The sequence below is a fragment of the Notechis scutatus genome, chromosome 3 (assembly GCF_049901735.1).
Source record: "Notechis scutatus isolate UNSWTSFEM ecotype Mainland chromosome 3, rNotScu1.2, whole genome shotgun sequence".
Classification (NCBI taxonomy): Eukaryota; Metazoa; Chordata; class Lepidosauria; order Squamata; family Elapidae; genus Notechis; species Notechis scutatus.
The window spans coordinates 6,238,579-6,373,714 of record NC_142011.1 but is presented as its reverse complement, the minus strand read 5'-3'; the positions used below and the strand labels follow the sequence as shown (position 1 = coordinate 6,373,714).

The window sequence follows — 135,136 nt, the reverse complement described above, 5'->3', positions numbered from 1 at the left end:
AAAATCAAATATATCATTTTTTATATCTCGTTCGTCCTCTGATCCTCGTTCACTGTTTGCTGCTACATAAAAGCTTGAAGCTTTTCTTGCAGCGTTTAAAAGATTGCTTTTTAGTGATTGTACCGCTGGTCTTGTATTATGTTTGGAATTCAAACCGTAAATAAATCTTGGCTCGATTGATGAATAAATGCACTTCATAGGAAAGAAAAGTATTTCTTTCAAAACGTTACATGTGTTTAAAAACAGTAATCCAGACAGTTTAAAACAGAAACATGGAATTTTAATTTTTAAAAAATGGCACGTAAACTCTGAATAGCGATTGATGATTTTTTAATCAATCAATCAATAAATAAAATGTTAAGGGGTCTGATTTTTCTGGGAACACATGGATAATTTTTTTCAATTAGAAGATGTTGATTTCAACCGCAATTGTGGAATAGACTTTTCTGAATTTTAGTTAAATATGTTTCTCTTTTAAGGATGTCTCTCTTTTATTTCCTTGCTAGTTCCCATTGCAGTAAGAACAAATGTTCTTTATTGCTTTTAAATTTTTCATGTGTTTACTTTTAAAATTTTAATATGATTATGCATGCTGTTTTAAGTTTTGATTGGGAGGTGCCCAGAGTTGGTGAGAAGATCTGTAGCTATACAAATGTTTAAAATAAAACAGAATAAGTTTTCAATTAAGTTAAATTCAGAAGAAATTTAAAAGAAAATAAATTCAAAAGACATTTAAAAGAAAATTAAATATATCCAGGTCTGGGGCTTGGAATATGTTAAGGTCGCCATTACTTGGTTTTACTATTAGTTCATTATTAATCATGGCTACTGTTTATACCTATTGATTTTGTGGGTGTTTTTATTGTTTTAATGTCTTTTAAATTGTTTTGTTTTATAGTTTTAGAATTGCAAGCTGCCCAGAGTCACGGGGCTGAATTGGGCAGCTGTGGAAATTGAATAAATAAATAAACAAAATTTGAAATAAAATTTAAATTAAATACATAAGTATCAAATAAAATAAAAAAATGTAAAATTAAATAAAAATGTAAAATAAATTAAAATCTGGGCCTTGAGTTCAGAATGTGAGCCCTGTTACATGGCTTTACTAGTATTTGCTTATACTTATTGATTTTTGTAGATGTTTTTATTGTTTTAATGTCTTTTAAATTGTTTTCATTGTTCACTTGGTTGAATTGGGCAGGTAGGGAAATTGAATAAACCCATAAATAAAAATTAAAAACAATTTAAATTTTATAAAAAAAATAAAATAGTAAAATAAAATAATAAAATAAAATAAAGAATATAAAGAATGGAATGGAACGGAACTGACCAGAACAGGACAAGACAGGAATAGGAATAGAAATGAAATAGAATAAAGAATAGAAAATAGAATAGAATAGAAAATAGAATAAAATAGAAAATGGAATATGGAATAGAATAGAATAAAATAGAATAGAAAATAGAATAGAATAGAAAATAAAATAGGGAATAGAGTAGAATAAAATAGAAAATAGAATAGAATAGAGTAGAATAGAATTTAAAAATTCAACCACCTCTTCAACCACCAATCTCTTTCTTGTATTCCAGGCAGGGTCACCCAATAGGGTACCTGGCTGTTACTGAGTGGGCGGGAAGATTAACGCAGAATCTGCACCCAATCAGATTTGAAATTCTCCGCGCGCTTTTGTGGCCTTCCTAGATAAGGAGATTTGCATTTCCTCCCGCCTGCAGCCTTCACAGTCTTCACCCGATGATCGTTGCTTGTTGGCCTCCTGGCTGTTCCTGCTTTCCCACCCAGATGACGTCTTCCACCACCAGGTAGGAAGAACTGGGCTGAAGACTAGCTGGGGGATGTTTCAAGGACTGTCTAACCTGAGAATGGTGACACCAAAAGCTCAATCTCAGGTCCGTCAGCCCATGAGACATTCCTTCAAGAACATCGGAGAAGATAGAACCGCTGGGATCTTCTGTGGAGATCTATGGGCTGTTCTCCTCTTCCCTCACCAGGTGACTATCTACACTAACCAAGATCTATTGCCTCCACGAGCTCCTTCTGTCAGACTTCCAAGTAACACACCCATTGAAAGAAAAATCCCCAAGGCAGGTACATTCCTCAAAGAACATGTTAGAATAGAATAGAACAATAATAGGGTTGGAAGGGACCTTGGAGGTCTTCTAGTCCAGGGGTCACCGCCAACCTTTTGGACCTCAGGGACCACCAAACTCATAAGTTTAAATCCCGAGGATCAGAGACCCTGGGAAAATCCCCCAAAAAAGTCTACAGGAAAATTCCCCAGCCCATTTTCCTATCGATCGATCATTCTTTATTTGGGATCGCAGGATACTGTCTCCAGCTCCATCCTCCAGGGTGGGTGGGGGGAGAGAGACTTTTGGCTTTATGCAAGGAAAGCAGCAGAAGCAGCAGAAGTCTTTCTTTTTCTCCCCCAAACTCCTCCAAAAATAAGTCTTTGTGAGACTTGTCATGCCAGCGCAGCCTCTTGGAGCAGGAGGTCTTGCAGGGTCCCAAAGGCTAATTTCTGACGGAGTTTGGGTGAGAGAAAGAAAGACTTTTGCTGCTTTCCTTGCGTGCAGTCAAAAGCAGAAGAAAGAAATGGAAAGAAGCAGCCCAGTGGCCAGGCCAGGCATGTGGGGTGAGTGGGGCAAGTTCCCCCTCTCTGCCCTTCCCTCCTCACTACCTCCTGTTGTTCGCAATGCAAGCGATGCAAGCCTTGTGTTCCCACGGGCCATGTGGGCGGCACAGCCTTGTGTTCCCGCGCAGCCTGGATTAATTGCTTTGGGGGTGACGTTTCTCTGCGGACCACCAAAATTTTCTCACAGACCACCAGTGGTCCCCGGCCCACTGGTTGGCAACCACTGTTCTAATCCAATCCCCTACACCAGTTCAGACAAATGATTATCCAATCTCTTCTTAAAACATTCCAGTGTTGGAGCATTTACAACTTCTTGAGGCAAATTGTTCCACTGATTAATTATTCCTCCTCCTCCTCCTCCTCCTCCTCCTCCTCCTCCTCCTCCTCCTCTTCCTCCCTCCTCCTCCTCCTCCTTCTTCTTGTATTTTATTTATACATTTTCCTTTAGTATACAAAACTCAATACTCACATTGACAGGGTGTTTTCTGGGTACAATTGATTTTGAATAATGATAACAAATTCTTAAATGATGCTATTTATAACAATTATCATCAAGACATGTTAATAATATTTGCTTGTCCTTAATTATTTGCCTTACATTATTTAATTAAACATTCTTTTCAATTTTAAGTTTCTAACTTCTGCTAATAATTCATTGTTCTCAACTGTCAGGAAATTTCTCCTTAGTTCTAGGTTGCTTCTCTCCTTGATGAGTTTCCATCCGTTGATTCTTGTCCTGCCCTCAGGGGCTTTGGAGAATAGATTGACTCCCTCTTCTTTGGGGCAGCCCCTGAGATATTGGAACACTGCTATCATGTCACCGCTAGTCCTTCTGTTCATCAGACTAGACATATCTGAATTAATTAATTAATTAATTAATTCTTTATTGGCCAAGTGTGATTAGACACACAAGGAATTTATCTTTGCATATGCTCTCAGTGTACATAAAAAGAAAAGATACATTTGTCAAGAATCATAAGGTACAACACTTAGTGATGTCATAGGCTACAAATAAGCAATCAAATCATACTAGGAGACAGTTAATATATCCAGTTCCAGCAACCGTTCTTCATACGTTTTAGCCTCCAATCCCCTAATCATCCTGGTTGCTCTTTCTACAGTCTCAATGTTTTTTTTTACATCGTGGCAACTAAAACTGAGATTAAATGAATGGTTGTAACTCCAGGTCTACCTACTTTGGAGGGTCTTCATGATTATGAACGGTCATATTTGATCGATTGTAAGTCAAGGCCTACCAGTGCAATATTTATGTTGCTAAGGGAGAAATTTGTTCAGTGAGTTCCCCCCCACCCCCGTTATGTGATGACCCGGGGGCATGGCACAAAAATAACAAAGTCACCAAAGTAGAATAAATTCCCTTCAATGCCTCCAACTTGGCCCCCAATGTCCAGTTATCCTCGTCTGGAGATCAAACTCTTCCAAAAACAGTCTACAAAGGGAAGAAATGCAGTCTGAACTCAAAGTGAAGATAATTAGAAATTTAAAAAACTAACACAAAACCACGCTGAAGTAATTAACATAGCAGGCCAGGATGATAAATTGCAGACTTTCAAAGGATAACACAGTAACCACAGTTGGGAGGACGCCAAAACCCAGATAAGCCTCAACAAAGATAATGCACGCTTTGCCTCCGGCAACTTTGCCATGCAGTTTGCCCTTTTAAACAGTCTTCCCAGCTGCAGCCCATGAAGAGGATCAAGGCCCTTTCCTGCCCCGTAAACCACGTTGCTCCCTTCTCCATTCCTCCCCGTGCCCTAGGATGAAGAGGGGGTGGGCCTGGGTCTTCCTCTGAATGCCCAGCTGGCCTGTGCCCTTCCCCCTGTTTCCTCCACAGCCACCAGATCCGCACTCCCACTCCCTGTCAGCTGCTCAATCTCCCCCTTAGAATCGGACTTCAACAAGGGCATGACACATTATATGACTTTTCTTGCCACGTTTGTTAAGTGAATCACTGCCATTGTTAAATGAGCAACGTGGTTTTTTTGGTGAATCTGGCTTCCCCATTGACTTTGAAAGTCACCAAAGGTGACCCCGCAACCTTGGGACACTGCAATGGTCATAAATACGAATCATTTGCCAAGAGTCTGAATTTTGAACACACAACACTGGGGATGCTGCAACGGTCATACAGAAAGTGTGTAAAATGGTCGTAAGTCCCTTACTTCAGGGCTGTTGTAACGTCGAACTAAGTGTACTGTTGTAAATCAGGGACTATCTGTATCGCTGTTCCCTCATTTAATGTCAAAAATATCTCAGGCTGGTGCTGAGCGATTTCCGTTCTTTGCCATTTCATCTCTCTCTCTCTTTTTTTTTTTTCTGTGGTGGTGATGAAGAAGTAAACAATTTTGCACTCCTTTGGGGAGACCCAAGAGACCAGGCTGTCAGGGTTCCAACGGATGCCCTAATTAATTCATGAGCCTCAAGCCAAGTTTCAAAAGAAATCCAATTATTTATTAGGCGCAACATGTCGGCACTTTTCCCAAGTGCAGTCGGCTCTGCCCTACGTAATTTACTGCCCACCTATGACCCTGTTTCCCCCCCCCTCCTCCCAGGGTGTGTCACAAATTACATTCACCAACTGAGCACTTTCGAAGCACTTTTGTGGACTGTAGACCGGTTGGCTCTAATAACCTGGGACACAATCTGGAGAGCGGTATGCATGGAATGTGCTTCTGGTCATAGTAACCAAACTGCTCCCTTCAGATCTCCCCCCTCTCCTTCATATGGCAACTCGAGAGCAAGCCAGAAAACTCTTATGGCATTTCTGGATCCCTTCATAAGTGGATTACTGTGTTCCTGTCAAACAGGCAACAAATAGTAAAAATAGGGAGCGCTATATCAAACCCTGCTCCAGTTAACAGCGGGGTCCCCCAAGGCAGCGTTCTAGGACCCACACTATTTATACTCTTTATAAATTACCTTTGTGATCACCTTACAAGCAACTGCATCCTCTTTTTTTTGTGTAAATTTTATTTGAGTTTTCACAAAGAGAAAAAAAAATACAAATAAAACATCTTTTTTGAAAGCAGCATAATCCCAGGTTACATTTCTTCGTACAGACACAAATTCAGGTTCATGCTCATTTTATATTCTATTCCATATCTTATTACTATTTTACATTTTCTGCATAGCTTCTCCCCCCTTTTAATTTTCTCAATTTTATTTTAATTATCTCAATTCAAATCATTGTATTTATATTTTTTGTCTGTCCTGTTTCAATTATCTATTATCTTTTCTCATTAAACAAAATTTATCCTGTAGTTACTGATTGGAGTATGATGCCTTTATATCTTTTCCCTAAAGTTGTAACATTCAATATAATACATAACTTCCATTCGGATTCTGCTTGGTACATTCTTAAAATACACACTGTATTCTTGAAAAAAGAAAAAATTATAAATGTATATAATTAAAACAACATTCCATTCCAATTCAATTCTATCATTAATATTAATATTCATTAAAGTCTTAACATCTTTAACATTACTTTTCAATTAAATATCATACTTCTATGGGAACAATTATAAGCTTTCATAGTTAATTCCCCTCCTCTTCACTTATATTTTATAAAACATTAACTAATTAAAATGTTCCCGTTCCTTCCTAATTCAATTTTCTCATTTATTTTATTTCACTTATTTTATTCACAAACATTTCACTAAATTACACTATTTTATCCCTCATTTTAATCATATGTTGTTTCCAATTTTCTAAAGTTATTTCTATTACTAATATAACAATACAATCTTATGTACCTTTACAGAATCCCTTTTTCAGTTAGATTTTCACCCATTATCTCTAAATAGGTCTTGTTTCTCTATATCTTGCTCCAGTCCTTTGTAACTTCTTTTCCTTTCCTTCTTCCCTCTCTTCTCTCTCTCTCCCTTTTTACCCCCTTGTCTCTCTATCTCTATTTCTCTCTTCTGTATTCCCCTTTTCTGTTGCTTTCCATTATTATACTTATTTTTGAAATTATTTTTCTTTTCTTTGGTTGTTTTTTAAGTCTTAAATTCTCCATTCTCTTCCCCCTTTCCTTTTTCTTCCCCACATAGAATTACTTGTTAATTAAAGATGGCTTCTTCTTTGTCCCAGTCTTCTTGTTTTGCAGTCTTTTCTTGTTGTTTCTCATAGTTCCAAATCTCCATTTCTAAGAATTGAAAAATGAAGCCAAAAGAACCCCTCCCTTCTTGTGCATATTCTTTGTACTTTTTAAGTTCCATTTTCAATTCATCCAGAAGTGGTGCCATTGTATAAATTTTTAAACAACTACCCAATTGATTTTAGTCATTCAAATATAATAACCAAAAATCCAAAGATCACCAAATAATCCAAATACATGCAAGCTGTTTTTTTTTGCTCTTTTGTTTTCACTTTCTTTTCCTGGGTTACTATTTAGTTGCAAAGTTTCAGTTAAAATGTATCTTTTAGAAGTCTTGTTGAAGTTTTACTTTAGATTCTTTTTAATTCCAGGCAGTCTCCTCCCTCTTCCAGATCCTGCCCTTATTCTTTTCTCTCCCTTCCTGCTTATGAAAAAAAAAGTTTTTAATGTCCAGAAATCTTTATTATCCCTTTGGCATTTTTTTTATTTTCAGCTTAATTGCCTATTGATGTCAAAGTGGATTTTTCCGATTTCTTATTTAAGTCTCTTAGTTGTCAGTATAGGGAAGGAGAGAGAAGGAAAAAAAAGCCAAACCTTTCCCTTTTCACTTTCCTTCGCTGCTTCTGACTCTTCTTTGGGAGCGATGTTATTTTTGTAAGTTTAAATTCCAGGCTACCTTGGTTGTTGCTTTTACAGTTTAACCCGGTCAGCCAAAACTTTCACTTCTTATCTTCCTCCTGCACGTTCTTTTCCGGTCAAGTTCTTCTTTGTGGTGACCATTTCTGACCACCGCTGCAACCGCCTTCGGGAAAGGGAGTAATGGCCAGCTGAGAAGGAGAGATGCGGCTCTCCCTCGCCCCTGCTGGTGGTCTCCCCCCTCTTCACCACCTCTACGGGGTGGCTTAGCCCCGAAACCAGCCGGCTCGGGGCGCTCCAGCGGCGAGCCCAGACAGAAACTGCGTACGATCGCGGATTTCTGTCTGTTGTCGAAGACCTTCAAACCAGAAGCCACTCCTAGCAACTGCATCCTCTTTGCGGATGATGTAAAACTATTTAACACCACTGACAATGCTACTATCCTTCAAAGAAACCTTGATTATGTGTCTGAATTTTCAAACAATTGGCAACTCCAAATCTCGACCAACAAATGCTCTGTCCTACACATTTGTAAAAAAAAATCAGTACCCCAAATACAAGCTAGGTGGCTATGACTTCGTTGATGATCCTCACTCTGTCAAGGACCTTGGAGTACTCATAGCAAACGACCTATGCACCAGAGCTCAATGTAACAGCATTGCCAAAAAGGCATTACGAGTTATAAATCTAATCTTACAAAGCTTCTCCTCCAATTGCTAACTAGGGCATACAAAACCTTTGCTAGACCAATACTTGAATACAGCTCATCTGTCTGGAATCCGCACTATATATCGGACATTAATACAACTGAGTGAGTCCAGAAGTATTTCACGAGAAGAGTTACTACACTCCTCTGCTTGCAACAGAATACCCTATATCACCAGGCTTGACATTTTGGGCTTGGACAACCTTGAACTACGCCGCCTACAGTTAGACTTAAGCATAGCACACAAAATTATCTGCTACAATGTCCTACCAGTCAATGACTATTTCAGCTTCAACCACAACAATACAAGAGCACACAACAGATACAAACTCAATGTAAACCACTCCAAACTTGATTGCTGAAAGTCAATGCCTGGGACGCACTACCTGACTCTGTAGTTACATCCTCAAACCCCCACTCCTTTAACCTCAAACCATCCACTATTGACCTCACCCCATTCCTAAGAGGTCTGTAAGGGGTGTGCATAAGTGCGCCATCGTGCCTACCGTCCCTGTCCTATTGTCCCCATTTATTTGTTCCTATGTCCTGTATTCTTACTCACGCTTATACCTATACCTATTATCTTGTAAGCAATTGACAAATAAAATAAAATAAAATGCTTTATGAGTTGACACAGACAGTGTGACTCAGTTTCCCAGATGGCGAGGTGTAGACCGTGGATGTTCTCCAGCACCGGAAAAGATGAGATGCTCTCTCGGTGGGGACCGCATTAATTGGCAAACTCTACAGTCCTACGAGAACCCCATGGTTGTTTTTACCACCCACTCCTAAATGCGTCAACCGGGGAAGGGGGGACAGGAAGGGCAGAAATGTTACCCCAAAGATGCCTTGAGGACTTTCTTTCCACAGTATTTATTTCTTTTGAAGAGGGTCCGTAGCGCTTTGCTGTCGTGGCTTCCATTGATTATAAAGTGGCATTTGAGATGCTTAAATAGACATTGGTTTCTAATTAATCCCCAGGGGATCCTTCTAGATCCACCGCTTTCCTGTCCAAGACGGGAGGCGAACAGAGGGGGGAATGGAAGGGGCTCGACACCAGATTTTGCCCATGGAAAAACAACATCAAAATGTGGCTTTTGGGGCTGACCAAATGTTCTAAGCGAGGCGTGTGACGTTTCTGCTTTGGCTGGCTGGTCTCGGAAACTCAAAAGCAATCAGTCGTGAAATCTTCTGAAAGATTTCGTTTAGGCTTTTTTCCAACCTAGGTTTAAAACTTTGGTAGCCGCTAAAGTGTTGTAATGACGAGGCAGTCGGGGTGTTTGATCATGATCAAATGAATCACGATGACTTTATTGGAGTCTAGTCTTGCATTTATACACATTTTTAGTAATCCTCTAACATTGGTTAACTTTAGTTTCTGCTCAGCTTTCGTTACTGTTTAACATAGTAATTAACACAATTAATTATCTCTAGTTAAAGTCTAACATATGTTTACTTCCTCTCTCTAATCCTTCTTTGCATTAGTGATTTTGTTTGCCTGAGTTGTATTTGCTTTTGTCCTTATCTGAGGTTTGCCATCAAGATAATGACTCTCCTGCAATTACAACTCTACACTAAAGGAATACAGGCAGTCCTCGACTTAGGACTGCAGTTGAGCCCAACATTTCTAATTGCTAAGTGAAACAGTGGTTAAAGTCATGGGTGGGATCTGACCAGTGTAACTACCAGTTCAGTGATTCGCGTGTGTGAATCGTCATCAGCTTGCTGCCTGGACAGCTGAGCAGCGCTGCCTGCGGGGAAGCAGCGTTTGAAAAAGCCCTTTTTATTCCTGCTTTTTCAACCTCAGCTGTGCCGCGCAAAGCAGCTGAGGTTGAAAAACCAGGAAATAAAGGTCAGGTAAAAGACCGGGCAGACGGGTAAGCCAAAACAGCAGCAGACATAGAACTGGTTCTATGTCTGCTGCTCTTCAGAGCTTCCGGTTCTACATAGCTGGACAGAACCAGTAGAATCCCACCCCTGGTTAAAGTGAGTTTTGTCCCATTTTACGATCTTCCTTGCTACCGTTGTTAAATGAATCATTGCAGTCAGGGATCGCCTTCAAAAATTTCAGCAACTGGTTCTCTGCCTGGTTGCTGGGTGGGCGTGGCCATGGTGGGTGTGGCCTAGTCGGCGCCCTGCACCATGGCAGGGCCCATTTCTAGCCTTCTGGAACTTCCAGGCGGCCCATTTTTCGCCCTCCGTGGACTCCAGAGGCTTTTCTCGTGCCTCCGGGAGGGCAAAAACAGCCTCCCTGGGCTCCAGAGACCTTCTGGAGGCCAGAAACAGGCCCATTTCCAGTCTTCTGGAGCCTCCAGGGGCGCGTTTTTAACCCTCCCCAGCATCCGTGTGGGCCCTGTGCTTACCTGGCATCCAAAATGGGTGACATAGGGACTCCTGGGTGGCAGGGCGGGGTGGGCAGGGCCAGTCACGGGTGGGATTTACTGGTTCATTGAAGCGGTCATTAAAAGTGATAAACCGGGGGAACATGGAGCAGCCCACCCTTGATTGAAGTTGTTAAGCTAGCAACCCGGTTGTTAAGTGAATCTGGCTTCCCCATTGATTTGGCTTGTCAGAAGGTCACAGAAGGGGATCACGTGACCCCATGACACTGCAACCGTCATAAGTACAAGTCAGTTGCCAAGCCTCTGAATTTTGATCACGTGACCACAGGGGATGCTGCTGTAGTCCTAAGTATGAAAAATGTCACTGGTCACTTTTTTTCAGTGCCACTGTAACATTGAAGGGTCGTTAAATGAAGGGTTGTAACTGGAGGACTTCCTGTAGGAGCGATGTTCCATCTGTGGACTTGCAGATTCTGATGGGCCCTGCAGTCCAGCTTCTCTGCTTTTTATATTCTATATTGCCGTGATGGTGAACCTATGGCATGCATGCCACAGGTGGCATGCAGAGTCATTTGTGCCGGCACGCAAGCTGCAGGCAAATTTACCTCACTGTGCGCCTCACAACTGATTTCCGGCCAGTTTGAGGCCTTTTTCGGCCTCCCAAAGGCTTGAGGAAGGCTTCTGCAGGATTCTACAAGCTTTGTAGGCCAAAAGCTAGCTCCGTTTCGTCACTTCCGGTATTTTCAGAAAAACAGGAAGTGATGAAACGGGCCTAGTTTTTGGCCTGCAAAGCCTGCAGAAGCCTTCCTCAAGCCTTTGAGAGGCCAAAAAAAGGCCTTAAACTGGACGAAAATCAGCTGTGAGGCACAGTGCAGGTACGGGGGCGGTGGGGTGGGTGGGTGGATTGCGCGCACATGCGTAGGGGATGTGGGGGGGCTCGCATTGCCTTTTGGGTGCTGGCACGCGAGTGCGAGCATGCAAATGTGCGCACAATTTTTGGCACAGGAGCCCAAAAAGGTTAGCCACCACTGATATTATTGCTTCATTTTACTTGATTGTACTTAGTTTAATCAGTTATATATGGTCGGATAGATTTTGTAGGGCCTAGATATTATTACATTATATTATAACACAGATAGTCCTCGACTTATGGCCATAATTGAGCCCAGAATTAAACTTGCTAAATGAGACATCTGTGAAGTGAGTTTTGCCCCATTTTATGATTTTTCTTGCCACCGTTAAGTGAATCACTGCAGTTGTTAAGTGAATAACCCAGTTGCTAAGTGAATCAGGCTTCCCCATTGATTTTGCTTGTCGGAAGGTCGCAAAAGGGGATCCAGGGGCACTGCAACCATCGTAAATATGAATCAGTTGCACAGCATTTAAATTTTGACCCCGTGACTTTGGGGATGCTGCAACGGTCATAAGTGTGAAAAACGGACATAAGTCACTTTTTTTTTCAGTGCCGTTGTAAATTTCATTGGTCACTAAATGAACTGTTGTAAGCTGAGGATTACCTGTATTACATATTATATGATACTATTTTCATTGTAAAGGGGCAATAATTGCTGCTTGGTACGGTCCTAGTCCTTTAGCATTTATTTAATTTATTTTTATCCTGCCTTTATTTTAGTTATTCCACCTTTATTAATTTATAAATAGCTCAAGGCTGTGAACATACTAAATACTCCTTCCTCCTCCTGTTTTCTTCACAGGAACAAACCTTTGAGGTGGATTGGGCTGAGAGAGAGAGTGACTAGTCCAAAGTTACCCAGATAACTTTTATGGCTAAGGTGGAACTAGAACTCACTGTCTCCTAGTGATTGGCCCAAAATCACCCAACCAGCTTTCATGCCTAAAATGTGACTAGAACTCCCAGTGTCCTAGTGATTGGCCAAAAGTCACACAGTTGGCTTTCACACTTAAGGCGGGACTTGAACTCACAGTCTCCTGGTGATTGTCACCCAGTGGGCTTTCATACCTAAGGCAGGACTAGAACTCACCATCTCCTGGCGATTTGCCCAAAAGCACCCAACCAGCTTTCATGCCTAAAATGTGACTAGAACTCCCAGTGTCCTAGTGATTGGCCAAAAGTCACACAGTTGGCTTTCACACTTAAGGCGGGACTCGAACACACAGTCTCCTGGTGATTGTCACCCAGTGGGCTTTCATACCTAAGGCAGGACTAGAACTCACCATCTCCTGGCGATTTGCCCAAAATCACCCAACCAGCTTTCATGCCTAAAATGTGACTAGAACTCCCAGTGTCCTAGTGATTGGCCAAAAGTCACACAGTTGGCTTTCACACTTAAGGCGGGACTCGAACACACAGTCTCCTGGTGATTGTCACCCAGTGGGCTTTCATACCTAAGGCAGGACTAGAACTCACCATCACCTGGTTTCTAGCCTGGAGCCTTTATCACTATTCCAAACTGACTCTCTTAAAGATTCCTTCATTATCTCCCACTGTGGTTCTAATCAGACCCGGCTGTGCTTAACATTTGGAGAACAGACAAGGCCATTCAGGGACAACCAACTGCAAGGAAAAATGAATCTGTTTCGGACAACTCATGGGAAAAAAATAGTACATTGTCGAAAGCAGATTTAGAAGTTTCCGGATTCATCAAAAGTGCAAAGTCTGATGGCTATCAGCCCCAACTTGTTTCATTTCCCTTCTAGTCAAATTAGAACAAAGTCAACCTGCACGACACACAATAATCCAGGTATTGAAATAAATCCATTGGGGCGGGGGGGTTACTACCATATATTTACCCTTTCAAGAAAGCCACAGACTGATGAAATCCATTTAAAAAGAAAAAAGCAAAGTCCGTCTTCCAAAACAATTTCTTTTATTTAGGAAAGCATCAAATTGGCAAAGTCTGTTGTAAGTCCAGAAATATATAATAAGGCTAAATAAATGGCTACGTATATGTCAATTTCGGGCTTGACACTGGATCCTACTATAAACATGAAGCCATCCATCAATCTTAACCAAGGAGAATTCTAATCAACTTTCACATCTAGTGTGAATGCATCTGACAGATGTTGGCCTATCTACATACATCTGTGTGAGTCAATCTAACCAATGAATTTCCTCAAATGTATTTTCTGATTGTTTGTTTGTTTGACTTTTTACCCCACTTTTAAATTATTCAAAGTGGTGAACATGTATAATATTCCTTCCTCCTCCTATTTTCCTCACAACAACGATCCTGTGAGGTGGGTTGGGCTGAGAGAGATAGCTTTCATGCTTAAAGCAGCACTAGAACTCACCGTCTCCTAATGATTAGCCCAAAGTCGCCCAGCAGGCTTTCATGCCTAAACTAGACTAGAAATTAACTCTTGGTGATTGGCCCAAAGTCACCCAATTGGCTTTCATGTCTAAGGCAGGATTAGAACTCCTACTTTCCGGTTGATTGGCCCAATGTCACCCTGGCAGCTTTCATCCCTCAGGCAGCACTAGAGCTCACCATCTCCTGGTGATTGGCCCAAAGTCACCCAGCCCTCTTTTGTATATATACAGTATATATCTGTGAAAAGCAGTGTGAAAAGGGGAGGAAGGGGGTGTGAGAACTTGGCTAAAGTCCTGCAAAACTCTGCTTAAAGCTACATCATGGTTTAATTAAATTAAATTTATTCTTGGCTCCTAGCTCTGACAGTGCATAATTTGTTCCTAGATCAGGAATTATGCCATTAAAACAGAGTTGGCTCCACCTTGATAACTCCTACGATGTGTTGACTTCAACTCCCAGCATTCTCCAGCCAGCTGCTTTCCACCCATCCTGGAGTTGACAAGGTTGGGAAACACTACATTAAAATAAGCAATATGATGAAATCCATGCATTCGTGTTGGCAAGAAACTACTGATCCAATTTGCACTTTAAATCTTTCTATTCCTTGGTGATTTTACTTGTGGAAAATAAGCTGTCTGAATCGCGAGCCGAGAGCGGCAAAATTGCTTTCAAAGGCTTTCCATCTGGGATTCTTAAGTGAAGCCTTAAACTGTCCATGCTCCTAAAATGAATCACAATGCAATATGGATTAAATAATAATAATATTTTTTTAAAGTCAGAAATGAGAGCCTGGCACACTATCTAGATTGCAGGAGGGATTTCCATCCCTGAAATTCTGAGGAATGAAGCCAATTAAACTGTCAAAAATAAGAGCATGTTCTACTCTCTGATTGAAAATTATCTGAAATTTTGCAATAGTCTGAATGTCTTCTCAACATCATTAGCATAACCTTGGATAAATAGCACATCTGGTTATCTGAATAAAACATTAAGCTGCACTACAGTGGCTGCATTTTTAAATTAAATTTGTATGCTGCCCAGAGTTGCTTTGGTGGTGAGATGGAGGACATCTAAATTTAATTAAAAATACACTTGCACAATGTATTTGAACTCTGTGGACCCAATTTCTGGGTTTGTGCAAAATGGGTCATCCTCAACTTACGACCCCAATTGAGTCCCAAATTTCTGTTGCTAAGTGAAACAGATATTAAGTGAGCTGAAGAAGCTTCTTGGATGAGAAGCAAAATGTCTTCAAAGAAAAATCAGAAAGTCCAGCTGCCTCTTGAAAAAAGCACCTTTGGGACAGTTCTGAAGTGAATGTTGCCCCCATTTTATAATCTTTATTACTACCGTTGTTAAGCGAATCACTGCTGTTATTAAGTTAGTAACATGGTTGTTAGATGACTCTGGCTTCTCTGTCAACTTGGCTTGTCAGCAAAAGGTGATCGCATGGCCCTGGGATACAGCATCCATCATAAATATGAGTCAGTTGTCAAGCATCTGACCATTGCAATGGTTGTAAGTTACTTTTTTCAGTGTAACTTCATATCACAGACCTAAAATGAACACCTAACATCAAAAATGTCATCAAAAAAGCCCAACAAAGAATGTTCTTTCTGCGCCAACTCAGAAAGCTCAATCTGCCCAAGGAGCTGCCGATACAGTTCTACACAGGAATTATTGAGTCTGTCATCTGCACCTCTATCACTGTCTGGTTTGGTTCTGCAACACAACAAGACAGACACAGATTCCAAGGAGAAATTAGGACGGCAGAAAAAAAAAACAATTGTTACCAACCTGCCTTCCATGGAGGACCTGTATACTGCACAAGTCAAAAAGAGGGCTGTGAAAATATCTACAGACCCCTCACATCCTGGATATATAAACTGTTTCAACTCCTTCCCTCAAAACGACGCTATAGAGCCCTGCACACCAGAACAACTAGACACAAGGACAGTTTTCCCCCGAACGCCATCACTCTGCTAAACAAATAATTCCCTCAACACTGTCCAACTATTTACAAAGACTGCACTACCATTACTATTCATCTTCTCATCACTCCTTATCACCCATCCCCTCTCACTTATGACTGTATGACTGTAACTTTGTCGATTGCATCCTTATGATTTATATTGACTGTTTCCTAGTATGATTTGATTGCTTATTGTACCCTATGACTATCATTAAGTGTTGTACTTGATGATTCTTGACTCTTGATGAATGTATCTTTTCGTTTATGTACACTGAGAGCATTTGCACCAAGACAAATTCCTTGTGTGTCCAATCACACTTGGCCAATAAAAAATTCTATGGTCTATGGTTGCTTTGAACAGTCACTAAACGAAAAATTGTAGGTCAAAGGCTATCTGTACTTTGCATCATCAGCTAATCAAATGGGTTAGTTTCACACAACACGCTAAATCAGAAAAATACCTAAACAAACAATACTGGAAAAAGTTTACATGTTGTACAGAAACATTTCTCAGGTCTTTAACTGGTGAAACATGGCTCTAAACCAGTGCTAGCACACCTATGACATGTGTGTCAAAGGTGACATGCCATGATATTTTGAGTGATATTCTTGAAAGGCTATCCTTTTCTCTTCAAACACTCTAAAAAGGACTTTGTTCTATGCATTTTTGTAATTATGTCACCTTTCTTCCCCTATAGTTGGATTGTATTTTTTTTTTTGAAAAATAAATGAATAAATAAACAATTGCTTCTCCTTTATTTGGAGGGGTGTGGCGGGGACACTCCAATACAGTCAAGTTAAGCATTTTCCCAATTTTTGAGCCCAAACGTACTGGAATTCATGATGCGAAGACAACCACGCTCTTCTCTATGATCCAGGAATATTTCAGAACCAAGGACAGCTCCCGTATTTCTTCTAATTTCACAGCAGGCGCCAATCGTGTTGGGTTTCTTTTACAGCGGTCTTCCAAAGAGAAGTAACCATCATTGTTTGTCCCATCCTGGTTAAGTAGCTAATTCCAAAGCCAGCAGCTGCTTTTACCCAAACTGCTGCTAACTTTGGTTAGTCATAACTTTGGAGGTTCCTCTTTGCTCGCCCCAATAGAAAAAAGATGCTGAGGCCCCTAGAAAGATTGCAGAGAAGGGTAAGAAAAGTCACAGAGAGTCTGGAGGTTAAATTGTAGGATGAATGGCTAAGGGAAATAGGTATGTCTACCCTAATGAAGAAAAGAAGTAGGGGAGGCTGTCAGGATTCCGGCAGTCACCTCCATTTAAATCATAAGTCTCTAGCCAAACTTCCAAAACTTAAAAAGGATTTATTGGGAGTTAACATTTATTTTATTTTATTTTATTTATTTTATTTGTCAATTGCTTACAAGGTAATAGGTTAAGTATAAACATAGTTATGAATACATGAAATGGATACATATAAGAAAAATAAAAAGAAACAATAGGACAGGGACGGTAGGCACGTTGGTGCGCTTATGCACGGCCCCCTACATGCTGGCACGGCCCACTACATGCCGGGTGTAGCTGACTCTGAGACGCATCATTCATTGTCACCCTTGACCCTGGTTTCCCCCCACCCCCTGGATGTATTGTAATTCATATTCTCCAATGAGACACCTCCATAGCCAAGAGTCATCAGTCATGCTCTCCAGTTAGAATTTTGCACGGCGGAAACTTTGGTCACCTAGTTACTATCTTTGAAAACATTTATGGAATGCAGTTTCGGTTTTGCAAGCTGCCACATTGCTCCCCCTCCCTTTCTATTGGCCACTCTAAAAAGACCATAGACGTATTTCATGAGTTGACAGAGACATTCATAACAGAACAAGACAGTTGGAAGGGACCTAGGAGGTCTTCTAATCCAACCCCCACCCCCACACCCCGCTGAAGCTGGAGATGCTACATGATAGCAGTCTTCCAATATCCAAGGGGTGGCCACAAAAAAAGAGAGGAGTCATGCTATTTTCCAAAGCACCTGAGGGTCGGACAAGAAGCAACGGATGGAAACTAACCAAGGAGAGATCCAGCATAGAACTAAGGAGAAATTTCCTGACAACGAGAACAATTAATCAATGGAATAGTTTTCCTCCAGAGGTTGTGGGTGTGCCATCATGGCAGGTCTTCGAGAAAAGATTGGACAGCCATGTATCTGGGATGGTCTATAAGGTTTCCACTCTTAGGCAGGGGGTTGGACTAGAAGACCGCCAAGGTCCCTTTCCAGTGCTATGATTCTGCCCATTTGGTATGAACAAAAAGGGTATGCCTAATCCAGAAGTCTCCAAACTTGGTAATGTCAACTGCTAAAATATTTCTATGGTCTTTTTAGAGTTGCCAACAAAAAGAGAGTTGGGGAGCAGTGGGCAACTTGCATTCCATAAATGTTTTCAAAGATAGTAACTAGGTGACCGAAGTTTCTGTCATGCAAAATTCCAACTGGGGAGCATGATTGATGACTTTGGGCTATGGAGGTGTCTCATTGGAGAATATGAATTACAGTACACCCAGGGGGTGGAGGGAAACCAGGGTCAAAGATGACAATGAATTATGTGTCTCAGAGTCGGCTACATCCAGACAGTGCCACATCTTTTAACTCTCAATAAGTCCTTTTGGAGTTTGGCTAGAGACTCATGATTTAAATGGGGTTAAGTGTCAGAATCCTGACAGGCAACTTTAAGACTTGTGGACCTCAACTCCCAGCTGGCTGGAGAATTCTGGGAGTTGAAGTCCACAAGTCTTAAAGTTGGGGGTCCCCTGGCCTAGTCTCTTGAAAAGAAGGACTAGGGGAGATACGATAGCAGTGTACCAGTTTTTGAGGGGCTGCCACAAAGAAGAGGGGAGGTCAACTTATTTGCCAAAGCACCAGAAGGCAAGACAAGAAACAATGGATGGAAACTAATCAAGGAAAGAGAAGCAACATGGAAGTAAGGAGAAATGTCCTAACGGTGACAAAAGTTAACCATCCATGAAGAAATGGTTTTGCCTTTGGAAGTTGTGGCCATCACTGCAGGCTTTTAAGAAGAGACAAATGGACAAATGGGCAGCCATTTGTCTGAGGTGGCATAAACTCTTCTGCTTGAGCAGGGGGCTAGATGACCTCCAAGGTCCCTTCTGTTATCCTATGTAGTGTCATGTCCCTGTTGGAATCTGATTCTGAGGGGGAGGTTGAAAAGCTGACAGGGAGTGAGGGTGCGGCTCCGGTGGCTGTGGAGGAAACTGGGGAAGGGCGCAGTCCGGCTGGGCATTCAGAGAAAGACCCAGGGCCACCCCCTCTTCATCCTAGGGCATGCAGGGAGGAACAGATAAGGGAGCAACATGGGTTATGGGGGAGAAAAAGGCCCTGATTCCCTTCATTAGCTGCAGCTGGGAAAACAGGATAAAAGGGGTGTTTGCGCACAGCACTTTGCTGGAAGCAAAGCATGCATTATCTTTGTTTCTCAAGTCTTATCTGGGTTCTGGTGTCCTCCCAACAGTGTGTGTTTCATTATCTTTTGAGTTCTGCAATTCCTTATCCTGCCCTGTCTCGTTAATTGCTGCAGCGTGGCTTGTGTTGGTTTCTATTTATAATTTATATGTATTTTGGGTTCGAACTGAATTTCTTCCCTTTAAGAACTGTTTTGGGGAGAGTTTTTTCTCCAGCCGATGATAACTGGACATCGGGGGCCAAGTTGGAGGAATTAAAGGGACTTTACCTATTTTTGTGACTTTGTTTCTTTCGTGACATGCCCTGGATCATCACATGTAGGTTCTCTCCAGTGTGAAACTGGAATATGGCTTAATTCCCTAACCAGATGAAACGGGGTGGTGGTGAAATCCAGCTGCCGAGTTTCATCGCAGTGACTGCCACTCTGCTACCCTCCCTTACATCACCACCAACATCGCAACTCCACCAATTTTATTCCTGCTCCCACGGCAGGCGGGTGGGGGGGAGTAAGGGAGCCTTGAAGTCTCTCTGCTATAAATAGCATCACAAGCTTTCCATTGCTGACAGTCCGGGACTGCGATCCAGCAGAGGAAAAAGAAGGTGAGTTCAAACCCACCTTGGGAAAAAGCCCCCATTTGGGTTGGGGGCTTTGGGGAAAACAACTGGTCCAAAGAAAGCATCTCACTAAACAGCAAGTGCAGGAAAATAGGGGAGGCTTGGAATTTAGGGGGCTTCCGTCTGGAAAGGAGAGATGGTAGAAAATGGAGGAGGAGGAGGAAGAAGATGGCTTTATAAATGATAAGTGGACTCACGGACGAAGGGACAGGTGAGGCAGGAAAAGAGAAGGAATTGTTTGCCCACCTGGGCAAGGGAGAAAGTCGAGCAAGAGGAGGCTGAAGAGAAGAAGCGTGTGGTTGTGTGTTCACCCACCAGACTTAGCTAGGTTCTTGAACTCATCCTTTTTAAGAGATTGGGGCAGACCTTCATTAAATGGTAGGCTGATGGCTATTTAGCAGTTTACTTGGGGTTACCAAATATGTTGGAAGGAAAGATCAGAGAGGAGTAGCCAGCTTTCTGATAACGTTTGGTCAGCTGGTATCCCATCCCAGCGAGTTCTGTTCTGATGTAGAGAGGCGAGTGGAAGAAAACCCTTTTAGAGGATTAATGAATGTGTGGAAATGTCAGATTCAGGTCTAATCAGGGCTTAAAAGCTGTGAATTTTGAACAGGGGAAGGAAGGGAAGGAAGGAGAAAGGAAAGGGGAGGGAGGGAGGGAGGAAAGAAGAAAGATGAGAGAAAGGAATGGTAGGAAGGAAGAAGAGGGAGGGGGGAGGAAGATGAGAGAAAGGAATGAAAGATAGGAAGGGAGGGATGGAGGAGGAAGGAAGGAAGATGAGAGAAAGGAATGAAAGACAGGAAGGGAGGGACAGAGGAGGGAAGAAGGAAGGAAGATGAGAGAAAGGAATGAAAGATAGGAAGGGAGGGATGGAGAGAAGAAGGAAGGAAGGAAAGAAAGAAAGAAAGATAATTAGGGAAGGAAGGAGGAAGTTTGATGGGAAGGAAGGAAGGAAGGAAGGAAGGAAGGAAGGAAGGAAGGAAGGAAGGAAGGAAGGAAGGAAGGAAGGAAGGAAGGAAGGAAGGAAGGAAGGAAGGACAGGAGGATTATCTATCCTTGTGGAGTCAACCTGTTTAATCAGCTCTCAAAAGATAAGAGTTTTTACCATATTCAAAAGTTAAAGGAGCATTTAAATAACCATATATGGAGTTTACCCCTTGTATTTTGAGACCTGTAATGAGCAACGTTCTTACCTGAATTATTAGCTTGATGTTAAATCCCCCTTAAATGCTGTTCCTGCTGTTAGATGCTTTGAAGCCTCTGGACCCAAACAGAAGCCTTTGGAAACCGAGGCATTTCTCAGAGTAATTTCTGGATTCTGTCCTAGGGTTTGGCCATGGCCTTCAAGATTTCTGCTGGGCTTCTCGTCCTTCTGCTGTTCCTCCCATGGACATCCTGCCTCCCACTGGCCCAGTTGCTGCCAGTCAATGATGTGGTTTGGGAGCCAGCGTGGCTGAACCCCTCGACCTGGAGAGATCCATCTTTGGGACCTCTGCCCAGCTCCGGAGCGGGGGTCTTCCCGGCATCAAGCTCTCCCAGATCCTGCCCAGGCACAGGAGGCCGATCCCAGCCACCGAGAGCTGCAAGATCAGCCTTCTCCAACCAGAGACGAGACAGCCGCCCTAATTCCTTAGACTTAACTTTCCACCTTCTCCGAGAGTTCCTGAAAATGGCCCGAGAAGAAAAAATGTCCCAGCAGGCACGGAATAATAAAATACTGCTGCATAATTTAGGCAAATGAGGGGTGGGAGGGAAGGGCGGGGCAGGGGGAGGTATCAGTTATCCGACAGTCCAATGGATCATTCATTTGATAAATGTGCATTTTGTAGAAAGTGGTGTGTCATTTTGCAGATAGGTTAGTCCTCAGTCAACGATCACATTGTTGAGCGAAGCCGTTGTTTTGGGTTTATTTGGTTTTTTTGAATTTTATTTTTATTTTTAAAGCAAAAACAACAAATAAAAACCATCTTTCAGTTATACAGTGTGTCGTCTGGTACATCTATCCTGTGCACATAATAATATTAGTATACATTTCTCACTGAGTTTACATCCTTCCTAACAGACAGGAAGCAGCAGGTGAAGCTAGGCAGAATCACACCTGATACCTGTACAATTAGCACAGCCCCCCCACCTCCCCAAGGCTGTGTGCTTTCTCCACTTCTCCCTATATACCAATGACTGCATCTCAAATGATCCATCTGTTAAAATACTGAAGTTTGCAGAGGGCACAACAGTGATGGGTCTCATTCGGGACAACGATGAATCCGCATACAGACAGGAGGTTATACAACTTGCCTCGTGGTGTAACCAGAACAATCTGGAACTGAACACACTCAAAACCGTAGAAATGGCGGTAGACTTTAGAAGAAACCCTCCCATACTACCACCTCTTAGAATACTAGTATTGTAAGATACAGTAGAGACCTTCAAATTCAAGTTGTGCAGTCATGAACCAAACTGGCTTCTCCTATTGATAGTGCTTGTTGAAGGTTGAAAAACGGACTCTGCAAATCTTCGACGATGTACGCCAATTGCCAAGCAGCTGAATGTTGGCCACAACGTGGCCACAAGGATGCTGTGGTGGCTGCTAAGGGTGTGGATGGGTTTTGAGTCACTTTTGTCAGCGCTGGTTGTAAGTTCGAAGGGTCCCTAAATGAACAGTTGTAAGTCAAGGACTAGCTATAATGGTTAGAATGTGTGGTCTTGCTTCAGAACAATGTTTCTCAACTGTGGCAGCTTGACAATGTGTGGACTTCAACTCCCAGAATTCTCCAGCCAGCTCAGGGAGGGAGGGAGGGAGGGAGGAAGGAAGGAAGGAAGGAAGGAAGGAAGGAAGGAAGGAAGGAAGGAAGGAAGGAAGGAAGTGTCATGCCCCTGGTGGAGACTGACTGAGCAGTCAGATGCTATCCATCTTAGGGCACACAGGGAAGAGAGGATCAGGGTAAAACATGGTCTACTCGGGAGGAGAGGATCAGGGTAAAACGTGGTCTACTTGGGAGGAGAGGGCCATGATCCTCTTCATGGGTTGCAGGTGTGAGATCTGCATAAGAGTTTGGACCTGTGTGCTAACAGACGCTGGAGACAAATTAGTGTTTTATTCCCAAAGAAGGTTTTATCTTGGTTGGCGTTCTTCCAATGGACTGTCCCTGGTTATCTTCCTGAAGTTGGCCATTATCTATCCTGGTCTGTCGTGGAACTTTATTCAGCATGGTTTGTTTTTGGTTTTTGCTTCGTTATCGGCTCTTTGAATGTGAACTGTGTTTCTTTCCTTCGAAATGTTGTTTTGAAAATAGTTTACTCCTCCACAGTGAACAATTAAACAGTGAAGCCTAGTTGAAGGCATTAAAGGAGTTTTAGTTACGTTTTGGGTTTTGTTATATTTCTGATATACTCTGGGTCATCACAGGAAGGATGATGAGAGAAAGGAAAGGGAAGGGAAGGTAGGAAGGAAGGAAGTAGGAAGGAAGATGAGAAGAAGGGAAGGGAAGGAGGGAGGGAGGAAGGAAGGAACTATCAATATAGAAAATCAATATAGAATAATAGTGTTGGAAGGGACTTTGGAGATCTTCTAGTCCAAGCCCCCTGCTCAGGCAGGCAACTCTTCCATTTCAGACCAATCTCTTCTTAAAAACTTCCAGTGTTGGAGCATTTACAACTTCTGGAGGCAAGCAGTTCCACTGATTAATTGTTCTCACTGTCAGGGAATTTCTCCTTAATTCCAGGTTGCTTCTCTCCTTGATGAGTTTCCATCTGTTGCTTCTTGTCCTGCCTTCAGGGTCTTTGGAGAATAGATTTACACCCCCCACACCCCCTCTTCTTTGTGGCAACCCCTCAAATATTGGAAGACTGCTATCCTGTCCCCCCGGTCCTTCTCTTCCTTAGACTAGCCAGGCTCAGTTCCTGCAACCATTCATCGTATGTTTTAGTCTCTGACAGTCCCCTAATCCTCTTTGTTGCTCTTCTCTGCACTTTTTCTAGAGTCTCAACATCTTTTTTACATCGTGGTGACCAAAACTGGATGCAGGATTCCAACTGCGGCCTTACCAAGGCCTTATAACACTTGATCTTGATTCTATTCTTCTGTTTATGCAGCCTAGGGCTGTGTTGCCTTTTTTGGCAGCTGCAACACACAGCTGGCTTATATTTAAATGTGACATATGGCCATTTTTCACACTTACGACCGTTGCAGCATCCTTGTGGTCACCTGATCAAAATTCAGGTGCTTAGTAAAGGACTCATATTTATGACGGTTGCAGTGTTCCGGCGGGGCCGTGTGATTCCCTTTTGCGACCTCCTGACAACCAAAGTCCATGAGGAAGCCAGATTCACTTAACAACCGTGTATGCAACTTAATAGCTGCAGCGATTCACTTAACGGACGTGGCAAGAAAGGTCATACAATGGGGCAAAACTCTCTTAACAACAGTCTCACTTAGCAACAGAAATGTTGGGCTCTTTTGTGGTCGTAAGTCCGAGGACTGCCTGCATTGGAAGATGCTGTGCTGTCCTCCCTAATCTTTTTCTTGGATAGACTAGACATAATTTCAGTATTGGTGTCAGATGTCATGCTATCGTTTGGACAGGAAGCTCACAACACACAGGTTAAAACTTTTGTTATGGTCACTTATTCCAGAAGCTTCTAGAAATCCTGAAAATCCAGGGCTTTCTTCTCTCTCTGGTTTCTCTCTAGCATCTGAGTATGGTCCTGAGAATTAAAATGGATATATCTCTATATATATATCATATATCTATTTATCTATCTCTATATCTATCTATCTCATCTATCTATCTATCTATCTATCTATCTATCTATCTATCTATCTATCTATCTATCTCTATCTATCTCTATCTATCCATATCTACCTAACTACCTACCTATCTAATATCTATGTCTATTTCTCTCTCTCTCTAATATCTACGTCTATTTCTATATCTATCTATCTATCTATCTATCTATCTATCTATCTATCTATCTATCTATCTATCTATCTATCTATCTATCTATCTATCTATCTATCTATCTAATATCTACGTCTATTTCTATATCTATCTATCTATCTATCTATCTATCTATCTATCTATCTATCTATCTATCTATCTATCTATCTATCTATCTATCTATCTATCTAATATCTACGTCTATTTCTATATCTATCTGTCTATCTATCTATCTATCTATCTATCTATCTATCTATCTATCTATCATCTATCTATCTATCTTTATGTCTATCTATATCTATCCATATCTACCTAACTACCTACCTATCTAATATCTATATCTATGTCTATGTCTATGTCTATGTCTATGTCTGTCTATCTATCTATCTATCTATCTATCTATCTATCTATCTATCTATCTATCTATCTATCTATCTTTATGTCTATCTATATCTATCCATATCTACCTAACTACCTACCTATATAATATCTATGTCTATGTCTATGTCTATTTCTATTTCTCTCTCTCTCTCTATCTCTCTCTCTCTCTCTCTCTATCTATCTATCTATCTATCTATCTATCTATCTATCTAATCTGTCTATTTCTATACTATCTATTGATCTATCTATCTTTATGTCTATATATCTATCCATGTCTACCTACCTACCTATCTAATATCTACGTCTATTTCTATATCTATCTATCTATCTATCTATCTATCTATCTATCTATCTATCTATCTATCTATCTATCTATCTATCTATCTATCTATCTATCTATCTATCTATCTATCTATCTATATGTCTATCTATATCTATCCATATCTACCTAACTACCTACCTATCTAATATCTATGTCTATGTCTATGTCTATGTCTATGTCTATGTCTATCTATCTATCTATCTATCTATCTATCTATCTATCTATCTAATATTTGTTTATTTCTATATCTATCTATCTATCTATCTATCTATCTATCTATCTATCTATCTATCTAATATCTATGTTTATTTCTATATCTATCTATCTATCTATCTATCTATCTATCTATCTATCTATCTATCTATCTATCTATCTATCTATCTATCTATCTATCTAATATCTATGTTTATTTCTATATCTATCTATCTATCTATCTATCTATCTATCTATCTATCTATCTATCTATCTATCTATCTATCTATCTATCTATCTATCTATCTATCTAATATCTATGTTTATTTCTATATCTATCTATCTATCTATCTATCTATCTATCTATCTATCTATCTATCTATCTATCATCTATCTATCTATCTACCTATATCTATCTATCATCTATCTATCTATCTATCTATCTATCTATCTATCTATCTATCTATCTATCTATCTATCTAATATCTATGTCTATTTCAAGATATATCTATCTATCTCTATTTATCTATCTACCTAAAACTCAGATGGAATATTGTACGTATATTAAATATATTGTACATATATATATATATATATTCTGTTGCAAAAAATGCCCCCACAAGAAGGTTTAGAAATCAGCAACCATTTCTAGAACATAACAAAACAGGATTTTTTTTTTTATCTTGAGAGTACAACATCTCAGCTGTTATCATTCTTGAACGCTGTCCGACATACATCTCCTAAACCCTTGTCAGCTTTGAGCTCACATGTGTGGGATCACAGCAAAATGTGCGTTGGGTGTATCATCCGTGATGACTCAGTTGCTTGTGCTGGCGATCGCAATCCAGATTTGCTAAGTTGCGTAGGAATTGTTCACTTCTGTCGTACGCATTTCCTCCCAAATGGATTAAAGCCACCGCTTTGTTTAAGAAACGGACATGTAAAGTGTACTCAATAAAACTTTATTTTAATCATTGTCTCTCTTCTAAAACTGGGGTTAAGACACAGGCTTGGCCTGACAGCAGCAAAGATCACACAGGGAATTTCTCCCTGATTCAATCCTTCAAACAAATAGAGAGAAAGTCCTCAAGAACCCACAGTTAGAGCCCAGGATTCAGAGGTGGTGAATTCAGCCAGTTCTGACCGGTTCTGGAGAACCGGTAGCGGACATTTTGAGTAGTTTGGAGAACTGGCAAATACCGCCTCTGGCTGGCCCCGCCCCCATCTCTGCTCTGCCTCCCATTGAGTCCCAGCTGAGCAGCTGGATCTCCTTTGGTTGCCCTGCACAGGAGAACGGAGCTGGAAAGCAGGTTAGCGGGGTGGGGAGGGAAGGGGGATTTTGCAGTATCCTTCCCCTGCCACGCCCATCAAGCCACGCCCACAGAACCGGTAGTAATAAAATTTGATTCCCACCACTGCCAGGATTCACGTTGCTAAGTGAGAAATTCGTGAAGTGAGTTTCGCTCCATTTTATGACTTTCCTTGCCGCGTTTCTTAAATGAATCCCTGCAGGGGTTCAATTAGTCACACGGTTGTTAAGTGAACCCCATGGACTTCGCTGGTCAAGAGGTCGCAAAAGGGGATCACCTGACACCCCGGGATGCTGTGACCATCATAAAGACGAGTTCAGTTGTCAAGCATCTGAAAATGAACTGTTGTAAGTTGAGGACTACCTGCACACTTTTTCTATTACCGTGAGCTTCTATTTAAGAAAAAAAACAAAAAACCTGACTTCTAATATTTTCAATTGCAAATGTTCTTGGTAAGCCCTGTTTATCGCTTAAGCACCTTTGGTTTGCAAATAGGTCCCAAACCTGTGCATTATGCATGCAAATAAACCCAAAGGTCCTGGGAGGGGAGCAATCAGACATCAAAAGCATTACCATAAATTTGAATTTATTTACCTCTCTCCCCCTAAGTGATAGACAGGGTTCCAACAGGTGGCACAACTTACAGAAACCTGGGGTGGTTCTATTGAGACCAGAGTTTCTCGATCTTAGCTTGCTGGCTGGGGAATTCTGGGAGTTGAAGTCCATGCATCTTAAAAATGAAAAGGTTGAAAAACACTGATTTGGACTAGTAAGTCCAACCCCTTGTTTAGTGCAAGGACCCAGATTGAAGCATCTCTAAGAGAGGGAGGGAGAGGGAGAGGGAGGGAGGAGAGAGAGAGAAAGGGAAGGAGGGGAGAGAGAGAGAAAGGGAGGGAAGGAGGGAGAAAGAAAAAGGGAGTTAGGGAAAGAAAGAGAGAGACAGGGAGAGAGAGGGAGGGGGAGAGAGAGAGAAAGGGAGGGAAGGAGGGAGGGAGAAAGAAAAGGGAGTTAGGGAAAGAAGAGAGAGAGACAGGGAGAGAGAGGGAGGGGAGAGAGAGAAAGGGAGAAGGAGAGAGAGAGAAAAGGGAGGGAAGGAGAGAGAAAGAAAAAGGGAGCGAAGGAGAGAGAGAAAGGGAGGGAGGAAGAGAGAGGGAAGAAGAGAGGAAGAAGAGAGAGAAAGGGGAGAGAGAGAGAAAGAGGGGGAGGGAGGAAGAGAGAAAGAGAGGAAGAAGAAAAAAGTGAGGGAGAGAGAGAGAGGAAAAGTGAGGGAGAAGAGAGAGGAAAGAGAGGGAGGAAGAGAGAGAGAAAGGGAAGGAGGGGAGGGAGAGAAAAAGGGAGGGAAGGAGGGGAGAGAAAGAAAAGGGAGTTAGGGAAAGGAGAGACAGGGAGGAGGGAGAGAGAAAGGGAGAGGAGAGAGAGAGAAAAGGGAGGGAAGGAGAGAAAGAAAAGGGAGCAAAGGAGGGAGAGAAAGGGAGGGAGGAAGAGAGAGGGAAAAAGAGAGGGTAGAAGAGAGAGAGAAAGTAAGGGAGAAGAGAGAGAAAGGGAGGGAGGGAGAGAAAGAAAAGGGAGAAGGAGAGAGAGGGAGGGAGGAAGAGAGAGGGAAGAAGAGAGGGAAGAAGAGAGAGAGGAAAGAGAGGGAGAAGAGAAAAAGTGAGGAGAGAGAGAGAGGAAAAGTGAGGAAGAGAGAGAGGGAAAGAGAGGGAGGAAGAGAGAGAGAAAGGGGGAGGGAGGGAGAGAAAAAGGGAGGGAAGGAGGGAGAGAGAAAGAAAAAGGGAGTTAGGGAAAGAGAGAGGGAGACAGGGAGGGAGGGAGAGAGAAAGGGAGAGGGAGAGAGAGAGAAAAGGGAGGGAAGGAGAGAGAAAGAAAAAGGGAGCAAAGGAGGGAGAGAAAGGGAGGGAGGAAGAGAGAGGGAAAAAGAGAGGGTAGAAGAGAGAGAGAAAGTAAGGGAGAAGAGAGAGAAAGGGAGGGAGGGAGGAAGAGAGAGAGAGAGAATGAAAGAGAAAAAGTGAGGGAGAAGGAAGAGAGGGAAAGGGAGGGAGGGAGAGAGAGAGAAATGGGGCAAAACTCATTTAACAACTGTCTCACGTAGTGACATAAATGTTGGGCTCAATTGTGGTCGAGGTCTACCATACGCAAGAACTGTCATTTAGGCAAAGAGGGATGAAACGCTTCTGAGAAAGTTCTGACAAAAAAGATTATAGTCAGAATATTATAATATTCCGATAATATCCAGAGGCTCTTAGGACAAGGGTCTCCCTATAGGGGAAGGAGTGACAGAACCAGGAGGAGGAATTAAAAGAGGCATAAGCTTAGAATCATTATATCGGCATAAACAACTGAAGTCCAACCCTTCTTGAAGGCCACTGATCCTTATCTAGGACTCACAAGATGCTAATCAGTAGTCTGAGAAGATTCCTGTGTATAGGCGTTAACAATAAATTAGTACAGGTAGTCCTCAACTTACAACATTCCTTTAGTGACTGTCACTAAATCACCATTTGTGACCTTCCCAACCCGTGTCCAACAAGCATGATTGATGGAGGAAGCCAGATTCCCATCGCCACTGTGTCACTCACTTAACAACTGCAGGGATTCACTTAACAACTGTGGCAAGGAAGGTCGTACAATGGGGCAAGATTCATTCAACAGACATCTCGCTTAGCAGCAGAAATTTTGGGCTCAACTATGGTCCTATGTTGGGGACTCTCTGTATCTCCTGCAACGGGGATTCTTGCCTTCCTCCCAAACTCTGCTAGAAATTCAAAGGCTTGCGGAGCAGGAAAAAAAAAGAGTGTCGACATCGACCAAGAGGAGTTGGGTAGACCTGGATCTCCCACCGACTTGTCTTAATCATGGAGCCAAAGGGTGGGGTTGAAGCAGCTGCTAAGCAGAGGTTCCGTGAAGTCCTCACTCCTCCATCGGTCCGTTGTGGGACTGGAGACAGAAGCCTGGGGGGGAAAAAACACAGAAAGGCTGGGAGGATCAAGAACAGCTTCCGTACATCAAGATGCAAACAAGAAGGTCTAGACTTAAGTCCACATAGTGTATCAGGTCCAGTAAAAGTCCAGTAGCTACAACTGCATAACACACTAAGGTTCCCGATAGAAGAGACCAGGGTCCTTGGGGGCTCTCGGAGCTTGGTGCAGGGGTGGGATTCTACCAGTTCAGACCGGTTCTATAGAACCAGTTGTTATGATTCTGCGCAGTTTGGAGATCCGGTAAATCGTGCAACTGGCTGGCTCCGCCCCTCCCTTTTGACTCCCTCTTCTTTGGGGCAGGACATGAGACCCTAATGCAATCTTAGGTTGCATTAACAGAGGGATGCAATCAAGAGCAAGGGAGGTACTAATACCCCTCTATAAAGCCTTAATAAGGCCACACCTAGAGTCCTGCATCCAGTTTTGGTCACCACGCTATAAAAACGATGTTGAGACTCTAGAAAAAGTGCAGAGAAGAGAAACCAGGATGATGAGGGGACTGGAGGCTAAAACATACAAAGAACAGTTGCAGAAACTGGGCCTGGCTAGTCTAGGGAAGAGGAGGACCAGGGGAGACATGATAGCAGTGCTCCAATGTTTTGAGGGGCTGCCCCAGAGAGTAGAGGGGGGGGTCAAGCTATTTTCCAAAGCACTGGAAGGCCAGACAAGGAACAATGGATGGAAACTGATCAAGGAGAGATTTAACCTGGAAATAAGGAGAAACTTTCTGACAGTGAGAACAATCAACCAATGGAACAGCTTTTGTCTTCGGAAGTTGTGGGAGCTTCATCCCTGGAGGCTTTCAAGAAGAGACTGGACTGCCATCTGTCAGAAATGGTGTAGGGTCTCCTGCTTAGGCGGGGGGGTTGGACTAGATGACCTACAAGGTCTCTTCCAACTCTGATTATCTGTAATCAGATACTGGAACCCTGCTATCATGCAGAAGAAGACATATGAATAAACCTACGTCTTCTAAAGTCAGGTTAATTCATGGCTGATGTCCTTAATTACTCATCCGGATGACTCATTGCAACCAGTTCTACAGAAACCTCTCCAGCTGCTTTGGGATGAGAGTGGGAAGGGATGTACCTCAGGGTATAGTCTTAAAAAGTCTCAATGCCAATCATCAAGATAGGATCAAAGCTCTGCCTGCCTTTCATGTATGTTGTAGGCTTCCTGTTATAATTCCCTACACCAATAAAAAGCCTTTTAAAATCCCTGCTGTAGCTGTTTTTTTTAAAAAAAATCTTTAAGTTTATCTCTATCCCGTCTTATACCAAACTGCATCATGACAACTTTAAACTTTACTAATTTAGTCGTGTTATTTGTTTAAATTCGTGCCATTGTTATTTTAAAAATAATTGAAGGTGGCAAATATATTCAAGTCATGTTCCTCCTTCTAGTTTATCCACAAGAACGACCCTGTAAGGTGGGTTGAACTGAGGCAGAAAGACTGGCTCAAAGTCACCCAGCTGGCTTTCATGCTTAAGGCAGGACTAGAACTCACCGCCTCCTGGTGATTGGCTCAAAGTCACCCAGCTGGCTTTCATGCTTAAGGCAGGACTAGAACTCACCGCCTCCTGGTGACTGGCCAAAGTCACCCAGCTGCCTTTCATGCTTAAGGCAGGACTAGAACTCACCGCCTCCTGGTGACTGGCTCAAAGTCACCCAGATGGCTTTCATGCTTAAGGCAGGACTAGAACTCACTGCCTCCTGGTGATTGGCTCAAAGTCACTCAGCTGGCTTTCATGCTTAAGGCAGGACTAGAACTCACCGCCTCCTGGTGATTGGCTCAAAGTCACCCAGATGGCTTTCATGCTTAAGGCAGGACTAGAACTCACTGCCTCCTGGTGATTGGCTCAAAGTCACCCAGCTGGCTTTCATGCTTAAGGCAGGACTAGAACTCACCGCCTCCTGGTGATTGGCCCAAAGTCACCCAGCTGGCTTTCATGCTTAAGGCAGGACTAGAACTCACTGCCTCCTGGTGATTGGCTCAAAGTCACTCAGCTGGCTTTCATGCTTAAGGCAGGACTAGAACTCACCGCCTCCTGGTGATTGGCTCAAAGTCACCCAGATGGCTTTCATGCTTAAGGCAGGACTAGAACTCACCGCCTCCTGGTGACTGGCCCAAAGTCACCCAGCTGGCTTTCATGCTTAAGGCAGGACTAGAACTCACCGCCTCCTGGTGATTGGCTCAAAGTCACCCAGCTGGCTTTCCTGCCTAAGGCGGAACCCATAATCTTTTGCTGATTGGCCCAAAGTTAGCCAGCCAGCTTTCATGCTTAAGGTAGGATTAGAACTCATGCTTTCCCACTTTCTAGCCCTTTCTGTCCTAATCACTAGAACCAAACTGGCTTTATTTTGATCTATATAAAAAATAATAATTGCATAAGATTTGTAAGATAAAAGAAATGTGAATTTCTTAAGTTTTTTTCTTTCTCAAAACTAAGTAACTCCTCTTTCCATTGGACCATCTTTTGTCTGAAAAGGTTTGCCTGAAATGGTATAGGTCAGGGTTTCCTGCCTAAGCAGAGGGCTGGACTAGAAGACCTCCAAGGTCCCTTCCAACTGTTATTCTGTTATTCTATTCATAGGGTCAGGTGTACATAAAGATCCAACACTGGAAGTTTTTAAGAAGAGATTGGAGAGACAAATGGCTGTCCAGTCTCTTCTTAAAAATCTCCAGTGTTAGAGCATTCACAATTTCTGGAGGCAGGTTGTTCCACTGGTGAATTGTTCTAACCGTCGGGAATTTTCAACCTAGAACTGGGAGTTGTTAAGAAGAGATTAGACCACCATTTGCCTCAAATGGTATAGGCCAGGATTTCCTGCCTAAGCAGGGGGTTGGACTAGAACAGTGGTGGCTAACCTTTGGGGGGCTCTCGTGCTTGCGTGCCAACACCCAGAAGGCAACGTGCATGGCCCCCCACGCCCCCTTGCACATGTGTGTGCGATCCCCACCTGCTGCCCCCTTACCGGCACTGTGCCTCCCAGCTGGTTTTTGGCCCTTTGAGGCCTTTTTCGACCTCCCAGAGGCTCAAGGGAAGCCTCTGCGGCCTTTGTAGGCCGAAAATTGGGCCCGTTTCGTCATTTCCGGTATTTCCAGAAATACAGGAAGTGACTCAACAGGCCTTTTTTTTTTCAGCCTCCAAAGGCCGCAGAGGCTTCCCTCGAGCCTCTGGGAGGCTGAAAAAGGCCTCAAGCAGGCCGAAAACCAGCCGGGAGGTGCGCGCATGTACAGTGAGGTAGGTTGGCCTGGGGCTCGCATGCCCGCACAAATGGCTGTGCGTGCCACCTGTGGCACGCGTGCCATAGATTCGCCATCGCGGGACTAGAAAATCTCCAAGATCCCTTCCAACTCTGTCCTTTTCTTTTCTTTTTATTTTATACGCTGTCTTCCAGGCAAGCTTAAGAATAAAATACATTCTTTTATTAGTCCTCAAGTTCTTGGTGGTTCAGAAGTAAGAAGGGACACTTTGATGTTGATGAGGGGATGTTGCTGTTAGAAATCCTGCTGCAAGAAAGGATAAAAATGCAAGACTGGTAGTCTTTGACTTATAACAGTTCGTTCAGTGACCATTCGAAGTTAAAAAAAAAAAAAAAGCACTGAAAAATGTGATTTGTGACCATTTTTAACACATATGACCATTGCAGTTTTCCCATTGTCACGTCATCAAAACTCGGGCGCCTGGCAACAGATTCATATTTACGACGTTCGCAGTGTCCTGAGGTCACGTGATCCCCATTTTGCGACCTTCTGACAAACAAAGTCAAGGGGGAAGCCAGATTCACTTAATAACCTGTGACTAACTTAACGACTGCAGCGGTTTATTTAACACCCATGGCAAGAAAGGTCATAAAATGGGGGATAGTTCCCTGAAGAACTGTCTCACTTAACAATGGAAATTTTGGGCTCAACTATGGTCATAAATCAAGCACTACCTGTACTGGAGGTCTATGGTGATTCTCTGTTGTGGTTGGCCGGCAGCAGGTGCGGATGGCTGAGGACAGCGAGGAGTCAGATGAGGGGCCAGGACCATTAGGGAGTGGACTGCTGCCTTCAGAGATTGTGGGGGCTGGCAGCAGCGATGAGGAGGTTCCCGAGGAGCCTGTGCTAAGTGCGCATGCGCGCAGGGCTGCTTGCAGGAAAAAGCAGCTGCAGCAGCATGGGCGACTCGGGAGTAAGGCTGCAAGGTAATGGCCCCTCCTTCAAGAAGATAAAAGGCAGCTGTGAAGCGAACGTTCTTTGCAGGAAGCAAAGACGTTTTGAAACTCAGCCTCGTGGACATTACAGTATCTTAAGCTGGTATTTGAAGACTCTTACGTTGTGAAATATTTCTTATCTGTGATTCTTGGCAGTCTCGTACAGTTTTGGCAAGGTTTGTGCTTATCAAAGTTAATTAGTTTGCAGCAGCCTTTTAACCGGGGATTCATAAGAATCATTAAAAGGTTTCTGTTCCCTTTGGTTATTGTTTGTCTTATTGGAAAAGGGTTTGGGTCAGAACATTCTCAATCATCCAAGTCATGGTTGTCCCAAAGGTGCTTTTTCAAAAGGCAACTGGATTTTCTTGGGTTTTTTTTTTTTTTCCTCTTGAAAATATTTCGCTTCTCATCCAAGAAACGAAAAAGCACTCACGCATCATCCCAAAACCTCCAGCACCGTAAAGCCTACAAACTTGAAATTTGGCACATCTCTTCCGCTTGGCTTCTAGGTGCTCACTAAGAAAGTATTTTTTGAAATGATCGTCAGAGTGTTAGTATTTCCTATATTATTATTATTAACACACTCTGATGCTAAGGAGTTCTATTCCCCCTCCCCACCTGAAAAAAAGAAATCTCTTCCAAGTGCAAAACACAAGCAGAGGAGAGGAGTTTCAGTTTCACAGCAGCAAGCAGCTTTAGTACAGAACAGTTGAACTAAGCCACGCCCAGGCTCCTTGCTGTCTCCTTGCTCACACAGCAAATACTGTTTCACTTTACAAACAGCCCTCAACTCTCTCACACACTGACAGGATGCTAGCCAGATGAAGACCGATGGATGCTGGTAGGTAGAGGCAGAATTTTTCCCCCCTTATTTTCTTCCCCCAAACACTAAGCCTAACCACATAGTTTCGTAGTGAAGCACGGGTATCGAGCTAGTAGCTAATTGGTACCAAACCTGGCTGGGGGTTGATGCCATTCCGACTTGTTGTCCTTCAGGTTCTCGGTGGCTTTCTTCATTCTCTGCTGAGCTCTCCGTGGTGCTGAAGTCTTGCTCCATGCTTTGAGGAGATCCATTACCTGCTAGGTCATCCTCAGACAGAGGTGAGGGGGAAGTGGATTCGGTCACCTGGAGTCCTCCATCCGGCTGACCCTAAAACATATGCATATCGAGAAGACAAAAAAAAAGGAGTGTGAAACTGGATATTCAACAAAATCTTGGATTTGAGAATATTGTGGTGGCTTTGGGCCCGTTTCTATATGGGATTACCTGGCATAAATCAATCCACGATAGATTTGTTTAAAAATAAATCCACCTTTGGGGGGGAAATGAAAGAGTGTAGAGTTTCTAAGACACTTCTTCACTGGGTGTATAACACACATTGAACTTAAATCCTAGTAAATCACCAGCGCTCACATAACATGTCTCTCAAAACAGGCTACGTTATAGTAAAATCTTGATCTAATGATTAACTCAAGGGAAGAACCATCTGTTGTTGGGTGCAACTCACACTGTTGACCGTGCTTAGCTACACAAATTTTGTGTCCCAATAATGGTTGTGTGTCAAGCAGTACCTGTACCAGGAATTTGAAAGATGTGGCATGAGAATCTAACTAACATACCAACATGAAAGGCCATTCATGGTTAACCTGATTGCTGAACTAATTATTCTGTGTCCTCAGCTTCTGCTATGAAACCATTTTTCAGGTGTTTGAAGAGTAGTAAACTACCAGAATCACTACCAGAGAGGGGTGACCACATAAATATGGTAAACTGTTTGTTTGTATGGATGGATGGATAATTGGAGGAAGGGAGGGATATTTGTTTGGATGGATGGATGGACGGATGGGTGATTGTATGTATGTATGGTTGGTTGGTTGGTTAATTGGATGGACAGAAGGATGGATGGATGGACAGATGTTTGTTTGGATGGAGGGAGGGAGGATGGATGGATGGATGAGTGATTGTATGTATGGTTGGTTGGTTGATTGGTTGGTTGGTTCGTTGGTTGGTTGGTTGGTTAATTGGATGGACAGAAGGACGGATGGATGGATGGATGGATGGACAGATGTTTGTTTGTTTGGATGGAGTGAGGGAGGATGGATGGATGAGTGATTCTATGTATGTATGTATGTTTGGATGCATGTTTGGATGGATGGATGGATATTTGTTTGGATGGATGGATGGGTGGGTGGGTGTCATGCTCCTGGTGGAGACTGACTCTGAGCAGTCAGAGGAGGACCCAGGCCCATCCCTTATCCATCCTAGGGCATGCAGGGAGGAGAGGATCAGGGTAAAACATGGTCTACTCGGGAGGAGAGGATCAGGGTAAAATGTGGTCTACTTGGGAGGAGAGGGCCATGATCCTCTTCATGGGCTGCAGGTGTGAGATCTGCATAAGAGTTTGGACCTGTGTGCTACCAGATGCTGGAGACAAATTAGTGTTTTATTCCTAAAGAAGGTTTATCTTGGTTGGCGTTCTTCCAACAGACGTCCCTGGTTATCTTCCTGAAGTTGGCAATTATCTATCCTGGTCTGTCGTGGAACTTTAATCAGTGCGAGGTTTGTTTTTGTTTTTTGTTTTGCTTCATTATCGGCTCTTTGACTGTGAACTGTGTTTCTTTCCTTTGAAATGTTGTTTTGAAAATAGTTTACTCCTCCACTGTGAACAATTAAACAGTGAAGCCAAGTTGAAGGCATTAAAGGACTTTTATTTACGTTTGGGTTTTTGTTATATTTCTGATATACTCTGGGTCATCACAGGTGGGTGGGTGGGTGGATGTTTGTTTGGATTGGTAGATGGAAGATGGATGGTGTTCTGACCCAAACCCTTTTCCAATAAGAAAAAACACGAACCAAAGGGAACAGGAACCTAAACTGGCTGCTGCAAACTAATTAACTTTGATAAGCACAAGCCTCGCCAAAACTGTGCGAGGCTGCTAAGAATAACAGACAAGGTTACCTAGAAATATTTTACAACACAAGAGTCTTCAAATACCAACTAAGATACTGCAATGTCCACAAGGTTCGAGTTTCAAAACGTCTTTGCTTCCTACAAAGAACGTCCGATTCACAGCTGGCTTTTATCTTCTCAGAGAGGGGGCATTACCTTGCAGCCTTACTCCCGAGTTGCCTGTGCTGTTGTAGCTGCTCTTTCCTGCGAGCAATCCTGTGCCCACACGCACTTGGCACAGGCTCCTCAGGAACCTCCTCATCGCTGCTGCCAGCCCCCACAATCTCTGAAGGCAGCAGCCCACTCCCTAATGGTCCTGGCTCCTCATCTGAGTCCTCGCTCTCCTCAGCCGTCTGCACCTGCTGCTGGCTAACCACAACAGATTGATGGGTGATTGTATGTATGGATGTATGGATGTTTGGATGTATGTATGTTTGCATGGATGTGTGCATGGATGGATGGATGTTTGTTTGGATGGATGGATGGATGGATGGATGGATGGATGGATGGATGGAAGATAGATGGATGGGTGATTGTATGTATGTATGTATGTGGTTGGTTGGTTGGGTGGGTGGATGTTTGTTTGTTTCAATGGATGGATGGATGTTTGTTTGTATGGGTGGGTTGGTGTGTATATACACACACATACAGGGGGGAGGGAGGGAGAGACAGAGAGAAAAGGCAATTATTTCCTTTTCCTTCAGTCTTCTATTCTCAAGGTCAAAGCCATCTGCTTCCTTCAAACCTCTCTTCTCCTAAAACTTAATTTTTAACCCCTTGATCATACCCACCCTCCTTCTCTCTTCCTCTTCCACTTTCTATAAATCCTTCTTAGTGGTGCCCACTGTATGTATGTATGTATGTATGTATGTATGTTTGGATGGATGGATGGATGGATGGATGGATGGATGGATGGATGGATGAGTGATTGTATGTCTTTGTATGTACTTTGCATAGAAATTGAATTCAGCCAAGAGAAAAGGAAGTAGACAAAAAAAAAGAGAGAGAGAGAAGACGACAGAGGAAGAACCAAGAGGGAGGAGTGGAGTTGGAAGAGGTGGCTTCCAGCTTTTTGAGTGGGATTTCTGGATTAGGAGATCAGGGTCTGGATCTTACCTGCTGGGTGGCCCCTCGATTGGTTTCCTGGCTAGTTTCAGCTAGAGATTGAGTGAGCTCTGGAGTTGAAACTCCTGCCCCAACGGCAACCCCCTTCCTTACCCCGTTGGCCAGGTGAGACCTTCCTTGCCATGGGTCTTCCTTTCTGAGGGCAAAAGGGTCTTTGAAGTCCTCTTCCTTCTCACTACCTCCAGGTTCAGCCTCTCCTGAAGTGTCTTCTGATTCCCCGCTGGCCCCTTCTTCTTCAGCCGCCATTTCGGGGTCTTCCACTAGAATAAAGACACAACTGGTGGGATGAACATCTAAGTCTCAAAGGGGCTTTTTTTTTTCCAAAAGACAACTGGACCTTTCTCGGTTCTTTTCTTTTTTTTCCTTTGAAATCGTTTCACTTCGCATCCAAGAAGCTTCTTCCGTTCTGAAGAAATGAAGAAGCTTTCTGGATGAGAAGGGAAATGTTTTCAAAGAAAAGAAAACCAAGAAAATCCAGTTGCCTTTCGGAAAAAGAGAATCTTTGGGACAACTCTGACTTGGATGATTGAGAATCTACCTAGACAATGAACATCAAAGCAACTTCATCGTTGAGCACAGCACGTGGTAATCACATCAGCCCTCCTAAAATTCTGCTTTCAAGTCATGGTTGAGGCTCAGCCATCCATGGCTCTCTCACAACACCATCAACACTCTGGGTCGCGAGATTGAGAATTGCCTCTATTGACGGGTGGCAAGCTTCAACGACCTAAGCTTAAGACTGAAAATCAGGCCCTCTGTCAGAAATGGTGTAGGGTCTCCTGCTTGGGCAGGGGGTTGGACTGGATGACCTACAAGGTCCTTTCCAACTCTGTTATTCTGTCTAATCAGTAGCACAGCTTGTCTCCCAGAATTGTGAGGTCTCCCTCACTGGAGGTTTTCAAGAAGAGACTGGACAAACATTTGTCTGAAATGGTATAAGGACTCCTGCCTTGGGCAGGGAGGGTTGGACTAGAACAGTGGTCGCCAACCGGTGGTCCGCGGCCCACTGGTGGTCCATGAGAAAATTTTGGTTCGATATTTACATACATGGTGTGTTGTGGGTTAATTTTCTGAATTTGCTTGCTAGCAAATTTTATATGACAGGCTCAGGAAGCTGATGGCAGAAAGATAGATCTCTGAATGAATCTGTGATTATGTGAGCAACTCAGTCTGCCTGCCTGCTTTGCCTGATTTTGGGTAAAAGTTGCTCTTTTTTATAAAAAATTCAACATTTACATAAATATTTATAATATGCCCAGCCAGTAACATGACCACCAAGCCACACCCACAAATTAAGTCACAACCACAGAACCAGTTGTTAAGAAATTTGAATCCCATCCCTGCCTCTGTGTGTGTGTATGTATGTGTGTGTGTGTGTGTGTGTGTGTGAGAGAGAGAGAGAGGGAGAGGGAGAGAGGGAGAGAGGTTAGATCAGATCGATATCTCTCTCTCTCTCTCTCTCTCACCATCAGCAAGCCACCGTCAGTCAAAATTCATATTAGTGGTCCCCAGGATTTAAAATTATGGGTTTAGTGGTCCCTGAGGTCCAAAAGGTTGGCAACCCCTGGGATAGAAGACCTCCAAGCTCCCTTCCAGCTCTATGGTTCCATGATTCTATGACCTTTAATGAAATCCAGTTGATAGAGGATTCGTTCCTCCGCGTTGAAATCCACCGTGTAGTGTTCCATGTTGTCGTATCCCGATTCCAGGACTTCTGGCTGGCAGCTGTGGCTCATCTCCACAACCCTGAAGGAAGGAGGAGGCGCAAAGTTACGGATGGAAACCTTTCTTTTCCATCCGTAAAGAATGGAAAATTTCCATCCATAAACTTTCTTTCTTTGTTTGTTTCGATTCCCAAAGGCATGGATATTATTAAGAGAATAAATAAATTATACTCACTTTCGGATGAGAACTTTGGCATTCTGGTATGTTGGGAGAAAGAGACAAAAGGAAGATCAATTCCAAAAAAAAAAAAGAAGAAGAAATGATTAAGAAAAAAAAAACAGTGTGAGAAAAGATACAGGTTATCTTTGACTCTAGAACACCAGGGCTGGGTTGCTGGGGGTTTGCAGGGTTCGGGAGAGCCCCTAGCTAAGATTCTGTGCAGTTTGGAGAACCCCAAATCCCACTCCTGGCTGGCCCCACCTACCCCTCCCCTCCCCACCCAGGAGTCACCACGTGGCCCGTTTTGCATGCAGGTAAGTGCAGGTCACGCATAGAGGTTTGGGGAAGGCTCGGACAATCCACCCCCATTCAAATCATAAGTAGCCGCATCTCCCAAAGTAAAAACATTGATTTATTAGGAGTGACCATGTCGGCATTACCTGGGTGCAGCCGACACTGAGACACATCATTCATTTCCCCTTGACCCTGGTCTCCCTCACTCCCACCCCTGGATGTCTATTCTCCAACAGGACACATCCATAGCCAAGAGTCATCAATCATGCTCTCCAGGAATAATCTTGCGTGCCAGAAGCTTTGGCAGCCTAGCCATTATCTATGGCATGCATTACTCCTCTTCTGCTGACAACTCTAAAAGACAAGAGAAATATTTTTGAGTTGACACGGGCCTCCTGGAAGTTTGGGAAGGCTGGAAATGGGGCCGTTTCTGGCTTCCAGAGCACCTCCGGAGCCCAGGAAGCCGTTTTACCCTCCCCGGAAGCTCGAAAAGCCTCTGGAGTCTGGGGAGGGCAAAAACGCTCCCCCACACCGTGCTGCAGGAGGCCGACTAGGCCACGCCCACCATGGCCACGCCCACCCAGCCACTGGGCAGAGAACCCTTTGCTAACATTTTTGAAGCCCACCCCTGCTTAAAGCCCTATCTAGCTATCTCTATTCCTACCTCTCCATCCATCCATCCATCCATCCATCTATCTATCTATCTATCTATCTATCTATCTATCTATCTATCTATCTATCTATCTATCTATCTATCTATTCATCTATCTATCTATCTATCTATCTATCTATCTATCTATCTATCTCTATCTATCTATCTATCTATCTATCTATCTATCTATCTATCTCTTCTCTATCTCTATTCTATCTATCTATCTATCTATCTATCTATCTATCTATCTATCATCATTATATCTCTATCTATCTATCTATCTATCTATCTATCTATCTATCTATCTATCTATCTCTACCTGACTATCTATCTATCTATCTATCTATCTATCTATCTATCTATCTATCTATCTATCTATCTATCTATCTATCTATCTATCTATCTATCTATCTATCTATCTATCTATCTATCTATCTATCTATCCATCCATCCATCCATCCATCATCTATCCATATCCATATCAATCGATATAGACAGACAGACAGACAGACAGATACATGATAGATAGATTGATTACATTTTGCTGGTTTCAGGGCTCTTACCTGGACAAAAACGGACATCTGAGGCTCTTCCATGGATTGCAGGGCTGTGTCCACCAGTTTGGAAGACGATTCGATGTGGTCACTGCATACTTTGCTCAGCCCATTCAGATGTTGGCTCTTGCTCTCCTGTTCATACATGATCCTTTGAAGCATGATCTTCCTCCGCTCTTCCAAAATAGCCCCCATGCGGTCAAACTTCTCAGACAGCGCCTGCTTCTGAGCTTTGCAATTCGCCTGCTCGAGAGGGAAGAATCAGGCGATACATCCAGGTTAGAGGGTTTTAGCCAGGCTAATAAAAACCTTGGTTTGTTGCTGAGGCTGAGTTTGCCAAACAACACACTTTGGTCAGATGGGGACAGATGCAACTGGTGGATTGTGTTATATGAATCCAGGGTTGTGAATGAGCGACCTCAGAATAACAGAATAGCAGAGTTGGAAGGGACCTTAGAGGTCTTCTAGTCCAACCTCCTTGTCATGCCCCTGTTGGAATCTGATTCCAAGGGAGAGATGGAACAGCTGACAGGGAGTGGGAGTGTGGCTCCGGTGGCTATGGAGGAACAGGGAAAGGGCACAGTTCAGCTAGACATTCAGAGGAAGACCCAGGCCCACCCCCTCTTCATCCTAGGACACGCAGGGAGGAACAGATAAGGGAGCAACATGAATTGTGTGGTTATGGGGGAGGAAAGGGCCCTGATCCCTTTCATGGGCTGCAGCTGGGAAGACTGTTGAAAAGGGCAAACCACACGACAAAGTAGCTGGAAGCAAAGGGTGAAATTATTCTGCTTTGTCAAGTCTTATCTGAGTTCTGGCGTCCTCCCAAGTGTGTGTATTTCATTATCTTTTGACATCTTCAATCCCTTATCCTGCCCTGTCTCGTTAATTGCTGCAGCTGTGGTTTGTGTTGGTTTTTATTTATAATTTAGATGTACTTTGAGTTTGAATGGAATTTCTTCCCTTTGAAAACTGTTCTTGGGAGAGTTTTTTTCTCCAGCCGACGATAACTGGACATTGGGGGCCAAGTTGGAGGAATTAAAGGGACTTTACCTATTTTTTTGACTTTGTTGCTTTTGTGTCACGCCCCGGGTCATCACACTCTTGCTCAAGCAGGAAATCCTAGACCATTTCAGACAAATGTTGTCCAATCTCTTCTTAAAAACCTCCATTGATAAAGCACCCACAACTTCTGGTGGCAAGCAGTTCCACTGGTTAATTGTTCTCATTGTCAGAAAATTCCCCCTTAGTTCTAGGTTGCTTCTCTCCTTGATGAGTTTCCATCCATTGTTTCTTGTCCTGCCTTCAGGTGCTTTGGAGAATAGATTGACACCCCCTCTCCCTTCTCTGGAGCAATCCCTGGAAGATTGCTATAATGTCACCCAGTGGTGGGATTCACCTTTTTTTACTACCGGTTCTGTGGGTGTGGCTTGGTGGGCGTGGCTTGGTGGGCGTGGCAGGGGAAGGATACTGCAAAATCCCCATTCCCTCCCCACCCCACTAACCTGCTTTCCAGCTCCGTTCTCTGTGCAGGAGACCCAGCCAATCAGCTGGGACTCAGGAGGCGGAGAATAGATGAGGTGGGGCCAGTCAGGTGGGATTGGCGGTTCTAAACTACTCAAAATATCCGCTACCGGTTCTCCAGGACCAGTCAGAACTGGCTGACAGGCCTACCTCTGATATCACCCCGTGCTGTATTAGCATGCCCAAACCTCGCAACTGATTGGTCCAGACGGACAGCGACCTGATTGGTGAAACCCCAGCGTGATTGGGCGCTAAGAATCTACGCGTTGGCTGTGCCGATCGCGGGAGATCAAAGCGCTACCATTAACCCGCCGAGCATGCAAAGCCAGCCCTATATGAAGGGCTGCCGCGGCTTACGTCCCAGACTGTTCCTATTCTAAATAAAGAGCTGAATTCACTAGAATGGTCTCGCGTCTCATTCGAGCCGATCTACCTCAGATCTAACAACCCCTGTTCCTTCTTTTAAGTAAAGTAGACAAGGGCAACACCGGCAGCCATTTTGTGAAGGTGCCCACTGCATACATTTGCAGTCTAACCCCTGGTTAGAAAAATGTGGAGTTTCTTGCTATTTCTCAATCTACTTTTTTAATCTATCAGCCCGGAGAGCTTTCCAACTGGAAAGAGTTAGCATGCTTTTAAAAATATATGATAAATTTTGCATTTGAAAAGCATCTAAATTCCACCCACTAAATAAATTCCGGAGATTTATTCGGCTTCATTTGCTTAATTTTTTTTTAAAAAAAGCTACTTATTTACAGTCAAATGGAGTAGGAAAGTGGGAGAAAAAACTTGAAAGAAACTGAAAGTGTTTGAAATTGCACTGGGGAGATATTTTTCCCCTTGGTGCCTTCATAAATACTTGATTCATCCTGAATCACACCTAGAATGATGCCATCAAACAAATTTAGATAAAAGTTTTTTTATATCTTCTATTTTTTCCTTCTTTTATATCCAGCTTGTAGGTAAAGAAGTACAGGTAATCTTTAAAAAATGATTAATGTAAAATGATTAATGCCTAGTTATAGTTTAATTCGTTATTGTCTTAATGTTATTATAAATTTACTATTTCATTTTCTTATTTTAAAATAATGTATTAATTAGAATTAGAACTAGAATGGAAATTATATACTTAACTATATTATAAGTTTATTATTCTTTTATTTTAAAATGCAACATGTAGAATGTACTAAGCAGAATCAGGATGGAAATTATGTATTATTTTAAGTGTTACTTTAGGGGAAAGATAGAAAGGCGTCATACTTTAAAAGTGATTACAGGGAAATTCTTTGCTAAAGAGAAGAGATAAATAGATGATTGGAAAAGAACGGACAAAAGATACAAACATAATGATTTTGAAATAAGATGAAATAAACAAAATATAATTAAGAGAGTGAAAAGAAGGGAGAAGTTATATAGAAAATATAGAATGGTTAATAAGATATGAATGGTGAGCATGAATTTGATTTAGGTCTGTAAAAAAGATGTAACCCGGGGCTAAGCCACTTTTCAAAAGAAGTTTTATGTTTTGTGTTTTGGTTAGCTATGTTTTGATTGTGAATTAATAAAACCTTGGAGGAATAAAACTAAAGGGAGAGAAATTTGGAAAAGACATGTATAAATGATAATTAAGGAGGTTTTATCTTTTTATCTTTTGTTTTATGTTTTGTATTTTGTGTGTTTATGCTTGATTGAGAATTAATAAAACCTTGATAGAAAGAAATATAATTGAATAAAAGTGAAGGGAGAAACAATGAGAAATTTGGAAAAGATATATATGTGCTTAAATGGAAATGTGATAATGTGGAACTATGCCTTAAAAAATAATGTTTTATTTGCCTTGTTAAAACTTATAAGCAATTTTTAGAAAGGAGGTTTTATATTTCTATGTTCTATGTTTTGTTTGTCTTCAAAAGATCAATAAAACTTGTTTTTTAATAAAAAAAAAAAAGTACAGGTAATCTTTGACTTACAACAGTTAATTTAGTGACCAAACTTATAACAGCACCAAAAAATAGTGACTTATAACCATTTTTCACACTTATGACCATTGCAACATCTTCATGATCACATGATCAAAATTTGGATGCTTGGCAACTGGCTCATACTTATGACGGTTGCAGTGTCCCAGGGGTCACATGATCCCCTTTTGCGACCTCTCTGACAAGCAAAGTCAATGGGGAAGCCAGATTCACTTAACAACCATGTCACTAATTGAACAAGTGCAGTGATTCATTTAACAACCGTGACAAGAAAGATCGTAAAATGGGACAAAATTTACTTCACAAATCTTTCACAGTGCTACAGAAATTCTGGACTCAATTATCGTTGTAAGTTGAGGAGTACCTGTACAGTATAGATAGTCCACAACTTACAAACACAATTGGGAATTTCTATTGCTAACCAAGACGGTTGTTAAGTCAGTCTTGCCTGATGCTTTCATTTAGTCCCTTGCAGGCAGGACTAGAACTCACAGTCTCCTGGTGATTGGCCCAAAGTCACCCAGCTGGCTTTCATGCCTAAGGCGGGACTAGAACTCACAGTCTCCTGGTGATTGGCCCAAAGTCACCCAGCTGGCTTTCATGCCTAAGGCGGGACTAGAACTCACAGTCTCCTGGTGATTGGCCCAAAGTCACCCAGCTGGCTTTCATGCCTAAGGCGGGACTAGAACTCACCGTCTCCTGATGATTGGCCCAAAGTCACCCAGCTGGCTTTCATGCCTAAGGCAGGACTAGAACTCACAGTCTCCTGGTGATTGGCCCAAAGTCACCCAGCTGGCTTTCATGCCTAAGGTGGGACTAGAACTCACCGTCTCCTGATGATTGGCCCAAAGTCACCCAGCCGGCTTTCATGCCTAAGGCGGGACTAGAACTCACCGTCTCCTGGTGATTGGCCCAAAGTCACCCAGCCGGCTTTCATGCCTAAGGCGGGACTAGAACTCACAGTCTCCTGGTGATTGGCCCAAAGTCACCCAGCTGGCTTTCATGCCTAAGGCGGGACTAGAACTCACAGTCTCCTGGTGATTGGCCCAAAGTCACCCAGCCGGCTTTCATGCCTAAGGCGGGACTAGAACTCACAGTCTCCTGGTGATTGGCCCAAAGTTACCCAGCCGGCTTTCATGCCTAAGATGGGACTAGAACTCACAGTCTCCTGGTGATTGGCCCAAAGTCACCCAGCTGGCTTTCATGCCTAAGGCGGGACTAGAACTCAGAGTCTCCTGGTGATTGGCCCAAAGTCACCCAGTCAGTTTTTCATGCCTAAGGCGGGACTAGAACTCACTGTTTCCTGCTTTCTAGCCTGGTGCCTTACCCACTAGATCAAATTGATCAGTTTGCAGTATTCAAGGGTCACATAACCCCTTTTTGTGATGGTTTTTGTTGAGCTTTTTCAGTTTTCAGCAAAACTGTACTCGTAGCAAACAATGGATTTACATTTAGGACCGCTGCATCCCCTTAATGACCGCAGAAAAAATGGTCATAAAATCTGGTCGGTTATTGGGTTGGGCAGGCAGTATTGTGGCTGTAACTGAAGGACTACCTGCATTTCTCTGCTCCAGTTAATCATCTTGTGTGAATGCAGCCAGTTAAAATATTTGGGCGTGTGAAGAAGCCTGGAAGACATTCCTGATTTTCAGGAAGAAAAAAAGAAAAAAAAAACCAGGAAGAAGAATTAGGACCCACCTCAATATTCCTGCACCTGCCTTGGAGTTCTGCCACGTAGGATTGGATCCTGTCATTGGCTGCCACGAGGGCTGCGATTCCATCGGTCAGCTCCGCCTAGACAGGAGAGATTGCAAGGAAGATGGCCTTGGGGTCAAGAGGTTTATTTATTTTATTCACATCCCACCTTTTATTATTTTCTTTCCAGGGACGCGGCGGCTCAGGAGCTAAGACGCTGAGCTTGTTGATCAGAAAGGTCAGCAGTTCGGCGGTTCGAATCCCTAGCGCCGCGTCACGGAGTGCGCTTCCATTACTTGCCCCGGCTTCTGCCAACCTAGCCGTTCGAAAGCACATAAAAAATGCAAGTAGAAAAATAGGGACCACCTTTGGTGGGAAGGGAACAGCGTTCTGTGCACCTTTGGCGTTTAGCCATGCCGGCCACATGACCACGGAGACGTTTTTGGACAGCGCTGGCTCTTCGGCTTTGTAACGGAGATGAGCACTGCCCCCTAGAGCTGGAAACGACTAGCACGTATGTGCGAGGGGAACCTTTGCATGTTATCTTCTTATAAACAACTCAAGGCAGCAAACATCTTATTTTTACTATTTCCCTCCACAACAGCAACCTTGTGAGGTGTGGTGGGCTGAGAGAAAGGGACTGGCCCAGAGTTACCCAGCTGGCTTTCACGCCTGAGGCAGAAGTAGAACTCACAGATACCCAGTGATTGGTCCGAAACCACCCAGCTAGCTTTCATGCTTAAAGTGGATCAGAACTCTTGAAAAAAGCACCTTTGGGACAACTGTGAGCTGGATGATGGAGAATCTCCATAGATTTTTAGCCATGCTCTTTGGGATGAACACCCTTCGAATGGTGTAGAAGTGTGAATGGATTTCTAGAGGAAAAAAAGTGTAGACTACAGGAACATTTGCACTACTTGGGTGACCCAGATTAACCTCCAAGTGGCCTCAACGGCTCTCTAAAAGGATGCAAATGACCAGCAAGGAATATAAATCATTCCATTCCCCACTATCCGGTCAGAGCTGAAGAAGCTCTTGGATGAGAAGCGAAATGTCTTCAGAAGAAAAACCAGAAAGTCCAGTTCCTCCTGAAAAAAGCGCCTTTCACTGGCATCAGTTAGAGCAGGCAGCACATACTGATCAAAACCTTTTCTCTTCAGGCTTATGTATGTAGGGGTGTGTGTGTGTGTACGTGGATAGATAGATAGATAGATAGATAGATAGATAGATAGATAGATAGATAGATAGATAGATAGATAGATACCCTGTTTCTCCAACAATACGGCCTCCCCCAATAGGAAGTTTTATAGGCATGTTTTATAGGCATGAAATGAAATTAAGCCCCTCCCCCCAAATTAAGGCCTATATTAAAACATGCGAAATGGTGGGGGGAATGGTGGGGGGGCTTGCCATTAGGAAGTACTTTTGTTGCACACCCGGATATGGTGCTGCCTGCGTTGACCCCGATACGAAGTGCCCCACCTGCGCTGAGGTCAACATCCAAGCCGTCGCTGCCCACCCGCCCAAAGATGCAAGGGGGGAATTAACTCACCCCCGAAAAGACAGCCTAGCCATTTTTCAGGGCTCAAAAAAAAAAGACCCGGCCTTATTATATGAGAAACACGGTAGGTAGGTGGTAGGTAGGTAGGTAGGTAGGTAGGAGGTAGATAGATAGAGATAGATAGATAGATAGATAGATAGATAGATAGATAGATATAGCTAGAAATAGACATAGATAGATAGATAGATAGATAGATAGATAGATAGATAGATAGATAGATAGAGATAGAAATAGATAGATAGATAGATAGATAGATAGATAGATAGATGGATGGATAGATAGATAGATATAGAAATAGACATAGATAGATAGATAGATAGATAGATAGATAGATAGATAGATAGATAGATAGATAGATAGATAGATAGATAGATAGATAGATAGATATAGATAGATAAATAGATAGACAGACAGAGACAGACAGAGACAGACAGACATATAGATATAGATAGATATAAATAGATATAGATATAATAGGGTAGAATTCAGTAAAAGTCAACGAAGGCTGTCTAGAAACCTTGTTTTTAAGAGAGTGGATATCTCCACAGAGAGAGCGTAACATGTAGTTTGGCCCCGTTCTGTCTCTTGAAAACAAAGTCTGAGATGCTTTTGTTGATGTGGAAACTTGATACCTTGTTTCCCCGTAAATACGACCTACCCTGAAAGTAAGTCCTAGCTTGATTTTTACATGTGTGCCCAATATAAACCCTAATTAAGGTCTCGCCGACTCCAGAGTTCACAGGTAAAAATTAAGCTAGGGTAGGGATGGGGGGGTGGAACTGCTCTACTACTTACCTTCGGACAGTTGTAGCCAGACCTCGCATCCCCCGAGACTTACCTTGTCGGCCCATTTCTTCTGCAGCCGGCAAGGCTTTCCTGAAGGCCTCTGTAGCTGGTAACAAAGCTCTGGATCGATCCTGAGCTCTGTTCTCAGCTGTAGAGGCCTTCAGGAAAACCTTGCCGGCTGCAGAAGAAGTTCCTGAAGGACTCTGACAGCGAAAAGGAGGCTGGGTGGGTGGGGGCGTGCGCAAGTGAGGTTGGTCAGTCGATGACATCCCGAAAATAAGACCTGGTGCCTTTTTGGTGGCAAAAAATAAATAAGTCATATATATATATATATATATATATATATATATATATATATATATATATATATATATATATATATATATATATATATATTCTTTTGAGAGTGGAATCGGAATTTCATTTTAATGGGGTGCCGTTGTACATACAGAAAAGACCATCAAGTTTATCCTATCCTATCCTATTGTTTATTTTATATCTGGTATCTTATCTCATCTTATATCAGTAGGCTGGACCACACCTTCTGCTTTGTGCAGATGTCCGAGAGTGGAGCTACTTCGCATTCCTTGTGTTCCCCGAAAACCTTGCACAGGGAGCACGTGGGAACGGCGCACGTCACACAGTAAATGTTGATGTTTTCCTCCTCGTGCTCTTCGCAAGTTGGGTGCTCGGTTTTCAACAGAGGTCTGTTAGAGAAGAAAGAAAAATATCGGGGGGGGGGGGTCAGAGTATATCCATGAACTGTAATAGAACTTGGTAACAAGGTCAGCCAATGAATAGGCATAGCAACTAAGTCAGCCAATGAGGACTGTTTGGAAACTGAAACTACAAGTAGCCTAGGCTTGGCTCTATATTTTTTTTTTAAAAAACAAGTTTTATTAATTTTCAAAACACACAAGTCATCATTATCCATTACATATTTAAACCTTTTTCCATTATAAATTTAACAAGTCAGATGAACTATAATTCTGTTTTAAACCATTTCCATATAAACATACAAAAACCTCTTATCCATTTTCTCTTTATTTCTCTTTACTCTTATTCCATTTTATTATTATTATTTCATCTATTTCTTTCTGACTTAGTTACCATTATTCTCATTCTATATTTCTGCAAGGTTTCATTAATTCTCCCCCCCAAAAAAGACATATATACACAACACACAAAACATAAAAAAAATCTTTTTGGAAAGTAATTTGGACCCAGGTATCTCTTTCTTCATGGACTTCAACTGTATTCATGCTCATATTACATATCATTACTTATTTTATTTACCATTCTAAGTCTTCTATATTAACTTCTCCCCATATTTCACTCTTTTTAATTCTATCTTAATTAATCATCTTAATTTGAGTCATTATATTTGTATCTTTTGTCCATTCTTTATTATACCTTTGTCTCATTCCTTATATAAAAAAGAAATTTCTCCTGAAATCACTAATCAGAGTATGATGCCTTTCTATCTCCCCACTAAATTAATCAAGTTAATTTTTAAAATAACACCCAATACCCAATCCGATTTTGCTTGGTACATTCTAACTGAATAATACATCCAGAATAATTAAATACATAGTTAAACAATAAATCTAAATATTAAAAACAAATACTATAATAAAAATTTTATAATAACATCAATACCATAATCTTATTAAACTCTTTAATTAAAGCTCAATATTCTAAATCTCCCCTCATATTATTAAATTTTAAAACCAACCATTATTAACATTTCAACATTTTAATCTCTTATCAACTCTTAAGCCATTTAAGTTTTCTATTTCTAATACAATACTACAATATCATCTTATGTACCTTGCAAAATCTCTTTGCAAAAATTATACTTATCCTTTATCCCTAAAAAAAATTCCTTTTTTCCCATTTAATTTCAAAACTTTGTAGCTTTTCTCCACCTTTTCCCTTTCTTTCTTCTCCCAACAAACCTTTCTACCCCCCTTCTTCTAGCCTCTGCCTTACTGGCTTCCCTTCTCTGTCGTTTTCCTCTTCCCTTTTGTTTACCATCATTATATTGATTTTGCACCTTATTTTTCCCTTTCTTAAATGTTTTTTTAAATCTTAAGTCCTTTATTTCTCTTCCTTTCCCTCTTCCTTCCCTCTTGGTGAGTTCTGAGATTTATTAAAGATGGCTTCCTCTCCTTCTTCTTCTTCTGCTGTCTTCATCTGTTGCAATGTTTGTTGATAGTTAATGAGCACCATTTCCAAAAAAAGGCAGGCTTCTTTCAAACCAGCTTTACCATTTTTTTTTTTTGCTTGCTCATAGTCCCTTCTCAGTTCCTCAATAGAAGGAGCCATTATAAATCTTTTCTTTTCTTTTCTCTTACAACAACCAAAATATTCCAAAGGAAAAATAAAACAATCCCAAAGTTATCAATCAGTCCAAACCAAGACAGAGTTCCCACTCTCTCCTCCTAGGGTAGTATCAATCAGAAAAAAAGAAAGTCCAAATCTATTTCTTAAAATCTTATTGCAATATATTTTAGTCTTTCAATCCTTAAGGCATCTCCTCCAACAAAGTCTTAGCATACAAATATTTTTTTTTTTTAGTCCTCTCTTTTCCCACTCATCGCTTAGAGCCAGTTTTCACCTAAAAAAAATAGGTTTCTTAATATTCACTTTTTATTCCGTAGAAAAGAGGGTAAGCTATCCTTTCAGCACCATCAAACTGCCGCTTTTTCCTCTTCTCGAAGGTATCATTCAGAAAGTCATACTTTTCAGGAATTTTGTTAAATATGTCTTAGAGTCCTAGGAACCAAGAAAAACTTTCTCCTTTCAAGCACTTTCTCCACTTCCTCCTGCGCATTCTTACCCGGCTGCCAGCTTCTTTGTGGCGGCCATTACGGACTCGCCGCTGCACCGTCCTGGGAAAAAGGGGTTCTGCCGGCCGGGGAGGGTCTGCAACACCCCAAACCCCTCTCAGGATCCCCTACCTTCAGCTGCCCCTGCCAGGCTCAGCCTAGCTCCCGTACCCGATCCGGATCGGGCCCCAAAAAGCGGCTAGCGGGGGGCGGCCGGGGATCGCGCGAGCAACATAAATCCTGCCGCTTGCGAGAAGCCGACAAACCAGAAGTCAGGCTTGGCTCTGTATTAAGCCCTGCAACTCTGCAGCTATGTTAAGCTCCGAGTCTGTCTGTTGAAAATGAAACTAGTTCTCTCCTCTTGCTTGCCTGTTGAACTACAGTATGTGGTCAGGCTTAGTTTTCGGGGAGGAAAATAAGGGGGGAAAATTCTGCCTCTGCGTACCAGCATCCATCCGTATTCATCTGGCTAGCGTCCTGTCAGTGTGTGAGAGAGTTGAGGGCTGTTTGGAAAGTGAAACAGTATTTGCTGTGTGAGCAAGAAGGAGACAGCAAGGAGCCTGGGTGTGGCTTAGCTCAACTGTTCTGTACTAAAGCTGGTTGCTGCTGTGAAAGTAAAACTGAAACTCCTCTCCTCTGCTTGTGTTTTGCATTTGGAAGAGATTTATTTTCAGGTGGTGAGGGGGAGTAAAACTCCTTAGCATCAGAGCATGTTAATAATAATAATATAGGAAATACTAATGCTCTGATAGCCATTTTGAAAAATTCTTTCTTAGTGAGCACCTAGAAGCCAAAGGGAAAATACGTGCCAGATTTCAAGTTTGTAGGCTTTACGGGTCTGGAGATTTTGTGATGATGCATGAGTGCCATTTCGCTTTTATATATATATATAGAAGATAGATAACAATAATCTTTCTTCATCTAATTTCTACCTCTTATCTCTAACTATTGATAAAACCGATTCGAAGTTGAATAGATCTCTGAGTCTCCTTTATCTTTTATTTTCAATGTCAATCTATCCATCTCTGCACAGTCCAATATTTTCCCAATTATGTTTTCATCAACTCTTCTTTCATTCTGTATCGGGTCAAATCCGCTGCCCACTTTTTAGAGTCTACCCAGATCTAGCACGCTGGAATGACCTCGTGGTGGCCAACAAATTTAATAAACAAATCAATGAAGACTGCCCACGTTTGAGGGTGTGACATGAAAGACGGCCCCCCGGAATATCTGAGAAAGACAGCCAACCTTTCTGGCCCCCTCGCTGACGCTTGTTTGTAGATGTCAATGATGTTCTCCACCAGCAGATTCCGTTGCAAGCCGTAAATGCCGTGTCTGTCCAGGACAACTTCATGGCGGCACGATGGGCAGCGGAATCTCCCTGCGAGCCCAGGGTTGTCCCTCGAGACTGTGGGGCAGAAGAGATAAATACACCGATAGGTAAGGGAGAGGACTGGTTGGATTTATTTTTTTATTTATTTTTGTCAATTGTTTACAAGATGATAGGTATAAGTAAAGACATAGTTATGAATACATGGATCCATATAAGAAAAAATAAATAAATAAAAGAAACAATAGGACAGGGACGGTAGGCACGTTGGTGCACTTATGCACGCCCCACTACAGACCTCTTAGGAAAGGGGTGAGGTCAATAGTAGGCAGTCTAAGGTTAAAGGTTTTGGGGTTTGGGGAAGAAACCACAGAGTCAGGTAGAGTATTCCAGACATTGACCACTCTATTGCTGAAGTCGTATTTCCTGCAATCAAGTTTGGTGTGGTTAACCTTGAGTTTGTATCTATTGTTTGCTCTTGTTATGTTTGATTAAAGCTGAAGTATTCATTGACAGGTAGGACATTGCAATGTATGATTTATATACTATATAGATCGGACTGAAGGTGGCATAGTTCTAGGTTTTCTAGGTCTAGAATTTCAAGTCTGGTGGCATAAGGTATTCTGCAACGAGTAGAGGAGTGGAGAACTCTCCTTGGGAAATATTTCTGGACTTTCTCAACTGTGTTAATATCAGATATGTAATGTGGGTTCCAGACTGATGAGTTGTATTCGAGTATTGGTCTAGCAAATTGTTTTGGATGCTCTAGTTAGTAGTGTGATATTTACTAGAGAAAAAGCTACGTAAGATTAGGTTAACAACTCTTAATGCCTTTTTGGCTATGTAGTTACAGTGGGCTCTAGCACTTAGATCATTCGAGATGAGTACTCCAAGATCCTTGACAGAGTTTGGATCATCAACAAGGTCTTGACTATTCAGCTTGTATTTTATTTTCTGATTTTTTTGCCAATATGTAAGACAGAGCATTTATTTGTTGAGATTTGAATTTGCCATTTGATTGTCCATTCTGATACATAGTCAAGGTCTTTTGAAGGGTAGCAGTATTGTCTGTGGTGTTGAATAGCTTTACATCATCAGCGAAGAGAACGCAGTTGCTCTTAATATGATCACAGAGGTCATTTATGTAGAGTATGAAAAGAGTTGGTCCTAGAACACTGCCTTGGGGACACCACTGTTGACAGGTACAGAATTTGATAGGACACTCCCAATTGTGACCATTTGTTGTCTGTTTGACAGGAATGCTTCTATCCAGTTGTGCAGGTGACCAGAGATACGTAAGGATGCAGCTTTGCTGCTGTAGAGTTCTCCATGGAGCTCTCAAGGGCAATTGAAACCATCAAAATATTCAGTTGGGTAAAGCTGTAATTTGGGAGGGGAGGATAATGGGAGAAGGAGGGTGAGGAGAAGGGGAAGGGGAAGGAGGAGGAGAGGGAGGAGGAGGAGAAGTAGAAGGAGAGGGAGAGGGGAGGGGGAAGAAGGGGGAGGGGAGAATAGGAAAGGAGAAGGAAAGAGAGAGGAAGGGGAAGGAGGAGAGAAGAAGGGAGTGGGAGGAAGGAGGAAAAGGAAGGAGGAGAAGGAAAGGGAGAGAGAAAGGAGAAGAAGGAGAGGGAGAAGGAGAAGGAGGAAAGGGGAGGGAGGAAGAGGAGGGGAGGGGGAGAATAGGGGAGGAGAAGGAGGGAGAGAGGAAGGGGAAGGAGGAGAAGGAGAAGGAGGAAAAAGAGGGAGAAGGAGAGGGAGAAGGAGAAGGAGGAGCAGAAAAAGGGAAGGAGAGGGGGAGCGGGAAGGAGGGAGGGGGAGAATAGGGGAGGAGAAGGAGAGGGAGGAAGGAGAAAGGAAGGAGGAGAAGGAAAGGGAGAGTGAAAGGAGAAGAAGGAGAGGGAGAAGGAGCAGGAGAAGAAGGAGAGGGAAAGGAGGAGGGAGGAAGAGAAGGGAAGGGGAGGGAGAGAATAGGGGAAGGAGGGAGAGAGGAAGGGAAAGGAGGAAAAGGAGGAGAAAGAGAGAGGGAGGAGAAGGAGAGGAAAGAGATGGGTGAGACAGACAGGGAGAGGAAGGAAGGAGAATATGAAGGGGAGGGGAGGAGGAGAAAGGAAAGAGGAAAAGGCAGGTGGAGGGAAGAAAGGTGAGAGGGAAGAAAGGTGAGAGGGAAGGAAGGAAGGAAGGAAGGAAGGAAGGAAGGAAGGAAGGAAGGAAGGAAGGAAGGAAGGAATCAGATGTTTTGTGGGGTCTGTTTCAAAGGCATCAGATAGTCTTTAGTCCTTTGGACTACTCCCCAAATCATTCTCCACTTGAGATTTAGGTCTTCAAAATGGGACCAAGCTGAGATTACATGACTGACCACTTTGAGACACCTTATCCCAAGCGCATCCAACCTGTTTGGCTTCTCGGTAGTGTCGTTTTGTGAGAAAAACCCCTCCCACCCCCCCCATCCTCAGTGGGCCATTTGGGTATGTCAGTTGCCCATGTGTGAGAAACTCCCCTCCCCTCCATCTGCTCCTCCCTCCCCTCTCCTTTCTCCATCTGCTCCTCCCTGCCTAGTTGCTCTGAGAGTAGAAATCTAGCTTCGGCTCTCCTTAACTGACACACGTCAGAATGCTTTCTCCAAACTGCCTTGTATTTCCCCCCCGTCTCACATTTCAAAACCGGGGCACCTTGAGGAGCAGAGCAAAACGGTTCCAGACAGTGGCGGATTAAGGCTCCCTGGCGCCCCTAAGCACTGACAAATCTTGGTGCCCACCCTCCTCCTTTGCACCTACTGCACAAACGAAGCCATATTCTCAACTTCGTGGTGCTCCCTTTGGGCCTGGGGCCTTACAAGCCCATGCTCAGCCTGCTTAATGGTGAATACGCCACTGGTTCCAGGATTTGAGGTATTCACCCCTCTTTTTCTTTGCAGCCCAGACCTCGCAAAGGTCAATGGATCGATGCTCAGCTGTCCAAGGGTCTAGGAGGGGGCCTAACTAGATCAGCTCCGGCAAAAAGAGCACATTATTTTGGCAAGGAATCCAAGGACTGACCCAGGACTGACCGGAGCCAAGCCACGATGTCCAATAATAGCACAAAGGCAGGTGTCGGGAATCCCCAAGGGAAGACAAAGGGCTAGAAACCAAAGCATTTCAACGACCTTCAGTCATTGTGACTTGGGGCCACGAATGTCTGGGAAGAAATCTCGATGGTTTATATTGCATGCACACGCACACACACACACACACACACACACACACAAGGTTGGACTTGTGGAAGGTCCCAATCAGATGTTTATTTATTTATTTGTAACCTGGCTTTGTTATTTTTATATATAACTCCAGGCAGGAAACATATCCAAAACAGGGATGGGAGGTGTTATTGTTTTAACCGTTTGTATTTTGGGTTGTTTGTGTATTGTTATTGTTGTTGTTATTATTATTATTAAAGCAGCTAAGAGTTACTGAGATTAAGGGAGCAGCTATATAAATTCTCATAAACAAATGAATAAATAAATAAATTCTGTGAGCTGGGCTGGGCTGGGCTGAGAGAGAGAGAGAAGAGAGACAGGGCGACAGAGATAAAGAAAGAGAGAGAGTGAGAGAAAGAAAAAGAGAGAGACAGAGACAGACGGAGAAAGAAAGAGAAGGAAGGAGAGACAGAAAGAGATAAAAGAGAGAGACAGAAAGAAGAAAGAAAGAGAAAGAAAGAACAAAGAACAAAGGAAGGAAAGAGGGAAGGAAGGAAGGAAGGAAAGAAAGAAAGAAAGAAAGAAAGAAGAAAAGAAGGAAGGAAGGAAGGAAAGAAGGAAGGAAGGAAGGAAGGAAGGAAGGAAGGAAGGAAGGAAGGAAGGAAAGAAAAAGAAAGAAAGAAAGAAAGAAAGAAAGAAAGAAAGAAAGAAAGAAAGAAAGAAAGAAAGAAAGAAACTAGCCCAAAGCAACCCAGCTGGCTTTCTGCCTAAGGCAGGATTAGAATTTACTGTCTCTTGGTAACTCTTGTCCAGAAGTCACCGAGCCGATTGTCATGCCTAAGGTGAGACTAGAACTCACCACCTCCTGGTGATTGGCCCAAAGTCACCCAGCTGCCTTTCATGCTTAAAGTGGGACTAGAACTCCCAGTCTCCCACTTTCTAGTCTGGTGCCTTAACCTGTAGACTAGACTGGCTCTCTATGTCATAGCTTTCTTGACTTGAATTCACTAATACAGGTGTTTCTTACTCCAAGCAGAGAAGCATCCCCAGGTCAAGAGTGTGTTAAAAAAAATATCAAGATAGCCCTGCCCACTTTTTAAAAAGAGGGGCGGGGCTTGACTAGGAAGATTGTGGCTGCCATCTTGGATACTTTTGACCACAAATGAGGATGTCTCTGCTCCAAGAAATATAGAAATGTAGGGGTTTTTTAAAGCATAAAATATGGCAAATGAGAAGACTTTGCCCCTTGGGGTTGAGTGCAGTGGTGGGATTAAATTTTTTTTTAGTACCAGTTCTGTGGGCGTGGCTTGGTGGGCGTGGCAGTGGAAGAATATTGCAAAATCCCCATTCCCTCTCCACCCTACTGACCTGCTTTCCAGCTCCGTTCTCCTGTGCAGGGCAACCAAAGAAGACCCAGCCGATCAGCTGGGACTCGGGAGGCAGAGAATAGATAGCCAGTCAGAGGTGGGATTTCCCGGTTCTCCAAACTACTCAAAATTTCCACTATCAGTTCTCCAGAACTGGTCAGAACTTTCTGAATACCACCCCTGGTTGAAAACCATAGACCCTTGAAGGGCGACTTCAGAGCTGCCACAACTTTTGATGAACACAATTGTGCTTCCCGGTGAGCTGTTCTAGCCTGTGTAATTTAGCTCAGAAGGACTTTTCCCAGTATCCCTTGCAGCAGTGATCCCCAGCAAGCCAGCGGCCCGGTATCCCCAACCTTTTATGGCGCGGACCGGTACCGGTCAGCTGGGCTGGTTCACCGGAAAAGCTGCCTTGCAGGACTTTTTCATGAACTTCAGCCAGCAAGCCAGCGCGGTGGACTTCAACTCCCAGAATACCTCAGCCAGCAATGCCAGTGGGGATCCCTTGCAGGACTGCTTCTGAACTTCAGCCATTTTAAGATGCGTGGACTTCAACTCCCAGAATACCTCAGCCAGCAATGCCAGTATCCCTTGCAGGACTGCTTCTGAACTTCAGCCATTTTAAGATGCGTGGACTTCAACTCCAGGAATACCTGGGTATTCTGGGAGTTGAAGTCCACACATCTTAAAATGGCTAAGGTTGGGAGACGCTGCTCTAAAGTTTATCTGGGTGTAGGAATGTAACCTTAAGTCTCCAAACCCATTTTTTCCTTTCCCTGCTGAATTTCTGTTTCCTGCCTTTTTGAGGAAGAAATGCATAAAATTCAAAGTCTAAAGTAGACTTAATATTGTTTTTTTTAATGGACAACTGTATCTATCCTCTGAATAACAGAACATCCCAGCCACCATGAAACACACATAATACAATCCCAACCACCTCGTTCTCCCATCCGCTGTGATCCTTGAAAACCTCTGAAGGCACCTTCCCAACTCCCCAAAGGGTTGACCCAACTCTGCTCTCCAATTCTGAGAGTCAACTGTTCCAACAACTATCCCCTGCCTTGAAAGGTTTCCCCACCAACACCAACGACTAACCTGAAAAATGTCATTGGCGCATTTCCGGCAGAGGTTGTGCTGGCATGGAAGAATGACCACAGGTTTGGTGAACATCTCCAAGCAAATGGGGCAGATGAGTTGCCTCTCCAAGTTCTCCATGGTGGGACAATCTCTTGGGTAGGAAGTGTACTCCATGTGCTTCGACATGGCAAGGGTTCGAGGCAGCCGTTCGCGGAGGTGCAGCTCCTTCTTGTGTGTCCTTGCAGGGCAAGGAGGTGGGAAAAAGCTGGAGAAGACCAGAAGCACCTGACGGCTTGGGGTTCCCCAGGGATCTGCCACGTTACTTGAAGGCTCCAGAAATATAACCGCGGTGTCTCATATGCTCTCCCCACCAGTGGTTTAGGTTTCAACTCGGTCTTAAAGGGCCATTTCAAGATGAAGTGAGGTACTAATACCACTCTATAAAGCCTTAGTAAGGCCACACCTAGAGTACTGCATCCAGTTTTGGTCACCACACTATAAAAAAAATGTTGAGACTCTAGAAAAAGTACAGAGAAGAGCAACCAGGATGATGAGGGGACTGGAGACTAAAACAAATTAAGAACGGTTACAGGAACTGGGCTTGGCTAGTCTAGGGAAGAGAAGGACCAGGGGAGACAGGATAGCATCTTCCAATATCTGAGGGGCTGCCCCAGAGAGGAGGAAAGGATGAAGCTGTTTTCCAAAGCACCCGAAGGCCAGACAAGGAATAATGGATGGAAACTGAACAAGGAGAGATTCAACCTGGAAATAAGGAGAAACTTTCTGACAGAACAATCAACCCATGGAACAGAATTTGCCTTCGGAAGTTGTGGGAGCTTCATCATTGGAGGCTTTCAAGAAGAGACTGGACTGCCTTCTGTCAGAAATGGTGTAGGGTCTCCTGCTTGGGCAGGGGGTTGGACTAGATGAACTACAAGGTCCCTTCCAACTCTGATTATCAGTTATCTGTTATTTCAGCTCTGATGCAAAAGTTGGTGTCTCAAAGGTGGAAGCCAGGATTAAAATTTTGGAAGGAAGCCAGAGAAGAGACTAGGACCAGGGTGACGTGATAGCAGGGTTCCAATATTTGAGGGGCTGCCACAAAACATAATCACCAAACCGGTAGTAACGCCGGTTGAATCCCACCCCTGATTTTAATGATCTTGGAAAGATGGAAGGCTGAGTCAATCTTGAGCTGGTCAGGATCGAACTACTGGCAGTGCGCAGAGTTAGCCTGCAACACTGCATTCTAATCACTGTGCCATCATGGCTCCAAATCAAGGGCTGAAATTTGCAATTGAGACAAGGGGAGCAAGGAATTTGAAGTGGCTGCTTTTTCGCTTTCTTTTCGGGAGAAATTTAAGTTAATTCTACTTTTATCCACAAGGATGGAAGGTGCTTAGTTGCTGAGCAATATGGAGAAGAATCTTTCTCTTGGTTTCCTACAGTTTGCCTCTTTTCTCTTTAATTGAATCCCTTGTTTCCTTTTAACTCAAGCTTGACTGGCGGTTTGTGTTTTTCAGCCTCACAACTTTAAGGTGAGTGGACTTCCAGAATTCCTCAGCCAGTACAGGTAATCCTCGACTTACGACCGCAATGGAGTCCAACATTTCTGTTACTAAGAAGTTTGTTGAGTTAATTATGACCCATTTTATGACCTTTCTTGCTAGGTGAATCGCTGCAGTTAAGTGAGTCACACGGTTGTGAATCTGGCTTCCTCACTGACTTCGCTTGTCAGGTCGCAAAAGGGGATTATGTGACCCCAGGGACAGTGCAATGGTCATAAATATTGATCAGATTACCACAACGGTCGTTAAGTGTGAAACCTGGACATAAGTCACTTTTTCCAGTGCTGTTGTAACTTCCAATAGTCACTAAACAGATGGTTGTAAGTCGAGGACTATCTGTACAATGAACCCGGCTACCACTTATGGATTCCCTCTTCAATTAAAATCCATTTTGGCTAGAAAACAGCAAAGATTGTACGAAAGAAGGGGAAAAAATGCAAATCAAGCCAAGATTTGGGTTGTGGTTTTTTTTGCCATGAAAACATTTATTTTACAATCTTGGTTTCTGGTAATTTACCAATATTTATTTATTTATTTATTTATTTATTTATTTATTTATTTATTTATCACTTTTAAGTTCCTACTCAGACATACAATACATAAATTACCATGCTAAAACATAATAGAATTCCTTCTGGAACTGGAGGTATGTACAGGAGCTCAGGACCTGCGAGTGTTAACAATCCACAAAGTGCTTACAGCCACAGCTACTTACATACAATTTAAAGGACGACCCTTTAAATAACATAACAAAATATATATATAGATAGGTATTCTATGTATATATATATATTTATATAATTGCTTTTCAAATGCATCTATACTTTGATTGTTTTTTCTTCCTTTTTAATAATTCACTTTTTGTTTTTATTTTTTACTTTTTAACACGTTGGGATTTCCCCCCCCCCACACCTCCCCTTCTCCCATCCCGCAAATACAAGTGCAAAAAGGAAAACAAAAAAAAAAAAACAGTTACCTCGACAGGTTACATGGATTTCAAGAAGAGATCACAGTAAAATCTAAAAATCGGCATTAAGTGAAAGATGTGCGCGCACCCAATGTTGCTGTTTCAGAGCCTTGTTTTTGGAACGTTACTGAACCCAACCAACACTGTAAAACAGATATACTGGCCAACTACCCCTTAGTCCAGGAATCTCCAACTGTAGCACCTTGAAGACTTGTGGACTTCGGACTCCCAGAATTCCTCAGCCAGCCATGCTGGCTGAGGAATTCTGGGAGTTGAAGTCCACAAGTCTTCAAGGTTGGAGATCCTTACCTTAGACCAAGGGTCTTCAGACTTGGCAAGTTTAAGACTTGTGGACTTCAACTCCTAGAATTCCTGAGCTAACATGACTGGCTGAGGAATTGTGGGGAGTTGAAGTCCAGTTCTTGACCAAGTAACCTTCTTAGAAGGTGGAGATCCTCAGCAGCAAACCTTGGGAGACCAAGGGTCTTCAGTCTTCAGACTTGGACAAGTTTAAGACTTGTGGACTTCAACTCCCAGAATTCCTGAGCTAACATGACTGGAGGAGGAATTGTGGGAGTTGAAGTCCACAAGTCTTCAAGGTTGGAGATCCTTACCTTAGACCAAGGGCCTTCAGACTTGGCAAGTTTAAGACTTGTGGACTTCAACTCCCAGAATTCCTGAGCTAACATGACTGGAGGAGGAATTGTGGGAGTTGAATTCCACAAGTCTTAAAGCTGTCAAGTTTGAAGACCCCTGCCTTAGACTATCAAACTTTTTCCTTAAATATATGAGACCCCCTAAAATTGACTGAGAACAGGGAAATAAGCTAGGGAAATAAGTTCACCCCCACCCATCCCCCAAAACAGCAAACCTTAAGAAGAGCAGGCATATGAGGAAGGGATGACTGGAACAACGGCTCAACAAGATGAAGCTGGCATACATTCACACACAGACAACATCCACACCCAACAAGAAAAACCTAACATCTGAAGGGCTGGTTGCTGGATAGAGCTTCAAGTTGAGGTCATCCCTAGCTTCCCAGGGAGACATTTAAAAAGAAAATGGTTCAAAATATCTCCAACAGGATAACTTCTGTGACCTGCACGGTGCAGTTAAAATGATTGTGCTGATCGCCTCCAGTAAAATTATATATAAATTTTCCTTTGGACGGTGGTGGTGATGACAGTGGGAGGAATGAAAAAGCAGGACACGATCTTTAGACAAGGATCTCAATATAACAATATACTCCGTACGTCTAATTCTCAGCTGTTTCTCAGGTCATCTCTGAAGGCCTCCCTTTCATCGTGAATTCTTCTGGAAAGCCCCATTTTTTTATTTAGCCATAAAAGAATCCTAATTCAGGGATGCTTGAGATCGTTCCTGCTTGGAGCATGAGCTGCAGAAATGTGTATTTGCAGATGATTGGCAGGACGTGAGCCGGAGTTGGACTCCAGATTTTACTGAGGTTCTGTCTAAGAGAGCACAGGACTGGGGAATGCTGAGCGAGCATGCTATGCAATTCCACAGGGTATCTTTCTGTGTGCACAATCAGGGTCGGGGTGGGTTTCCACCACTTCTGTCCACCTCTGTAGAACCGGAAACTCTGAAGAGCAGCAGACATAGAACCGGTTCTATGCCTGCTGATGTTTTTGCCCACCTGCCCACCCGGGCTCTTACCTGACCTTTATTTCCTGATTTTTTTTTCAACTTCAGCTGCCGAACGAGGCACAGCTGCAGTTAAAAAAGCAGGAAAAAAAGAGGGCTGTTCCAAAGGCTGCGTCTCTGCACACAGCATGCTGATGACTGCCGACTGCCGTGAAGGGAAGCTTGTAAATCCCCAACCCTGTAGTTAACCCTGTCATACCCCACCCCTGATCAGGGTCATTATCCAAAGTCATAAAAACAAAGGATGCTAAACTAAAGCGACCACGAATTATAGCTGCTGCAAGCATAAGATAGGGCAAGGTATACACATAACTGCTTTGAAGATATTTACATAATTGTATCTACAAATATAAAACTCAAGAGTTCCTACATATGTGAGATTTTTAATGAAGCCTCTCAGCTTGCTAGTAAAAGCCCTGTATCCCTCTTATCCATTTAAGCAAATGCTCCTAATTTATGTAGAAGGGGAGGAAAGGGAAGGGGAACGGGAAGGAGGAAAAGAAGATGGAGACAGTGAAAAAAAAGGAGAAAAAGAATGAAGGGGAGGTAGAAGAAGGGGAGGAGGAGAAGATGGACAAAGAAGAAAGAAGACAGAGAAAGAAAAAGGAGGAGGAGAGATGGAGAGAGAAAAAGGAGAAAAAGAATGAAGTAGGAGGAAAGAAGGGAGATGAAAAAGGAGGAAGAGAGATGGAGACAGAAAGGAGAACATGAATGAAACAAAGGTAGGAGGAGAGAAGAAAGGAGATGAAAGAGGAGGAGGAGGAGGTGATGGTGGTGGAATAATCAAGAGAAATTTGGCTACTCAAAAGAAAATCTGAATGTCATCTGGATGAGTTTTCAGGTTTAGGATACATGAGCAATTTGCTAAGGGCAAAGGGCCAGAAAATTTAGCAGCAATATATATGTTGGCAAGACTGCCTAATCAGAAAACAATTTGGGAAACTTGTCATGTTTAGTTGAATCAGAGAAAAAGAAAATGAAAATATTATGTACTGGCAAAGTTCTGGCTTCAAATTTATTGGCACTGGGTCTTCTCATAAACCAAGATCAGTGGACTTTCTTTAAAAAAAAAAGCATATACTGATTGAGGCCCATCTTGGATCTCAGTAACTTCTTTTGGCTTTCAAAGGGGATGCTAGGTTTCACCAAATGGATGACTGAAATACAGCTTGACCATAACTTTGGGGAACATTCATTCTGGGGTGTAATACATTTTGGGCCATATTTATACCTACCACAAACGCATTAATATCTATTGCCAAGATTTTGACAAAGTTAGAAAAGTCTGAAGAAACAGCTGCTGAAGGTATTGTGGCAACACACAACAGTTGGTAAATTAAAAACAAAGTCAGGCTACTGGGGGAAAAATCCTCAGGTTGAATTTGCATCTTATTCATTACTGAAAAATCAGGGAAACCAGGCACTGTGCTGAATCGAACACAGAACCTCTGCAAAAGGTAGGTCATATGATTTTAATGTCTCCACTGCTCAAGGCACAGGCAGCCATCTCTTGGGATTTTGACTTTTGGGCTTGATTTAAAGAGAAAAAAATCTATGTACTAACAAGATTTCAGAAACCTGTCTACACCAGGGAAGGGAATCTTTGGCTTCGATTAACCTTAAATTAAAGTAAATTAATCTAAAACATAAAAACTCTTGAATAGAAGACAGCACTGACTGGAGGTGGGAATCTGGCTTTCATTTTATACTGGAGATCAGGGTCCAGAGTAATCAAGATCTGTGTACCTCCTGAATAGAATTGAAGCAGTGTTTCCTAACCTTATCCATTTTAAGATGTGTGGACTTCAACTCCCAGAATATCCTATCGTTGGCTGGGGTATTCTGGGAATTGAAGTCTATAAATCTTAAAATGGCTAAGGTTGGGAAACAATGAGTTAGAGAGGAATCAAGAAAGTTTACAAGAACATGATAACGGTCCTGCAGAAAAGAACTAGCATAATGAGAACACAAAGAATCGAATAAAATTTGCAATGTAATTACTAGAATGGTTATGGTACCCCCTAAAACACATCCCCGACAGTCAATTTTGGCGAGTGAACTCAAGAGTATAACGGAGCTAGCAGGGCACTACCCAAATGGTAATTTTGAGAAGTGGGTTGGGTTTACACATCATCCTTCAAATTGTTAAAAAAGAATCAAAATGATATCTAAGTCCAGAAGGGGGAGAGGAAGCCACAGAGAAGCATTTAAAAAGAAGCTGTAAAAAGCAAGAGAAGGGGAAATTCATCCACACCAGGGACCTTGGTGACTTGAAGACTTGTGGACTTCAACTCCCAGAATTCTAGGAGTTGAAGTCCACAGGTCTTAAAGTTGCCAAAGTTGGGATACCACTGAGTTACTCAGAGAGTGAAACAACAACCAGATAGATTGACCAACTATTTCAAGTATTATGTGAGATAAAGCTGTTGCCTGTTTTTAACAAAAACAACCCGTGACCCCCTTAAAATAGAAAACCTGCAAGAAGAACCCCGAAGTGCTTCCTAGAGGGAACGTTTTCACTTTGCGATGATTCAACACATGCATAAATATACACACCAGGGACCATTCAAACCTGCCCTCGGAAATTGTACGGTCCTTTCTGGCGCTGGTGCCCGGTAGATGTTACGACAATGTCACAACGGGCCATGACAACCTCACGCACGTGATATGCAAAGGCGGTTGCTGGTGACAGGATTTCGTGGGCGTCCACTCCCAGAGAGATTGCAAAGCAGGAATGAGATTGTGAGACAAAAAAAGACGGTGGGGAAGTGATTGAAGCGGAAGCAGCTCGCAAAATAGAGGAGGTTTGGACTGATGGCTTTATTAACAAACCTAGTGAATTCTACTGCAAAACCCTGGACAATAGAGGAAACTTTGAGACGCCCACTACCTGGATGAACACACAACTTCCATTTGTGGTGGATTCTCCCACTCATCACAGAGAAAACGTTCAATAGAAAGAGCCCAATTGGGATTCGGTCCGGAAGAACATCTGCAGAACACAAAAGGTGTCCAATCTTGGTGACTTTAAGACCAGTGGACTTCAACTTCCAGAATTCCCCAGCCAGCCATGCTGGCTGGGGAATTCTGGGAGTTGAAGCCCACAAGCTCAACCTTGAAGTCACCAAGGTTGGATATTCCTGCTCTACACAGATACATGGATGAGCAAGTGGGTTTCCTTTTTAAAAAAAATCACCATTTAGACATACAACTCATACAACTCTACCATACACTGCTTCAAATATGTAAAGTACCACACAATGAAATTTGGACATTTGAGACGGACCCCTCCCATTTTATAAAGGTGGGACTGAGGCAGAGAAAGAAACCAGTCAGCCAGCCAACCAGATAAATTCAGGCATGGATTCAAGGTTGGTCCGGCCACCTCAGGTCCTATTTATTCCCCACCTGCTCAGTTCTAGTCAGTTTCAATCTGATTCTTGCCCTTGCAGAGAAGGTTGGAAATGGAAAAAAATGGAAGCCAATTTTACAATAGGAATCACTGTCAAAATTGTGACCTGCCAGTTCCCTATTCCTCAACTTGGTGGCTTCCAGATGTGTTGGAACTCCAAATCCCAAAATTCCCAGCCATGAACATTGAGAAAAGGAGGGGGGAGCCGAGTGGCATTGCATGCATTATGTTGAGGTGCAAAAGACATGAATTATATCCTTGACATCAGCCTCATGATACTATGACTGCCACAATATCACCTATCAGTCAGTGGCAGAGAGCAGAAACCAAGATGGTATCAGCCCAGTTGTGAGCAATGGGCTCAAATTATTATCAACAGACTGATGTCATCAAGGCTTGACAATCACTGCCATACGGTTCCAGAACAGGAATTCAACCCTGCTGGCTGGTGAACACTGAGGGCTGCACCCCAACACCTGCTAGGTGATGGCACCAATTTAAGGAACCGTGAGCCGGGTGGCAGTGATTATTTTAAAATATAAATTAAAAATAAATCTAAGTATATATCACTAGAACACATCATTTATAAAGTGGACTTGATAAGATTTATTATTATTATTATTTTTAAAAAGAGTAATTTGAGAACAATTCTCAGATCAATATATATATATATATATATATTTTCAAAAATCTAAAAGTTGCTCTCGGATATCACTAACACTTCATTCTGACTGGGCAGTGAAAACATGCATTTGTACCCAAAAAGCCCCAGTGGTTTAACTATAAATAGTTTGGGGAATGCTTTTTTTATTTTAAATTTAAACAAGAATAATGTGCGCTTTAATTTAAGTGTCAAAGAGACGATTCAAGTCATTTCTAGCTTTGTAATAAAAAAAACAACACACACTACTTTGGCCCCCTCCCACACAAGAAAACTACAAAGAAAACTTTGCAGAGATGATTGCCCTCCAGATACAACTTCCTACACCGTAGAGAAGGTTGAACAAGATGCCTGTGAAGCATCAGACAGCTTTGAAAGAAAAAAAACGGAAACAACATTTCCAGAAAACAGAATCCCCCTCCCCTCCCTTAAAATCTACCCCACCCCTCTTCCCTTCCTGGCAACATCATCATTTTTCAAAATAAAAGTTATTGAGGCAAAAAGTCAGGTGTCAACGGGCAGGGGGAAATCTCTGTTGCTCTCCAGGGGAGCAGGAGGGCAGTAGCTCAACTGTATGGAAGTTTTGTGGCTCCATTTGATCAATTTTAAAGTTCTCTGTGAAAAAATAATGCCTCCTCGTTTCTCACCCGGTTTGACTGCTTAAAATGCAGAATGTAACCGTCACACTTGTCATGATAAACTCCTTAGTACATTTACAACACAAAAAACGTTTATAATGTAAACTTGACACATGCTATTCTTCCTTTTAAAAAACAGAACGGGAAAACAACAAAAGAGAGAGAGAGAGAGAGAAAGAGAAAGAAAGAAGACTAAAGCTAAACAGGTTCAGATTCGGCATGCTACAGTACTTCCATGTCTCATTGAGATACGACACTGAAGGTGACAAAAAAGATGACAAGGGGATTACAAAATATTTTGCCAGCAGGTTATGAAGCTGCCCAATTGACCATCGGCGAACACTTTCCCTTCCCCATAATCTATTCCTAATGTCCATGATTCTAGTGCTGGATTGGCCATTTATGTGTTTATTCTTATCCGTTCGGGTTAAATAGGTGCTTCCTTAACTTAGTTAAATCCATCGGTGTGGTAGCTGGGGTGAGAATCTGCCGTGAGCTGAGTCGTCTCTGTGGCCGAGGCTGGCTGGATCACGATGGGGCCTTCGGTGTTCTCTGAAATAGAAACAGCAACTTTTTGAAAGCTGAACATCAAGAAGGGTCAGCTACCACCTTTCCTGGCCCATTTTCGTAACTTATTAAAAGTTTATTTAAGCATCCACAGGATATGCAAGGTGTCATGGCTGGTGGAAACGAGCATTTGCCAGAAATTCCAGACCTATTGTAAGAAAAGCATTCTGTGGCTACTCAGATTGTACAGGTCGTCTTTGCCTTATGACCACAATTGAGCCCAAAAGTTCCACTGCTGAGCAAGACAGTTATTAAGTGAGTTCTGCCCCAATTTACGATGCTTTTTGACAGTTGTTAAGTGAACCAGTACTGTTGTTACGTGAATCTGGCTTCCCCCATTGACTTTGTTTGTCAGAAGGTCACAAAAGGGAGCCCCAGGAGGGTGCAAATACCGTAAATACAGGCTGGTTTCCAAGCACTGGAATTTTGATCATGTGACCACAGGGAAGCTGCAAGAGTTGTAAGTTGAAAACTGGTCATAAGTTCGTTTTTCCAGTGCTGCTGTAACTTTGAATGGTCACTAAAAAAAATGCTTGTAACTCAAGCGCTACCTGTAATGGCTGGTGTTAACAGGCTCGTGAGAGGAAATTACTATGCCATTCTATTTTGAACATTCATTTTACAGATTTCACCCATTTCATCTTGTTTTTTTTTAATTGTATCTACTTGAATGCTCAATTTATGAATTTGCTGTATTTTTTATATTAAGTCCTGTCTGATGAATTATAAAGCTATTAAGCCAACATAAGTAAAAGAATCTGTCGATAGTTCATGCAAGTAGTTTGCTTAAGTACCTGAGAAAGAAAAGTTTTGTGCTGCAATTTTTGAAAAGAAAATGAAGTCCTTTGACTGGATGCAGAGACTGGCTGCACAACAAAAGCCCTGTGAGCTGGGTTGGGCTAATAATTAGCCGAAAATCACCCAGCGGGCTTTCATGCCTAAGGCAGAGCTAGAACTCACCGTCTCCCAATGATTAGCCCAAAGTCACTCAAGGGGCCTTCATGCTTAAGCTAGACTAGAAGTTATATCTTAACGATTGGCCCAAAGTCAACCATCAGCTGTCATGCCTAAGGCAGGACTACAGCTCAGTCTCCTGGTGCCTGGCCCAAAGACAGCCATCAGGCTTTCACGCCTAAGGCAGAACTATAACTCACTGTCTCTTGATGATTAGCCCAAAGACACCCAGCCGGTTTCGAAGTCTAAGGTGGGACTAGAGCTCACTGTGTCATTGTTTCTAGCCTGATGTCTTGACCACTACACCAACTGGTTCTCGCACCTTAAGCCACACCATGTCATCTCTTTCCCCTTTTCTGATGTTTGGATGTGTTTCTGGCGATTTAACTACTAGAGCAACCAACACTTACCCCTCTCGTCTGATTGTACTTGGGCCTCCAAGTCTTCTGGAGAGACATAACATTCTGGTTCATCTCCTTCGGGGGGTTTCGGTTTACACTTTCCACAGCAACAGTTACAGCAACAGCAGAGGCAGCAGAGACAGTAGCACCCGGTTATGAGCCCACAGAAGATAAACAGCGCCTGGATAGCGGGGAAAAGAAATGTAGATTATCTATATGAAGCAAGCAAGCTTGCCTGGGGAGGTCAAGTTAGAGAAAGGTAGTGACCAGAATTGGGTGTTCTGAAAGATTTGAATTCTGAGCAGTTGGAAAAGATCTGCTGCTGATCACATGTCCTAAGAGCTGATTATGGCTCATTGGGTGTGATCTTCCACCTTAACTATACTGATTTATGACAAATATTCAGCAATTCTAGAGTCCTGCGTGTTAGACATTGATCCAAACGCATTCAATTAGTTAATCAGCCAATTCTACATGAGGCAGCCTTGGAGGACAACTCAGAAGGGGTGAATAGCTACAAAACATGGTGCCAGGTTAAGAAAATCTGACATTGTAGAATCACAGCCATCTTGGGGTTGCTGACCCAGGTCCAATGCTGGATATTATCTAGAAAATTTTTTTAAAATTTAGCACTGGGATAGATAGGGAACCACCTTGCTAAACAATGAGATTTGCCTATCCAGACTGAATACCGAGGGAGGATCTGCTAAGGATCTCCCCTAAGCTCAAGGGATACTGTTCATGGAGTATGGGCCACCATAGGCCTTTTCAGTGATGGCCCTAGGAGAACTTGTAAACAAGCTGATAAAGAAACAAGAGGAACACTAGGCATACATACTGGCCTATCTCATAAACAGTCATTTGGTCTCCAGGCAAAAGAGATTAAAAATGTTCAAAGAGACATCACCTTAATGAACACGCTTATAAAAGAGGGCTTGGGGTCCTACCAGAGTTTTCAGAATTTTGTGATCTTCGTTAATTCTTGCACCAAAATTCCTTATCAAGGCCTGCGGGATTCTTGCTTTCTTGATGAAGCCTTATTGTAAATGCTGGCTGGAGAATTCTGGGAGTTGAAGTCCACCAGTCTTAGGAGTGGCCAAGGTTGGACACCCCTGCCAACCTTGTCCATTTGAGCCCATCATGTCTCTCATATCATAAGCCTAACAAGACCGTCGTAATCCCAACATGCCTTTGGGTTTGAATGATTGTGGGTGATTATATTAATGTCATTAATACATTAACAATATTGTAACATTTTATTCTCAGTTTATCTTGCTTTGTGAATATTGCCCTGTGTCACGATGGATTGGGATGAATAAAAGCATAGATGAATTTAGAAATATTTCTAAACCTACCTTCTTGACCAACCTTTCCAGCATTCGGGCTGTCATTATATTACCAAAATATATATCTGATCTAATACATCTAAACTGCACCATTAGCATAAAACTCTTTCTTATATATAGGAAAATAGCAATGGCTTAGCATGAACAAACTCTTGGATGGATGGAGTTCAAAATGCTTCTATCATGGAAGAGAATCCAGGAAAAAGCTTAAAAGTCATAGATAAGTGTGGCCGACTCACCAAAACAGGAAAGCAGAGCCCTCAAACCTACAGGTGGCTTAAAATGGGCGACATCATGTGATATTCTTAAGCTAAAACACCAGCAAACCTTTCTGTTGACTAGATTTAATTAAGATGTATTTCGAACTTCAATAAGCCTAGTAATCTAGAAATCTAGTCAACAGAAAGATTTGCTGGTGTTTTAGCTTAAGAATATCATATGATGTCACCCATTTTAAGCCTTCCGTGGGCCCTCCGAAAGCAATCTAGAATTTTCAGGAAATTGTATAGGGAAGATATTCATCATCATCATCATTAGGTCTTGTGCAGGCCATGGAGGGCAGCAAGGGTTTTCCAGCGTTTGTGATCATTTGCAGCATCTTCGGCATCGTCCCAAGGGACATTAATGTAATCAGAAAGATATTGCTCATGAAAAATTAGTCAAATTAAAATGCGTTGTTGGCCTCAAAATTGTGTATCTCGCCACGAAAGATGAAAATGAATCCATTTTAGAAAAGCCGGTCATAATTACAATGAATGTTAGAAAACAGGTCTGCAAATGGCAGACTTAAAAAAAGAAGATTTTTAACAAACACCCTTGTAAAATGATAAATGGCAATTCACAGTCCTCTTCTAAAGTATTTGCTTTTCCTTTCCTAGACTGAGGCAGGCATCTAGAAAAATATGATCTCTTATGACCTTTCTGCACTCCTTAAAAAAGACAAGGCTGCTTCTTGCTCTGGAAATCTTTATGACCCCCAGGAAAATTAACTGGCGCACAAATCATATGTGATTTAAAATTTCTTTAATCATGCTGCAGTTAGCATTTTTACAAGCCTCAGCAGTTATTCAATTTATAGAGGGAGAGAGAGAACAGGATAAAGAGGCCAAGGAAACTGGTCTGTGGTAGCTATATGGAAGCCCAAATATTTACTGATAATCGCTTTTTTCCACGTTAGAAAAGAGGCACTTCAATCCTTGAAATGAATGAGGCAAATTTTGTTTCAAGACAAAATTAATTTAATTAATTTCAGAACAGAATCCACTCGGTACTCACCTTGGCCCACCAGCTGGATAACACAAAATAGGTGTTCACATTCTCTTCTCCAAACTGTTCTGCTACGTACAGCCCCAAAGAGCCATACTTATCATAAATATTTCTTTTTGTGGCATCAGTCAATATTGCATGTGCGTTGTTAATCTCTTTAAATTTATCTGCGGCTTCTGGATTATCTGGATTCTTATCAGGGTGATATTTTAATGCAAGTTTCCTATGGAAGAAGTAAATGATATTTAGGGGGCGGGGAAAAGTTTGACAAAACATTAAATATAGCTGCTGGAACAAGTCACTAAGGAGTTACTCTTCAAGAAGTTGGAATTCTGAGAAAAATGAAGCAAGAGCTCCCTCTTACACGCAACACTCATTTATACACCAAACGTGTGTGTGTGTATGTGAAACACAGACTTCACATTCTGAGGATGTCGCTTTTTGGTGTCTGTTGTAACTTCGGATAGTCACTAAGTGAAGACCATATCTAGTGGTGAAGGCATCAAGCTAGAAACCTGGAGCTATTTGTGATGATGGCTGCATCCCCTTCATGCAGTCACATGATCACATTTTGAATGTTGGGAACAGGCTTATCTGTATGGCCGCTTGCCATCTCCACTAGCCATGTGGTGGCAATTTTTGACTCTGTTTTGCCAGTTTTGCTGGTATTTATTTCCAATTTCTGACAAAAAAACCCTCCACCTGTTAGGTAAAATGGATTTCCTTAATGACCAGCATAAAAAATGCCAGCGATCAGATCTAGTCACATGGTAAATCCATTTAATGACCACCATGACCTACGACCATAAATCGAGGCCCAATTAAGGTTGTAAGTTGAGGATTAGCTATACCTGACTCTCCAAGAAAGCTGACACCACAAAGAGCCAAATTGTTTTACTTTTATTCAACTCTGCCAGTGCAGCTTCTTTTTGGAGACATAAACAGATGGGGCACAAACACCCCTCCCCACTCTAAAGCACCTTTCCTGTTTGAGCCCTTGTTGGAGAATGTGCTCCTGAGCATATGCAGAATGCTAAAAGAATAGCAAGTAATTAAGTAGTGGAAGTTCCCATTAAAAAGAAAAAGCCATAAATGAATGTGGTTCATTGGTATCTGAAGTAAATTATAGATTTATTAAGAAATATTAAGAAAGCTTAAGTTCTGCCTAAACTGCATTTTGAACAGAAGGACCTCATAGTCCTCCTCCTCCTCCTCTCTGCAAATTCCAGCCCCTTCCAGCACTGATGATGTTACCTAGTTGGGTAATGAAACATCTGCAAGCAATCAAATTCAGAGAGTACCAAGGACCCCACTGGCTCATAAGTGCAGTGGGGATGATTCAATCTCCGTCACAAACTGTCAACCCTTCAAATCAAAACTTTAGAATAACATTTACCACCAATAGCTCATCATCCTCTAAAAGTAGATGATTCCCATCCAGTGTTTTTTTAAAAATACATTATTCTTGATCAGCCTGAGTTACAGACAGATTTGGAAATACCTGATACATTTTAAGGAGAAATACTGCAACTTTATTTTTGCAATTCATTGGCAGAATTTCTAACACTCACTGATGAGAAACAGCCTAAGAACAAGGTGACCCAATCCCCTAATTAGATGACTGAAAAGAAAAAAAAGGTTAAAGTAATTAGGCTAAATTCTGGCATGGAAAGAATAACAACACGTTCCAGGTTTTGGACCTGCTTGCTTCTATTTTTAATTCATGTTTTTGCATGTATGTTTAAGCTAATACTAAGAGGGAAACACCAAATTGATTTTCCATTTTCTTTTTGCTCTATGTGGCAGCATCCTTGAAACCTGGGGCTCTTGATTCTTTCTTTACCTCAATCACAGCTGTGAACCCACAAAAATATGCCACTTATTTTGGGGGCACAACTACACCAAAACACTTTTCTTCAGATTTCAAGTATTCCACATCCCCATTAAACATAGAAAAAAAATAGTAAAAAAAAAACCTAGTGGTCCATCAAGTCTGCCCTTTGAAGTTTTTTTTTTGTTTTGTTTTTTTTGTGGGATGATGGACATGCGTTTATTCCAAGCATGTTTAAACAGTTACTGATGATTGACCCACTACCTCTGCTGGAAGTTGGTTCCAAGCTTCCATTACTCTTTCTAAGAAGTAACACTTGCTAACATTACTTTTGAGCTTTCCACCTGTTGCTGAGAGTTTATGCTCCTGTTTTCTTAATATTTGCTTAGTTTTTGCTTTATGCTGAAATCAAACAAGATTTTTTTAAGAGCAAAAGCTCATTATTTAACTAAGGTAAATGATAATATATCTTCAGTTGCAAAAACCTTGGAAGATCACAGTTGGTTGAATTTTTGTCGACTCCCCAATTCAAGAAAGTTGGGGGAGGAGATTCCAACAGCTACATTTTCTCCAATAGAAATAGCTGTTAAGTGCATTTACTGGTCTGTACACCAGCTGACCTCACACAGGTAGACCTCAACTCACAAACGTTCATTGAGTGACTGTCTGAAATTATAACAGCACTAAAAAAAAAAGTGACCGGCAACAATCCTCATAGTTACGACTATCACAGTTGCTTGGCGACCAGCATGTGTTTACAAGGGTTGCAGTATCCCAGAGTCCTGTGATTGTCAGTTGCAAGCTTCCCAGATAGCTTCCAACAAGCAAAGTCAAGGGAAGAAGCCAGATTCACTTAACGACCATCCGATATACTTAACTGCAGCCATTCACTTAACAACCACCTTACTTAGCAAAAGAAATTTTGGTCCCAGACGTGGTTCTAAGTTGAGCACTACTTGTTTTAGGCTCTAGAAATTCGGAGATTCCAAATCACAAGCTGAGCTGGTTGTATCAACAAACGTTTGTTTGCCACATACTTATGTGCCGCTTGGAGATGTTTGAAACTGCAAATGTTTAAAATGCATCTGGAATCCATGCTACCTTTAGGATGAGGTTCCACCTCCTTACCTGTATGATTTCTTAATATCATCTGAGGTGGCATTCTTGTCCAATCCTAGAACAAGGTAGAGTGATTCTCCGGACGTGGATAACGAACGTTGCCTCTGATCTCCCATCCTGAGCTACCCTGTCAGGAAGAAAAGCGTTCAAAACATGGCATGACATTGTCTAGGGAGAGCCTTAATCATCCTAGTCGTGTTTGTCCCAAAAGATGCTTTTTCCAAAAGGCAGCCAGGCTTTCTTGGTTTATTCTTTGAAGACATTTTGCTTCTCATCCAAGAAGCTTTCTTCAGTTCTGGTGGGGAATGGAAGGATTTCTATTCCTCAGCAGTCAATCTGGCTGTTAGCACTCTGAGGGCTGGATTGTTAACTTTCTGGAGGTTGGTTGTTAGCTCTCTCTTGTGAAGACAGCAGAATCCACATTCTGGACAGAGAGGACCGCTGCACTGAAAAAGGGGTCAAAGGGCCATCTATATTAAAACTGACCAGCCCCTCTCAGCAGAGGGGGAGGGATATGACACCACCTATCTCCTGTCTACAGAAGGCCTCTCAGCAGTCTCAAAAAAGCTTCCTTACCTATTTGCACTCTGATTCAGGAAGCCCAGAGGGTACAGATTAACCCCCAAGTGGCCTCAATGACTCTCAGAGAGCTAAAGACCAACCTTCAGAGTGCTAGCAACCAGGTGACTGCAACGAATATAAATCCTTCCATTCCCCACCATTCAGCCAGAACTGAAGAAGCTTCCTGGATGAGAAGTGAAACATTTAAAAAGAACAAAACAAAATAAGAAAGTCCAGTTCTCTTTCAAAAAGCACCTTTGGAACATAACATAAAATTGGTTTCCCATCTCCATCAGATTAGCACTCTGCAATAGGCAGTGCTGAGTTGGATTAAGAAGTCCAGACCTCCCAACCCTCTAGAGCCATAAAGTTCATCTGGAAGACACTCCAGGATCTCCTGACTGCCGGATCAACCTTATCAGGACAGGGACAGGAACAATCCCATGTATTTTGATTACAGCACCATGAAGGAAGGACATCATCAAGCTTTGAAATTTGCTTTTGCTGTTTCAGCCATTTTCGATTCTCAAGTTGCCAACAACCTGGGGCGGAAAGGAGAGGAAGAATGGAATGTACGCTCCCAGCAATGAGACAAGGGAACCAAGGACACTTCAACAGGCGTTTGCCAGAGCCAAAAAGATTTTACCACAATATTAAGAAATACAATAGGACAATGTGACCTGGCCTAAAAGGGGGAGGGAGAATCTATACTTTAACTATATGGGTATTGCATGGGAAATAGCTAGATCTGGTTCTGCTTTCATATGTGCCGGAATGATGTAATCAATAAAGCTTTGTATAAGGAGATGGGATTGTCCCCGTTGTGCCTGCTTTGCTTGGGTTTCTCAGCTGGAACTCCGACAGATGTGTTTCTTCATCATGAAATTAATATACTTAACCTTAAGCATCCATTCCTTTTTCTAAAGGAAAAAGAATTAACCATAGTTTTAGTGATGAATATTACTTCTGTGACCTTGATAAAATGTGGATTTATTATACAGGTATTCCTTGACTTACAACCATTCGTTTGGTAACCATTTGAATTTACAACAGCATTGAAAAAAAGTGACATGACCTTTTTTCACACTTACAACCATTGCAGCATCCCCAGGTCACATGAGCAAAATTCAGATGCTTGGCAGCTGGCATGTATTTCTGACGATTGTAGAGTCCCTGAGTCACGTGATTCCCCTTTTGTGACCTTCTGACGAGCAAAGTCAATGGAGAAGCCAGATTCACCCAACAGCCATGTTACTAACTTAACAACTGCAATGATTCACTTAACAACTGTGGCAAGAAGAGTTGAAAAATGGGACAAAACTCACTTAACAACTGTCTTGTTCAGCAACAGAAATTTTGGGCTCCGTTGTGGTCGTAAATCAAAACTTCCTGAAATCCATGTGTTGACTACTAACCACCAAATCTCTCGTCAAAGTTTTCCAAATGCATGTCAAGAATGAAACTTTGGCAGCTACCTGCCTCTTCATTTCAACTTGCTATTAGAGTAAGGGGGCAGGGGGAGGTGTTGCTTTAGAAGGGGTTAGATGGGGAAACGAAAGCTCCACAATTCTGCTGAAGACCTGGGAGAGCCTGAAACCTTTTCAAGGAGATCGTAGCAAGGGTGGAGCTGAAGCAAACAGTTCCCATAACAACGTGAACGTGTTTACATGGACTACGTGAGAGGCTGGGGGTTTGGCTGGGAAAAGTATTGTTTAATTCTATAAACTGGTGTTTGGGAAACTCAGAGTTAGTTTTGCTTCGACACTGCCACGCAGTGTATTCAATAAACAGTACGGTTTTTGGAAACGGAATGAACCTGGATTCTCAGAATGAACCTTGGATTCTCCAGCCAGATGTTGACAATACATTCTGCTAGTTTGCATTGGCAACGTTTATTTATTTTGAGTTCAAAGCTTTTATAACCCCCGTTTTCAGCCTGAAAGATTCTTAGGCAGAAAGAAAAGGTGACAGGGAGAGAAAGGAAACCTATGTAAGTCACTATATAGTACGGGTTAATTTGCTAGCTGCCAGCTAGGGACAAAATAGACTGATCGGGAAAGTGCAACAGACCCCATCATCACTAGAGCACAGTCTGTTTTTTAATTCCCTAGAGGAGAACCCAATGACTCATGGGAACAACACAAGAGACAACTATGTATACACTTATACTTATTATCTTGTAAACAATTGGCAAATCAAATAAATAAATAAATAAATACAGATGACCTGATGGGTTCAGCAAGCCACAATAACAGGGGTCCACAGGGTAGCCCTGAGGACGCCTTGCTCATAACTCACATCATTCCCTTCTGGTAAAAAACTGCTGAGAAACAGAGATGACAGTTTCCTGTTATTTCCACAGAGAAAAAGCAAGGAAAAAACAGGCTAGTCCTCTTATCACAACAAGAAAACAAAAGGAGCAATGCTTTTCCCAGCCCTATGGGAGTGGGTGGGGAACCAGCTCATCCTCCTTCAGGAATGTTACTGCAACCTCTGATTGCTCCTCAATAATAATGAAGTGCAAGGCTCCACCACTGAAGGCTGCTGTGTCCCCTTCTAGCCCAACCAGCTTGGTCTCTGGATAGCAGCCAAGGTGTGCCCGAACCATTCACAGGCTTCTTGCAACAGCATAGAAAGAGCCCTGGTGGGGCAGTGGTTAGAATGCAGTATTGCAGGCTAATTCTGCTGACTGCCTGAAGTTTGATCCTGGCTGACTCAAGGTTGGCTCAGCCTTCCATCCTTACCAGGTCGATAAAATGCAGACCCAGATTACTGGGGGCCATAAGCTGACTCTGTAAACCACTTAAAGAGGGCCATAGAGCATTGTGAAGCGGTATATGAGTCAAAGAGGTAATGCTATTGTTTTCTTTCTTTCTTTCTTTCTTTCTTTCTTTCTTTCTTTCTTTCTTTTTCTTTCTTTCTTTCTTTCTTTCTTTCTTTCTTTCTTTCTTTCTTTCTTTCTTTCTTTCTTTCTTTCTTCCTTCCTTCCTTCCTTCCTTCCTTCCTTCTTTCTTTCTTTCTTTCTTTCTTTCTTTCTATCTATCATCTATCTATCTATCTATCTATCTATCTATCTATCTATCTATCTATCTATCTATCTATCTATCTATCTATTATATTCTGGGCATGGGTGCAAGGAACGGAGACGAGTCAGAGAATTAGTGAACTTCAACTCTTTATTAAGGATTAGGAACAGAGCGTAAAAACCTTGGGCAGCAGCAGCTCTTTTATAGAGCTGGCTGCTGACCCATTAACCAATGACCTGTGTCCAAATGCTTAACTTTTGCCCAATGGGAGAACTAATAGCCAATCAGGCTGCTCCGTACGGACCAATCCCTGTTCGCTATCCATGGGCCAATCAAAGGTACAGGATTACAAGCCTGCTTATCATGCGGTTGATAAGTTTTATTAAATAGTTTTTATTAGTTCATAACACCCCTCCCCCCTAGGTTCCGTTTGAGGGGTGCGGTAACATACTCGCGTAGATATGCAGGTCGTTTCACCTGCCTGTTTGATTTCCGCAGTTCCACCAGTTTTTGTCTGCAGTCCGATTCCGGTAGAACGCTTTCAAGGTTTTCTGGTGCGGCTAGTTCCGTTTCTGTGCGGGAGGACTCGGCGCGGCTCTCGTTGTTGTTATCCAGTCTCCTAGGCTTACTTCCGGGTCCCGTGGGCTTGCCTCCCTCGTGCTATTTCTGGGCGGTGATGTCACCCCGCTCCCTGATTCTTCTTCAGGTTGAGCGTTTCTTCGGTTGGATTGCTGGGTCCCCGTGATTACGTCGTCATCTATTCTGTTTTCGGCCTCCTCGGTATCCCCTCCCTAGTTTGTGAATTAGGGAAGTCACGGGAGGTGGGTGCCAACCTGGATCGAAGCTGATCTATATGGCGTTTCCATGTTCTCCCGTCATTAGTCTGTAGGCGATAGGATCTGGGGCCAGTGGGTTGGGTAATAGTTGCAGGGACCCATAATGGGTCGCCAGAAAAGTTTTTAGCAAACACCAAGTCGCCTACCTTGAATTTGCAGCACTTTCCGCTAGATCCGAAAGGTTTTTCTGGTGAATAAGAAGGATGTAGACGGTCGAGGTGGGAGCGAAGTCTTCGCCCCATTAGCAGTTCGGCAGGCGTCTTATTCGTGATGCTGTGTGGGGTGATGTGTTGAAGCAGGAGTATTCGGTTGAGCTTGTCGTCGATGTCCCCATAGTCCATTTTATGTAGGTTTTTTTTGACGAATTGTACCATTCGCTCCGCCCTACCGTTGGCCGCAGGGTGCGCTGGCGAGGTTAGCGCATGGCGGATGCCCCGGTCCGCTAGGTACTGTTCAAAAGCTAGGGCAGTGAACTGGGGCCCATTATCGGAAACTAAAACGTCTGGCAACCCATGCGTTGCGAATAATTTATTAAGTTTATTAATGACTGACTCTGTTGTGGTTGTTTTCATCTTCTGGATTTCTAGCCAGTTTGAATAGGCGTCAACTGTTAATAAAAACGTGTGTCCTTTGGTGGGTCCCGCAAAATCAACGTGGATACGGGACCACGGACCTCGAGGGGTTTCCCACTCGGTTGGCGTCGCTTTAGGTGGGGCGTTGCTAACGTCTTGGCACTTCTGGCACGTGGTTACCCAGGCTGCGATCTGCTTATCGATGCCCGGCCACCACGCGTAGCTTTGTGCGAGCGCCTTCATGCGCACGATGCCCGGATGTCCCTCGTGTAATACTTTTAAAACAGTCTGTTGTAGCCTCTCTGGGACGACTACTCTATCCCCCCAGAGAATGCAGCCTCTCTGGGAGAAAAGCTCTGTTTGCCGATTCTTGAATGGTGCGAAATTGTTGTGGAGTTGGTCAGCTGGCCATCCTCGTTCGACCCAGCTGAGGACTCGTGCCAGGACAGGATCCCGTTTCGTCTCGATGGCGATGTCTCTCGCTGTTAGTGGCGGCGAGTGCAGCGCCTCGATTTGGAGCGTCATGAGGGTTGGAGCTGGGTCGCTGACGGTTTCCGGAAGTGGGGAACAGCTTAACGCATCAGCGTGGGGAATGGCTTTCCCCGGGTGATGTTGCAACAGATAATTGTAGGCAGCTAGGAACTCAGACCAACGAGTCATTCTCGGCGATAATATATAGGGGGTTGGCTTGTCTCCCGCTATAATACCAAGCAATGGTTTGTGATCTGTGACTATCGTAAATGCTCATCCATACACGTATTCGTGAAAGCGCTTCACAGCAGACACAACAGCAAGGGCCTCTTTATCGAGTTGGCTATAGTTCCTTTCAGCCTTTGATAATGTTCGTGAGAAAAACGCAATAGGTGCTTCAATTCCGTTTGGTAGTACATGGCTTAAGATTGCTCCCACTCCAAACGGTGAAGCGTCGCAAGTAATAGTTAAGGGTAAAGTCTCGTTGTACTGCATCAAAACAGCGTCGGAGGTTAGTAAGTCTTTCACTTGTTGGAAGGCGCGTTCCTCTCGATGTCCCCAGACCCAGGTTGCTCTTTTATCAAGAAGTCTGTGTAAGGGCTCCGCTACAGTCGCCTTCTGGGGCAAGAAAATGTTGTAGAAGTTAATGAGCCCCAGAAAGGCTTGGAAATCTGTTCTATTTTTAGGCGTTGGGGCGTTTTTAATCGCTTTTAGCTTGTTATCAGTGGGATGGATTCCTTGACTATCGAGAAGGTATCCCAGGAACTCCACCCTCTCAGTACACAGTTGACATTTATTTTTTTTAACCTTCAGGCCGGCGTCTTTAAATTTATTTAGAACCATTCTGAGACGCTTTTCTAAGCTATTAGGGGCGGCGATTAAAACATCATCAAAATATGGCACGACCCCTTTTATTCCTTGTAAGAGTCTCTCCATTAAACTTTGAAAAATTCCCGGAGCTACGCTCACTCCGAATTGGAGTCTATTGCACTTAAAAGCGCCTCTATGCGTAACGATAGTTTGTGCTTCCGCAGTTTCCGCATCTACGGGCAACTGTTGGTACGCTTGTGCTAAATCCAATTTAGCGAATATCTTCCCACCACCCAGGGAGTGGAGAAGATGTTGAACCACCGGCACCGGGTAAGCACTCTGCTGAAGTGCGTGGTTCAAAGTGGCCCGATAATCCCCACAAATTCTTAACGATCCATCTGGTTTAATGGGTGTTACAATTGGGGTTTCCCAACGGGCGTGGTCGGTTGGTTCTAAAACGCCCTGGGCTATTAATTTATCGAGTTGCTCGTCGATCTTTGGTTTAAGTGCAAAAGGCACCCGACGAGGCTTAAGGCAGATGGGAGCTACTTCAGGATTGAGGTTAAACGATATTGGGGTCCCCTTGTACTTGCCTAGCTCGTCTGAGAAAACGTCCTGGAATTCTTGGACGAGAGACTCCTCCCAGTCGTTGCTCTCAGCTCGGTGGACGCCGGCTACCTCGATCCCGAGTAGGGCGAACCATTGTAGGCCTAATAAGCTAGGCCGGTCACGGTCGACGACGGTCAGCAGTAGTGATGCAATATGATTCTTGAAGGAGACTTAGACTTGGCTGGAACCGACGACCGGGATTCTGTTGCCCTGGTAATCCTTGAGTATGATCCTTTGGGGACTGAGGTCCTGATGACGGATGGCCGGAATTAGTTGTTTGAAGGTCTTCCAGGAAACCATTGAGAGAGACGACCCCGAGTCGACTTCCATCACGCAAGGTTGGTTCTCGATGGCGACCTTCACTCGGATCTTTCTTGCATCTAAGGATGTAGCGTGGCCGATGGTAATGGTTTGGTGTGCCTCTTCTCGTCTCGTTGAAGAGGCAGGTGTTTTGTTTCTGTAGGAGTGGTTGTTCCATTGGTGGTTCTGGTGGTTTCGATTCGCAGGAGCGAATCCCGAAGACTGGCTGCAGTTATTCTCCCTGCGCTTTGGACTGGACCCTCGCTTGCTTCTGCAGACCTTTGCAATGTGGCCTCTTTTCCACAGGAACGGCAGAGTGCGTCGAGGAATTTGCAATCGGATCGTGGGTGGTTTGTCCCACAACCCGCGCATTGTCGCGGGAATCGTTGGTTTTGTTGGTCTCGTTCGGACCGGAGTCGGTTGACCTCTTCCTCATCACTTTCTGATGGGGATTCCAGGTCTTCATGGTGCGCCGTTGTTGAGTGCCTCTCGGGGCAAGGCGAGGTGTCATTCGCGAGTTGACAGAGCGGTGCGTTGGTGCGGCGCATTCGAGCGGCCGACTTCCTGGTTGCTTCTGCTGCGGTAGCGTCTGCGATGGCATCGGCAAGATCGATGTCCCCTTTGGCCATGATCTTGCTCTGCACCGTCTGGTCATCTAATCCCAGAACTATGCGGTCTCGCAAAGCTTCTTCGAGGTTGGAGAACCCACAGAGGCCTCCCAAGTTCCGGAGGTCAGCGATGTAGTCTGCAAGATTTTCGCTTTTCCGTTGGTCCCTCTGGTAAAATTCGTGCCTTTGGACAAGTGTTGGCACTGTGGGTGCATAGTGGGCCCTTAGGAGGGGAGCGAGGGCGTCCCAGTCCATTGATTTCACCTCAGCCGGTTTTGCAAGTGATTTCGCCATCTTAAATACAGCCGGCCCGCAATGGGTCAGGAATATTGCTCATTTCTTGCCGGTTGTAGCGTCCTTTAAGTTATTGGTCTCCAGAAACATCTGGAACCGATCCATATACGAGTCCCAGTCTTCGTTTGCCGGGTCAAATGGAGCGGGTGGTATAGCACCGCTGGCCATGTTGCCGTCGTTGGTGCGTGTTCAGCCACGTGCTCTGTTTGGCGCTCTTTAGTGTTCAGTCAGCTCTATCGTCTCCGAATCCCACCCTCGTCGCCAGTGTTATATTCTGGGCATGGGTGCAAGGAACGGAGACGAGTCAGAGAATTAGTGAACTTCAACTCTTTATTAAGGATTAGGAACAGAGCGTAAAAACCTTGGGCAGCAGCAGCTCTTTTATAGAGCTGGCTGCTGACCCGTTAACCAATGACCTGTGTCCAAATGCTTAACTTTTGCCCAATGGGAGATGTTCAACTAATAGCCAATCAGGCTGCTCCGTACGGACCAATCCCTGTTCGCTATCCATGGGCCAATCAAAGGTGCAGGATTACAAGCCTGCTTATCATGCGGTTGATAAGTTTTATTAAATAGTTTTTATTAGTTCATAACACTATCTATCTATCATCTATCTATCTATCTATCTATCTATCTATCTATCTATCTATCTATCTATCTACCTACCTACCTACCTACCTACCTACCTACCTACCAACCATCTACCTGCCGTGGTGGCCCAATATTGCAGGCTAATTCTGCCAACTGCAAGGCATTCTATCCTGACTGGCTCAAGGTTGATTCAGCCTTCCATCCTTCCGAGGTCAATAAAATGAGGACGCAGATTGTTGGAGGCCATATATTGACTCTGTAAACTACTTAGAGAAGGCTGTAAAGCACTGTAAAGCAATATTTAAGTCTAAGCGTTATTGCTATTGCTATCCTCATATTTTCAAACTAACATGATCATATACCTCAGCACAGAAGGGGTGTATTTCCAGCCTTGTTTGCCTTACCAAATACCAGGGGTTGGATTCAAATTTCTTAACAACTGGTTCTGTGGGTGTGGTCTAATTTGTGGGTGTGGCTTGGTAGTCATGTGACTGGGTGGGTGTGACTTGCTGACTGGGCATGGCTTGGTGGTCATGTGACTGGGTGGGCATGGCTTGTGTGTAAATATTATAAATATTTATGTAAATATTGAATTTTTTATTAAAAAAATAGCAACTTTTACCCAAAATCAGGCAAAGCAGGCAGGCAGATTGAGTTGCTCACAGAATCACTCAGAGATCTATCTTTCTGCCATTGGCTACCTGAGTCTGCACTGGAAAGTAGAAGCTTCAGTCCTAAGGAAGGTTCGGCTCTGCTTTTAGATTAGCTAGAAAGCAAGAAATTCAAGGATTTAAATTCAAGGATCTAAATCTCCCGGCAGAGCAGAACAGCTAATGGTCAGGAAAAAAAAGATAAAAATAGCAACTTACCAGACCAGGCAAGTTGGATAGCTCGCATGCCAGGTAAGGGTGAGTGGGGGGCCAGACAGTGGAGCGATTTGCCGGTTCTCCAAACTATGCATGTGTGCAAGAAATCAGCTGTGCCATCTGATAGCTGAGCGCTGCAAGCGCTGCGAGAGTTGAAAATCCTCGCTTTCCTGCAAGCGGGGGGGGGGGGGGGGGGGGGGGGGTGCCGGGAGGGGGGGTGGACTGGTGACGAGGGCAGGGCCGGGGGTGTGGAATCTTGTTTTTTTTTTTCCACCTTTTGCTCCACCCCCAAAGCAGTTGAGGAGGGAAAAGCAGGGAATGAAGGACAGCCTAGAGCCCGGGCAGGTGGGTGGGCCAAACACCGAACTGGTTTGGTGTCAACTGCTCTTCACAGCTACCGGTTCTATAGAACCAGGCCAAACCGGTAGCATCGCACCTTGCCAAATGCCCTTAAGAACAAGTCCATCTCCAACTTTGCGAATAGGTTGCTGCAAAAACATTGTTTAATTTTGGGACACTTGACAGAGAGAGGCCATGTTTGTTATTTCTTCTGCCAAGACCCGCTGAATTTCTGGACCAAGCACTAAGGAGGAATAATTTGGTGGGGGGTGTTAACCCTTGTTTTATTTCTTCTCCTGCCTCCATCTCCTTTTATACCTCCACCTGCTCCTCCAGGTGGCTCAAATCACCATCAAGGAATTCTGTGTATTTACCTGTCTCAAAGGTGGCCAGGCTAGGGGTGTTCAATCTTGGCAGCTTTAAGACTGGTGGATTCCCAGCCAAGGGAATTCTGGGAGTTGAAGTCCACAAGTCTTAAAGCTGCTAAGGTTGGACATCCCTGATTTTGAGAGAAGACTGATTCTGTTGTGACAACTATGACCTCTGAACCCCAATGCTGAATTCCTTCTACTCACTGTGTTTTCCATGATGTGTTTGCCTCTCATGTTAGACCTGTGGCTTTTCCACTGCAGCTGTCTTACTATGAGATACCACATCTGTCCAAATGATTCAGGGCCTCCTCTTCCCCCATTCTCTCTCTCTGATTGAAGACTCTACTTCTTTTTAACAAGCATCTCAACTGCTGTTGCTCGTCTTGACAAAACAGTCTTTCCATATCCCCATGTCACATCATCTCACTCACTCTCATTTCCCACCTTCCTCCCACCTGGCACTGTTATTAACTGTGTGACTCTGTTGGAGTGTAAGTAAGCCAGACTTGCACACCATGAGCAAAAGACCAAATAATAATTTTTCCATGATACAGGTAGTCCTCGACTTACGACAGTTCATTTAGTACAGGGGTGGGCAAACTACAGCCCGCGGGCCACATCCAGCCCGTTGGTCTTTTTAATCTGGCCCGCCGAAGATTGGGGCGCCCCGGTTGGAGCACCCAAGCGGGAGCCGGGAAACAACAGATCCGGGCCGGACTACGGCTTGGCGGCTGCGCGGGGCAGCCAACAGCAGAGGGGAACTGAGTCCACCTGCCGGCCAAAGGGAGAAAGACTCGACAGCTGCACTTCGAGGAGCCAGTGCGCACCCAAGGCGACGGGGGAACCCCGCTGGCAACCGCGGAGCAGCGGGCAGGCGCGGGTGACTACGGGCGGGGATGAACTGATGGACGGACAGGGCAGCAGGCTCGGGAGCCTCGCGGGGTCTGCCTGCCTTGCTGGCTGCCTGCCTTCCACACTGGCAAAGGGAGAGTTTGGGGCGTCCAGGCGCGGATGCGCGCCGCCTCTCCATCCCTGGAGAGCATCGAGCCCGGCAGGTGGCGGCTTCAGCGCTTGCCGGGCGGATTTCTCCCGTATTCAGGACCGGTGTGGTGGTATTTGACGTCCGGGGCTCGCGTGTGTGTTTTGGGTCTCCCCCTTTTTGCAAGGGGAGGTGTGTTACTCGGTTCTCCTGGGCTGACGACCGACCTCTTGCCTTTATTTACGCCAAAGGGAGTGGGAGGTTGGGGGGTGGGGAATGGTCTTGCTGTGGCTGGCTGGGGAGTGTGTTTGCAGGGCTGCTCGGGAGGAGAGCTGGGGGTGCTCGGCTCCCCAAAGTACCCTAGTTATTTCTCGTGTACATGTTTGTGTGTGTGTAGTGACAGCTCCGATGATGTCATATGCCGCTATGACCTCCGTTCTCCGCACGTTCGTTTTGTCCCTTCCGTAAAGAATCTTTCGCTGTCAATCCGGACCGTTGGAGAGAATTGCACTCAGATTTCCACAATTCCCACCCTTCGTGAACTGGGCTCCGTTTCCAGCCACGAACAGTTTTGCGAGAGCGTCCACTTGACAATGCTAACCATGAAAACGCGCGGGGTTTACGCCAGGGGTGCTTACTCGGGAGAAAACCTCTCTTGATTGCTGTTCAAGGTAGGGTCTGACTGACTGACGGGGTGGATTTTGCGGTTTCTGCATTGACACCCCCACCCCCGAGCCTTTTCAAAGCATCTCAACTACAGTGCCCATGATTGCCAGCAAGAAGAGTTTGGGATAATGGGATAAAGTTAGGCACGCTTGGAAAGTACCCTAGAGCAAAGGCCTGCTTGACATTCTTATAGAAAAAAGGACCTTTTTTCTGTTTATGTTTGATATGTACTGTTAACAAATGCAGTTTTTTATATGTATCGTATCTTGTGCTGACCCGGCCCGTCTGTCAAATTTTAAAAGACAATGAGGCCCCCGAGCCAAAAAGTTTGCCCACCCCTGATTTAGTGGCTGTTCAAAGTTACAACAGCACTGGAAAAAAATGACATGACTGTTTTTCACACTTATGACCATTGCGGTATCCCTGTGGTCGCATGATCAAAATTCAGACGCTTGGTACCTGATTCATATTTATGACGGTTGCAGTATCCCGGGGTCATTTTGAACATGTCACCATAGGGATGCTGCAATGGTCGTTAAGTGTGAAAACAGTCATAAGTCACTTTTTTTCAGTGCCGTTGTAACTTTGAACGGTCACTAAATAAACTATTATTTAAGTCAAGAACTATCTGTATACTGTGTTTTATTTAAACATATAACTTTTCAATAAGGTCTGATCAAAACATACCATAAAGGAGAGAGTAGTTCTCTAATCTCATGTAAATTCAAAGATTAAAACGAGGGTGGTTATAAAAAAAAACACACCTATCATGTCAAACTTAACCTATTGCTTTTGTGCCATCAAATCAATGTTGACTCTTAATCACTGTTTAGTTTTTCTCCATGTCAATCTGTCCCTCACCTGTTTTTTTCAGGGCTGTTCTTAACAGCGTACCCACCACTGGTATAATCTTGTTGCTGGTTGTCTGAATTTGTAGTGCATGCGCACATAATTAATTAATTAAAAAATAAAAAACCGAGAACCTCATTCCCCCTCCTGTCCAATTTTTTAAAGTTCTGCACTACAGAGTATCAGTTTCAAACCAAGCTAAATCACCATCTGTCATTATTTAGCAGCAAATACTCTGAGAGAAGAGACACTCCCAGCTATTTTGGGATCAGGTCATTGCAGCTAGCTATGCTAGATTAAACAGGCCTGACGGAAAAAGTATTTTTAAAGCCCTCGGATTAACTCTTGTGTTTTCTCTTGCTTGGGGGGCCTTCTCCTTGCAAAACAACAATAGCTAAAGAGATGAGGATCAAAATAATTTTCTCACCTGATTTTCAAAATTGGTTCTTCTAAAACGATTGGGCACCTGGCATCGTAGATACGAGTAAGCCAGTGATGCTCAAATTCTAGGGAAGGTAGCATCAGCCTAGATAATCAAAACTCAAAACTTTGCCTTTTAAAGACACAGGAGACCAAAAGTGGCAGAGAGCTTTCTGTGAGCCTTTTTCTGAACCCAGTTAAAATAATTAGGACATGTCCAACATGGAAGGAAGCACTTTTTAACACCAATTTCCCTTAAAAATTAATCTGCATTTTGCTGAGCTTGTTTTCTTGGTAACAGTACAGAAAAAGCTTGCCAGGATGTTGGTTCATCTTCCCTGTCTAATCTACAGCCCTGGGATCTGCACTCCCAATTTCTGGAGAAAGTGGATATTAAATTAAAATTAAATTAAATTGCTCGAGTTCCGAGAATCAAAACTCCACAAGGATCCAAAATCTTGCTAACAAACGTATATGAAATTATCAGCATTTTCGTTCAAAAACCATTTGGTTTGAAAAATCTATTTTTTTTGCTGCATTGAGAAATGTATCGCTAATGCTTGTATTATTGTTATATGAGATGTTTTATATCTATATGCGATGTTTTATAGCGCTTCTCAGCCTTTTGGCTAAGATCAAGTGTAGTGTGTGTGTATATCTACCTGGCTCACCAAGACGAGAAGGCAGAGCGGAACATGCTACAGGTCCCATTGATTAGGGATTGCTATTTAGTGGGGGCCTTCTCAGTGGTGGCCCCTTCTTTATAGAACATCATGCCCCGCCCCGAAGTATGGTTGACCCTCACCCTGCTGTTTTTCTGAAAGGCCCCAAAAATGTAGTTTTGCCAGTAGGCCTGGAAGACCAAGAGGGAGCAATCAAGTCATTGTGTTATTCCAAAAATGTGTTTTTATTATATAATGGATTTTTTAAAAAAATTGTAAGCTGTCCAGAGTCACCTATGTGTGAATGGAGGGGGGGGGGAGCTATATAAATTTATTTAATAAACTGTTTTTAACCATTTAGCTGAGTTCCAACTCTTAGTGACTTTATAGGCAAGTGCTCTCCATGCTACCCTGTCAATCACAGCTTATTTCAGCTGTTGAATGTTCAACTTTGCCTCAGAATTGATGTTATCAAGCCAGCATGTTCTTTGTTTGCTACTTTTTGTTCCACTAACCATTCCTAGCGTCACTGTCTTCTCCAATGAATTTGCATGCATAACATGACCAAAGTAAACCAGACGGAATCTTATGACCTTCGTTTCTAGTGATGTATCTGGTTTTAAACGATTTAGTAACTCCGTCATGGTATGTGCAGTAATTTATGCCGGCCCCACAGTTCAAAGGCTTCAATTCTTCTTCCATCACTGTATTTACTGTCCAACTCTCACACCCATACATCATTACAGGGAAGAAGACTATTGCTCTAACTAGCTTGCTTTTTGTATTTTATATCAATATCTCTGCTTTTCCAGAGCTTTTTCATAAGGTGAATAAGATCTGAATAAACTAATAATAAATATCTTTGCCAGCATTTAAGAAGGCACCTGGAAAAACAACAGCCATGATTTGTGTATCTTAAGCACAGGGACAGCAATCAGCAATACTTTTTAGAGGACACATTTGAAAAGAGAAGACGCTCTTAGGACAGCAGAGAACTTGATATGTCTACAATGCAGGCAGAGCTAATATAAAGTAATAAGTTAACACCAAAATTGTGTTTTGTGCCAAATAGAACAAGGAAGAGAGAAAATCATTATTTAGAGGAGGCCTGACTACAGATAGAAGAAACAGACATCAGCATTTCCCTAGTTTTATTTAGATTGATGAAAGTAGCTCAGCCCAGTTTAGAAGCAGTCCTCGGTTTACGACTGCAATGGAGCCCAAATTACTAAGTGAGATTTTGCCCCATTTTACAACCTTTCTTGCCACAGTTTTTAAGTGAATCACTGCAGCTGTTAAATTAGGAACCCAGTCGCTAAGTGGCTTCGCTTCCCCATTGACTTTGCTTGTCAGAAGGTCACAAAAAGTTACAACATGACCCTGGGACACTGCAACTTGGCATAAATATGAGTCAGTTATCAAGTATCTGAATTTTGATCACATGATCCCAGGGATTCTGCAGAGGTCATAAGTGTGAAAAGCGGTCTTTACTTTTTTCAATGCCGTTATAGCTTTGAACGGTCATTAAATGAACTGTTGTAACTGGGTTTGTTTGTGGGTCATGACCAGGGGCGGTGAGGGAGGCGTTTTGGGGTACAGGCTGGCTCAGGAATTCTGGGAATTGTAAGTCACAGGTCTTAAAAGTTCCCATAGTTGCACCCCTGATCAAAACCAATCATAAAAATACAGGTAGTCCTTGACTTACAATAGTTCATTTAGTGACTGTTTGAAGTAACAATGGCACTGAAAAAAGTGACTTATGTCCATTTTTCAGACTTACGACCGTTGTAGCATCCCCATGGACATGAGTTACATTCAGATGTTTGACAACTGACTCACATTTATGACAGTTGCAGTGCCCCAGAGTCACGTGATCCCCTTTACGACCTTCTGACAGGCAACGCCAATGAGGGAAGCCAGATTCACTTAACAACCGTATTACTAATTTAACAACTGCAGCAATTCGCTTAAGAAATATGGCAGGAAAAGTCATAAAATGGGGCATAACTGACAAATTTCTCCACGAATTTTGGGCTCAATTGTAGTCGCAACTTCCAAATGTATATGTTACAATGTAGGCCTGAAATAGTTAATACTGTAAAGAAGGCATCCAATGATTTATATAAACCACAGTCAACAACAGAAATTTTTGGAGCTATGGAAAAATGGTTGCATAGACCGGGAATGGTCTATGTCTATGAAAAGCTAATCAAGGAGAGAAGCAACCTGGAACTAAGAAGAAATTTTCTGACAGTTAGAACAATTAATCAGTGGAACTACTTGCTTCCAGAAGTTGTGAATGCTCCAACATTGGAAGGTTTTTTGTTGTTGCTGTTGTTAACAGCTCCAACACTGGAAGTTTTAAAAAAGAGATTCAATAACCATTTGTCTGAAGTGGTGTAGGGTTTCCTGCCTAGGCAGGGGGTTGGACTAGAAGACCTCCAAGGTCCCTTCCAACTCTGTTAATTCTATTCTATTCTATTCTATTCTATTCTATTCTATTCTATTCTATTCTATTCTATTTCTATTTCTATTTCTATTTCTATTTCTATTTCTATTATTTCTATTTCTATTTCTATTTCTATTTCTATTCCTATTGATAAATTCATGATCCTGGTATGGGAGGCGGTGATATGAGACTGGCTCAGCACTGAGTGTGCAACTACCTCAGTCAGAGGAAAGAAGCAGCAAGAGAGCGACAGGTCAACCTGGCTGAATTATAGATGGGGATGGAAAGAGTTGAACGTAAGGCTGGGGATACAGTGAGATCAACATTGGCATAATTGTTGGAAGTCCCTAAGGATAAAGGCAGACAAAGAAGAGGTGAGGGAAGGACAAGACGGAGAAGAGCTCAGCATCAGCAGGGTTGCTGGGCAACCGTGGGCATCAGAGGGCATGAAGGAGAGAAGCCAGAGGTTGAAACCAATGGTGGGTAGAGAAAATCAGCGATAAGGCAGTGGCTGAAAGTTTTAAGTCTCAGCAAGCAGGAGATTTAACCAGGATGGACATTCTCCAGGCTACAAAGGGAGCGTGGTGAGAAGCCACCAGTAAACACAACACTGTAGGCTAGACTAGGGGTCCCCAACCTCTGGTCTGTGGACTGGCACCGGGCCGTGGCATACCAGAAACTGAGTCACGCAAACAAGCAAAGCCCCCATCCGAGAGATGCAGGCAGCACATGAAACCACATCCTTCTAGTCCACATAAAAAAAACCTCTCTCAACAGAACTGGTGCCTAGTACCCCAAAATTGGGGGCCGCTGGGTTAGACCATAAATTACAGGTAGTCCTCAATTTACAACCACAACTAAGCCCAACATTTCTGTTGCTGAGCAAAACATTTGTTAAGTTTTGCCCCATTTTACGGCCTTCCTTGCCACAGTTGTTAAACAAACCACTGTGGTTCTTAAGTTAGTAACGTGGTGGTTAAGTGCAACCATCATAAATGTGAGCTAGTTGCCAAGCATGCAAATTATGATCATGTGATTATGATCACAAGTGTGAAAAACAGGAACAATCACTTTTTAGGATGCTGTTGTAACTTTGAATGGTCACTTAACGATGGTTGTAAGTCAAGGACTACCTGCATTCTGGAAGCCAAACTTCTGTGAGGCAAATGCGAGTCCTGAACAGTCTCCATTGTCATAGAGGTTGTCCTCAATTAACGACCACTCATTCTGTGACTTTTCAGACTTATGAAAGTGCTGAACAACCTGCCACCAGAAGTTGTGAATGCTCCAACACTGGAAGTTTTTAAGATGAGATTGGACAGACATTTGTCTGGAATGGTCTACGAGTTCCTGCCTTAGCAGGGGATGGACTAGAAGACCTCTAAGGTCCCTTCCAACTCTGTTATTCTGTCCTTTATGACTTATGACCAGTTGTTCAAGTTCCAGTCATCACATTGCTCCTGAGATCAAGTGATCACCATCCAGGCGCTCAACCTCTGGCTCACATTTCCAGCTATGGTAACATCCCAGTCACAGGATTGCTATTTGTGAGCTTCACAAGCGACATCAATGGGGAAGTCAGCAGGAAACTGCAGTCCCATGAGGTCCTTGTTGAACGACACATTGTGATTTGTTTAATGACAGTAAGTGGGGACTGCTGGAACCACTGTTGCTAAGTGAGGCAGTCAACATGTTGTCGAGCTTTACAACTGTGTTGCTTAGCGATAGAAAATCTGGCCCCAATCGCTATGGTTATGCTACATTGCCTGCTGGATCAGCCAAGGTTAGCTAGGCATTGCAACTTCAAATCATGAATTTATAGGGAGCCCTCAACTTACAACAATTCACTCAGTGACCATTCAACATTATAATGGCAGTGAAAAAAGTCTTATGATCGTTTTTCACACTCCAGGCTGTTGCAGCATGCCCATGGTCACATGATCAAAATTCAGATGCTTGGCAACTGACTCAGTTATGACTGCAGTGTCCTGGGGAAGCCACATTCACTTAACAACCATGTTACTAACTTCACGACTGAAGTGATTCACTTAACAACGGTGGCCAGAAAGGTCATACAATGGGGCAAAACTCACTTAACAACTGTCTCGCTTAGCAGCAGAATTTTCGGGTTCCATTGTGGTCGTAAGTCAAGGACTATCGATACTAAGACATCAGCCTTGAACATCCCATGGAGATCTACCTATTATTTAAGGATACCACCAAAAGTCAAGGAATAAACAAAAAACAAAAAAAAAACCAGCCCACAGTGGAATCCTTTCTGGAAGGCCATAACCAGATAAGCAGGAAATCACACCAATTAAACTATCAAGGAAGAAACCAAACCCTAATTAAGGAACATTGAGGAAAATTGATGCCGCACCCCAATCAAGACCGGCCAGGCATATATAACCAGCAAACTTTAATCTCTGCTGCACGGGTGATGTTCCCTAGCCTGAAACATTTCCAGGAAAACTGCCGGGTTCAGAGAATATGACGATTATCAGCTGTATTTTGTGAGCATAGCTCATTTGTGGATAAAGTTGCTCAAAGTGATATACAAGGTATTTCTTTGTCCATAGTTCTCCAACTAGCAACTCACTAGCCTTCTCATTAGCTTATTCATCCCAAAGCTTCCCCTTCTTCTAAGTTAAATATAGGATAGACATTACCCTTTGAAAGCAAAAGTGCCTCGTGGTCACTCTTTCGTTACTGTACAAGGGGCAAAAGAAACTACCAGCTAGGAACAGGATTATTAACAACCTGGAAACACATAAAAAGTAAAGTGGCACAGATGGAAGACAGAATAACAGAACTGGAAGGGATCCCGGAGGTCTTCTAGTCCAACCTTCTGCTCAAGCAGGAAAGGACAATCATCCTGTAATTGGGATATACAGATAGTCCTCAACTTATGAGCCCCAAATTTCCATTGTTAAACAAGGCAGTTGCTAAGTGAGTAACAGCCAAATTTATGACCTTTTTACCATGATTGTTAAATGAATCACTTAGTTAGTAACACAATCATTAAGTGAATCTGGCTTCCCCTTTGACTCTGCTTGTCAGAAGGCCGCAAAAGGGGATTACATGACCCTGGGACACTGCAACAGTCATAAATACATACACAGCGGTAGCCAATATCCTGAATTTTGATCACAGGATGATGGAGATGCTACAAGGATAATAAGTGTGAAAAAATGGTCGTAAGTCACTTATTTCAATGCTGTTCTAACTTTGAATGGTCACTAAATGAATCGAGGGCTAAGGGCTAAGTCGAGCACTGCCTGTATTTGGTTAAATGCAGTATGTTTGATCTTGCTTTTTTCCTCTCCACCATCATCTCTTATTGCTGTTTTCAGTTAAAAGATTAATGGGCAGCCTAAGAAATTGATTAAATAAAAAGGAATTGGCTAGAATGCCAATAGTAACACTACGGTGTGCCTTGTTTGATTTCCAAGGATCACATACAAAGAGGTAATCATACACAGCTTTCTCAACCTCATCTACTGTAATTCAGTAAATGGATTCAAACATTACATTGAGCCATAATTTAATTTGGTGCCATGAAATTGATGAATGGTGGCTAAAACTGGCTATGATTTAGTACAGGTAGTTCTCAAATTGTGACCACAATTGACTCCAAAGTTTATGTTGCTAAGTGGAACATTTGTTAAGTGAGCTTGCCCCCATTTTATGACTTTTCTTGCCACAGTTGTTAAGTGAATCATTGCATTTGTTAAGTTAGTAATATGGTTATTAAAGGAATCTGGCTTCCCCACTGACTTTGCTTGTCAGAAGGACGCAAAAGTGGATCATGCGACCCCGGGACACTGCAACCGTCATAAATATGAACCACTAGCCAAGCATCTGAATTTTGATCATATGTCCATGGGGCTGCTGCAATGGTTGTAAGTATGAAAAACGGCTGTAAGTCATTTTTTTCTGTGCCATTGTAACTTTGAACAGTCACTAAACAAACTGTTTTAAGTCAAGGACTACCTGTATAATGTATAGGCCATGTCATATAAGGCTTAACTAGCTACAAAGACATCCAGATCTGTTCAATCAAAGCTTCATAAACCATTTTTGAAAAGCAGAATGGCAATATTCAAAATTTTCAAGGATGTTATTTTTTTTTTGCCAATAGTTCATAGTGGTATGTTGGCCAAAACTACCTATTGGACAGCAGATTATGGTTTGGGGTCATGGGTCTTGGACAAACACCTGCAAAGTAATTTCTAGTCATCAAGTTGTGAATAGGATGCAGGGAAAAATCTGAAGCTAATCTTCCTTTACTGTCTTCTTCTTCTTCTTCTCTTTTCTCTAAACACTCCATTTTATTTTCATCCTGGTTTTAGATTTCCAGCATTACAGTCTCAAAAAAGTTAAAAGCAGGGTTTTCTGAAGGAAAAAGTGCTCAGCCAAATGAAATTAAATGCCAAGAAGTTTACTTCTGGAGCCTCATGACTATATAGGCATTGTAGGGAGTGAGTTGTGAGAGTATGGCTGAGGAACTCTGGGAGTTGAAGTCCACAAGTCTTAAAGTTGCCAAGGTTGGAGACCCCTGGTCTAGAATAGTTGTTCCAAAGGTGCTTTTTCAAGAAGCAACTGGACTTTCATGTTTTTTCTTTGAAGACATTTTGCTTCTCATTCAAGAAGCTTCTTCAGCTATGACTGGATAATCTAGAACAGGCCTGTCAAACTGGCCTGTCATGCACAGGCCACGCCCACTCCAGCTCTGCAAAGGCAAAAAACATCACGATCCAGCCCGTGACATGATTGACACCCATTGGTCTAGAATAGTCAAAATTCAGGAGACTGGTACACTTTTCCTGACTACTAGGTAGTCCTTGAGTCACAAACACAACTGAGTCCAAATGAACTAAAATAGCTTCTTGGATGAGAAGCCAGTTAGGTGACCTTGGGCCAGTCACTCTCTCTCAGACCAACCCACTCCCAAGGAGGATATTTTGGATATATTTACTGCCTTACTTGTAAAAATAATAAAGGTGGGGCATAAACAATCAATCAATCAACCCACATAGATCGAAAGATTTTCTGCTATCTCCAAAGGTCTCAACAAATACAGTGGGTTTTTAAACACATTAGTTGTTAATGGATAATGGACTTTGTCTCACATGTAATCTGTATTTGCATAATCAACCTGTCTGTCCCTCTCCCCCTTCTCAGTTTAAATCCGCTAACCAGCTAGCCTTTCTAGGCATCTGAGCTGAAGCTCACAAAAGCTTTTGCCTTAATAGTACTTTTCAGCCAGGGATGACTCCATCCAATTCCTGATTTTGAGGGGAGGGGGCTAATGAGTAAATTTATGTGCACTGATTTTATATGTGAGGTCACAAATAAGCCTGGGATTTTTAAGTCGGTAGCATTCTGTACCTTTAATGCAGGTGGCATGCTAAGTGCTTGCCCTCCATCTGTTATGGTTTCTAGCCTGGGAGAATTCTCTCTGAATGCACAAAGAAATATAATCTCTGGGATTAAACAGCCCACTTTTAACTGTCTACCAAGCAGTATGATTGAATTAAAACCCTAACCTTCCTCTATTTTATCCATGCTTTTCAGAGCATTTATTCCAATGTTTAAATGACAGATTAACAGGATGTTTCTCAACTGTGGCAAATTGCAGATGTGGGGCTCCAGCTCCCAGAATTTTAGGGAAGACTAACATTGTGTACCTGTAATGCAGGTGGCATACTATACCATCACCTAGGATTGGATATCCCTGGTGGAGTTTTTGTCACCTGCAATCAGTTCAATAGCTAGACCAGGGATGCCCAACTATGACAACTTTCAGATGTGTGTGGACTTCAACTCCCAGAATTCCCCAGCAAGCTTTGCTTGAAGTCCACACACCTCAAAGTTCCCAAGCTTGAGAAATACTGGAATAATGTGTTTAATTCAGGCCTATAATTCCTGATGTGTTCCCCAATGATCATCATTGTCCCCTTCTCTTCCCCCCTTCTAGCACTGATGAAGTTACCTAGTTGGGTAATAAAACATCTGCAAGAAAAAAACCAAGCTCAGAGAGCACCAAGGACCCCACAATCCTCCTTCTCTTCTCCACACACCACTTCCTTCTAGAACTGATGATGTTACCTAATTGGGTAATGAAATGTCTGCAACTAAATAACCAAGCTCAGAGAAGCAGCAAGGATCTCTCAAGACGGAATCTATTTAACTTCTGGCTGTAACCAGCTACCCTCACTACAACAATCGTTTTGTAAGTAACATGTCCACAATGTAGGCAAAACCGTGTCTAGAAGAACACACTGTAAATATTTTCACATTATCAGAGATGCATAATTGGGCATATCTGAGAGATACAACGGCAAAAGATCAAATTATACTTCAGTATTCATTTTTAAAGCTAATAATGTATTTAGGTTTCCTCACCCGACAAATCTAACCATTTTGTTTTATGGGATGGTGAAACCATTGATGTTTCAAATAATAGGAAAAACAGAAGTTTTCTTCTAGATTCTGTAAACAAGCCCCATCCATAATTTATGCATTCTATGGTGGTTGCATCAGCAATGACTGTCTTTTACACACTTTGTTGATCGTTTTTAATTTTTAAGTTATTTTTAATCTTTAAAATCTAAAAATCAATTAAACATGTTTAACTGATTTTCTTCAGCCACTGCTCCTGCTCGGTTATAAATGATACCTTTGGAGCAGTCAAAATACATTTCCTTCCAGGGAATTTTGAATTGGGGGAACCTAATTTATATAGTGCTCATTTTGCAGTTTGTGTCAATCCTGGGTGGCTTACAATGTAGTAAATACATATAAAAACTATTATGAATGTAAGAACAGATGACAATTACAGAGGATTAAGAGCAGTCTAAAGAAATCCCAGGTTTGGCGCAGAGCAGTGATGGTGAACCCATTTAACTATTATGCAGTCTTTTTGACTACAAACTCTTTTTCAGCACAATATACTAACTCCTACATGCAGATGTTTACTTTGCAACACTAGACCACTGATTGCAGCATCAGACCACTGCAATGCAAACAGTCAGGAATAATTGTGTCAATACTTGCTAAACGAATAATGCTGTAAGTTATTTGACTTTGCAATCTGGTGTACTGTGCTGCTTTTCCTTTATTTTTTTAGATTTTATCCTGCCTTCTTTTTTTTATATATATATATAAAAAAGGCAGGGAATATACCTAATACTCCTCTCTTTGATTAAAGTGCCAGTTTTGGCAACAGATGATACTTAGAAAATATTGTTTCTATCGTCAGCTACGCTGAGGATTCTCAGCCAGGTGCATTTAAAGAATCAAAGTCACGCATTTGATTTCTTCTGTATCATCTGCCTGTGTGTTATTTGCAAGCCCTGAAAAATATAAAAGAACTTTCACTTACTGAAACAATGCCGTCCTTGTGAAACAAACAAAACAGATCCCGGGTGTGGATCCTGGAGTTAAATCTTCGTAGATATGTGAGCAAGATTCTCCTAAAGACAGAACAAAAGGGAATGGTGATCTATCAGATTTCTGACCATTCCAAATGTTTGTCACAGTGCTAAACCATTTTGTGCCATAATAATAATAATAATAATAATAATAATAATAATAATAATAATAACAATAATAACAATAACAACAACAACAACAACAATAATACAGAAATTCAACTAGCGCCATCGGTGTATGGAAATTGGAAGAGGGATTCCACTGACAGTATAAAGATCTATACAATCAAAGGTGTAACACTTGTAAACCTACTTTATGATGAAATTCAGAAAGTGGTAAAGTTTCATGAAGCTCAATGTGCTTAGCACAGCATTCCACAGGCAGTTGCACCCTTTCCTGGACCAACAATCCCTTCTCATGGTCACTCATGCCCTAGTCACTTCCCGTCTTGACTATTGCAACGTGCCCCTGAAAAGCATCCGGAAGCTCCAGTTGGTGCAAAATGCAGCGGCCCGCATGGTTTTGTGCAGACCTCAGTGTGCACATATTGTCACCTCTCCCACCGGAAATGCATGGGTTGCCAATTTGCTTCCAGCTGCAATTCAAGATGCTGGTTGTCACCTTTAAAGCCCTTCATGGATTGGGATCAGGTTGTCTGCCAGTCAGATCTACCCAACCCAACTGAGCGGGGAGGAAAGAAATGTTGTGTCAGGAGATATATCTGGTGGGACCCAGAAGAAGGGCCTTCTTCATGGTGGCTCCCTCCCTCTGAAGTATCATCCCCCTGGAGATTAGACTGGCCCCCTCTAACACTATTTCAGAAGGCAGTTCTGGTGGCCTAGAGGTGGAGCTCTCACCTCACAATCAGGAGGCTGTGAGTTCGATCCTAGGTAGAGGCTAATATTTGGAATAAACTCTCCCACTTGAGCAGGGGTTGGACTAAATGACCTCCAAGGTCCCTTCCAACTCTGTTATTCTATGAAAGGACCTGAAGATGTGCTTCTGCCAATGGGCCTGGGGAATCCAGAGCTGGATGGAGCCCATCAAATGACTAGTATGAATATGTGTTGTCACCAGGATGTGTGTGTATGTGTGTGTTATTATTTTATTCTTTTTCTTTTTATTCTTTTTCTTATTTCTTTTATATGGTGTTCTTGTGTCCTTATAAGCCACCTTGAGTTGCCATGTGCAAGTAGAGGGCAATATAAATTTTCTAAACAAATAAAATAATAAAAATAAATAAAATATAAAATTAAATTAAATTAAAATTAAATAATGTGAACAGTGCCAGGAATAAAGGAATCTGTAAAGGACCTTGGATTACTCACCTCTAATGATCTAAGTGCTAGAGCCCACTGCAACTACATAGCCAAAAAGGCATTAAGAGTTGTTAACCTAATCCTACGTAGCTTTTTCTCTGGTAATATCACACTACTAACCAGAGCATACAAAACATTTGCTAGACCAATACTCGAATACAGTTCATCAGTCTGGAACCCTCATTACGTATCTGATATTAACACAATTGAGAAAGTCCAGAAATATTTCACAAGAAGAGTTCTCCACTCTTCTACTCATTGTAGAATACCTTATGCCACCAGACTTGAAATTCTAGAACTAGAAAACCTTGAATTACGCCGTCTTCGGTCTGACTTAAGCATGGTATATAAAATCATACATTGCAATGTCCTACCTGTCAATGAATTCTTCAGCTTCAACCATAACAACACAAGAGCACACAATAGATACAAACTCAAAGTAAACCGCACCAAACTTGATTGCAGGAAATACGACTTCAGCAATAGAGTGGTCAATGTCTGGAATACTCTACCCGACTCTGTAGTCTCTTCCCCAAACCCCAAAAACTTTAACCTTAGACTGTCTACTATTGACCTCACCCCTTTCCTAAGAGGTCTGTAGGGGGCGTGCATAAAGCGCACCAACGTGCCTACCATCCCTGTCCTATTGTTTCTCTTATTCTTTTATTTTTCTTATATGTACCCATTTCATGTATTCACAACTATGTATACACTTATACTTATTATCTTGTAAACAATTGGCAAATCAAATAAATAAATAAATAAATATGGACAGCTCCCTCTGGGTTGACTAAGTAAACATGGAATGAAATAACAATGAGTTACTCAAATTACTAGCAAATTTTCATCCCATAAGAAAGTACAGATTAAAAAGAAACAACCCTAGGATAAGATTAAGGCACAAATCAGGGAAATTAATGGATAAATAAAAGGGTTTCCATAAACACTTCGTTTAGTGCATTGATAGCAGTGCAGAATGAAAAGAAAGCAGTCCTCAGTTGACTGCTTAGTATTTTTGTCAAAATCTCTGCTCACATCTCTATAAAGTGCCTTTTGCACAAGTGAATGTGGCTTCCCCATTGACTTTGCTTGTCAGAAGGTCGCAAAAGGGGATCACATGAGAATGGGACACTGCAACTGTCATAAGTATGAGTCAGTTACTAAATGTCTGAATTCTGATCACGTGACCATGAGGATGCTGCAACCATCATAAATGTGAAAAATGGTCACAAGTCACTTTTTCCTCTGCCACTGTAAATGAATTGTTGTAAGTCGAGGACTACCTGTTTAACTGACTCAAAGCAATTTCAACCACCCCCACCAGCCTGGAAATATTTCAGCCTGGAGCCCTGAATCACACCTGAAGCTGCTGCTCTTACTTAAGTCCCAGCACTTTTGCTGAAATCTCTCACATAAAGGTAGTCCTTGACTTACAACAGTTCATTCAGTGACTGTTCGAAGATACAATGGCACTTTTAAAAAAGTGACTTATGACCATTTCCCCACACTTATGACCATTGCAGAATCCCCGTGGTCATGTGATCAAAATCCAGGCACTTGGCAGCTGACTTGTATTTATGACGGTTGCAGGGTCCCGGGGTCATGTGATCCCATTTTATGACCTTCTGAGAAGCAAAGTCAATGGGGAAGCCATGTGACTAACTTAATAACTGCAGCGATTCACTTAACAAATGTGGCAAGAGACAAAATAAAATCTCACTTAGCAACAGAAATTTTGGGCTCAACTGTGTTCGTAAGTCAAGGACTACCTATATTGCCATTGAGGAAGAACCCACAACAGCAAGTAATGAGATGGATATTCCAAATCAGTCATGTTGTGTTTGTGATCCTATACACTGTTCAAGTGTCTACTTTTTTTTTGCAAGGTACTTATTAAACGAGGAAGCAGCAGCCATATAGATGTTACTTAATGCTTCTTTCATCCTCTTTCGTTAACATAAAATTCATCATTCTGTAAATTGAAGAAGGGGAGGTCAGCATGAGCGACGGACATGAAATGTGGATTTAGAAGCCCACTGTGGAAATATGAGAACCAAAAATCTTCTAACTCAATTTCATTAAGAAAAGGATAAGCTTCTCAAATGATAGCAATTTTTTGTGAGATCTATCACAATTACAGATTTTTTAACCATTTACATTCCCTATTTATTTGACTTAAAAAGCAAGAAATTGTCTACAATTAGCTCTGCTGAATATAGTAGCCTAAATATTATTGCTTTAATAGGCTTAGAGGATTAAATTCAGCTATTTAAATCTAATTGACCAGTGTCTTGTAAAGATTTGTGACCTTGTACTCTCAGCAAAGGTATCATGTAAATACAGGACAAAACTACCGGTAGGTATGAATTCAGGGATCAAAACACTTTGCTTTGATTCATTTATGTTCATCTGCGCTAAAGTCTGTCGGATAATACTATATTTCCAAGCTCCATCAAGGAAAGTAACAAAGCCTATTCTCACTCATTTGGAAGTTTTCAAGAAAAGATTGGACAACCGTTTATCCAAGATGGAATAAGGTTTCTTGCCTTGGGCAGGGGGTTGGACTAGAAGACCTCCAAGGTCCCTTCCAGACCTATGATTCTACATCTAAAAGCTGTGATTGAAGAAGACCAGCACAATGGACTTGTGAGCTACACCACTCCCCTAAACAACCAAGCACTCTTGTCTGCCAGGTGATTGCAGATTTTGTGTGCAATGTCATTTCTAAGAGCAAAGCTCAGGATGACAGACAGGATGGAGGACTTCAAGATGTTGCATCCAGAGATACCATCTGGGAACAGCCTGGCAAAGTATTAGCTGCACGTAACAATAGGCTTAACAAGCAGGATAAGCGACATAAAAACATTAACACTTCATGTGGGATATGTGTGATGGGGTAACATGATAGCAGTGGTCCAATATCTCAGGGGCTGCCACAAAGAAGAGGGGGGTCAATCTATTCTCCAAAGCACCTGAAGGCAGACTGGAAGCATTCTCTAGTGCTAGGGAATTTCTAGAAGCCTGGCACTCTGACAAATTAGCCATCAATATCAATATCATTAGACATAAATCATATCATAGAAAGACCTGCACATGGATTAGAGAACAAACAAAATATACAAATGCCATCAAGAGAGTAAAAGAATTGAAGTGGAAACAGGCTGGTCACAATGCAAGAACTGATGGCAGGTGGACCAAGGCAGTCGTCGAATGGATCACACTTGATCAGGAAGCATTCACAAAACACACCTGAAACAAGATGGATCAACGACATCAGCAAGTATGGCGGGCCCAATTGGCAAAAGAAAGCTCAAGACTGGAAACATGGTTGGAAACATGTGGAAGAGGCCTTCATCTTGCAATGGATAGATAATGGCTAGAATGATGATGATGATCAATCTATACTCTGCAAAAGAGACTATCAACCAGGCCAAGAGAGAAAAAGAGTCCACCAGCAATCAGCACCCAGATGAGCATCGATTTAACTCCAAAATTAACACCAGACCAACAACCAAGTAAACACCACCCCAGTCAAAACACTGCCAAAGGAGAACCCAAAGAATCTTTAAGAGCATCCCCATCAACACTGACAGAACAAGACACCAGCATATAAACTGACAGTAAATCCCACTTCCCACCAACACTGATAACATTACCTAGTTGGGTCATGAAACATCAGCAAGCTCAGAGAGCATCAAGGATCCCTCTGGAGCTTTCCTAAGGTCCACCAAGAAGACAAATCTCTTCACTGACCGTGAGAAGCATGCAGTAACAACTGCATTACCGCCTCCCGATTCTTGATCAAGCCCATTTATACATCTTCTGTTTTCTGGAGCAGAGGTTGAAGATGTTGGTTTTGCTCTCCGAAGGACCACCCCTCCTCTTCATGATTCCTAGTACATCCCCTCTGGAAGGACTAAGAGGGTACTTGAAATAAGGATTATTTGGGAAATTCAGCTTCATTAAATCTAATTTTACAAAATCTTTGCCTTGGGAGAGCTGTAATTTACAGCACATGAAGACATAAAATTTGCTTTTTATTTCCAGCTGCTAATTTATTTTGTACCCTAAGCTTTTTAACAACGGCCGAATATTAATTATCACCTGTAGGCAGGGGATTATGGAGGACCTCAACTGTGTTTCCCGTGAAGCTGCCAATAATAAATCTTTAAAAATATACTAAAAATCTTACAAGATCCCCAAAGCCTCAAATATTTTGGTTTCTCACTCAAAACCTTACAAGATTTGGGATGGGAATATTAAAATATAAAGTGATCTCACACTGTTTTGACCATTTGTTTCTTAAAAATAGCCTTAGTTTTTATTTGAGTGTTTTTGGTTGCAAACTATAAACAATTGTTGTAGCGGCTGCAACTCTTGCAAAGAAAGCTCTTTTCTTTTTGTAAAAAGCTTGGAGAAGCCAGATGTGCTGATCCATTAAAGAAGGGGTGTCCAACCTTAGCCGCTTTAAGACTTGTGGACTTCAACTCCCAGAATTCCCCAGCCAGCATGGACTTGTTGAAGTCCACAAAAGAGTAGCCAAGGTTAGACATCCCTGGCATAAAGGGAAAGATTGGGAACTGATGATGTAGATAGAAGCTTTTATTTCATTTTCACTTAGGTGAAATTCTGAAATCTTAAATAAAGATAACTGCCGCTACCAGTTCAATTGACAAGCTTTTTAAATATTGCCAGAGGGAAAATATTGTCAGATGTTAAAATCTTTGAAGTATCTATGTTCCCAAACTGTGCTGCTTTTTCCCCTGCCCCTTTACATCTTTTGCTTCTTTGACTCATAATTTTTTAAGTACAAGTATTCTGCATTTACTGATCATTTGTTTGGAAACTGTACAAATTAGCAATGTTCTGTCTCCGCAATCCTGTGAACGGAATCTGGGCATTTAGCACCCAACTTAGACTTACAAGGGTTGCAGCATCCTATAGTTGTACAATCACCATTTGTGATCTTCCCTGCCAGCTATCCCACCCCCCAAAAGCCAACGGGGGACTTTTTGCAAGTCCCTCTGGTAAGTCTGTGTTTTCTGAGCTTGCACCACGTGTACATACGTGTACACACACACACACACACACACACACACACACACCTTCCTGCATTCGTGCCCAGCCACCCCATCCATCCACGGTCTTCCTTTTTTTAAAATATGCAATAAAATTAATATATTTTTTATTACATTTAACATTGAACAGAACCTGCAGTTTTAATGCAGTAAAAATATAAGCAACTTTATTAAGTTTCAAAGACAGATAAAATACAAAGTATTTTTTTTAAAGGGGAAAAGGGGAGGGGGTGGGGAATAGCTACTCCTTTCCCACCCCTGGCCTATGTTTGTACCATGCTGTCCTCTGGATTTCCTGCACCCGTGTGTAAGCCTCCACCAGACCTCCCAAACCTTCAACTCACAACTGGCTACGTCCGCTCTCTGCTGCAGCAGCATCCGTCCATCAGTCTTCTTGGCCTTGTGCTGTACCTTCCAGCCCCCCAGCCTTCCTGCATTTGCACCCTCCCTCACCACCCATTCACCTCTGCTACGCAACCTGCGTTAGGGCTCGCCCAATTAACATGTGGCTTGAGCGCCTCCCCCAACCTCCTTGCAACACCTCCCTCGCTTCCTGCTTAGCAACAAGGTCTGCTAAGATTGTTGCCACGTTGATGCAGTCCCCTGACATAACTCTTTTATGACGGTTGTCCCTTGACTGCTGTCATAAACAGAGGACTACCTGCAATTTCCCTTCTCTACAATAAGAAAACTTTCAGTCCGGAACTAAGACAGCAGAGTGTATAAAACGCCTTTCCCATAAATACAACAAAAATGAACTTCCGTGTTGTAAACCTACACTGGAGAACTTACTATGGCTTTCCAGAAATAGTTTTTACAATTTAGCTTCCTCTCCAATTAGGTGCCTTCAAGGAGCATTTGGACCACAACACCCAGAATTATCCTGTCAGAAAACTACAGTCCAGTTATTCTATTCTATCAACTGTTCCCCAGAGTCTCCACTCTATTCCGCAAAGCCTAGTTTGTACTCCCCCCACCCACTCATCAGAAAGCAAGCCAGCATTCTGGGCCTGCAGTGACCATTCAACTCCCCCAGATTGTCTTGGGGTTCTTTTTGGCATCTATTTAAATTCTTTTTAAGTCATATTAATTTTGACATTTTCCTCTGCAAACAAACACCCTCAAAGAGCCACCTAATTTTGTTCTTTTATACAGCATATAAACCTTTGCAAGACCGAGTGGCTCTGGGTTTGGGGTTCGTTGGTTCAGGGAGTATTACCACCTTTAGTCTTGGATGGGGTGGCACTACCCCAAACAGACCCTGTGCATAACCTAGGGATTTTCCTGGACTCACGACTCCTGTTCGAAGAGCAGGTGGCGGTCGTGGCCAGGAGGGCCTTTGCGCAACTGTGGGTTGTCCTCCAGTTACGCCCTTTCCTGGATCAGCGGTCACTCATGCCCTGGTCACTTCCCGTCTTGATTATTGCAACGCGATCTACATGGGGCTGCCCTTGAAGAGCATCCGGAACTCCAGTTGGTGCAAAATGCAGCAGCCTGCATGGTTTTATGCAGACCCCGGTGTGCACATGTGTCACCTCTCCTGCAGGAGCTGCATTGGTGGCTGATTTGCTTCCGGGTGCAATTCAAGGTGCTGGTTGTCACCTTTAAAGCCCTTCATGGCTTGGGTCCAGGTTATCTGAGGAAACATCTCTTGCCAGTGACATCTACCCGACCCATTAGAGCGAGGAGGCAGGGAATGTTGCGGGTCCCACCCCTGAGGGAGATACACCTGGTGCGACCCAGAAGAAGGGCCTCCTCCGTGGTGGCTCCGTCTCTCTGGAATATCATTCCCCCAGAGATTAGAATGGCCCCCTCACTAATACTCTTAGTGAGGCACTGAAAGGCACTGAAGATCTGGTTTTGCCAGCGGGTCTGGGGAACCCAGAGAGGGATAGAACCCATCAAATGGCTCGTGTGATCTGCTGTTGTCGGGGTGGGGGGTCGGAGTTGGTTTTTGCTTTTTGTTTTGTTTTTTTGTTTTCCCAAATTTTGTTCTATTGCACTTTACTAATTTATTTGATTCTTTTTGTTAGTTTTTATTGTTTTTATTTTTTGTTTTAAATATGATTTTACATTGTGTAAGCCACCTCGAGTCACCATGGGCGAATAGGCGGCAATATAAATCAAATAAATAAATAAATAAATAACTGCTATAAAATTTGAAAATGGATACCTTTTTTCCCTTTCTTTGCATACGGTATGTGCTCATTTAAAACTCATATAATAATACATGTAATAATGCAAACCACAAAGGAACATAGCCAAATGCATGTTGCATCCACAAAATTAGGCAATGTATTTTACACAACAGGAAAACAACTACCCAAAAAGTTTTAGGTGATTAACACACAAGTTTTAAAAATCTTTTGTAATACAACATCCAAAAGTGCCATTAAACCCAAGAACATTAACATATGCTGTGTTGTTATCAAGTGTCCATTTTAAATCATCAGCAACCACTAACTCACTGGCTGCTAATAGCTATACAGGTAGTTCTCGACTTATGACTAAAATAACTGTTGCTAAGTGAGACAACTGTTAAGTGAGTTTTATCCCATTTTACAAATTTTCTTGGCCACATTTGTTAAGTGAATCCCTGCAGTTATTACGTTAGTAATATGGCGAACTGCTTTTGCTTGTCAGAAGGTCGCAAACCCAGGGACACTGCAACCGTTATAACTATGAATTAAATATGAACTAGATCTGGATGACTGAGAATCTCATAGACATAAATATGAAAGAGTTGCCAAGCATCTGGATTTTGATCACATGACCATGGGGAGGCCACAACAGTCGTGAGTGTGAAAAATGGTCGTAAGCCACTTTTTTCAGTGTCTTCATAATTTTGAATGGTCACTAAATGAACTTAAGTCAAGGCCCACCTGTATTTTATGGAAAAGATACCATTTCAGAACAGTACCAGCCTCTATTTTTAATTAATTGCTTTTTGTAAAAAAAAGAAAACCTCAGCAAAACAAAAAACTGGTTGCAAAACAATTTCAACCGCTACTCCATAACTACTTGTGCTCTAGCGCCGAGGTCCCCAACCTTGGCAACTTTAAGACTTGTGGACTCCAATTCCCAGCAAAGCTGGCTGAGGAACTCTGGGAGTTGGAGTCCACAAGTCTTAAAGTTGCCAAGGTTGGGGACCGCGGCTCTAGAGAGCCCACTTACTAAAATTCACTGGTTGCTTTTCATGAGGCTGCAAAAAATACTGGCAGTTGTTTTTACTATAGTGCCACAAATCAGCAGAACCGATGCAGCTCGAGAAAAGAATGACTAAATCAGCAGTGGGATTCAAATATTTTTACCACCGGTTCGGTGGGCGTGGCTTGGTGGGTGCGCTTTGCACGTGTGCATACACTGTGTGCACACATGTGCCAAATGCACACTTTGCGCAGACGCAGAGGTGTTCTAACTCACCTCCTGCAAGCCTGCACGATCCCAGTTGCTTCAGCAGCTGCTGGGCGGTGCTATCCTGTGCCGCGCAAAGCAGCTGCGCTTCAAATTCAGAGGATAAAGGTGAGTGTGGGAGCCCGGGCGGGCGGGTGAGCCCAACAACACGTGGAGACAACCAGTTTGGTCTCCGCTGCTCATCGCTGTTACCGGATCGGCAGGACCGGGCTGGAGCCGGTAGAATACCACCACTGGACTAAATGCAACTCCTTACTCCTCTACAGAATCCCAATTAAAACACCACCATCACTTTGGGTCATTGGCTCCTGTTTCTTGACTGCTGTTTAGAAACATTTTTCTAACATTGTCAAATCCATTATTCTGTGCCCTACCCTCTGGAATGAGGAAAAAACAGGGCCCTGTGTGTGTGTGTGTGTGTGTGTGTGTGTGTCTTCTGGATGGCATTCCCACAAAGGTTCTTCAAGATGCTATCATCCCTTCCTCAACCTACTCTTCTGAAAGCAAAAGTCAACTCCTTCTTTCTGTTGACACAGGACTGAAATATCTACACTCATGATCGCCTCTGAATCAGTTTCAATTCCACAGAATGCTTGTTAAAAAAAACTAAGGTGCAATGTGACTAAAACATGAAATAAACTGGATTAACTGCTTCTCGCGGTTTCGAAAATAAATGACGGTCAAGATGGCTTTTACTTCTGTTTCCCCCTCCCCTCCAGTCACCTAAAAACTGCTGATTCAGATTCAGCTTGTAATTAACTACCTGTATTATTGCAAGATCCTTCTCACAGATAGTACTGCCAAACCGAACGGTCCCATTTTGTATTTGTGCATTCAATGTTTCGTAAGCATTTAGCTCTAATTCTCTGTAAATTTAATTGTGTTATTTCCACCCCACTAATCTAGCCTATTAAGAATCATTTTGAATGTTATTTCTGTTTGCAGAGTATTAGTTGATCGCTATTTTTTTTTCAAAACTGCATACTTTTCATTTTATGATACACTCTAAATTATTTCCAGGTGAAGAGGACAATATCTACCTACCTTTGCGAGACAGATGGGCAGTTTTAAAAATTTGATAAATAAATAAAAACAGCTATACTTGGTTTTGGGAGGGCTCATTCACATCTTCTCAATGACTGGGTAGGAGAAACCAACAATAGTATTTTTATTATTTCCTCTGCTCCACTTTTCTTTTTAACTCAATATACTCCATTTGCACCACTTCTGGGGATACTACAATATCTGCCCTCTTCCAATAATCTGCTAATCCATTGTCCAGGATCGATCAGGCCATCAGATAATTCCTTCAGGGCCCTCAGAGATAATTCATCTGGCACTGAAGACTATACATCATTGCAAGGAAATAGATATATCCTTTCATGAAGAAGAACAAACATAAATATAGAAGTAAGAAGAAATTTCCTGACAGTTAAGACAATTGATCAGTGAAATGATTTGTCTCCATAAGTTATGGGTGCTCCATCACTGGAGTCTTTTAGGAAGAAAAAAGACAGCCACTTGTTGGAAATGGTATAGAAACTCCTGCTTAAGCAGGGGGGTGGACTAGAAGACCTCCAAGGTCCATTCCAACTCTGTTATTCTATTATAATTCAAGTTGATTAGTTCTGCCTATAGTATTCTTTCTCAGTATCTTGCCATTTTCATTCAGCAGCTGGTTAACCACTTTTTTTCTCTTCTTTTTATTTTGAAAATACCTGAATGAGTCCTTCTTGGTATTCTTAGCATCTTTCACCAACTTCAACTCATTCTGCGTTTCAGCTTTTCTGTTTAAGATGGTCTCCAATTTTGGGCTAACTGCTCATTCTTTTTCGTGGTGACCTGTTCCTCTTTCTACTTCCTGTACATGTTGCCTTTTTTTTTCTCAGTTCCTTATTACGGTTTTGGGAAAGTCGGATAGCTTACGCTTTCTGTTCTCTGCCTTACTGGAATTTTGTGATAGCCATATTCTGAGCAATTATTTTTCTCTGGACCATCCAACCAGCGTTTTCTTCTCTACAGTGCCTTCCTACAATGAAATCACAATCATCACTCCTCTGAGCTTATAAAAATCTGTTTTCATGCACTCAACTACACCCAACTTTAGTTTCCCTTACCCTCAAGAACATCAGCATTACACGATTACTTTCCCCCAACTGTTCCCATTACTTCCATTTCATCGATTAAGTTTTATCTGTCAGTTGGCATTAAATAAGATAGCTGGGTTTTTTTCTACCTTCTGCCATTCTCTGTCTGACAAAGTCAGCAAGGCAGATCAGGAACAGCCACGAAGGACCACACTTTGTCTCTACCTCAAAAGAATAATACTACAATTTCATGCTCTCTTCGAAGATCTCCATTTTGGTTTTGGAAGGGGTCCTTCACGTTTTTCTCAATGACCGGGGGGAGAGGAGAGAAAACAACAATAGTATTTTTATTATTTCCTCCTTTCTACTTATTTTAACTCAGATTCTTTACTGCCAACTCCATTTTCTTGGCTTTATGAGCAAGGATACTTTCCATCTGTAATGCAATACTGCAATTCTTCTCTTTCTATTACTTAACTGAACTTATATACATTAAAAGATTTCAGAACAAGCACAATGGATTATCTATGTTTTTATGATATTATAGACCAGGGGTGTCAAACTCGATTTCGTTGAAGGCCGCATCAGGATTGTATTTTACCTCGGAGGGCCAGAGAGTGGGTGTGGCCAGAGTGGGTGTGCTCAGCTTGACATCACTCGTGTCAGGGGTGCCTGTGGTGGCCCAAGCCCTCTGCCAGAGAAAACAGGCTCCTGAGCTCTGTTTTCGGCTGCAACGGCCTCCCGTAAGTAACTCTCTGCCAATGAAAACAGAGCTCAAGAGGGCTGTGGGCAGCCCACCTGAGTTCTGTTTTTGCTGGCAGAGGCACCGCAGGCCAGTCTTTCGCCGTTTCCAGGGTGGCCCTGCGGGCCAGATCTAATCACCCCGCGGGCCGGATCTGGCCCCCGGGCCTTGAGTTTGATACCCCTGTTATAGACAATGGAATGTGCAGTCTAATGAAAAGGACTAGGGGTGATAATATTTGAGGGGCTGCCACAAAAAAGAGAGGGTCAACCTATTCTCTAAAGTACCCAAAAGCAACAGGTGGAAGATCATTAAAGAGAGAAGTAACCTGGAACTAAGGAGAAACTTCCTGACAGTGAGGACAATTAATCAGTGGAACGAGTTGCCTACACAGGTTGTGGGTGCTCCAACACTGAGGGTTTTCAAGAAGAGATTGGACAGCCACTTGTCTGAAATGGTATAGGGCCATGAGAGCGCACCTATGGCGTTAGTGGCACGCAGAGCCATCTCCAGGCAGGCCAGCCGTCGCCCATTTCTCTTCTGGTTTCCGGTGCTCCCCCACGCGCACATGCATGCTTCCAATTCAGCACTCGGTGCTGAAAAGGTTTGCCAACGCTGGTATAGGATCTCCTGCCTTAACAGGGGGTTGGACTACTAGAAGACCTCCAAGCTCCCTTCCGACTTTGTTATTCTGACTTTAGCACATTGCAACTGTTTTTTGATAGAATAACCTGTAATATCTCACATTTACACAACGAGCTTGTCTTCCCTTCTATCTCAAACCAATTTGCAATAAATGTCACCTCAATCCAGCCACTCTATGCATCTGATGAAGTGACTCACAAAACCTATGCCTTTTAATACATTTCGTTAGTAGGAAAAGGTACCACCAGACTCCTTTAATTACTTCTGTTTCTTCAGCCGCTAACATTCCAGTTATAGGAGAGATTCCCTCAGGTTTCTTTTGTACTTATTAAATTGTATCTACCTTTCTTGTATTAGGTGTTTAAGATCCTCATATTTAATTCTCATGCGTTGAGTATTAATCTACACACAGTAAAGGCCATGAACTCTATGAGCCAATATTATTTCTGATTTATCACAATAGTTTAATAGGACCGACTTAAATTTTAAGTCACATTTAAAAAGAGACAAGAAATAACTAAATGGTTGTATTCAAGTATTCAATGTTGTCCTGAACTATTGTTTTCAGTAATTTCCTAAACCTACTTACCTATTTACATATCTACAAACACACACACCAACACACACAATCACTTGTCGCTACATAGACAAATCCCTGTAGTTTTCTTGGCAGCATTTATGGAAGAGATTTGTCCTTCCTAGGAGCAAAACTCATGGTTTTCCAATTTCTGTTGCCTTTAATTGGCTTCTCAAGAAATCACTGCAAAAGAAAAAAAAATAATTACCATACTGTAATGCTTTCATTTGAATGTATGGCTTACAATCCACATTTAGGGTTACCATGTGCAATTCTACTTCAGCTATAATAGCAAGAAATGCTATAAAAAGGAACCAGCAAAATGGTAAAGGGCAGGAACACCTTTGCTCTAAAAGGCACGAGAATATTTGGAACTTTCTAATTTACAAAAATAATGTGAGTGTGGTGCTTTGGGTTAGGATTTGTTCCTCTTGAATGCACATGCTAAACGGGTCCATTGCTGTGCATAATGAAGAGTTCCTCATCCATAATTTAACAGATTAACAGAGTTGGAAGGGACCCTGTACGTCATCTAGTCCAACCCCCTGCCCAAGCAGGAGACCCTACACCATTTCTGACAGATGGCAGCCCAGTCTCTTCTTGAAAGTCTCAAGCGATGAAGCTCCCACAACTTCTGACGGCAACTTCTGTTTCACGGGTTGACTGTTCTCACTGTCAGAAAATTTCCCCTTATTTCCAGGTTAAATCTCTCCTTGTTCAGTTTAGTTAATTCTTGGAAAGCTTGGAATAAACCCAACAAAGTTATTCCTTCATGCTTTATTTGCAAGTATCTCAAGATGCTTTTGTCGACCATGTTGGCTACAGAATGCTAGTACAGGTAGTCCTCTACTTATAAGCTACTGTTTAGCAAGCATTCAAAATTACAACGGTACTGGTCCTTATGGTTATGATTGTCACAGCATCCCCACAGTCACATGACTAAAATTTAGGCACTTGGAAACCGGCATGTATTTATGACGGTTGAAATATCTTGGGATCATGTAATCACCATTTGTGATCTTCCCAGCTGGCTTCTGACAAGCAAAGTTAACAGGGGAAACTGGGTTCGCTCAACAACAGCAGTGATTCATTTAACAACCATGACAAAAGAGTCATGAAATCAGGCACCAGTCTCTTAACAACTTTCTTGGTTAACAATGGAAATTCTGGTCGCAGTTGTGGTTGTAAGTCAAGGGTTACCTTCTGATTCAGCAATGCTGAACACAGCAGATATCTGGATTTCTAAGACTTGCTCACTATTTCTTATTGTTTTGGATCAATATTACTGCAACACATTCTCCTTTACATATACTCAACTCCAAATAATTATCTTGGCTTGAGCAAACCATATGATTTTGATTGCAGTTTTCAGCCTTTTCCAAGTTGGTTCAAACCGTGCTTACGACTTGCCCATAAATTTTACAGAAATGCTAGCTCTGATGGACAGAACAATAATTTGTTCATTTTAGAAATGTATGTCCTGTATCTTTAACATCAATGGATATAACAAATGTAAAACTTCAGAGCCACACATGTTAAGGTTCTCATGAGATTATGACATTTTAAAGTAAACAACAGCCTTATAAGGACACCCTTAAACATAAAAATATTTATCAGCCATTCAGGATAGACCAGGTCAAGAAACAAGCTTTTGATAGAAGAGAATATTTGTAGCTCAGGGTTGAACTATGGGGTTCTTGGTGCTCTTTGAGCTTGGTGGTTTTCTTGCAGACGTTCCATGACCCAACTAGGTAACACCATCAGTGCACTGTACCTACCTAGTTGGGTCATGAAACATCTGCAACAAAACCACCATGCTCAGAGCACCCACATATAATATTTGATCAGGCTAAAATAGCAGAAACATGAAAAACTATTTTCTCCCCTGCCCCTCCAAGAGTTAAGGTACAGCCAATCTGAGTCTCTTTCTAGTTTTCTTCTTGTTGTGAACTTAAATCATATTTTGACACGGTTTCTCTAAAGTCATCTCTATGGTTTTCTATATTGTTATGCCTATCTTGACTTCCTTTTATAATATCCATGCTACTAATGCCTTTATCCTATCCCGAAATGACTAGGTTTATTATAAGGAAACTACCCTATGTATTTACCTCAGTGAAACATATCAAGTCAGGAATCTTAAGGATCTCCTCTGAGAACCACTTCAATGAAATAATCTCAAAATAATATTCTCATCCTTCTTGCTTCATTGTTCGTTCAATGCCATCAATATTGTACAGCAAGTTTTCAAACATTCCCCATGTTGGAATGCAATCATGGGCATCTTGGTGTTCCTTAATTCTATATTTATAGACAACCAATCTGTTTTCAGCATATGTGCTTTTAGAAGTCTGTGGTAGTCAATAAGCTAAAGAAACTATGCCAGGTATTTTGTATGGATTTTCTTGTTAGAATTCAGGACTATCTTACATAAGCTGTCTGAGTTAATTATTCTATTTGGTGCCATGAAACCATGTTGCTGTCAAAAAAAATTAGAACTAGAAAAAGAGTAATTTAACTGGAAAGACTTTCATTTGCAAATTTATGGTACATTCACACTGGAGGGATGCAATTTTCTTCCATGCTGTATAAATATTACAAACCTGCAATCCTTCTGTGTTTTTCTCACTCTCTATTTATCCAATTTATATCTCCATCCCTCTCACATTCATGTCTCTGGACTGTTTCCAATTAAAATATAAACAATACCAAAACACAAAAAATTGAAATAGCCATACAAGCAGTACAAACGTTAAAAACAATTCAGCAATTAAAAGCTATACAATACAATCACCAGGAGGGCATAGCCATTCAAGAACAATACAGCTGTTTTGTGGGATCTATACCACTCTCCGATTCCCGGGCCAGGTGGCAAAGCCAGATCTAAAGCCCTTCCAGAAGACTATTAAGATAGGGCCCAGTCTGATGTGGGGGAAATGAGGTCCCACTGGATAAGTGCAGCAGCAGAAAAGGTCCTCCTTCTAGGTCCCACCCAATAACATTTTCTGCTGGATGCAAGCTTCTTCTTCTGCTGCATCTGATGGGATGGGTAGATGAGGAGAGATGGTCTCGCAAATGATAGCAATAGAACTTATATACCACTTCACAGTGCTTTTATAGCCCTCTCTAAGCAGTTTACAGAGTCAGCCTCTTGCCCCAAACGATCTGGGTCCTCATTTTACCGACCTCGGAAGGATGGAAGGCTGAGTCAACCTTGAACCGGTAAGGATCGAACTTCTGGCAGTGAGCAGAGTCACCCTGCAATACTGCATTCTAACCACTGTGCCACCAGGGCCCCTATAACCCCATTTTATGCTATGGAAGGCTTCCATATCAACTGAAGACTGGTTAAAACCTTAGACTGAGTACAACACAGGACACACAAAAGCTATATTAAATCATGAATCCATACTTTATAGCTTATTTCCCAATTCTGAATAAAATAATCTACATATTGCTTTTATTCGTGTGACGATGACAAAGAAAAAGGAAGAGGGCACATTTCTATATTTTAACATTTGATACTACATCCTCATATTCATGGAAATTGAAACTGAATAGAAAGAAACATTACATTTTTAATTAATTACCAAATGCATACTCCCACTTTCTGTTTGTGAGAAAAGCTAGCTTTATTTATTTTTATTTTTTTAAAAAATGCCACCTATTTCCTCAACAGGCGGATTAAAATAAATTTAAAAAAATACAAAAATAAATATTGGTCACCAGATTTTCAAATTTTTTTTCCTCCAAAAACCTCCTTAAAGCTGGTATTCTTAATGCTGTTTAACATTCAACAGAGAAAAAATACTGAACTTTTACCTAACTTTCCACAAAGCTAACAGGCTAAAATTAACACCAATATTAAGAACCAAAAACTCCAAAAATTGCCAGTCACATAAAAGTATGTGATATGTGAATTATTTATTTCCATATAACATTTTCCATAAACATTAGGCCATAGGAGCAATTTTAACAGCCTGGTCTGGGCCCCCAGTAAAAGGCCTTTAAGGTAGAATCACATGAGACGTACAAACAATTGTAGCTCCTTCTCAATAGCTCCTTTCCCCTCAGCAAAGTACTCTAGAAGAGAAATGATCTGTTTTCTCTTTCTTCCAGGCTTCATCTTCCAAATGTCTATTTATCTCATTGAACTTCTACAGGGAGGAAGACAAGAAGAAAAGAAGTGATAGTGCATCAAGGATGAAGAGGTTGACGCACGCCTCTTCTACTTTCTCTCCTTCCATTTCTCTGCTTCTGACAATCTTGAAAGTTGATTTTTCTCCCTACCCCCCAGGGAGAGGTAGTCCTTGTCTTACAGCCACAATTAAGCCCCAAATTTCTGTTGCTAGATGGAACAACTGTCAAGTGAGTTTTGGCCCCATTTTACAATTTTATTGGCCACAGTTGTTAAGTGAATCACTATTGTTGTTAAAGTAGTTACACGGTTGTTAAGTGAATTGGGCTTCCCCATTGACTTTGCTTGTCAGAAGGTCTCAAAAGGGGATCACATCATCCTGGGACACTGCAACCATCATAAATATGAATCAATTGCCAAGCATCTGACTTTTTAATCACATAACCGTGGGGATGCTGGGGATCATAAGTGTGAAAAATAGTCATAAGTCACTTTTTTCAGTGCCATTGAAACTTTGAAGTCACTAAGTGAACGGTTGTAAGTTGAGGACTACATGTATTCAACTCAACTCAGAAGACATTCAACTAAATCAAAGAAACTAAGAACCGGAGTTCATTTCAGTATTACACGCTGGACAGCTCCACTAGCAATGCATCCAAGATAAAGGCCTATTTTTTAAAAAACTACCACTGTTATTATTATGACGTGATTCTCAGCCTGGAAAGGCCACATTTTATTTTGGCCTAAGAGAGCATTTATAAAGCACAAAGACAAAGCCACATTTAAAATGGCAGGAAGACCAACTTCACCAATTAAGTAATTTAATAAAGCGTATTCATTTCTTCTCATTTGGAAGCTGAACTTCCCCAACCTTTTGCTTCCTAAGTAAATTGAATCAATTCTCGATACCTTTGGCCAGCAGGACCATCAAACAAAACTCTGGTGTGAGTGTACTTGACCCACACAGCTGCCAAATAAAATGTGCTGATAAGCAGCAACTCAGCTCCCCTCTCTCATGCTGTCACTTCACTTCTGCCCTCAAAACAAGAACACTTAACATTTATACACTCAATTGTTAGTCAACAATGTTTGAGGCTGCTTTCTAGAGATGTTGGATAACTTTCTCCTTTACTTGGAATTACGAAAGTAGGAGGTCAAAGAGAGCAAGTTGGGGAAGTGAGTGTGTAAGAACTGGTTTACCTGTGAAATTCTTGGCAGTTCTGACACACCTGAGCTTTGGAACAAATTGACCAATGAGCATAAAATGGATTCTCTAGTGCAGTTTCTCAACTTTAGCAACATTAAGATGTGTGTACTTCAACTCCCAGAATTCCCTAGTGAGCATGCTGACTGGGAGATTCTGTGAACTGAAGTCCCCATATCTGAAAATTGCTCAAGTTGAGAAGCATTGATTTGGTGCATACAAAAGAGAATTGCTGGATCATCATACTGTATGTAATAAAACTTACAGCTTTCCTTCAGACTTTTGCCACTAGCTAAAATCTACAAGTAGTTAAGTTTCCATGGAGACAGACAGAGATGCCTCCAAGGAGAGAGATATTAAAATGTTTCATTCAGCAAGTGGTCATTTCACTACCCACAATGGACAGAGGCAAACGTGTGAATAGCTGCTTGCATGAACCAAATCTTGTAAGAAACACATGAGCAAATTCATGGCAAAGGCAAACCCACCCCAGTAACTATTTTGTTTAGGTTCTAAATATCAAAACAACCTATCCAAAATAAGCAGACTTTTATCATTCAATTCAATAGTGTTGAAATACAATACAAACAAATTCACTGCTACATGCCCAAACAAATCATTTTTTGGCTTCCTGAAATAGATGGTTTATATCAGGGGTCTCCAACCACTGGGCCCCGGACCAGTACCGGTCCATGGAACATTTTCTACCGGGCCGCCGGTTTGCTGGGCGCCATCTTGTTTCGACGAGAAAGTGCTTCCGAAAGCGGCGTTTGGGTCCTGAAGGAATCCTCGCGCCTTAGTTTCATCGAAAGTGGGGGGGTGGCTTCAAACGAAGAGCCGATGGCGGAGGAGATTAAGAAAGCACAAAAAAGGTACAAAGGAGGAGTTGAAGGTGGCGGGGAGAAGCGGGGGACGGCTGGCTGGCTGGCCGGTCGCTCGGCTCGCCTTGCCTTGTCATGCGTGCTGATGCCGGTACCGGGCCGCGGATCATTTTGTGATGCCGGTACCGGGCCGTGGCACAAAAAAGGTTGGGGGCCACTGGTTTATATGACAAACTAAAATAATGAATTCTCACAACATACTACACATCCTTTCAGTCTGTTCAGAAGTCTAGACTGTAGAAACATGCAGTCACTATGAATCTAAATGCCATGTCTTGCTACATTTGTGTGGAGAGGGTGAAGGGGGAGGATGGGCTTGAAAATGTAACTGATTCCTAACATGTATTGTATTATAAATATTCTATAGCCTTTAATATTTTTGTTTACTCTACTTATAGGAAATAAAGGTAGTCCTCAACTGACAACCATCTGTTTAGTGACCATTCAAAGTTACAATGGCCCTGAAAAAAGTGAGTTACGACCAGTCCATGGACTTACAACTGTTGCAGCACCCCCATGTTCATGTGATCAAAATTCAGGCATTTGGCAACCAGCACGTCTTTACGATGGTTGCAGCCTCCTGGGGTCAAGTCACCTCCATTTTCGACCTTCCCAGTTGGCTTCTGATGAGCAAAGTCAATAGGGGAACCTGGATTCACTTAGTGACCATGTGATTCATTTAACTTCAGGGATTCACTTAATCACCATGGCAAAATAAAGGTCTTAATATTCAGCACAACTCACTTAACACTTGCCTTGCTTAGGAACGAAATACTCTGGTCCCAATAAGTTGAGGGCTATCTGTATTGAGAGAGATTCTTGATCCAAAGTGGAAAGATTATCAACATGTTTATTTATTTATTAAATGTGTACATCCATCCCAAGACTCTACTGAGTGAAGCCAATGTATTAATATTGCCATTCTTACTGTAATGGACATCAACAGTATTACTGCTACAGTTTCCATTAAGAAAAGTATCATGGTTTCCATAAGCAGGGAATTGGATTATTTTTAAACAACTCTGAAATGACAGCAATAATGTTTGTGGAGATTCTCAGTCATCCAGGTCATGGTTCTCCCAAAGGTATTTTTTTCAAAAGGCGACTGGATTTTGTTTTTCCTTGAAGATGTTTCACTTCTCATCCAAGAAGCTTCTTCCGAAGAAGCTTGCCTGAGAAGCGAAATGTCTTTAAAGGGGAAAAAAAAGTCCAGTTGCCTTTTGAAAAAGCACCTTTGGGTCAGACAGCAATAAGTTAAAATCAAAGGAAGCAAAGTTTAGCATAACTTTACCGACAGCTTCCTTGTTATATAAGGAATTGAACCTAATGAAAAAAACATGAAGTAGCTCAACCAATAAACACAGACACACCCACAGCTGCTAAGAATGAAAATGCAAGAAATGAAACTCAAGACAATTTTGTTTCCTTCTCCTGCCTATTAATTCAACCTGAAAATGTGTTCCAGGGATAACTTAGATCCCACCCGAAGGAATGAAAATTGGGGAACAGGACAAAAAATATCAGAGCAACACCTGCCACCATTAATGGGGTTAGGAATGCTACTTTTTCTCAAAATTCAGCTCTACTTTGTTCTCTGAGTTGATTTCCAAATATTTCATTGCCAAGTTAGGTAATATCTTCAGCAGAATTTAGGAAATTCTGAAACGTTTGGAAACCAACCCACAAGCTCAGAGAAAGAATCTCCATCCTCATCCTCCACCTGAGCTACAGATATTTGCCACTATCACAAAATGATTAATATTCCCAAAGCAGAGGCCTTAGTCTTCTTACAACTGGGGACCCTATCCCGTAAGGATGACATCCCCTAGAAATGATACAAATATAACTCCCAGAATTCCCAAGGAATTCCTGGAGAATTCTGGGAATCTCAGCACATCAGGGGACTGCTGTGTTAGGGAAGGCTCTTTGGCAAAGAGTTGCAAACGGCAGTAATGAAAAATACTTGAAAAAGGAAAGAAAGACAGGTGGGCAAAATCCATTTCTGAAAATTATCTCCTCTCATTCCACAGGATCGTTCCTATGAACTATTATTCCACAAGAACAAGTTTTTCAAAAAATATTATTTCATTTGCAATATAGATAGTCCTCAACCTACCACCATTTATTCAATGACCATTCAAAATTATACCAGCACTGAAAAAAGTGGCTTGTGACCGGTCCTCACGCTTACGGCCACTGCAAAATCCTCACGTGATCAAAATTCAGGCATTTGGCAACCACTATGTATTTACAGCAGTTGCAGCATCCTGGTGTCATGTGATCACCATTTATAGTCTTCCCAGAAAGCTTCTGACAAGCAAAGTCTGTGGGGGAAGCCTGGTTTGCTTAATGACCACTTTGCAACTGCAGTGAACTGTGCCAAAAAAGGTGGTAAAATCGGGTGCAACTCAATAGCTTCCTTGTTTAGCAGCAGAAATTCTGGTCCCATATGTGATCATAAATTGAGGACTACCCGTTTGATGCTACTTGTACTCAACCTTGGTAAGGCTGTTTTCTGGACAGGCAGGATGTGGATAAATTAAAAGTAAATATTGTGGATGGGAAGGGCACAGACATTTGTACAGGTGTATTTACCTGAACTGCATATTCAGCTCACCAAATGACTCTCACGAGGCTGTAGAGGATTTAAGACAGTCATTCTCACCATTCTAAGTTTTAATCTGGAATAACAAATTGCTTTTTCTCTTTAGAGGGCCTTTCATTTCAAGGCAACCATACTTCTTAATCCTGGCTCTACCAGGCTTTTGACTGAGAAAGGGCAAAGTTGGAAAAAGGAAGAAAAGGCACAGTATCCTAGGGAGATCTATCGTTTCCACCTTTATGTAGGACTATGATTTCATGATTGGGTTCATTTTGATTAGGTTCATTTGAATTTGGAGCAAGAGAAACAAATAAAGATAGCCAGAATTGGAAACAAGGCCCTTTGAGATTAGCCCAAATGGGGTAAGCATTGCAAAGACCTGAGAAAACAATGTAGACTAAAAGAAGAGCCCAAAGTAGAACACAATAACAGCGTTGAAAGGGACCTTAGAGGTCTTCTAGTCCAACCATCTGCTCAAGCACAAGACCCTATACCATTTGTTAAATGGCTGTCCAATCTCTTCTTAAATACCTCCAGTGATGGGGCACCCACAACTTCTGGAGGGAAGATGTTCCACTGATTAATTCTGTCAGAAAATTTCTCCTTAAATCTAGGTTGCTTCTCTCCTTGATTAGTTTCCATCCATAGTTTCTTGTCCTGCCCTCAGGTGCTTTGGAGAATAGGTTGACTCCCCCACTTCTTTGTGGCAGCCCCTGAGATATTGGAACGCTGCTATTATGTCACTCCTGGTCCTTCTTTTCATTAAACTAGACATATGCAATTCCAGCAACCGTTCTGAGTTTTAGCCTCCAGTCCCCTAATCATCTTTGTTGCTTTTCTCTGCACTCTTTCTAGAAAAAAACATCTTTTTTGCATTGTGGCGACCAAAATTGGATGCAAATTCCAAGTGGGGTCTTACCAAGGCATCATAGAGTGATAATAACACTTCACGTGATCTTGACTCTAATCCTGTGTTGATGCAGCCTAGGACTCTGTGGACTTTTTTGGCAGCTACAGCACTGTTGGCTCATGTGTAAGTGCTTCTCCACCAGAATTCCCAGATCACTTACTGCTGTTGAACCAAGGACCACCTATTCTGTACCTGTGCATTTGGTTTTTCTTGTCAAAGTGTATACCTTACTTTACTCATCACTGGATTTCATTTGATTGGATAGGACCCAGTGTTCAAGTCTCTGGAGATCATTCTGATCTTGAGCCTATCTTCTATAGCAGGGGTGTCAAACTGGGGGCCCGCAGGCCAGATGCGTTATGCACAGACCACACCCAACCAGCTCCGCAAAGGGAAAAAACATCATGAAACATCACGTGATAGCAATGTGCTGCGAGTTTGACACCTGTGTTCTATAGTGTTGGCCATTCCCACCAGTTTGGTGTCATCTGCAAATTTGATGAGTTTTATTCTCTCATCTAAATCTTTTAATATTAATTTTCAATATTAACACTGAAATAATGTAATATTTTAATATTTACAAAATATTTAATGTAATATTTTAATAAGTCATTCAATAATGGTGGTAAGCTGCTAATTTTGTTTTGCAAAAGTGTATTGACAGTAACACAGGATGTGGTGCTGGCTACCAACTTGGCTGGCTTTTTAAAAAAAGGTTAGACTAATTCATTATAGTCCTGGGCTGGCTCTTAACCTTGATAATCATGGGACTGCTTTTGAAGACCCTCTACTGAGAGACCAATAGGCTTCCTTGGGCAGTTGGTTTACCACAACTGAGAACTGACTGTTGAACAAGATGGGCCAGGGAATTGTTCTTAACAACAACCTCACAACAGATCAGTGTTTACAAAAATTCCACCTTCTCTTTTAAACATCCAAGCTCAGCTTCCTGTTCTTTTTAATACAGCCATACGCACGTATGTCTGAGCTGTGCAATTGTACTCCCCATAGCCTACTTAAGTAAATTCCTTAGGCACAATAAAGGACTGCCCAGGCAGCATGAGAGCTTTTCATTCCAAAATACAAGGAAACAGTATTAGTAACATCCCAAAAAGCTTATGCTACATGAAATGTGATAGTAAAATGCTCTGGCCTCAATATTTGTGCAACATAGGTGTGCTCAGCAAAATAGCAGGACAAATGGACAAATGTTTGCAATCCTTCCACAACCCAGTGGTTGAGTAGAATAGCAAGGAAAAAGGCATAACCTTCAAAAGTTTTAAAAGCTGGCTTTTAAATATGCCTGGCAATAAATACTGTTTTCTAAATTTGATCAATTTTGTAAGGCAGGATTATAAAAATCCTGTTCTGGAAAAAATAGAATAGTTATAGCTTTCATTGGTTAAATCCTGAACTCATTCAGTTAAGACAAACCTCAAATGTTAACAGAATGTCTATTATCAGACAAGTAGAAAATAGCAGAAACTTCATTTTGGATAAGAATTAATTAAAACTCAAAGCAACACGTAGTCAAAAATTGAAATATTCAATATAGTACAGTATTCCAGAATATGTGTTGGAAAGAGGATGAGATGCTTACAAACAATACAAAGGAGAAACACAAAAATATGGGAAGAAAAATTAATGAAGTATTAAATTAATGAGTTCAAGTCCCACCAGTCTCTCTCTCTCTCTTCTTGGTCCAACCAATTTCACAGGGTGGTTGTTGTGGGGAAAAAAGGAAGAGGAAGGTGTGTTGGATGTGTTTGTCACCTTGAGTTATTTGTATAAATAATAAACAGGAAAATGTGTGTGTGTGTGTGTGTGTGTGTTGTTTTCTTCCTCCATTTTTAAATTCCTGGTCTTTTAGGCCTCAAAATTATGTGTATGTGTGTGTGTCATAATTTTGAGGGCCGAAAAACCAGAAATTCAAAAATGGAGAAAGACAATTGAATTTACTATCTTATCAAGAAGCTACCTCAGCTAAGCATTTCTAAGAAGTCCAAAAAGTCAGATTATTAACAAAATAAACAGAAGAATTTAGGGAACAGAAACATAATGCCCTGGATGCTCTTTCACCTCTTGTTTTTCTCCCAAAGTTTTTCTCCCTTTCAGTAACACCGAGAAAATAAGATGTGTTAATTCAATTAGCTTTATGCAGAACTGTAAAATAAATGAATCATGCACCACTGGCAATATTCAATTTAACCCCATATGTTAAATAGTTCCCTGGCCTTCAGTCAAAAGTCCTGGGAATCACAACAGACTTAACTGCTGCCAAAGGGGGGGGGGTGTAGGCAACTGACCCAATTTGTAGCCCTCATTCCTCTTGTAGTCAAGTGAAATGAAATCAAGAGGCAGTAAAGATTTCATCAGGGAGATTGTTAAGGGGACCCTATGTCTGAAATAGCTAGCAGTGAATACCCCTTTCATCGTATGCAAGTACTAGCTCCTTTCTGACCTCCCTTCCAAGTGAATTTAAATAGCACATTTATTTATTTGCAATGTTTATAGGCCCTCTTAGTCAACTGAGCAAATCCACAGTTAGTTAAATACATATCAAAGGTTAAATCCAAGACCATACATTATAAAATACCCAGATACACTAGGTATCTAACAGTGCCCTATCAAAAAACAAACAATCCAATTTAAATCTGGAAGGATAATCAAGTAGCAGCCACAGTCAAGAGCACCTTTGCACAGTTCCATCTTGTATACCAACTGCAACCTTTTCTGTAATCTTTGCCTAGATTGGCCTACTGTGATGATCTCTATTTGGGATGTCATTAAAAGGCAGTTAGCAGTAGAAGCTGTTCCAGATTGTGGCAATTGGATCACTGAACAGCTCTATTTTGATTTCTGTGGGGGAAAACCTCCCTCTAAATAACATCTCCCCCCAAACCTTTCAGATAAAGTAGAGTAGGATCTTTAAAGGTCCTCTTGATCACAGCTTGCCATGGGAAAGGACCATAGAAACAGGCCTCTTTAGTTGCTGTTCCCCACATCTGGAATAGGATCCCCCCAGATATCTAATTCATCCAGCAAGACTGCTGTGACTATCCCTCCACATTTACTTTTAATTAGTTTTTGTTTTTATTTTTTTGGATGGGGAGATGTTTAATTCCTAGTAAATCTGGTGTTTTATAATGTATGGTCTCGATTTTAACTGATTGTTATGTAGTTATTTTAACTCCAACTATGGATTGGCTCGCTCAGTGGATTGTAACGGTCTATAAAGTCTGCAAATAGATAATAAATGTCTTTTGGTACAGGAATTAAAGATGTTGCCGAAGCTCACGGAATGACCTATCTAGCTCAGTCTTTGCTTCAGTAACCAGCCAGAAAGACACTCTCACCATTACACATCCCAAGGAGAAAATTGCAGCTATAAAACAGCTTGAACTGATAAAAGCAGATTTTATCTCCCACTGGTCCAAAGTGATATGCTGATTTTGTCTCTCCCCCACCCCAGCCCCTTTTCCACACCCAATGCAAAAGGCAGAAATGAACATCAAACATTAGCAGTGCATTTATTAATTGCAATATTGCAAACCGATGCTTCCCCAGATATCCAGGTGCGCAAGACATAAAGTTGATACAAGCCCCTGCTGTGTTCCAACAGCACCAGCATTCAGCCTGAAGGCTTTGCTGCTGATTTTTTTTTTTTTCCCCTCCAGAAAAAAAGAGCTCCCTAATTCCAGCCACAGGAATAATGAACTGACCGGTCTGGGCCCTCAAGTCTGTAATTCTGAGACACAGATAAAATGTAGGAATGACGCACGTCTTTGATTCTCCATCCTCCTCCGCTCTGGTTAGAGACAGCATCAGCCACTGAACGCTCAGCACCCAGGAAGGCACCAAGCGTTCATCATTCTCCATCCTCATCCAATGCATAACGTCAAAATTGCTGTTCAAGGACCCCGTTCCCCAACCTCAAAAGAAATTTGGAAGCATCACAAATGGGGAGGGGGAGCCACGTTGAATTCTCCCTCCACACCCCTCCCAATTCTCTTTTTAAAAAATGCAAGCCCAGCATATATGCAATTATAATACCCACCCTATGAAGCTCGTATCTCCCCCCACACCAGCAGGGAGATTTTGTTTAAAAAAAGCTCATTTCCCAGCGCAAGAGGCCCGAAGGATGCGCCCGTCCGCAAAGGGCTGGCCCAGCTTCCCACGAATAACCTGAGAGCTCCTCCTTGCAAAAGCCAACTGCCTCTCGGGCAGCCACCCGACCCAACATTTGAGAGAATGGGGGGGGAGGCGAAGAGATTGGGGAGGGGGGCTTCCCGGGCCCAGCAGCATCTCCCCCCCAAAATCCCGGGGCCTTTCCTTGACCCGCTCGCCTGCCTCCTTCCGGCATCCGCGGGCTCCTCCTCATTCATCCCTACCAGCCAAGCCTATAAAATGGGGAAGGGGGCGTTAGATGGCCACGAAGGAGACCCCCAACCCACCCCCTCCAATTCAACGCCGGTTCCTCAAGGCGGCAACGACCCCCACCCCCAATGGGACTCCCCTTTTCTTCACCTCCCTCCACCCAATTTGTCGCCCCCGCCCCGTATCCCCACAGCCCCCCACCCATGACCGCCCCACTGCGCCACCGTCGCCTCGACTCGCCGGCTTCGCCCCGGCCCTCCTCACCTGCCGACTTCGGCGGCGCCGCCGCCTCAGGGCGGCCTCCGCGAGCCGCGACGGGGCGTGAGGGGCGGGCCGGGTGTCCCTCAGCCGGGGTGGAGGACGGGCGGTGGGAAGGAAGGAAGCAGGGCCGGCGACGGGGCGTGAGGGGGGAAAGGAAGGCAGCCGGCCGGCCGGTGCTGCCAACCGCCAAAAAAAAAAAAAAAAACAACCCGGAGCCCTCGCGCCTCACGATCAGCCGGCCCGGACACAAGCGACGTGCGCGCCCACGAAAGCCGGCAGCGGGATGAGGAGGACGCGGCAGGGGAGCGGGGCGCGTGAGGAGGCGCGAGCGCGCGAAGAGGGCGGGCGGGGGGAGGGCGAAGCGCGCGAGGAAGAGCGGCCGCGGGAAGGAGGCAGGCAGGCAGTCAGGCGGGCGCGTGGAGGGAAACGGGAGCGCGCGCGCCTCCGCAGTCTGCCTCTTTTCTCTCTCTGAGGGGGAGGTTTGGCGCAGGCGGTTGGGGGACGGGGGCGGGTCTCGTGCGCGCGCTCGCGCGCTCCTGAGGGGGATAGAAGAGAAACGATTTTAAAATATATATATTATATTAACATTATATTATTATATATATATATATATAGTGAACGATGAGAAGCGCCGACGAGGCTGGGAAAGGAGAGCGGCGGGCGAAGGCGCCGGCTCTCCCAGGCGCGCGAGGATCGTGGATGGACAGGAGGGGGCGGGTAGTGTGAGAAGAGAGCGCGCAAGAGCGTGCCCCTCCTCCTCATGCTACTCTCTGGCGCGTGCGCACAAGGCTTTGCCTGCTTGCTGCGGGATTCCCAGTGCTTCCCCGGGCTGGCTCGGGCATGGCCGAGGCGCAGTGGTTCTGCGGCAGGAGGGGTAGACCCCCCCACCTCATCCCAATCCGCCTCGTGTTCTGGCTGGCTGGGGATGATAGGAGGTGGGGGTATAACTCGCGGAGGTGCAAAAGAGGCTTCACTTTTGACGATCGGATTGCACCTTCGCCCTTGTAAAGCTGCGCTTAGTAAAACTGACTGTTCCCTGACCGGGAATCGAACCCGGGCCGCGGCGGTGAGAGCGCCGAATCCTAACCACTAGACCACCAGGGAAGGTGGCAGCAAGGTGTTCTGTGAAGCCTTACCAAAGTTAAAGGCTTTGCAATTGTTTTATCTATAATTTCTATGGATCTGTTCTGCTCCTGTGAGGAATGGAAGAGAAAACAATGTGCAATTAAGCAAACGTTGCATACATGTCCACATATGTGCAGAGAGAGAGAGAGAGAGAGAATGAGGTCCATGTGTTAACAGGGGTTGTCAAACTTGGCATCTTGAAGACTTGTGGACTTCAACTCCCAGAATTCCTGAGCCAGCATAGCAGGGAATCCAGATTCACTTAACGACCATGTTACTAACGTAAACAACTTGCAGTGATTCACTTTAGCAACTGCGGCAAGGAAAGTCGTAAAATTGGGACAAGCTCACTTAACAAAGGTGAGCAACATAAATGTTGGGTTCCACTGTGGTCGTAACTGGAGGGCTACCTGTGTCATGCCCCTGTCGGAGTCTGAATCTGAGGAGGAAGACGTACAGCTGACAAGGAGTAGGAGTGTGGCTCCCTTGGCTGTGGAGGAAACTGGGGAAGGGCAAAATCTGGCTGGGCAGAGCAGTAGAACAAAGGAGAGGGAGTTCAGAAGAAGACCCAGGCCCACCCCATCTTCATCCTAGGGCACGCAGGGAGGAACGGAGAAGGGAGCAACGTGGGTTGCATGGCTTACAGGGGAGGAAAGGGCCCTGATTCCCTTCATTAGCCACACCTGGGAATGAAAGTTTAAAAGAACTAAATGCTGAGTGCGGCAGCTGCTGGGAGCAAACGAGTTTATCTTGTGTTGACTTTGCTTATTTGTGTTCCTGGCGTCCTCCCAACCGTGTTGAATAATTGCCATGCCTTTCACGTCTGGAATTCTTGCTCCTGCCCTGCCGAACTAATTACCTCATCTTGCCTTGATTGGACTTATAGTTACAGTTTTTGTTGACCACATTTTGGACTTGATTCTCTGCAGCCAAAGGCTGTTCCTAGGAGAGTTTTTCTCCAGCTAGAAGGTAACCAGGACATTGGGGGCAAAGTTGGAGCTAATAAAGGGATTCCTAATGATTATCTGACTGTGTTGCCTTTGTGCCACGCCCAGGGTCTTCACAACCTGTATTAACCTTACTCGCTGAGAAATAGTTTGATAGCTAAATCTGGACATTGCATGTTGCTTGAGTGTCTGGCATAGATGTCTTGGGACACAGAAAGGTTTCCAAATGGCCTTTCTAGTCCCCCTCCCCATTCTTTACCCCTGAGATGGGCTAGGACTACAACCCCCAAAATACCCACCCAACTCTTGGAGGAAAAAAGCTTCTGCACTATCAAAGCTGTCTCAAAGAACAAAGTTTAGGGCCGAGGACATCCTATAGTTTTTTCCACTTCCTAGTCTAGTTTACAAAGGAGAAATTTCCTGGTGGTCCCCTGTCCATGTATTTACTGTCAGATTTGCTTCACCTGCTGAAGTCTGACATAGCAGCAACTTCTGATTACAGCTAGTCCTATAATTATGACCACAATTCAGCCTACAATTTTGATTGTAAGTCATGATGGTGTAAACCAGAGATTCTTGACATCAGTGTTTGTTCGCTGGTTAAGTCCTGTGAATGCTGAAAGAACATTCACACAGCACTTCAGTGTTTCTGCACCTTGGCAGCTTGAAGACATATGATCTGACAGTTCATACTTACAGCTGGTTGCAGAAAATCACTGGAGAAGCCTGCAGGAAAGATTGCAAGTCCCTGAGTAAGTCTCCACCATCCACACACACATACAAACGCCAACCCACATCACACCTCTTGCATACCCCCTCACCCACTGTTCTGACCCAAACCTGGTTCCAAGAGAGTAAACACAAGACAAAGGTACCAGCATGACCTTTAATGTTTCATTTACGAATCCCGTTTCTTCACAGGTAAAAGGCTGCTTCAAACCAATTAGCTCCGATAAGAAGGAACCTTGCCAAGTTTTTTGCAAGGCTGCCAAGAACAACAGATAAATTTCCTAAACAATAAATCAAAGAGTCTCCAAACACCAACCAAGATATTCTGAACGTCCACATGGTTTGAGTGCAAAAACTTCTTTGCTTCCTGCAAAGAACTCCAGTTTCTCAGCTGGCTTTTATCTCTTAAGGGAGGGGCCATTACCTTGCAGCCTTACTCCTGAGTCGCCTGTGCTGCTGCAGCTGCTCTTTCTTTCGAGCAGCCCTGCGCGCACACATACTTGGCACGGGCTCCTCGAGGCCCTTTTCATCATTGCTGCCAAAGGCAGCAATCTCCACTCAGAGGCGGTATTCAGCAGGTTCTGACCAGCTCTGGAAAACCAGTAGCGGAAATTTTGAGTAGTTCGGAGAACCAGCAAATCCCACCACTGACTGGAGATTTTACAGTATCCTTCCCCTGCCACGCCCACCAAGCCATGCCCACAGAACTGGTAGTAAAAAAAAAATTGAATCCCACCACTGATTCCAATCCCTGCATCACATGTAGGCCCCTCATCTGAGTCCTCGCTCTCCAAGACCTCAGCCGTCCACACCTACTGCTGGCGAACACAACACCCACCCTGACCCTTGCTATGCCTCTAATGTCCCCCCCTTGCCACCCCTCCCTATGCCTCCCCCCTGCACACCCCCTCGCTCCCTTCTCCCACCTGGCAGCAGTTGCCGGACTGGGACTTGCAATTTCCTGCTGGCTTCCCCAGTGACTTTGCTTTGCCAGCAGGAACTTACGTTGCCTAAAAATTGTACGATTCACTTACCGGCAGCTGCCACGGATTGCTGTTGCTAAGCAATGCGGTCATGTTTTAAAACCGTGTGCCTTAGCGATAGTAACTCCAGTCCAATTGCTGCCACAAGTCAAGGACTTCCTATATTTTTATTTGTACAAGTACTCCTCAACTTACAACCACAATTGAGTCCAACATTTCTGTTGCTGAACAAGTTGTTGAGTTTTATCCCATTTTAAGGACTTTTAAGGACTTTTTTTGCCACATTTGTTAAGTGAATCCAGTTCTTAAATTATAACGCAGTTGTTAAGTGAATCTGGTTTCCCCACTGACTTACAAAAGATGATCACATGATACTGTAACCATCATAAATACATGCCAGTTGCCAAGCATCCAAATTTTGATCACGTGGCCATGGCACCCTGCAACGGTCATATGTGTGGAAAATGGTCATAAGTCACTTTTTAATGCTGTTGTGACTTTGAATGATCATTAAATGAATGGTCACTAAACGAATGATTGTAAGTCGGGGACTACCTATACTGTGTTTTTACTGCACTGCTATCAAAAGAATAAAAATCACAGTGTAAATTTGCACCATACTTAACAGTACATTAATCTTAAAACATTACCTAATTCCAATTCTGACATAATTCAAAATAGTATCCACTGCTATCACCGAAAACAATGCTGAACAGCTGCAGCTGTAAGAGTGCATGGTGCATTGAGCACGATACATCCCAAAATTCATGCATCAGCAACCACGATAAGTTGGCTTTAAGAAAAATGTCATGAGTAATTACAAATTTTTGCAAGGAATGTGAAAAGCTAGAGCAAATAAATGATGTTATGTACATTGGTAGAACGTTTGCTGAAGTTGGAACTATTGATGGAATAATGCAGACTTGTGGACTTGCCAAGTTTGGGGACCCCGGTGTAGAATGTTATACTTTGGTGAAGCTGCTGGCTTGGGAACGCATTCAACTCTGCCCACTGCCAGGAGTTCGATCCTGACCAGCTCAAACTCGACTCAGCCTTCCATCCTTCCAAGGTGGGTAAAATGAGGACCCAGATTGTTGGGGCCAATAGGCTGACTCTGTGTAAACCACTTAGAGAGGGCTGTAAAAGCACTGTGAAGCGGTATGTAAGTTTAAAGTGCTATTGCTATTTCTTCACCCAAGTCCTTGGGATCATACACATATTTTGTATTTAGTTAAGTTTATTGTCATTGCACCTCGTACAACAAAATCAAACACCATCTTCAGTGCACATCATGACCATGAAAATAAACACAGACACACATCCTTCACACTCCACACATTGAATTGAAAACCCCCGACACCGCACCAACACTGCACTATACAGTAGAATTCAACAGAGCTACTGCCCTGGGATAGAAGCTGTTTTTTCAGCCGATTTGTCCTTGTTTTTATTATCCTGTACCGTCTGCCAGATGGTAATAGTTCAAAAACAGGGTGCCTGGGATGAGATGGATCTTTGGAATATTTCTCTGCTGCCTATGTTCTCCCCCACCCCACCCAAAAGAAACCTATCAAATGCACAATGAATGACTGCGCATTTTCAAAAGGCACGGACCACAGGAAAAAACTTCCAACTTGTAGCCCAAATGCTAAGACTAATTGCGTAACGTTGCTGCAGAATTAAGATGTATTCTCCGCCTAGGTTAGAAGGACACGTCGGGCTGTTGTTCACTGAACTGAATTAATTGTTTTCGGACTCTGCATCACTGAACCATCATCCTCTCGCTGCGCTCACAATAATCAGCAAGCCGTAAGATTGCCCGGAGACGGTATTGTGTGAAGTTGTGTGTCTGCTTGTTGTCATTCAAGTGTTTGTTAAGCACAGCAAGGTGGATTTTATTTTTGTTTTTCCAAAAGCAAAGCTGAAACTCAGCCGGACGTGACATGAATGATGCAAAGAAACCACTGGCTCAACCTCTTTCATGTAAGGCCAATAGGAATTGTGCTCAACTTATGACAATGGGGACCAGAATTTCTGTTGCTAAGCAAGGCAGTTTTTATGACCTTTTTGGCCAAAGTTGTTGAGCGAAATCACTGCAGTTGTCCAGTAAATCAAGTTGTTAAGTGAATGTAGCTTCCCTGCACCCCCCACAACATGCAGGTTGTGCCAAGCACCCATAAAGTGGGGATGCTGTAAGGGTCGTAAGTGGGAGGACCGGTTATAAGTCAGGAGTTTTCAGTACCGTTGTAATTTGGAACGTTTGCTAAAAAAGTGGTTGTAAGTCAAGGACTATCTGAACAGCATCTAACATTCGCACATGCTAAATTGGTTAATGTTAATCTTGGTTAGGGTTTGTTTCTTTTTCCAACTAAGCCTTTTGTAGTAACTCAGACCATTTGGGTATGATCAGTGTATTTGTATGATGTAGAAAATAGCTTCATTCATTAACCATGTTAGACGTTGGGAGAATAGGGCAAACTTAGTCTCATTCTCCTTAAGCAATGGTTTAGCATCACTTCAGGGCCTCCATGTGGCTTTGATGAGTGACAAACAATATTCAAACGTACAGGAAAAAAAGATGGGGTTGGATTTTGCTTTGGGATTTGAGATTCTAGTGAACACACACAAACCTTAACCCACAAGCCATCGATCTTCCCAGGACCCTATACATGCTATGAATCCTATAACGTATTATGCGCAATAAATCATATATTATTTTGCATGGATATATCGGTGGGTGTGTTTCCATTAGGGCAAGGGTCCTCAAACTTGGCAAGTTGTAGACTTGTGGACTTCAACTCCCAGAATTCCTGAGCCAACATGACTGGGGGAGGAATTCTGGGAGTTGAAGTCCACAAGTCTTAAAGCTGTCAAGTTTGAAGACCCCCTACATTAGGGCATCATAGGAAGTTATCTGGCCGGGGACATTTCCTATGAACGTATCTAATAGCATGCATTCACACATTTCAGTAGGGAAATAAGGTGAGCCACAGGTCCATGTCCTAAGTTTCCTCCCAGCACCAAAAATGTAGATTTATTTATTTTTATTCTGTCTTTTATTATTTTTTAGAAATAACTGTTGAGGTGGGTTAGGCTGAGAGTGACTGGCCCAAGGTCACCCAACTGATTTTCGTGGCTAAGGTGGGATTAGAGTTCACCGCCTCCAAGTGATTGGCCCCAAATCACCCAGCTGCCTTTCAGGGCTAAAGCGGGATTAGAATTCACGCTCTCCTGCTTTCTAGCCTGGTGTCCTAACCACTAGACTAAACATCGATACAATCTGAGGACTGTTGAATCATTCCCCATTTGGGTGGCTTCACACCAGCCGAAACCGTGAGTACAATCTACAAGCTTGGGCAGCGTGACATCCCCATCTTGTTAAGTCTTTAGGTTCCCAGGACCGATATTCTCAGGTAGTCCTCGACATACGGCAGTCATGGAGCCTGCTCATTATTGGTTGTAAATGAGGCCAGTCGTGTGACAGACCAGGCTTTTGCAGCAGTCGTAAAATCGATGCCACCGGTCATTCAACAAAGGCTGCAATTGTCAAGCGAACCCATTATTTTGCCACGCAATAAAATCCCCTTTTACAACCTCCTGACAAGTAAAGTCAGGGGAGGCCGGATTCACTCTCAACAAGCGTTTTACTAACTTAACTGCAGTGATTCGCTCAAACAACTGCGGCACGAAAGGTCGTAAAATGGGACAAAAGCCTGCTTAAGATCTGTCTGGCTTAGCGAGGGAAAATTTTTGAGTTCAACCGTGGCCGTAAGTCGAGGACTACCTGAACAGTGCAACCATGGAGCAAGGAGAAGGGTTTGACAGCAAATAAATGTTTATGTGTTGGATCCGTTCACTGCCCGTCTGGTTTTGAGGCGACTCGAAGTTGCTCTGAACCTTTAATTCGGAAACATCTGCCTTTCGGGCCGCACCAAAAAGATCACTGCGCCAACTCTTAAAAGCCAACCTGGCTGGGGCCATTTTGGAGACTTCAGGGTTGCCACAATGCGAAGAAGGGATCGGGAGGGAGAACATAGTTAGATGGGGGGGTTTGTAGCCAAAGCAAAAGAGTTTCCTGGGGGAACCAAGGACATTTCCACAGGTGGCTGGAGAAGGGAGGAGTGAGGTAACCAGGCA

General features: G+C 42.7%; 2 protein-coding genes and 1 non-coding gene across 3 annotated transcripts; all 3 read right to left on the bottom strand.

The window, feature by feature from the left end:
• Window positions 1–29,363: 29,363 nt before the first annotated feature.
• Window positions 29,364–59,171, bottom strand: LOC113429274 (tripartite motif-containing protein 54-like). The gene is given in 11 exon segments (XM_087959148.1): window positions 29,364–29,854; window positions 35,043–35,237; window positions 38,257–38,423; window positions 39,785–39,909; window positions 40,063–40,085; window positions 41,557–41,790; window positions 46,749–46,844; window positions 49,634–49,799; window positions 53,172–53,310; window positions 53,313–53,331; window positions 58,888–59,171. Coding segments are annotated over 11 exon segments (1,434 nt in total). The 5' UTR covers window positions 59,056–59,171; the 3' UTR covers window positions 29,364–29,752.
• Window positions 59,172–62,867: 3,696 nt separating this feature from the next.
• On the bottom strand, window positions 62,868–110,531 carry DNAJC5 (DnaJ heat shock protein family (Hsp40) member C5). Its single transcript, XM_087962409.1, has 6 exons — window positions 110,510–110,531; window positions 98,931–99,021; window positions 75,274–75,391; window positions 72,324–72,537; window positions 69,712–69,883; window positions 62,868–68,332 (listed from the first exon to the last, which is right to left on the bottom strand). Exons 3-6 carry the CDS (start codon window positions 75,378–75,380, stop codon window positions 68,229–68,231), a joined length of 597 nt encoding a protein of 198 aa, XP_087818535.1. The 5' UTR covers window positions 75,381–75,391; window positions 98,931–99,021; window positions 110,510–110,531; the 3' UTR covers window positions 62,868–68,228.
• A 17,716-nt stretch (window positions 110,532–128,247) lies between these two features.
• On the bottom strand, window positions 128,248–128,319 carry TRNAE-CUC (transfer RNA glutamic acid (anticodon CUC)). Its single transcript has one exon. It is a non-coding gene; the product is annotated as a tRNA-Glu (tRNA).
• Window positions 128,320–135,136: the final 6,817 nt, after the last annotated feature.

Excerpts from the sequence above, each read along its gene's own strand:
- DNAJC5 (XM_087962409.1), bottom strand. The coding sequence starts at position 75,380 with ATGGGAGATCAGAGGCAACGTTCGTTATCCACGTCCGGAGAATCACTC. Across the intron at positions 72,538-75,273 it reads GATATTAAGAAATCATACAG|GAAACTTGCATTAAAATATC; the intron begins GTAAGGAGGTGG and ends CTTCTTCCATAG. Across the intron at positions 68,333-69,711 it reads AGTACAATCAGACGAGAGGG|AGAACACCGAAGGCCCCATC; the intron begins GTAAGTGTTGGT and ends TTTCTATTTCAG.